The sequence below is a fragment of the Melopsittacus undulatus genome, chromosome 6, assembly GCF_012275295.1.
Source record: "Melopsittacus undulatus isolate bMelUnd1 chromosome 6, bMelUnd1.mat.Z, whole genome shotgun sequence".
Taxonomy (NCBI): Eukaryota; Metazoa; Chordata; class Aves; order Psittaciformes; family Psittaculidae; genus Melopsittacus; species Melopsittacus undulatus.
This window is the reverse complement of record NC_047532.1, coordinates 24,488,186-24,603,416: the sequence shown is the minus strand read 5'-3', so window position 1 is coordinate 24,603,416 and position 115,231 is coordinate 24,488,186. Positions and strand designations below refer to the sequence as shown.

Below are 115,231 nucleotides of genomic sequence, written 5' to 3'. Positions count from 1 at the left end.
GAGTACATGTGACTACAGATGGGAGTAGTTTTTCTTGCCATTTGCATTACTGTATGATGTCACAGCAGTGACTTGTCCATACTTTCTCCTTTTGGTGGCTTGCAGCCCCCAGCTCTGACAGTTTTCACAGAGTCACAGACTGATTTGGGTTGGAAGAGACCTTAAAGCTCATCCAGTTCCAACCCCCTGCCATAGGCAGGGACACCTTCCACTTTGTTGCTCCAAGCCCCATCCGACCTGGCCTTGAACACTGCCAGGGATGGGGCAGCCACAGCTCCTCTGAGCAACCTGTGGCAGGGCCTCGCCACCCTCACAGGAAAGAATTTCTTCCCCCTGTCTAATTGGAATCTTCTGTCTGTCAGTTTAAAGCCATTCTGCCTTCTCCTGTTACTACAGGCTCCTCTCCAGATTTCTTGTCTGTCCCTTTAGGCACTGGAAGCTTCTCTAAGGTCTCCCTGGAGCCTTCTCCAGGCTGAACAAGCCCAGCTCTCTCAGCCTGTCTCCATAGTAGAGGTGCTTCAGCCCTCGGAGCATCTTTGCGGCTCTCGCTATGCTAAAAACTTTAGTGAAAATGCTGGTGTATATGGTTTATTTTATTGTACAGTACAAAAATAAGGTAATTTTATCTGGGAACCCTGCAGGGAAAAACTTGGGCAACCCTTCTGGGTCTTGCCTCTACCAAAGGCCAAAGTTCAGCTGTAAGCAACCTGATTGTGGGGCTTTCCAGCTCTTGAGATTTAGGAAGAAAGTTGTTTTCTCTGGCTTCAGGCATTTCTGCAGATGCATTGCAAGCAGTTCTCTACAGCATCTGGATTTTCTCTTGTAAGGGAGTGGATGCACTTGGCTTTCAGTTGCTACAGAAATACCAGTCACTGCTACTGCAGTATCTGATGTGTTCTGCAGTGTGCCCTGCTCTGAAGACCTGACCATCTGAATGCTCAGCCACTCTTGGAGGAGGAGGTTTGCTTTGCCATGGTGGTGGATCCCTTATGCAGACCTCAAACCCCCAGCCTGGGAAAGGCGGATGGGTGAAGGCTGGGATGAGCGGCAGCGGGCTGGCCGCAGGGTGGGCTCGGCCGCGTGTGCGGGCGAGCAGAGGGAAATGAGCTCACTTCTGCGGCTCTCCCTTCTGCAGCCCGCTTCCTCCTCATTTACATCTCGCACGCTGGCAGCTGTGGGAGAAGGAAGAGTGGCAACCGCAGGGATGGAGCTGCTTGTGCTGGACCTGCCTGCGGGAGCAGAACCAGGGTGCAGCCTCAACACCCAGCACTGAGGTCCAGGAAGTGGCTGTGGCTGAGCCGCTGACCAGCTCCCCTCTTCCCTTCCTGAATGGCCTGTGCTCTCAGAAATGTGCTTTTGCTTTCTACTAAGACCTATTTCTGACACCTTCTGAGTCTCATAGAGGGTACTTGCATCTTCTGGAGACTAAACGGTCAAAGGGATCCTCTATGAAATTGGAGGAGCTCCTCGTTGGTGTCTAGATCCCCAGTCAAATGTCCTTCAAGCCCAAGGATGTAGTTTTCCATGGTGCTTGATGCTCACCTGAGTCCATGTAGGCTCACTGCACATGTTCAGTCTGGTGGAGTTATTTCCTTCCCTTCCTCCCTGAACTCATGCAGCCCCAATGTCTGCAGGTGTCAGCAACCAAACCAGTGGATTGCTGCAAAGGCAAGTGAGCCAGCTTTGCTCAGAACAACCCAGAATTAAATCTGAAGCCTTCTTTGAATCCCTCTTTCCACCAGAACACCTGGCAAGAACTAGCGGAATCCTGATGGCTGAAAACTGGGGAGTGAAGGTGAGCTTGGCTGTGGATAAGTGGGTAATTGTAGAGCGAGACCATGCCAGGGGCATGGGCTACTAATGGAAAGGGAGCAGGAGTGTCGGGGGTGGAATCAGCGCAGAGGAGGATGCTTTGGCTACAGGGGGTTCCAGGCACATGAACTGCTGCTAAACCAGAGCCTGAAAGCTGTAGTTTGGTGGCTAAATGTCAGTGCTAGCATGTGTTTCCTTGGAAGAAGACTGAGCATGGTAAGATAAACAAGCACACAGGTTGTTTGGCTGGGGGGGGGAAAGCAGAAGATTTTGAAGCTGATTATAAATTGCTGATTTTTGTCTCTTGGTTTCCCCTGCAAGAAATACACCTAAGGGAAGCTGTGCTTCTTGCAAAGCTCCAGTTCAGCTGCAGCACTGGGCTGCAGAGATGCCATGCTCGTGTACACGAATGCATCTGTGCCATCCTGGAACAGGACATGTCCTTACTTATCGTCTGGTGATAAACTGGGTGGAGTGTTGAGAAATTTAGCCAGATGAACTTCAAAAGCTGTAGCTTAAAGTTAAGTCACCCATTTTAGCTTTTTCTTTTTGGCCCTGTAATGTACAATCGTACAATCTGTTTTCTTTTTTATGTTCACAGTTCATCTTAAATTAGAGGCAACTGCTGCTATGAGCAGCTTCTGAGATATGGTAGACCTTCAGCTTCCCAGAGCAGGTGATTAAATTAAATAACTTCTTGATATGTTCGCACTGCCTGTGCACACTTCAGCCAAGCAGCAAATGGAAATTTGGCGTGGGATTTAAAGATAAAAGTTGGGTTTTCTTTAATTTTGAGTTGTCACTGACCACAGTGCCTGAGAATGAACGGCTGGAGGGAAATGTTGGTCGTCACCCTGCGACCATTCCTCTCTTTCTGAGAAGATCCAGCAAGTGAGATGCTGCTGTGAGAGAGTTGGTCACTCAAGCTTACCTAAAATTTTCTGTTTGCAGTTTCCCGTGAGCCTGGGGATGGTGATGTTAGGTGATTGTGACTGTTTCCATAGGTATTTGCTGAAGCCCCCCCAGGCTTGTTTCCTGGAGCAGCTGGTTCATCTCATTGCAGGGGTGCTCTCTGCATCCTCTCCTTGTCAGGCAAAATGCTGGAGACTGAGTGAAGCCGGAGGCTTTGTGGGATGCTTTGCACCATCATCCCTTGCAGAGAATGACTTGCTTAATTCTCTTCAGTTCTCCATCGCAGTGGGAGAAACAGCAGCCCATGGAGAAACATTTCTGATTTGCTTTGCCCTGACCTGTCCGAGGCTGTGGTCCTGCTGTGGTGTGGGCTGAGAATGACCCTTCTCTTGGTGATTCCACTTTGGAAGAAATCACATTTCTTGCAGGAAAACAAGGGGCATGCTAAGGTGTGGTGATGGGGTTGTTGTTTTCTGTTGCAGTTTCCCCTTTCCCATGGGGTTCTGGTGCAGCAGCCCGAGGTTGACCAAGAGGCTGCTCTCATGTTGCAACTTTTCTCATGGTTTGTGCTTGGGAATTTGAGGGTTGTTAAGAGAAAAAGATGATTTGGAGGAAGGAAGAGGTGGGAGGAATGGAGGAAGTTTAGTGGGTGGAAAACTGTATGGAGATTCCCAGTCCTCTCCTGCAGCTGCAGGAATTGCTGCTGTACGTGTGGACACTGCTTCAAGCAGCTGAATTTTCTTCAGTGTAATCCACTTATGCTGCTGAGGTGAACTGGAGCTTCCTGAAGAACTGATCAGAAGAGCAGCTGCTGGCAGCTCAATCCCTATCCCTTTACTGCACTGAGGTTATAAAATAAATAAAACCCCCTCAGAGCACACATCCACTTCTTCCCAGGAGGGCTGGGTTGGGTGCATGATGCTACTCGAGAGGAGAAGGAGGGGAGCAAGCAACAGTGTTGGGATGTTTTTAAAGCCACATGGCTGCAGGATGTGGGGAAAGTGTGAAATAAAGCACTGCTGCCAGATGCCCCAGCACAGAGCTGGCGGCTGCTCTGTGGGATCAGCACTGGTGTGTGGCTGCTTTCTGTGGAGGACAGGGTGACAAGGTGCTGTGGGGGCTCCTCCATCCCATGGTGCCCTGTCAGTGAGCACCTTCACTGCTGGGGAAAGGGGGGTTCACTGGTTTGGGTTTGGTCAGTCAAAGCCATGATCTGGGGATGAAGCAGGGGATGATGTACATTGTTTCCTCTCCCAGCTCCTCCTGGGCTACAGGGAAGAAGATGTATTGACCTTTGGGACATCACCTTGTTTGGTGGCACAGTATGAAGGAAATCTCATCAGAAGGTCACCCTTGAGCTTCCAGATCACCCAAGAGCAGAGTATTACCACAGGTGAGAGTGCTCAAGCTTTACAGCTCCATGACTTTCCAGCCCTGGAGTGAACCTTTGCCAGCTCTTGTGTCTCTGAGCATCAGATGAGTGGTTTTAGTGTGGATTGGGTTTGTGGCAGGGATTTGGGGATGAGGAGTGGGCTTGTAATCATTGACCGGTCTCAGCTCTTCGTGTGACCTTGAGCAACACCATGGGAATTTTGCCCTGTTGCAGAGTTTCTGCCATCTGCTCTGGTTCACTCGAATGAGGAGTGCTTCTCTCTTTTCCTTCTTGGTTTTTACACTTCAAACTTCCTTGAAAATGGAGGAAATGAAACCACAGGGCTTTTCTGTGAGTGACATGGGAGAGCTCAGGATCCTTCCAGAGAAGAAATGAAATTTAGGGTGAAAAAAGCAGAAAAAAATCCCTCCCTCATCATTTGTGCTGGCTGCAGGAGTTTGGGGGCCACTTGGTCTGGCCAGGCTGGGATGTCCCTTGGTGGAATGCTTGGTGTGCCACAATAACACTGTTGATCTCCCAGCTGCTGCAGAAGGTCCCACTGGATGTGGAGCACAGACATTCATAGCAGTACCTGCTGATCCTACCAGGCAGGGTCATGTTACAGGGCTCAATCCTTTCTCTGTAGTTTTGAACTCTTTCCCAGCTAGGTAAATCCAGGCAAACTGTTTTTCCCCTCGGCAAATAGGCTTGTTGGGGATTTGGGTGTGCACGAGGACCCTGGGAGGAGACATGGGGTGGGGAGGGAGACAGAGAGCAGGGATGGATTGGGATGAGTAGGAACGGGGCCTCCCTATTCATATTACCTTGAAATGTGGAATTTTGTCTGGCTCTGCCTGGCAGTTGTAGGAAAAGCCATTTATGCTGACTCACAGGGGGACTGGCACTTGAGAGGTCTCTGTATCTGGATGGGTTTGACTTGCACCCTGGGTGCAGGGTTTGCTGAAATCCCAAGCAGCCCCAGGAGACCCAAAGGTCTGTAGATAGTGGGATCTGAGCACCCTGAATCTCACCTGGGCTGGGCACTGGTGTCCCAAAGCAGGGACTCCACATCTGGGGACATTTTCAATCTTGTCTTGGAATGCAATGGGAAATAACAGCACCTCCCTCTTTCCATGAGGAAAGGACATCACTTGGCTCCTGTTGAAGCCCCTGTGCTGGGTGCCAGAGGCAAGCAGGGGATTAGAGGGAGATCACAGGAATAGTTGCCATGTGGGGGAGTGCTGCCCAGCTGGTGGCTTTTCTCCAGTGCCAGAAGGGTCAGTGGCATGGCTCTGCAGGCAGGAACCCCCACCGCCCCCGTCACTAACTGCTGCCTGAAACCCTTGCAGTGTTTCACTGCTGGGACTGCGCAGAGGAGTCTTGGTGCAAGGGCTGGTCCCAGTGCTGGCTCGTTCCTGGAACAGGCAGGAGCTACACGGTCCTTGACAAGAGCTGCTTCCCCTCACATCTCCCTCCCTTCCTACCCGGCCCCCACGGTTCCTCCTTGCTGGGGAGCTGTGTGTGAGTGCATGACCCGGGTTGTAAGTGCTGAGATCAGTAAGCAGAGTGCCTGGCCATGCTCTCTGCCTCCATGTGACTGCAGTTTCCGTTGGCTCCTTCCGCAAAGGCTATATTAGCGCTGAGGGAGAGCGCGGGTGGGAGAGAAAACCTACCCTTGGCCCCAAGAGCACGCCAGAGAGGCCACTGGCTGCAGGATGAGTTGGGGCCAACCCTGTGCACTACATCACACAGTGAGTAACTAACCTCTGATACCTTTACCAGGGGTAAGCCCTGCCGGGGCGTTTTGGAGACCCCCCTTGCCACCTTGAATGTGGTGGCCATGCGTCACTGATGCCCACGCTCCCAAGAGCCGTGGCTGTATGTGCTGGTGCCAGTGTGCACCGCAGAGAGCACCCCAGGTGCTCCCAGACCTCTCACATGTGGGCTCCTGCTGGTGCTGCTGTCGCTGTCCTGGCTGGGTGAGCAGCATCGTGGCAGCCCCAGGGAGGAGTATGGGAGAATGAAAGCTCTTCTGGTGTTGGGGGAGGCCAGCGCTAGGTGGCAAAGAGGCTGAGCTGGGTGAAGGAACATGTGAGCTTCCTTGAGGGGTTCAGGGGCTGAAGGCGAGTCAGAGCCAAAGTCCCCATTGTTTGGGTTGCAGTGAGGACAAAGCAGGGTCTCCTGCCGCTGTGTCTGGTGCAAGGTGCTGCTGGAGACCATGGTCTTGGGTGGGTGCAAGCTGCTGAGCATCAGCTCCAGCCTGCGGAAGGGGGCTTCCTCTCCATCCCCACCAGAATAATAAATGCTGTTTTGACTAATTAAATCACCAGCTTATCACTTTAGGCTGTCCCAAGGAAGGAGAGAACCCAGGATATGTTCCCTGCTCCCTCTCTGTTAGGAGGCTTTGATCTGGGCTAACAAAAATAACCTCATTTCTTCTTCAAGCACTGGCAGTTATGAAGACACCACTTGCTGAGTCCTTGCTGAGAACTTGCTGCTCATTTGCCTGAAGTTCATCTTTTCCCCAGATGCAAATGCTGTCAACTCCAGTTCCACCAAGTTAGTAACAGGGCACCTTGTGCTGGAGACCCTCTGCTTCCCCAGGAGAGAACCTCCAGCACGGGCAGGTGCTGAAGGGACTTTGTGGTGGCTGGGCTGGTGTCCCCTGGGGGAGCATTAGACACCAGAGGCAGAAGACACAGGCGCTGGCATGGAGGAAAGCCTCTTCTCGAGGGTTGCAGCTCAGTGGTGTTTGTGAGCAGATGTGCAGTGACAATGATGTTTTTCCCAAGTGTGCTGGCAGCCCAGTCTCCATCCCTTCTTTTCTCCTGCCCTCCAAGCTCTCCTGGGTGGACCCTCCAAGGGCTCCTGATGGTGTGGGTGGGCTCAGTGCTGGTGCTGTTCACCACTTCTCCATGGCCAGCTCACGGTTGCCACCAGTATGGCCTGTTGGGAGCCCATTGCCTCTGAGTGCTCCTGGGGCGTTGCTGGGAGATGTGTGCTTGCAGGCAGCAGCCATGGGCAGGAGGCCTGCTGTGCACAAGGATCACCACTGCCATGATAGACTCCCTGGAAAACCTGCCCTTTTTGGGATGAGCAGTTTTTGACCTTCTCACTTCTGTCTCCATCTCTGCAGGAGTGCTGCTGCTGACATGGAGGTCCCGCTCCCTGGTCTCTTCCTGCTTCTGGTCCTTCTGGCACTGGGGGGAAGCAGGGCAGTCACAGCCTGGGCAACATCTTCTGGCAGCTGCAAGCTTGTAAGTCCACTCTTGCAAACCCTCACCCTCCCAACTGCTTGGTCTTGCCCTGAAAAATCCCAGGCACCTCAGCATCTTTAGTCCTTTCCCCTCCCAGCTACTAGCTTAGTGAAGGACTGGACTGGACGCCAAGGCTCTAAGCATAGAGCCAGCTCCTCCATCCTCCCTCTGCTCCCCAGACTTCTCCCTCCCCATCTCCCTCCACCTCCTGCCTCTGAGGGTGGCATTACATATCCACTTCTTGCTTTAGGTGCAAAGCACCATGGACTGCACTGGAAGATGGCTCAGCTCTGTCCCAGGAGATCTTCAAGGTGATACCGAGGAGCTGTTGCTTGATGACAACACTATTCAGGTTCTGGGCAATGAGTCTCTGCTCTCGTACCACCAGCTGCGATGTCTCAGCTTGACCAAGAACCGGCTGGAGCTCATTGAGCCCGGTGCCTTCCTCAGCAGCCAAGGCCTCCATGTGCTCTCCTTGGCAGACAACCTCCTCTTCACCAACTACTCACAGACAGCAGCTGCCTTTTCTGCTCTCCCAGCTTTGAGGATGCTGGATCTATCTGGAAACCACCTCACTGAGGACATGGTATCAGTTTTGGTCTGGAACCTGTCTTCCCTGGAGTCCTTGTCGGTGGCCAGGAACATCATCATGAGGTTGGACTCATCCGTCTTCACGAACCTGACACAGCTGTTGGAGCTGAACCTGGAGAAGAATTACATCTTTGAAATTGATGAAGCTTTCACAGGGCTGCAGCGACTGCAGAGGCTCAACATAGCTTACAACTACCTTCAGTGTGTAGTAGAGTTTGGGCTGACCCAGCTCAGGTTTCTCAATGTCAGCAACAATGTCATTGAGTGGTTTCTGGCCCTGGAAAGTGATGACCTTTTTGAGCTGGAGGTGCTGGACCTGTCCTACAACCACCTCCTCTTCTTCCCTGTTCTGCCTCGGCGAAGCAAGCTGTACTCCTTGCTGCTGAAGGACAATGAGATGAGCTTCTACCAACACCTTCCCAATGGCACATCCCTGGCAAATGTTACAGTACAGTTCCTGCTCCTTGATGGCAACTCCACCAACATCACAACGGTCAGCCTCTGGGATGAGATCTGCCACAGCAACCTCTCCTCCCTGCGCTTTCTAGACATGAGCCGGAATCAGCTCTGGTACCTGCCGGAAGGTTTCCTGGCTCAGATGCCTTCCCTGACCCATCTGAAACTCAACCAGAACTGCCTGGAGATGTTTCACCTGTCTGAAAGGGACCCTTTACCCATGCTGGCAGAGCTGGACCTCAGCCAGAACAGGCTGGTGGAGCTGGGGGTGGAGGTGGGTACCAGGGATGTGCTGCCCAACCTGCAGCTCTTCAACCTCAGCACCAACAGGCTGCGGACACTGCCTCCTGGGGTTTTCACCTACACCAGAAAGATCACTACTCTGGACCTCAGCCACAACCAGGTTGATCTCTGTCCCCAGCCAGTTGCTGCAGGTGAGGCAAAGAGTCCCCCCTGTGTGGACATCACGGGTGTCAAGACCTTGACTCATCTCTCCTTGGCTGGCTGTGGTCTGAGGGGTCTAGGTGGTCATCCCTTCCAGGGAACACTGCTGATGCATTTGGACCTCTCTGACAACCATCAGGTACTGTCCGGGAACCTGGGGTGGCTGCAGGACCTTGTTCTGACACTGCAGGTGTTGTCTCTGAGGAACACCAGTCTCTCCTCCACCACTGTGGACTTCTCTGCCTTTAGCAGCCTTGTGCACTTGGACCTTTCGGGGAATTCCTTGACTGCCTTCCCAACCTCACTGGGTGCCCTGAAACTGCGCAGCCTGAACCTGCGGAACAACTGCCTCCCGGCTCTGCCAATGGACATGGTGCAGGCACCACTGGGGAAGAGCCTGCGGGAGGTCTACCTCAGCCAGAACCCCTACAACTGCTGCACGCTGGGCTGGTGGGACTCCCTGCAGCGGGTCGAGGGCTTGCGTGTCCCTGACGGGCAAGAGGTGACCTGCAGCTATGCCTCCCGCACACTGAGCCCCAGGGCACTGCCCGAGCCCATTCTGCGGAGCTGCCGCTGGCAGACGGCTGATCTGGCCCTGCTCTACCTGGTGCTGGCCCTGCCCACCTGCCTCACGCTCCTGGTGGCCTTTGCCATCGTCTTCCTCACAGTCAAGCAAAAGCTGCTGACAGTGGTGAAAACTCGGTGTGGGGTGTCCAGCTCTTACTGATGGCTGAGGAGAAGGAGGAGGAAGGGCTCGGGAATGCTGAATGCAAGTTTGTTGTCAGGATTGCAGGCAGTAACCCCTCCGAGGTGGGTGAGATGGAGACGTGATGGATGGAGGATACAGGGGGTGCAGAGAGAGATACTGTTCCTGCTATGGATGCCCTAAGGGTACCCAAAGGATGTGGGGCCATGTCTGGTGATGGAGCCTGAGGCCATGCTGTCTTCAGCAGAAACCATCAGCTGATGTTGGCAAGAGTCAGAATCAGAGAATCAACTGGTTTGGGTTGGAAGGGACCTTAAAGCTCATCCAGTTCCAATCCCCTGCCATGGGCAGGGACACCTTCCACTAGACCAGGTTGCTCCAAGCCCTATCCAACCTGGCCTTGAACACTGCCAGGGATGGGGCAGCCACAGCTTCTCTGGGCAACCTGTGCTGGGGCCTCACCATCCTCATAGTGAAGAATTTCTTTCTAGTACCTAAACTAAATCTCCCCTCTTGTCAGTTTAAAGCCATTCCCCCTTGTCCTATCACTACAGGCCCAAGTAAAATGTCCCTCCTCATATTTCTTGTCATTTAGGCACTGGGAGCTGCTCTAAGGTCTCCCTGGAGCCTTCTCCAGGCTGAACAAGCCCAGCTCTATCAGCCTATCAAGTTGAGCAGACATGACACCAAACATCTCTTGGGCAAAGTGGCATGGACAGTTTCCCCCAAATGTGTTCCCCCCACCCTCCTTCAGGCTGTTCCTTTTATTTATTCACCCCAGTAGCCAGCTCTCTGTTGCAAAACATCCTCCAGGCCTGCAAACAGCCTCCATGAATTGCTCTGGGCTGGAGCTGCATCACCAGGGTGCTACAGAGAAGGGTTCTGTGATCACAGCTCCAGCAAGCACACAGGCAGCCCTGGGTATGTACCCTAGTGTGTGTGCCGATAAGACAGTTGTTGTCAGCAGGGCTAAAAGATGTGGTTTGGGGTGTGTTTCTTGGTTAAGTAAAAATTCCAGTTAGAAAAGCCCATTAAAAATAGGCCAACCTGCAACGATGTAAAATACTGATCAAAAGACAGTAGAATAAATCACTTGCAGTATTTTGTTACAGATTTCTTTTTCTCCAGTAACTGCTGGATTAAACAGATGCAAAGCAGATGAAACAAGAGAAAGCCTTTCTCCTTGTTGTGTACACCCTGCTTTCTGCTGGGTGCTGGCTCCAGTGGTGGTGGGGGTTTGTCCACCCAGCCCTGCTCAAAGCAGTACCCGCACTCTTGTACCAGCAGCACTACCTGGGGAAGTGCTGTTTTGTTCCTTGGAGAGTTGCTGTGGGTGGAAATGAAAAGTGGTGGTGGTTTGTGTTAACTGAAAAGCCCTGCTGGGACCTGGAGTGGTTTTATGCTCATGGCACCATAGGGCTTTTTCCAGTCTGCAGAAAATGCAGTAAAGTTATTAAGATAGACTAATGAGGTAGAAATTATAGCGTGATAATGGGTTTATTTGAGAAACTCATCAGGTTTCTTATCCTTTCTAGTCTCTCGCTGCAAGGATTATCTACTGGTTTGAGTCGGGATACATAGTTCATGGAGGATTGGGAAAAATAAGAAATTTGCTGTCTACACCAGAACTTAGTAAGCCTTTAAAGTATCAAATTCCTTAAAGTGCAGCCTCTTCAGCCTGATGCTATCAGTAAAAGGCTACACTTGTCTCAACAACTACAAAAAAAGAGAGTCTCTACAGCTTGATCTGTGTTCCAGTACTACAAAGAATGACCATACAATAATGGCTCAGCTATGGAGTATCCAGGCATAACTTCAGTGCAGGATCAGAGAATTTCTGAGACTGTGTCACTAAGGGTTACATTTTATTTATAAGCAGAGAATGAGCACCTGTCCATTGATGCAGCCTCCAACAATGATATTTGGGTTGCTTGGGCTGAACTGAAAGCAGCAGATGTCTTCAGGACACTCCCAACAGTAGCTAGAAGGAAACCCAAAATAGTTGAGAAACACAAATCACTCAGATTGCTTGTTCTCTTGTTGTTTGAACGCCTGACTGTCGTGGTTTAAAACCAAGTCCACACAGTTCACTCACTCCCCCCCTTGCTCCCCCAACTCCCGGAGAGTTAGGAAGGAGAATCCAAAGAATGTAGCCACCACAGGTTGAGATAAGCACAGTTTAATAGCTAACGCACAACACAAATCACTACTGCTATTACCACTACAAATAATAATGATAAAGCCAATAACAAGTGAAGAGAATACAACACCTCACCAGCCACCGACCCATAACTCACCCCACCATGCCTGACCGAGCACCGACCAATACCTCCTCCATCCCCCCAGAGCTCCAGCCCTTCCGGGTCTCTCCCGGTTACATCCTGGGCATGATGTGCTATGGTATGGAATACTTCTTTGGCTAGCCTGGGTCAGGTGTCCTGTCTCTCCTTCCTCCCGGCTTCCCCTCCTCCCTGGCAGAGCATGAGCTCAGAAAAAGGCCTTGAACAAACTAAACACCCGAGCAGTAACTCAAAACATACTTGCTATCAGCACCGTTCTCAGCCTGAAAGTCAAAACACAGCTCTGCACCAGCTACCAAGAAGGAGAAAAATTACTGCTACTGCTCAAACCAGGACACTGACATATTGAAAAGTGCTGTTGAAATACCTGAGGCTGGAGAGGGTCAGAAACACTCCAAAAAAGTATAGCTGATTGCTGCAGCAGTGACTTGTCAGAAAGGTTAATGTGTTCTTCATAAGAAAGCCTCTGTCTTGCTGACACTGCTATGACCCCTGAGTGAGAAAACAAATTTTCTCAAAAGAGACAATTCAAGTTTCAACACGCTGTTAATTATTCTGGGTGACTTGTACCTTCTGAATACAGTGAAAAACAAAACCAAAAACGACCCCCAAAACCCAGCCATGTATTGATATTGTTCTTTTTACAGATCAACTCTGAGGAAATTGGTTTTGTTGCTGTAAGTTATTCAGCAATGAGCCATAGAACCTAAGCTTCATGATAAAATTCAGGGTTTTTGCTGCTACTCCTGAATGGTGTAATACTGCACCTGAAATGATGGGACAGGCTTCTAGTGCCCAGCATGAAATGAAATCTTCTGTAGCTGAATTTGTTTTCTATGGGGGCTCATGGCAGCTGCACCCACCCTGAGAAAGCCCTGACCAAAGCCTTCAAAATCTTTCCACCACAGAGCCCAGGAAAGCTCCCCACATGTGCAGCTTTTGCCCTATACACATGGTGTTGGTCGGAGGGTGCAGGGGCAGGAAGTTGGGTCCTGAGCCCATGGGGTGCTACTCGACTGTGTCTGAGCACAGCTCAGGTTAGATCAGGGTATAAAAGGAGCCCCACTGGGCAGCTGTTTGGAGTCAGTCCTCCTCAGAGCAGCAGGTCTGTAGCTGGGGACTCTCATTTTGGGTTGGAACGTTGTGTAAGGTAACATTTGAGATTGGGAGCCCACCCTTTTGGAGGAGTGATTGTGCATTGTCACATATGGATTCCTGGTCAGAAAGTTTAGGATTCAGCAGTGTAGTGACAAATCCATGTGACATCCCAAACCTGTAGCTGATATTGGTGGAGGTTTGAGTTTGAACAATACATTTCATTTAGCCTCAATTTGTTGGCCCCATGACATTTAACTTGGCATAGTCGGCAGAGTGTCCACACAGGAAGTGTCACGGAGGCAGGGATGCGCCCCTTCTCAACCCAGTGAAGGTGGAACTGTGGGGCCCACGGGCGATCCTGGGACTCGAGCTGCGGCTGTGGTGGCTGTGGTAAAGGGAGTATGGGCGCCATCTCTGGAACTTGCTAGGCACAGGCACAGGACTGTTGGCAAGGAACGGTTTGGAGCAGCAGTTGGAGCGGACTGTTTGAAAGGGGAATTGAAAAGAGAGAGAACGCGGTTATTTGAACTAAGAGTTGAAATTATGCTGCACGAGCAAATGAACTCCACCACAGTACTGTCCGAATTCGGAAGCTAGTTGCGGGCACAATCCCGGAGGACTGGGACAGGATACCTGCAGAGATTGGGATGAGAGCGCTGCCGAAGAGGTGGCTTTGCTGGAGGAAAGGGGCTTGTGCCCTCTCGTTAACACCAAAAGGCAGAGGGTGCGCACGGGAACCCTCGAACCACGGTCCGCAGGCTCCTGCTCAGATCTGAGCTCAGGGAATTGCACTGAGTTTTTGCGCAAGCCGGGTGAAACGGGAACGGGGCATCTGTGGAGAGCCTCTGACGGGGGAGATCGGGTACTGCTCAGTGGTGAAGAAGTGAGTGGGTTTTGGGGTCCAGAAGTTGTTTTGGGCAACGGGTGGTGGGCGATCTCTTAATAACCTTCTGAATGGCTTCTCAGGCTGGGGGTGGAGCCCAGGAGCGAGAAGCACTGGTCACTGTTACAGCGAAAGGAGTGTCGGAGCTACCGGAGAGGCTACAAACTACTGCTTGCATCCTAGGTGTGTATGAGAGAGGGCTGTAGGGAGTACCGATGGCAGCTCCAAGGAGATCCCGGCCACCTCAGACTCCTCCTCAGAGGGTTACCAGATGCCCTGAAAAATACCCGTTCAGTCTCTCGCTGGGAGAATCCCGGCAGCCATTGGGCACGATCCGCCCCGCAGCATCTTCCGTGCGCGCTCTGATTCGGGCGGAGTCGGGACACGAAGCAGGACGGGAGGTGGGCTGGGCTGGGGAGAAGCTGTGGTCATCGGGGTATCTGTGTGCCTGCGTGCCTCCCCTTCCCGCTGCAACGGCAGCACAGAGACATGGGCTGCAGAAGCCGCAGGTGAGTGTTCTCTGCTCTAGAGTGCTTTCGGTCACCGCAGCTCCAGAGCAGAAAATGCCCTGGACATCTCAAAACCCCTCAAACCCGAACAATCCCCCAACAAAACCCTAAAGCCCCAAGTCTTCAAAAGGAGTGAATACTTCGAGAAGGAGGGAGGAGGAGCTTGCAGGAGCCGAGGAGCAGAATTTTGGTGGCCTATGTGAATGTAGCTCCTACAGTAGAAAATGTCTTCCCTTCTGATGGGAGCAGGTGGAGGTGGATGTAGACTGGAGGGATGGATACTGGCATGTGGTAATCTTAAATACAACAGCTGAGCTGTATTTAAGATTTTTACAGCTTATTAGAGTCCTGACAGAGCCAGAACTTTGAAAACTGCTATTTAAACAGACAGACCATTCATTATAACAGTATTAATGAAAGATAGCGGAACAAGTGTGCCAAGAATAGTTGTTCTGTAACCATGTCATTAGTATAACTGCAAAATGCTTTATTTCTGAAGCTGAACATGTTCTGGTGCAATAAAGAGGTCATGAAATAAAAAGCTGGCTGGTTCCAAATGGGCTCTAAGCATCTGATGACAAATGTATTTCTTGCCCCTTTTCTAGTCCTAAATCCATTAGTATCTGCTTCAAGTCCAGAAACACATATAGTCTGCATTTTCTTGTTCCTTCATCTCTTCTGTTTTATGTAATCATACTCTGAAGGAAAAACACATGCCAGGCAATAAGCTTTGAAACTTGCATGCATCCCCATTGCTTTCCTGTGGATAGTATCAGTGCTAACACAAGTTAATGAAAATAGATTGTCACCTAGAGCTGCATTAACTGAATTATAATTTCCTTGATGGTTTAGTTGGTATTATTACACCATTTACCAAAGACTGGATAGGCAAAACCCTTGTGTGAATAAAGAATGGAAGGCTTGAAGAAGCAAGGTTTATAGAGAAGTTGCCAAACTATTAACTTTTAGATAAAATAACTGATGTGAAAAGAAAAGCAAATTCATAGTTGTTAAATATCTGTAGGCTCTAATTCTCTTGTAGGAGTTTCACTTGACCAGGAGCTGAACTCACATGAACAAGGACCATCTATTCCAGTCCTTAGATTTGCAAATATGAAATAAGGAGCTGCTAAGCTATTTTGATTATGTCCATTCTGATTTTTGAAAATACTATGGGAAATCCTGCCTGGTGAAACAGGTGTGTATTTTAAAGACCCAAAGAAACAAAGTTCTCTTAGTTCCAAGTATAACGTACTGTTTTCTTCCTTTGTGCTCCCAGATGGATTTCTGTTCTGTTTTGGCTTGAAGGTCTTGATACTCTCGAAGCTCTTGTTCACAGTACTTCAGATGTTTGACTTCTCTTTCAAAGTAATCAAGTACACTGTCATACTATTAAAAAATGACAAACAAGAGTCATTACACGCCCAAAGACACAGAACCATTGCTGATGATCTGAACTGTATTAGGTTATCTATATTGGGAATACAGATATCTGTTTATCCAAATACTTTGCAGCAAAGCAATATAAAGATGTGCATTGAAAGCAATTGATTTTGATATATACATGCATGGAGTTAAATAATTTTTATTACACTGATTCTCAGTAGATCAGGCTTCAGGATCTTGCACTGAAATAACCAATGTAATCTAAATATTAGTGACTGCTCTTGTGTTAATAATTCTGTGCCTTAAACAGTGTAGCTCTAAAACATGCGTAAGTTGGGCAGAAGCAATGTGTTTCCTCACATTATAACACTTGGTTAGGTCCTACCTTGCTTTGGAGAAGTTACTTTTACTAAAATGAGGCTGCTGTCCTGGTGCTACATTGCTACATACTGTGGTTCTGCAAACAGCAAACTTTTATGGGACATTTATAAACTATATAAGTGCATACATAACTTAAAACTGGGATAGGATGAGAAGAAGATCTTGTGATGTAAAAATAACAGACTAGCTAGCAGGCAAGATTGCTAGACTGGATGAGATTAAAACAGTAGCTTGGTCTTTGGCTGGGAGGTAGGGGGGGAAAAGAAAATCTGAAAATTATGCGGATATAAAAAGAAATTGATATTGTTTTCATTGTTCCCATGGTCTTTTGGTACAGGTAGTCCTTATTCCAAAACAGAATGTATGTTAGGTGATGTTAGTAACAGTTGGCTAAATGTGCTTTAACTAAGCTAGAACCAGATGCTCAGACATGTAATCGAAGTACCAAATTTATAGGGGAAAAAAGGATACAAATGTGGATAAGAGGCTGTAAAAATAAAAAAAAAAAGTATATTTACATAACTGTGCCCTATATAGCATTGTTATAATGCATGAAGCTAGGTGTCATTTTATGCAGGTGGCAAAAAATGCTGAACTCTTTACTGTGTTTCCATGTAGTCAGGTTGGAGCAGTGGACTTCTGCCAGTTGCCACCCAGGTTTCCCTTAGGTGCTTCCTATGTGAGCTCTGTGTAAAGCCAGTTTTGCTACAGGTTATCATTGGAGAACATGGCCATACTGATCTCAGGTTATTGCCACCCATTTGAAGGGAAGTTTTTCCCATCAGACTTGTTTCTGTGGTGGAGTTTTCAGGATAAAGTGTCACAGAGATGAATAAAAGTTCTTACCAACCTCATTCATCAAAGGGTCACTTAGTGCCTGACAGATTTCCAAAACATGCAGTACTCCATGATCATCAGACACCGCTAAAAAATTCTGCTTTGCTGAAAGATATTTCACAAAAACATATAAGCAATGTAAATTGCAACAGTAACCCGTACCTCCAGACACAAGCCACACAGGGTTCATTCTTCTTGTGATCTTTTTGGTTTATTGTTCTCTGCAGCAAAAAGGCAGCCTTATTGCTCTCTTATTTTCTTAACAAATGAATTTCCCTTTAAGGTTTATACTTTTAAATTATATTTTTTTCAGTTGCTTTATGCTGTGATAGTATGCTTAGAACTGATGCATGCCTTTTTGTACATACAGTGCAGTATTAGAGGAAGTGTGCACTTATCTATTATAGAAGATTATCTGTAGCAAGATTAGTGTGCCTTGGAGTCATGGGCCATTATGCAAACAGGGTGGCTCAGTAAAGTGCCGTCACCATCAACATACATGAGGCAATCCAGGGGCTGATGAAAGTGATCTTTGATTTGGAGATGTTCTGGAAATATGATGGCTCATGAGTTTTCTTCAGTAAGTCCCAGATATCTACATTTCCATCATCTCTGCCAATGAAGAAAACTCCTGGTCTTGTTAAGGACCATCGTCCTGCAGTGTATCTTCCTGAAGAGCAGCTTGACTGAAGGATTGCTCCATACTTGAATTTTTTAAACAAATAAAAGATAAACCCGACAGTAAAACAGTGCTATCCATTCACTACTTTAACTCTCTTACTGCTTAAGAACATTCACAATTTAAATGATCCTATTGCAAAAAAGTATATCAATAGTAAAACTGGTATCACCCTCTGCAGATAAAGAGAATTGTGGGGAAGTAAAAAACCTCTTATCTCACTTGCAGTCTATTAAGGTAGTCTGTTTATAATCTGTCCACTCTTAAAATCTATGATCTTGAGATTTTGCCACATGTAGGACATGAGGAGAACTGTAAAAACTTCCATGTTTCTTTGTCTTCACATAGTTAAAAGTCTGCATCTTAAATGAGTTCCTCAAACTCATTTTGCACACATTGCCTTTATTTTTCTCTTTCCCTAGGAGCAGAAATAATTCCTTGAGAAGCCAGTTTTTACAAGGTTGGAATGAAAGAAGGTCTGTTCATTTGTTGTCTGTAAAAGGGAAGCTTACAATGCTATTTCCAAAATAATTTTCTGATGTGAAGAGAAAAGCATTTCTTATACTCAATTTAATTCTAACTGTGAAGCTTTGTGACATACAAACATTTCTGAAAATACAGTTTCTGAGGCTATTATGGTTCTGTCATGGAATTATGTTTCAGCTGTGTTAAAGGAAACTTACTGTAACCTCTTCTTTCCAAATGGCAAACTTCCGTCCTCCAATGCTTAGAATGATGTCTTTAAAAAACGGAGATCTCTGGAGAGTGTTGATAGTTTCAGTGTGGACAGCATATTTCTGAGTGTGCTTCTGATCTAACGGAACAAAAAAGGCAGTTGCTTGGAACTAGTGCTTTAGTGATCATCTTCACAATGGAAGTTACATGGTGGGAAATGAGTGCAGGATCCAGCACATGTTTCAAAACTCATCCTAGTTTTTTTGCTGACAAGGTATAGGGAATGTAATTGCTACAAATATAGTTACTTGAATAATTTGTGCCAATGAGTACATAGTGATGCATCTGTGCTACTGGAGAGGGCTTTTGCTATTTTGTCATGACAGCTAAACTGCTCACACTTTTGAGGTGTACTGCTAAACCCTGGTGTCATCAGTGAGACAGGCTATTATAGCAGATGGGCAGGAACATTAAAATGACAGAGTATAGGTACAAATATTTTAAAGCTGGCAGTATATTAAGGGTTAAACACATATTGAGAAACTTGAACTTACTAACTGGTATTGGCAGGTCATTCTCGATTTCAATTTTCCAGTCAGAATAAACAATTTCTCCATCCTGTGATGCCAGAAAAATCAAGTAAATGCTAACGTTGGAGTTTGGTGGCTTATATCAAAGTGACTTGGTTTTAAGCTGTGACTATACTTTATTATAACCATCATTAAATATGTTCTGAGCAAATAAAACTTGGATTTGCAGTGAGTGAATGAAAAAGCACTAAAATTTTGGACACCAATTTTCAGTTAGCTATTGCCAAAAAAAGCTTTAATTACCATGATGTATGTAGGCAGTTCTTGCTGCAGAATTAGCTGCTTTGTTCGTGCATTGCTCCAGTATTTGGGTAAAAGGTGATCAGAAGCAAAAAGGTAGCTACAAGCCAAATTTTCAATTCCATATGAACTCAAAAGTGGGAAAGAATTTGGAATTTTAGGTACATTGGGTAGGTAGAGGGCTCTGAATAGTTGGAACTTCCCAAGGTAAAAGAAAGTTGTGGGGAAAACTGTAGTATAAATGTTTGCTTCTGGCATTTGGGGAAACACTAAAAAATATATCACTAATCTTACAGGTTCTGAAATCCAGTTTGGTTCCTGATAGCAGTTAGTTAAGCTTGATACATCTTATAGAATCATAGAATCATAGAATAGTTAAGAATAGTTGGAAAGGACCTTAAGATCATCTAACTCCAATCCCCCTGTCATGGGCAGGGACACCTCACACTAAACCATATCACCCAAGGTTCTGTCCTACCTGGCCTTGAGCACTGCCAGGGATGCAGCATTCACAGCTTCCTTGGCCAACCCATTCCAGTACCTCACCACCCTAACAGTAAAGAATTTCTTCCTTATATCCAGTCTAAACCTCTGCTGTTTAAGTTTTAACCCATTACCCCTCGTCTTATCACTACAGTCCCTAATGAGGAGTCCCTCTTCAGCATCTTTATAGGCCCCCTTCAGATACTGGAAGGCTGCTATGAGGTCTCCACGCAGCCTTCTCTTCTCCAGGCTGAATAGCCCCAACTTTCTCAGCCTGTCCTCATATGGGAGGTGCTCCAGTCCCCTGATCATCCTTGTAGCCTCCTCTGGACTTGTTCTAACAGTTCCATGTCCTTTTTATGTTGAGGACACCAGAACTGCACACAATACTCCAAGTGAGGTCTCACGAGAGCAGAGTAGAGGGGCAGGATCACCTCCTTTGATCTGCTGGTCACACTCCTTGTGATGCAGCCCAGAATACGGTTGGCTTTCTGGGCTGCAAGCTCACACTGAAGCTGGCTCATATTCATTTTCTCATCGACCAACACCCCCAAGTCCTTCTCCACAGGGCTGCTCTGAATCTCTTCTCTGCCCAACCTGTAGCTGTGCCTGGGAGTGCTCCCACCCAGGTGCAGGACCTTGCACTTGTCATGGTTAAACTTCATGAGGTTGGCATCAGCCCACCTCACAAGCGTGTCAAGGTCCCTCTGAATGGCATTCCTTCCCTCCGGCATATCACCCAAACCACACAGCTTGGTGTCATCAGCAAACTTGCTGAGGGTGCCCTCAACCCCACTGTCCATGTCAGCAACAAAGATGTTGAACAAGACCAGTCCCAACACTGATCCCTGAGGGACACCACTCGTTACTGATCTCCAGCTGGACATTGATCCGTTGACCACAACTCTTTGTGTGCAGCCATCCAGCCAGTTCTTTATCCACCGAGTGGTCCACCTCTCAAATTGATGTCTCTCCAATTTAGAGACAAGGATGTCATGTGGGACAGTGTCAAATGCTTTGCACACATCCAGGTAGATGACGTCAACTGCTCTACCCCTCTCCATCAGTTCCATAGCCCCATCATAAAAGGCCACCAAATTGGTCAGGCAGGATTTTCCCCTAGTAAAGCCATGCTGGCTGTCACCAAGCACCTTGCTGTTTTTCATGTGCCTTAGCATGCCTTCCAGGAGAATCTGCTCCAAGATTTTGCCAGGCACAGAGGTGAGACTGACTGGTCTGTAGTTCCCTGGGTCATGCATAATTCCCTGGGTCTTGGAAATGTCTTCTAGTTCTGTACTTGAAGTAAGAGTTCACAGTCTACAAAATATTGGGGCTATTATTATTTTTTAAGCATGTAGCTAAATGCATGGAAATGGGAGTAAAATGTGGCATGCCTAAAAAGATCTTTTTAGTGAACATGCAAGGAAACATGCAAGTCCAAACATTGTAAAAGCTCTGTTACTTAATTGTTCAGTCCTTTGTGCATCTTGGATTAACATTTTCATTAGTAACCTATTATTTTCACTTACCTCAGTTCCAACAAAAAAATCAGTGGAGATATCCTTTATCCCTTTCAGACTTCTGCTCATCTCTCTGGCAGACACCTTCTCTGGGAAACAGGATGGATACATCTATTTATTATACACTGGAATTGTTAGACCAAGAAAATCCTTTGTCATATAAAGGTAGTTCATTGCTAAGGGGAATTTCAAGAAGAGAAATGAAGAAAGACTGCCAAGTAAATCACCAATTCTGTTGGTTAATTGTTTCCTCATGGCATCTACCCACGTAGTGCTTCCCATACACAGATGACTGCTTAGGGTAGCACCATTCTGTTTTTCATCAGCTTTACACAGCATCAGTGTCTCCATGGGAACTGCCCTTATGCATCCCCCCTTTGCTGCTGCAGCCAGGAGCTAACATTTCTGATCCAGGGAACGGTGCAGCCTGCCTCCTACAGTCTGTGGAGGAACAGTGTGCAGCTATGCCACAGCAACTCAGCTGCTTGCAATCACTCTCTCAGGTAGTTCCATTCTTGGGCTACCTGTATGTTAGCTTGCCAGCTCTACAGAGAGATTGGCAATGTGTCCCTACCACAAAGTACCATAATAAGAACTGATTTACTATGGAATGTAAAGTTCTGAAGAGTGATACCTCTGTCCAAAGCACTGCAGAAATACCTACATATATATGTGTATGACAGAAATAAACACTGTCACTCCAGGATTATTTTTCTAAAAATAGCGTTATGTAAGGGCTGAAAAGGACATAGTGTCTCAGGAATAAAGAGACTGGGTAGGGGACTTGCATCAGCAAGTGAAACCTGGCCAAGCTCTCTTGGATACAGAACTGTTCTTGTGTTCAATACAAGGATATATCATTGTAGTTAATACATGTATGCTGCAGTTTGAATACCAGTATATTTCAGAAACCTTTTTCCCCAGATGCCTTTAGCCATACAACATTGTGTTGCTCAGCTTTCATTATGTATATACTGAAATAGAAGTTTATTAAAAACATTTTCGCCAATAAGGTGTAAACAAAATATTACCTGAGCTTTTGAAATTGCAGTGCAGTACCCTTAAAACAATCCTGGTGGAACCGTACTCTTGGTTGATGCCACTTTTGCACAGGTTTATCTGTTCAGAAAAAATGCACTTGTTAACTCACTTTGTCAGATCTTTGAGGTACAAGACTAAATGGCTTGCTGCTGGAACAGATCCTTTCAGTTTGCCATGTGTTTGTAGTAGCCCTCAAATGGTATTTGCTGCCTCACATGCAAGCACAAAAAAACCCCACAAACCTGTAGTTTCTCTTGTGTTATCCTTCCCTGTTAGTTTTTTGTTATGTTTCTAGCAAAAAAAAAAACCAACAAAACAACAACAAACCAACCAGCTCCAGTGGTTGTGCCTATTCAACAACCATACCAGCTACAGCTATTCTGAGCAGCAGGTCCAATATATATATTTTTATATAATATATATATATTTAACCTAACAGATTATTTTCAGCCTCACTTTTTTCACAAGCTGTTAAGACCATTTTCATCAGACTGACTGTTGGCTTGCAAGTAATTATGGTTCTGTTGACAATGACCATGTTTCACAGTTTGGGACACATTTGGGACCCACTGAGATAGCGCAGCTGTTGAAAAGGCTGACAGAAACTTACACTACTAATACAACCACTTCTGCAGCTGTGGCAGTTTTGAAGAGGCAGCCACGCTCTTTCTTGTGAGTTAGCTTTTCAAAATGCATTTTATTGAAATTTCAGAGGAAAATTGAAGTATTTAATTTCGTGATTAGAAGGAAATTCACAAGGAAGTCACAATTTGCTGGAAAAAATAGAGTTAGGAAGCAAAAAAATACACTGCTATGGATTTCTGTCCATATCTACAGTCTGGCTTAATCCTTCTGTTCTATATTTATGTACTGTACCTTTATGAGAGGTTTCCACGAGAGATCTAGATGCTTAGAAGTATCTGGACCACCATGGGGTTTATAAAATATGTTCATCTCTGTTACTTTCTTAGATAAAGGTTGTTCAGAAGGTTTGGTGTCTGGAATATCCCAAAATAATATTGAGCTGCAAAATGTTTGTATAATGTTATTTTCTGGTTTTGTTTCAAAGTCAGATGCAGTTTTCTATACATTTTAAAGTTGCGTTTTTTAGTCTTTCATGTTCGAACATTAAATAGAAATAGAGATTCTGAAAAGCAGACAGATGCTAGATATCTAATTGCTTCTTTTGTTAATGATGGCATGTTTTCCTTTTTATACCATTTCATCAGTTGTTAACTATACTAAAGCAGCTAGACAGCATTCATACAGTTGGAAAGTTACTGGGTGAAGTTACTGGGCGCTGAGAGAACTGGACAGAGCTCTGCAGTTAGGTAATATAGTAATCCAAATTGAACCTCATTCCCAGTTCTTGCAAGTAACAATTTATTTGCTGACATTCAAGACAAATGCTTCCATTCATCTCACTGGAGTTTTCAGCCCTCTGATCATTCCTGTTGCTCTACTCTGGACATTAATTCATAGAAAATTTTCCTCATTGCTGACATCTCTTTACCTTTCCTAATAGGAGTTGCTCATGGACCTGTGCCCTTCAAGGCTCGCTCTTGCAAGTACAGTGATTTCCCTGCTCTTTAGCCAAATACTCTTAATTTGGAGCCCTGGTGTGTGAGTAGTTTAAATTATTTCTTCCATATCCATTACTTGCATTACATTGCAAACTTGTTAACAACCGTATTTACAGTCATTCTTCTAAGTTAATCCTTTGAAGTCTTCCCTTTATTTGATTAGAGAAAATAAATTTGTATCATTGCCAAATTTGGCTCTCTCTGACCCTCCTTTTGTAACTAGCAAATATATGATTGAGCCCAGCTATACCACCTTGAAGCCTTAAGCTTTTTGCCATCATGAAAGCTAAACATTTGTTTCCACATTTTGCATTCTGCCTCCTTTCTGGTCTTTCACACAGGATAATATTTGATTGTAATCATCATGACTATTAATTTTACCAAAGAGATGATTCATACAGAATAGTTTTGCTCACTAGTTCTTCAAGTCTAAATATAATTTACAGTGTTTCTGTGGCCTCAAAATCTTTAACAGCTCTTTGTCCAAGTCACATACTCAAGGTATATCTGGGGGTGTGGCTCTCCAGGCCAACGCATGCGTGATCAGCACCCTTTCTAAGCTATACACAGAATATTAATGTATACGTCCGAGTTTTTTTTCAGTTAATGAACCCTTAATGCCATTACTGTAAAGAGCTTAACTGGCCAAGAACTTCATGTGCTGGTCTTCTGCATACAGAATTTCAGTATTCAGGATAGGCTAATAGGAGTCCAGAAGTGCGCTAGTTAAATTATGGAGTATGCTCCATACAGCTTTCCAAAGGAAACTGGAAGACATCCTGTAGAGTATGTATTATATATACCAATCAGGGGAGCAGGTTGCAAACTGCACGGGAATTTCAGCTCTGTTTTCAGAATCAGCACCCATTTGGTTGTCCTAGAAATAACAGTAATAATAATTACAGGGTGAGAAGATTATTAGAGACTAAAATCATATTCTGCTAAGTAGTTCCATACATAAAATGTGACTTCTAGAAATTAAGTCAGCATTTCTGCTTGGGCAAGGCTTGAATATCAGGAGTTATTAAATTGTAGTTGTAAAGTCAAGCTATTTTACTAAAGTATTTATGGTGAACTGAGAGCAGCTTTGCCTGCGGAACACCTAAACTTCTAAACTAAGTCAGCAGGATAAATACGTGCTGGCACCACTGCAAGTCAGGCCCTCCTTAGGTTGCCATGTTTGTAGTGTTTTTTCATCAATCTTAACCAAAGAGCAAACCATTGAGAAATTTGTCTCAGACAGTGAAATGTACTGGGAGTGGTATCTCTTTGCCAAGTTTACACCATGGGTCATCTCAAATTGTCACTCAGCTAGACCATGCTGCGAGATAGGAATGGTGCCTTCAACTGTTAATTATTAATTATTAATAGTTCAGTTTGTGTATGTGGGATTCTGCAGGTTTTATAGTACTTATCATTTACCAAGTAGTCATTGGTTTATACCAGATTTAATTTATTCAGAAAAATAAAGGAAAGGTGTTAGACACACACACACAAATGATTATGGGCTGTGCCATTATCAAATATAATTTCTAGGAAAAAAAAATATATTTTTGCTAAAACTGTGTTTATCAATCATGTGGCAAAGTTTCAGATGCGCTTTTTTACCCTTCATGAGTTGCTTGCTGGAGTCAAAATGATAGTCTCACAACCATGCAAACTGAATTAGTTTCTAGATATAACTTTAAATACTTTTTCATTGATACCTAATAATAATCTGCAATTCTGGGGAGCTGTGCCATAAAAACTGCAATGCTGTACAAAGGCTGACACATATCCCATGTTTATATAACAAACTGTTCCAGTACATGTTGCTAAATATTGACAAAGTGATTCCTTTGTCAGTATTATTTATCAAGCAAGGGCTTCCTGCATCTTTTGCTCCAGATGGACATGAAAACAGCTTTCTGACTCTAAACCTAGGAAGAAAAAACCAATCCACCCAAGCAACAAAAACCACATGGCACTCTGCTATCCAATCACTTTCTTCATGTTTTACATCTGGTACTGATTCGTATCCATGGGTACTACTGTAGCATAATTTAATAATGAGCAATTGTATCAGCTTTGTTTTTATGATACACGTGCACCCTTTCCCTCACTTTTCTAGTAAATGTTGCTAAGGACTAACGTATCTATGGAGTCTTACAATTTGCTTTAAAAATATATTGATATGTTCATTTGCATAAACCTTTTAAAGATCTCAGTTTTCTTCCTGTTGGCCTGCTTTTCCACTGCCATTGTTTTGCATTTGCCTACATTTGCATTTGGAATTAATTTGGGCAATCATTTGCAGTACTTTGGTGGTAAATGAGCATCCAATACTCCTGTAATAGCGTTGGACCCTTTAACTACATATACACTGTAGGTAATACTGTAGTTACTATATTACTATTTACTATAGGTATTAAAACTGTCATGGAAAACCTAAGTTTTGAGTACACAGGCAGCATCTAGAAGAATGAAGGTAACTACAGTAACACCATTCTTGGGTGCCTGGATATTTAGGTAACTGAAATAGTTTCTCTGAATTCTTCATGGCAGACTAGATTGCTCGCAGTAGAAATTCAGCATAATTTAGATATGTGTCGTGGTTTAAATCAAGTCCACACACAGCTCATTCATTCACTCCCCCCCCCTCTCTCCCCCAACTCCTGGAGAGTTAGGAAGGAGAATCCAAAGAATGTAGCCCCCACGGGTTGAGATAAGAACGGTTTAATAGCTAAGGTATAACACAAATCACCACTGCCATTACTACTACAAATAATAATGATAAAGCCAATAACAAGTGAAGAGAATACAACACCTTACCTGCCACCAACCCATAACTCACCCCACCATGCCCGACCGAGCACTGACCGATACCTCCTCCATCCGCCCCCCAGAGCTCCAGCCCTTCCGGGTCTCTCCCGGTTACATCCTGGGTATGATGTGCTATGGTATGGAATGCCTCTTTGGCTAGCCTGGGTCAGGTGTCCTGTCTCTCCCTCCTCCCGGCCTCCCCTCCTCCCTGTAGAGCAGGAGCTCAGAAAAGGCCTTGGACAAACCAAACACCCGAGCAGTAACTCAAAACATACTTGCTATCAGCAACCGTTCTCAGCCCAAAAGTCAAAACACAGCACTGCACCAGCTACCAAGAAGGAGAAAAATGCCTGCTACTGCTCAAACCAGGACAATATGGAATGCTTATTATAACTTTGAATTACAATTTTCAGTAAAGCTACAGAGATTTTCCCAGTATGAGAAGATTCATATCAGGTTGAGAACACAGCACAGTTGTAAAGCACAATGAAGAGGACAAGTGACAACAGGTTATTAAATATTTAGAAAATGCAGTGGGAAATAAAAAGGGCTGTTACAATAATTGAATCTTTAATATTTTATCTTGAGTTTACACCCTGATTTCTGAGGTAGCATACTAGGAAAACATGAAAAGTAAAATTTTAAGCTCACCTCAAAATAATTTAGCAGCCAAATTACATCTGTTACTGGTTTTTTATGAGCATGCTCTATGGGAGAGTCTGCACAATGTTTCACTAGAGGTGGCTCTCTGCTACTCTGCTGATCTTCCATAGCTGGTGGCTAGAAATATTTTGAAAAGAAAGATCTTAGTATTTTTTCCCAGATACGGTAGCAGGCCTGTCAAAGACAAAATGGTAATTTACGTACTGTTAATGCTGCTTCACATATTTCAGATCAGTTCAGAGAATTTGCTAGGGGTCAAATACCTTCCTACCTTTTCCCCTTGGACAAAAGAATATGTAAAACAGCAAAACAGGCCTTTGAATAGGATGCTCTAAAAAGAATTCCAATGTGGCTTCACAGGCACACGCATATCCACTTAGGTTATTAGTCCCTCCTCTGCTTTTAGGTCTCTCTTCCACTTATTCCCTTTATAGTCTTCTTCCACTGAAATACTCTTCTCATTTTCTGAGCTAACTTTTTCCTGTCCATAAACTTCCAGAATAATTTTTGGTATTATATTCAGCAACAAATGCTGTATGACTTTGATAGGCTTCATAAGGCAACTGTTGAGTACATGTTGGTGCTCATTAAAGAACAGTCTTAAGTCTGCACAAAATGCAGTAAAGCTATTAAGATGGGCCAATGAGGTAGAAATTATAGCGTGATAATGGGTTTATTTAATGAACTCATCAGGTTTCTTATTGTTCCTAGTACCTGACTGCAAAGATATCTACTGGTTTGAGTCAGGGTACTGTCACCCATTTTACCCCACAGACATACAGATGTACTACAATTGAGAATGGAAGCATTTATCATACTAACAGCTGTTACCTCGTTTCCATCAGCATCAGGTTTTGTATTTTGCAGCTTTTCTTCATGTTCAGAAATATCCCACAGTATAACCTGTAACGAGAAATGAGTATATTAAGAATTATTCAGTCCTTTATATTAAACGTATTTTTCACATACAGTTCATGGAGGCTTGGGGAAAATTCACTCTCTATACTAGAACTTGGGAAGTCTTTAAAATATTGAATTCCTCAAAGTATTGCCTCTTCAGCCTGATGCTGTCAGCAAAAGGCTACACTTGTCTCAACAACTACAAAAAAAAAGAGAGTCTCTACAGCTTGATCTATGTTCCAGTACTACAAAGAATGACCATACAATAATGGCTCAGCTATGGAGTATCCAGGCATAACTTCAGTGCAGGATCAGAGAATTTCTGAGACTGTGTCACTAAGGGTTACATTTTATTTATAAGCAGAGAATGAGCACCTGTCCATTGATGCAGCCTCCAACAATGATATTCGGGTCGCTTGGACTGAACTGAAAGCAGCAGATGTCTTCAGGACACTCCAACAGTAACTAGAAGGAAACCCAAAATAGTTGAGAAATACAAATCACTCAGATTGCTTGTTCTCTTGTTGTTTGAATGCCTGACATATTGAAAAGTGCTGATGAAATACCTGAGGCTGGAGAGGGTCAGAAACACTCCAAAAAAGTATTGCTGATTGCTGCAGCAGTGACTTGTCAGAAAGGTTAATGTGTTCTTCATAAGAAAGCCTCTGTCTTGCTGACACTGCTATGACCCCTGAGTGAGAAAACAAATTTTCTCAAAAGAGACAATTCAAGTTTCAACACGCTGTTAATTATTCTGGGTGACTTGTACCTTCTGAATACAGTGAAAAACAAAACCAAAAACGACCCCCAAAACCCAGCCATGTATTGATATTGTTCTTTTTACAGATCAACTCTGAGGAAATTGGTTTTGTTGCTGTAAGTTATTCAGCAATGAGCCATAGAACCTAAGCTTCATGATAAAATTCAGGGTTTTTGCTGCTACTCCTGAATGGTGTAATACTGCACCTGAAATGATGGGACAGGCTTCTAGTGCCCAGCATGAAATGAAATCTTCTGTAGCTGAATTTGTTTTCTGCGCAGGCTGCAGTATTGGCTATTAGTATGCTGTGCAGCTAAGACATTTATACAGAGCTTAATTGTGCCTTTAAGCTTGGCTGTGTAGAGCAATAATCCATGGCAGGGAGGAGACATTCAGTATGCCTCGTTACACTCCCTGGCACTCAGCAGAGCCATGTCCCATTATGGCTGTAACATTCCTAGCAAGTATTAGGCACACATACAAGATCCAGCCATGGGGAAAAAGACAGTAGTTTGCAGAGCCACAAGAAGGACCTGGCACAGTGGGAGCCCCACTTAAGTGAGGCTCATACAAGAGAAATTTCCCTTCCCTGTGATTTTTGCTTGTATTTTAGTGTGAGGGACTTTGCATGGCCTGTCTGAATTCTGCAAATTTGTCCACCCCATTTTCCACTTTGTCTGAAATCGGCAATTGAGACAAACACACTGAACCAGTTTTGGTGTTAAATTTAAAAGTTGATAGTTTTAAGAAAATTGCATATTTTGTAGTTCTCACAATACATGTCATTCAAGTCTCAATTCAGTATTTTAACTGCATTACCATCAATGTTTGGATGCCAGCAAACACAGCTAATAGTTCTATCCTTGGGATAGCGCAGATCTGTAAATGATTGATATGCTTGAAGGTAAACATCTGGCTTGCCACCAGAACTGCTTTCATCTTCTGCTAGGGCCTTCCAGTCATCAAAAAAAGGATTTATAATTTCATTTTGCTGCAGTGCAATTTCCATTCTGTTTTTGGAAAGAACAGTTAACACTTTAAATAATCCAGATGTGATTGCTCAGTAGCAGAATCACAAATATTTCTGTAAAGAGGCAGCTTTTGTTTTACACAAAATTATGACCACAGTGGTACAAAAAGTATTAATTCCTCAGTGATGCATCACTGTAAGGAAACCCTCCTCCATTTAAATATAAATAACTAATTGTAACAAGAATTTAACTCTAGTTCTAGTGTGGATCAACTCAGTGCAGTTGTTAAATTCTTGCACAAAAAATGCTGATAAGTGGGATTTTCCCTATGACTAAGGGCTTTAGGACAGTACCCTTGCTCTTCTGCATACACCTCTGCTTCAGTGAGCAGTGTCTGAAAGACCTGCTTTGCAGCTTTAGTGGTGTAACACTATCAGCTTTAAGAGTTCTAATTTCCATTTAAGCCATCATTCACCTATATTGCATAGACTTCATGTTAATTTTCATAGAAACAATTATTAATTTAGTATCTGTTAATATTAAAAAATATGAAAGAGGAAAACCAAAACAAACAAAAATCCCTCCACCAAAGCCAAACCAAAAAAGTATATAGAAACAATTATTATTTGACCAGACCAATGGTACATTGCAACAGCAGTTCTTGCTTGTAGTTTTACCTTAAATGTACTGATGTAAGAAATTCTTTCAGCTTCTCAGATGACAGACACTCTTCTTTCTCTTCATCTGACAACTGTCTAGGAAAATACTGTGTGGCTGCATTTTTTGGATAGGTCCTAACCAGTTGGAATAATTTCAATGTGAATAAGTATAGAAGCAATTTCAAAGACAGAAGCCCATGTAATGAGTAAAATTAAAAGCTATTCATTTTTTTCTAGAAACTCTTTGGAAAAGTGAAAGAAGAAAGATACAAACAGACCATCCAGTTCTGTTCTCTTATTCAGTATGAGAAACTCCAGGAGAGGTGATTTGATTTACACAACTTCAATTGAGATCAGAAACAGTGTGTAGCTTAATAAATCATAGAATCATAGAATAGTTAGGGTTGGAAAGGACCTTAAGATCATCTAGTTCCAACCCCCCTGCTGTGGGCAGGGACACCTCACACTAAACCATGTCACCCAAGGCTCTGTCCAGCCTGGCCTTGAACACTGCCAGGGATGCAGCATTCACAACTTCCCTGGGCAACCCATTCCAGTACCTCACCACCCTAACAGTAAAGAACTTCTTCCTTATATCCAATCTAAACTTCCCCTGTTTAAGTTTCAACCCATTACCTCTTGTCCTATCACTACAGTCCCTAATGAAGAGTCCCTCACCAGCATCCCTGAAGGCCCCCTAAATAAGCTGATAAATATTTTCTCACACTTACCATTTTGTCTGAGTACTACTTTCTCCTACTTTTGGAACCATTTGTACGCCCACATCTTTTTCAAGCATTTTAATACTGAAAGTTTTGTCTTGATAGGATGTGCATTCAGCATAACTGTTTTTTACGTCTGAAGCATTGCTATCAGTAAAAGTAATTGGTGCACCGAACTTCTTGCGTACTCGAGAAAACATATTCTTAATCTGGAAAAGAAGTACTTCAGTAAGTTAGCAGAGGAGAAAATGTTTTGTAAAATGGCAGCATTTATATAATTGAGGAATCAGTTCTATTGATGATTTTTGTGCTGAGTTTACTTACATTTCTACATTTTGAAATTGAAATGCTCATATAGGTAGCCTGTAACATATGTAGTAAAAGACTGGTTTGTATTTCTAAAACAAGAAGTTGCCTTTATGTAATGTTTTGGCTAGTAGGATAAGAGAATTGTATCTTCTAGTTCACATAATCATAGAATCATAGAATAGTTAAGGTTGGAAAGGACCTTAAAACCATCTAGTTCCAACCCCCTTGCCATAGGCAGGGACACCTCACACTAAACCATATCACCCAAGGCTTCATCCAACCTGGCCTTGAACACTGCCAGGGATGGAGCATTCACAACCTCCCTGGGCAACAAAACTGCTCCTTTAATTAAAGGGCTGATTTGCAGTTCTATGTAATACTGCATTGAACTTCCAAGACATGGCTTTTCAGCTCTGCCCTCTTAATGCGGTTCTCAACATTGGGTGAGGTATTTCACCTTCCCTTGTACAGCTTAGGGAGAGAAAAGTACAATGAAGAGGATCTACAAAAATTTGAGTGAGGAGTTTCCTTATAGCGAGAACTAGGAAGTAAGGGATTTTGTTTGATTTCTACCCACAAAGAGAGGTAGGCACTTGATTTCAGGCAGTGGAAAGTTATTGCTTTGTCTTGGATACATAGCCAGGTACTTTCTCCCAGTACCTCCCACAGAACTGGAAAAGAATGTAGGCTGAAAACACTTCTGAGTAGACCTTGCCAGCAGGGTTCTAGAATACTTGGACTGTGAATGTGGGTTGAATTTCATGACTGTGAATTAGCTGTAGGACAGTCAGACATCTTTTGTAAGTAATGGCAACATGTCCAGCTGCTGAGAACTATCAAAACTTGGCCGGTTTTCTCTGAACAGGGATTTAGGTATTGAGTAGAAATCACAGATGGACAGTTAAATGCTTGGGGATGCCCCACACATCACAAGTTAGGTGACAGCTGTTGAGTGAATATACTTTTTGGACAGTTTTCTCAGTATAACATGTAGGTGAACTTAAGTATTAGGAACAATTCCTTCCCCAAAGGGTGCTCAGGCATTGGAACAGGCTGCTCAGGGCAGTGATGGAGTCACCACCCCTGGAAGGGTTCACACACAATGCAGATGAGGCCATCAGTGCCATGGGTTACTGGTGGCCTTGGCAGCGCTGGGGAACAGTTGGACTTAATGGTCTTACAGGTCTTTTCCAACCTGGTCAATTCCATGATTCTATGTCCTCCTGTAATGTCAGCCTGTAATACCTGTAGTCAGTAACATTTTTTTCTGAGGTAGAGCCCTTGAAAGTATTGCATGCTTCTTAAATGCCATCCACATCATGAAATAAGAGTACACTGCACTCCATTGAAACAGAACTAGGTCTTTAGAATATAACTGAAGTGACTCAACTTATAATTTGAGCAAAAAGTGGCAGAGATGTTACTGACCAGAGATGATCAGGACTTTTGAATTTACAGCTTAAAACATAGATATGTCCAATGCAGTCTCACGTGCCTTGTTTGCAGGATTTAAATACAAGAGAATTCAGAGAAAAAAAGATAAATCTGCAACTGCAGCACTTTCAGTTTTTGTTAAAAGTTGAGATATTTCTCTTTTTCTTCTTGAAAGACCCCAAGCAAACCTAGGATTTCAACTTCCCTTTCCCTGACTGGTTTTTGAGGAATGTAAAAGATTTTTTTTAACATTTATTAGATTGACTAACATCTGTGGCTTCTGACCTTTGTAACGGTGTCTTTGACAGATTCTTCTTCAACTTCCTTTTCACTGCCAAGAGAAACCCAAGGTTTTTGGACAGGAGGCCTGTATGGTTGGATTTCTAGAGTCTCCTCTATATTTTCTTCTTCTTCGTTGCTTTCTTCCTGTTTTTCTTCTGCAGTTTCTGGAGGCTGTGACATCAAACAGTGAGAAATGGTACTTTTTCACAACCGTTACTGAAATGTAAGTATGAACTAGAAAAACAGTTTTCAGTCTTTATCCACACATTCTTTATCTTAATGCAGCAAGTCTGGCTATTCTGTGCCCCTGCGTATGATTGGGTTAGGTCCCATTCATTCATTTGTGCATTAGAATTTTCCAATACAAGTTACATATTTAATATTTAACTACTAAAGAGAAACCATTGTCTTGAAAGCAAATTACTGTTATATAAAAAGAATTTGTGGTGGTTTCTTACATCAGGCCATCCTGCCTGGAATTACAATCTGCTTTTCTATTAGCCATTTTTTCTCCTGATGCTGAGTTACAAACTCATGTTAAAAAATTTTGTAATCTACCTACCCATAAACCTTCTCCTATAATGCAGTGCACAAGGTGAAATCTATGTATCCAGAATTATTCAGAACCCAAGAACATGCTGAAGTATGATTTAAAGAATAAGTATGATTCTTTGAAGATGCCAAATATAATCTTTTCTTCTTATGTCTTGCTAAGAAACCTGGGTCTTGGCAGAGGAAATTTATGTTTATGACAAAATGCAGCAGTGGGGGTTAGAGTGACTCTCTGAAGTAAAATATAAAAATTTAATTCAGTCTTTCTCAATATACAATACACTTTTTACAGTGATACACATATTTTTCTTTGATCAGATTAACCTTTAGAGGAACATTCTGGCATGCCAACCACATTAGATGCTTAGAAATACAGTATCAGTTTATATTTTAGACAAGATTCTGAAATACTCATAGAAAGAATGATGTTTGTATTTTCTTACCTTCAGAAGGTTTTCCTTGGCTTCCTCAGAAGCAACGAGGTAAAAGTTCTGTCCATACTGGAAATTTGCATCTAAAACTACCAAAAGTTCTTCCCCTGGATATTCCTAGTTTAATTAAAACAATCATTGGAACACTGAAGGCAAATAACATATAAAACAGACATGAGCCTGTGACTGGCAAAGCTACTGCTAATGTAAATTCAGTATCTTTGATTAATCTTTTAAGTCTTAACAGAGGATTGCATGTGCCAAATGAAAAGAATAGATGGATTTTATTTTCTAATAAAAATTATTTTGGGACCAAGCTAATCTTTTCATACCAACAATTGAAAAGAAACTGTTTTAATGATTCCCAATAAATAGGCAATGAATAAGGTGAGGCCAGAATATGTGAAGCTCTGCAAGTTCAGAGAATCAAAACTAATAATATTTATGTTACTTTTAGCATATATCAAATCTAGAGTTAGTTAAAAAAAACCAAACAAAACTGTGCATGATGAGCTGTGAGAAACTTTGAGTTGACAGTGGTCAAAGACCATTATAGCCTCTGGATATTACACCATTAGTGTTTTTACACAGAGTCAAACAAGGTCAAACCTTATCATATACTCTGAGAGCATGAGGTCTTAAAGTGTGAATCAAATAAGCTACATACCAGGATAATATTTTTGATAGGGTAAAAATCAGAAATTTTAGCTCTTCTTTTCAGGTCCTGAATGATGTCCTCTTTTTTAATGATTTTGAAACAATTTTCTTCTGTGACATCTTCATCCACTCGGCAATTGAAAATTGCTTGGGTCTGTGTAGTGAGAACTAAAGGAAAGATTTCTGGGTGGCCTGTAAAAGAAAGCAAAATTCCTTGATAAAAAAAAATCAGTGTTGTTTAAACATAAACATTCACTTTAATAACTCTTCCTTTACTGTTTCCTAGCAGAATGCCTTTCAATCTCTCAGCTTAGTTTTTTTGTATTTTGGAAAGCATAGGGTAAAAATTGTATTACATTTCGTTAATCTTGGAAAAGACTCTACCTAACACTTCCTACCTAACATGTTATTCCTAATATAAGGGTTTTTTTTTTCCTCTTGATTAACAGGTCATTAAGAACTCCAGTGAAGAGTCATTAAAGTGTTTTTAATACATTAAGGACACAACTGCCTTAAAGATAGCCCATGAACAAACACACTCTAATCCTTTGCTGTAGAATGTTGTCATGTTAAGCCAATGTTTGATCTAGGTGAGGCTTCGATGCCCTCCGAAATAAAGATGTTTTTCTGATTTAGGACTTTCATCTTCCTCTCACTGAGTTCTGAGTGCAGCTGAGTCTTTTTTGCACTAAGCAAGTGAGACTAAAGCAAGGTCACTAAGATTCAAGTCAGATACTTATTTTCACCTTTGCTGGAGAATATACAGCTGCTGTTTTCTGCATACATGACCTCTATTAGGTTTATTTGTACTAATTCAGAACAAGCTATTTCTGATCCTACCTCTGGCAGTGTTATTTTCATTGGTTCTAGTGAGGCTGGATGCAGTTAGGTTACCTGTCAGCTGCGCTTTGCAAACAGTCCGAAGATAATACCCAGTGCCTCTTGTTAAGTGTGTCAGCTGCACGTATGTAGCACTGATTCTTCCCATGTTACACGTTTTGCCATTCAGCTTGTATAACAGCTGTGTTTAAGATCACTATAGGCCCAGCTAGTTGAATCCTGCTGCCTAAGAGACTCTTTTCTTCCTTTGCAATACTGCCATACTAGCAGTCATGCTCTGTCTTAGCTGCCATAGTAAGAGCATTCTTCATGAAGGCCACAATATTTTGTCTGAGAGGGCTATCAGATGTTCATCTTTTTGATAAACTGGGAAGTGTAAAAGATTTAGGGACATGAGTCCATGGGATTTTTATGTCCTGAAATGGGCTGGATTTTGTAATAATAGCTGATACTTTCTATAATCTTTGTTTCATTCTCTTTTCTTAGTTTGAGTTATTTAATATTTTATCTTATTTTCCAGCACCTGTGGTATTTTTTTATCTTTGTGTATGCCTTAAATTGAAGTTGATGTATCTAAGATGATGATATTGACTAGCTGGCTCAGCATGTTTTGGAAAGCCATTTCTAACCCAAGCCAACAAGGACTGATAAAACAGTAAATTCTCCTTAATCTCTATCATTCAGGAAGCTAAATCTCTGCATAAGGCTATCACATAATGCATAATGTTTGATGAATCTGACATTTATCCTTTAAAATTTTTCAATACTGTTTCTCTACTGCATCTGCTTTGCTATAGTCATCCACTAAAATTAATGGCATGCTTGATGCTTCTGGTACACCCTGCACTATACCAAGTATTATTTACTTAGCCTTCACTAGTAATTTTGTAGTGTACACAATCCATTTGTAGCATGCACAGTCCATTAGTTCACTTTCTTCACAAGTTGTGGTCACTATTGCATGACTTTCCTTTCCTTTTGATATTTTGATGCTTTTCAAGATTTCTGTGTGGATGCTTCCAAAAAATACAAAATCAGAGGGATGTTGATCAGGAAAAACCTCTGAAAGTCATTTGGTTCAAGTTCACTGTTGATAAGACCAGATCAAGTCAGGCCTTGTTTATCTTCAGGAGTCCCTTTTCTTGCCTTTTTGACTTTTACTCTCCATAGATAATAAGGCCAAGACCTAGATTCTTTTGCTTATTAACGTGGCTGTGAGACCAGGCTCAGAAAAAGTGTTTATTCCAGGGTGACTTGAAACATTTGCTGCCTTTAAGGAACTGCAGAAGTTGATCTGCAGGATTCCCAGGTTACCCTAGCCAAGGGCATGAGGCCTCATTAGGATGTTATTAGGAAGCAGACTCAAACCTTAGCATGAACTGCAATGCTGCAGATACACTCTACATTTCAGTATATTGGAGAAAAAAATCAGACTTCCTTTTTCAAATTAAACTTCATAGGATGGATAGAGGACAGAAACCTAGGGCTGCGCACCTGAAGAGAATGGCATTTCCATCCTCTTTGTACACAGCTGGCTCACAGGGCACAATGGCTAGGAAAGCAAAGGAACAAGATATCTGTACATATCACAGTGCTCAGAGGTGGTGATGTGGCTACTGGCTGTGGCTAGAAGCTACAGAAAATTATAAACATAATTAGCTGATTCATAGGTGATTTTTTTCCCAGAAAATTATTCATAATAGTCTCAAATAAAATAAACCCAAGCAATTGGATTTTATTTTTCTTAATTAATAAAGAATCCTAACCAGGAGTTTATTCAAGAAGCTTGTATGATGTTATTTTTTAAAATGATGAATTGTGCATCCAGCCTTTCCACAAATGCTAATGCTAAAACCCCTCTCTTCTCAAAGAGATGTAGGCTTCAGTGTAAAACAAAACAATGTGAGCATGCTTTAAAGTTAAGCAGAAATATAACAGACATGACTACAAGAGGGAGCAGAGTAGGACAGAAAGTCTATTTTCTTCAATGTTCTGTTGCTGGAAGTCGAGGTTAGAAACAGAATAATGATCCAAATGAAAGTACGTACATCTTTTAGCCTAACATAAGGGACTGATACTGGAATTCTTACTATTATGAACATTTTTAGTGAATGCTCTTTTCCCATAAAAATTATGTAGCATCTAACCAAAGACTTCATATTGTTTTTTTGATGGTATATTGTATCCTATCATTTCTAACAGTCAGCAGCTCTTAGTAATAAGAGAACTTCACAAAGGACCAAGAAGCTCTCAGAGAAGTAAAGAACACTTACCAGTCTTATGCTGAGGAGATGCCATGCACAGTGACTGCTTATAGTAGCATTGTTTTCCTGCTTTTAGCGACAAGATTTTAGCGATAGTTCAGCTATTACGGCTATAACCTTACTTGCCACTAGGTGGAGGTAAAATTCTCTCTTACTGACAAAAATAAGTCTCTCCAGGAACACCGAAAACACAAATTATAATTTATTTTTAAAATAACACTTTTGTCATCTGACGGATCATTTGTGGTGCATTTTTCATTAGCTGCAGCTTAGCCATTTCGATGACACTAATCAAAATGCAATTTTCATACACACATGTGTGTGTACCTGTTCTACCCATGTAGGAAGACAAGTGCAAAAGAAATGTTTGATATCTCTGCAACTTCTAAATGGCAGGTTTTTTCCCCTACAAAGCAAAATATGTTGCTCAATGTCTGTTGACACTTATGATTAAAAACCACAAGTGATATGCCAAAATAATCTGCTCACCAAATTCAGTAATGATTTGATAAAGATGAAAGATTTTGAGATTATAAAAATATTTCAAGTTTTTCTTTCAGTTGCTTGACTATTACTAAATACAAACATTTTGCACCCTATAATTCTATTGTGATGTTGTTTTTTTTTTCCCCTGGTCCCAGATCCTCTCAAACCAAGATAAAAACTTCTTTTACAAACCCATACCTGTTTCTGTATTCCTTGCTGCACTGCCTGCTACTCAGAAAGTGGGACTGTAATTACTACTGTAATAGCTGCAATTCTTCATAGTTTCTAAATTTTATCATTCATAAAAAATCTTTTGATTTCATTCCCTGGCTTTAGTAACACTGAAGCTTCAAAATGCTGGAAGTGTTCCAAAACTATTACTTGAAAGCCCAATCTTTATAGCACTTACCTATACTAGCCATAGAAAGATCAACTTCATCTTTTTCATCTGGAATGTAAGACATGACATTACCAGTAAGATTTCTTCCTAACAAAGTTAACTATAAATATACAGTCCTTTTCTTGTTAGGCAATGTTTAAAATCTCTATGTATGTTTAAAAGTAAACTGTGAAGAGGAAACACAGTAATTTCAGTTCACATTTAACACAAGAAATGAGTGAAGCCTTTCAAAATAGGTCTGTATCTTAAGGAGATGTTGGCCTATTCTGAAACTATGGAGATTTAAACCTCATTTTAATTTTGAGCAGGTGGTCTGCCTAAGACAGAAACCATAAGAAATATGGTGCACACTGCAATTTCTATGCTTGAAAACCACACTGACCGCAGCCTGATAGTACCTGCTTTGGGCAGCTACTATGTGAAGAGGAAATAAATAGGCAAGGCTTGCTAACATCAGACGGTAGCAGAACTGACAGGTGTGCAGGCAGGAGTGGACGTGAGTCCCTTCTGACAGTGGTGAGGTGGGTAGGCTTGCTCTGGGTAGTAGGGTGCTGCTTTCAACTCCTGAGAAAGGGTCAAACTTCACAGCAAAGTAGGACTGGAAGAAATTAGCAGTGATGTGCAGAATATTCTCTGCAGCACAGCAGCTATTAATCAGCTGTGAGGGGAAAAGTGATTAAAAGGCAAAAGCAACTTCAGGAAGGTGGCTGTCACAGCAGAAAAAAAATGTATTGATGAAACGAACCAAATAAAACCCAAGCAAGAGAACATCACCACCTGTTCTGAGAATGTGCGTGCCACTGGGAAAAAATACAGCAAAGGCTCATTAGCCTTACACTTCATTAATATATACACTTTATAAGTGGCACAGGTGAGACAGCACCTCAGAAAAAAAAATACAATAAAATGTGCTGTGAAATGAAATTGTGAGACTTTAGTATTTTTTTCAGGCTCTGTTACTGTACCTGTACAGTGTGATCCTGAGCACTCAAATTCCTGCTTCTGGGGACACTTCCCTCTGCCTGATGCTCTCTCCCTGGGTTGTTAGCTTTTGTGAATCTCCACACTTAACATGTATTAAGCCTCCCAGTTTCCCATTCAGTACTGCTATTATGACACCACAACTTATTAAATCTGGACTACCAAGACAAAGTGTAAATACTGCAATGTAGCTTTGTTATGTTCCATGTACTGGTTACAAAACCATAATCATTAATTGTAGATCTCTCATTTATATAAAATAACACATTCTAATTTATCTCATGTTTACTTATATGCAATGGCCCAGAATAACCAAGGTAGCTCTTATGTGAGACCCTGTTACTGCTTGTTTCATTGCTTCTGTACCTTACATACCAGGCTTTTTCCCCTTCGGGGATTTCTTAGCTTTGTTTTCACCTTTCTTTTTCTTTGCCTTTGCTTGTGACATCTTTCAGATTTATCTAGAGAAAGATACACATCATCAACAAACTGTAAATAGACAATGGAATGCACCATGCATGAGTGAGAATTTTGCCCATGCTTTTATGTAGTTTATCATTATAGTAATAAGTTCATACACAGCCAAAGGTATGTTCCATAACTGTAAACCATAAACTGTACTTTGATATATGTAATAGATGGAAATACTGCTCCTTTCCAGGGTGATTAAGGTGGACACTGATTATCCAAAACTTTTCTATTCCAAGTTAATTTTTCAGTGTGGCTCTGTGGAGGTCAAACTTGGAAAGAAGTTGTATGCATTATTATAGCATGTAGCAACCACACAGCTGGAAATGATGCTCTGTACTCTTGTTTCATTTACTCTTCTTCTTCCCCTAGAATAAGGATGAGAACAGCAATGTAAAAAGGCTCACACCCAGTGCAAAAGAGGAAACTCAATAAAGGCTGCCCACAGTACAGACAGGACAGCACACCACCACAAAATACACTGCCAGCACCATCATGTGGAAGGTACACCTGTAGCAGCCAATAGAACAACTAAATCGAGGTAGTCCAGATTCTGTTAGAAGTATTAAGAACGGTTTGATGTTGTTACTGAAGAGCTGGAGACTGGAATTCAACTGGGACAAGGACGATGGGACTTTCAGTTTGTTTATATCCTCTGTTTTCCATGTTCCCACAGTTTTTCAAGATTGTAAATGGATTGGGAGAGGAACTATTTTTTAAATGTCTAAAAAGCACTTACAGTATTTGGATGCTATTCTAATTTTGACACAAGAGGAAAGCAGATGCACTTACAAGGCAGAAAAAGGCTGCACCATCAAGAGCTTTCTCACTTCATAACTATTTCTGATGAACTCTTACAGGAGCTATGGCCTGTCTGCCTGCACATGTGAACACCAAATTTACTGTCAAGATGCTTTAAGATGCAATGGTGAGTTTATAAAATAAGTGTTCTATCTTAAGACCTTCATTATGAAAGGCCTAAACCAGTGTAAGAATTAAAACAAACATGCCATGGCCTGTGAATTTGCAATTTCAGTGGTCATGCTTGCTTTGCGATGGTCATTCCCAGACTGAGAAACAGCATTTTCTGGTTTGTAAACAGTTCTCAAATACTCCAGAGGCAATCAATACAATTTTTGCTTCCAATCTGAATTGTAGTTTGGAGATGACCATTGATGGCAGATAAAGGTCATGGATTATAGCCTGACTTTGGGATCTGTGTTAACTTCCCAAGAATTCAAAGTAAATTTTGCTGTTAACTTTAATGGGAGCAGAGTCTGACACTCTTATTACAGGAATGCATTTTTCTTTTTCACTCCAATCAAAATAGAAAAATATACTTATAAAGCCTCAGGCTCTTTTCTCTATCTTTCTGGATCATGCAGACCACAGGTGACAAGCTGCATCCATGGAACGTTACTGCATTTCTCTGTTCAGTCATTATTGCAAATACAGCCCCTTCATTAATCCATCTGAAAAACTAACAATTTAATCTTACACTTTTTCCAAAAGGTAATGATAATACCAATGCAAAACAGATTAATGTTTCAGAATTATGAAACTCCTGCCTTGTAAGGGATGATGATTTTAGAAGATTAAAAAGCCCTCACAGGTTATGTATAGTGAATGTAAAGAAGAAAGTTAGGAGTTTTTTCTGCCCTCGTTCTCTCAGTCTTTTTGTCATGTACAACACTACAAACATTGGCAATCTATTTATGCTTAATATTCAATATATTTTCACAGTTATAATCTTTCAAAGAAGCCTCTACACTGAAAAATATGCATAATTTATAGTACTGAAACACTTAGGGCTACTAACTTAGAGTGCATGTCAATTCAGATGGTTAAAAGAGGCTAATTTTCCCTTATTTAACAATAAAAGTGCAAAGCTATTTCTTATCTATCTCCTTGTACATGTTATGTAAAAAATATTGTGACCCATTTTATAAATGGATTCTGTGACTAATTTGAAATCAACCTTCACACCTCTGGGTAAGAGAGACAGTCCTCCAGGATAGGAGGAGTAGTCAGCTGTTGTACAAATCAGTTGAAGAACAATATGAACCATCTCATATATGCTACAGTCACATTATTTTATTTCACCATTTCCTAATTAGACACTGAAACAAAGCCAATTTGGAAATGTTGAGTTTTTCTTTTGAGTAACCTAAACCATAAGTCACATGAATAGAGGAAATGCAAAGGCCTGAGATAAGTCACATGCCTATGTTTAGTACAATAATTTGCAAGTAAAAACATCCCTTTTCCTTCAACTGACTTCAAGTATCTTATACCTATAAAAACAGCTAAAATGTTTGAAAATTATCTCCCAGTAATGCAGTTCCTCCTCCTTTACTGAAAGAATCAGGTGTAGAGGCACACACAGCACTATGCAGCTAAGGGCAGTACTGGTGACTCTATGCATATGTTAATACAAAAAGTATTGATGTTTAAGAGTTGCAAATGAACAGAGCGACCAGTAGAGCTGCTCATGGTTCCATCTGTGATACCCAGAACCTCACCAACTGGAAAGCAGATAGAAAAGTACAAGGTAATTATCTTCTTTTACAATACCCCTAACATCGTATCGCCTCTGTCCATTTGTCGTTCTGTGGGCATATGATTGTCAGTGGTTAGGAAACTTGTAGGGCCTTCAGTGAAAGCCAAGGCAGAACCTCTAAGACTTCTCTGGAAACATTACCACGTCCATAGCTGTTCACAAAGTATGTATGCAAAGCTGGTTTTTTATACAGGATTAAATAACCTACTAACCACCAGGTGCTCACTGCAGGAAACCAGCATGCACTGACAGCTTTAAGTAGCTACTGAAGAGCAATCTTTTGTACCCCTCCTCTTCAAAACAGAAATAAAGGAATGAAACTCCTAATGGCTCTTAATGTGTAAAATAAAATCTGATATTTTCAGAAGTTACCTCTTGCTTCAGGGGTTTGGTATTTTTCACTCACTAAGTTTTTACATGAAGTACGAAATCCTATCAAGAAAACCATGAAAAAAATGGTGTCTGTATTAGAGGACAGTCTGCAGATACGACAAAAAGATCATTTCTTTAATCTGTGGTTAGTTCCTATCTTCTTAGGGATATTTCTCTATTGCTTATTTAGAAAGGACTCCAATATGCATATTTGTCCAGAATGTGTAATTGTGTTGTGCTTTTCCATCAATGCTTACATAAATTCAGAATTCTATGATTGAGAGCAGAGGTTGGGAATCAGATTTAAATTAACTTAATTTGAAAAATTTATTAGTACAAAACAAAACTCCCCCAAAGCTCAAGCTCTTGAAAATCAGTTGTCATAGAGATTGCCATAAATTTTGTGTTTCAAAAGTCAAGGTCAGGCTGGACAGGCCTTCAAGCCACCTGGTGTAGTGGAAGGTGCTCCTGCCCATAGCAGGGGAGCTAGAACTGAATGAGCTTAAGTTTGGGCTTCCAACCCAAACCATTCTCTGATTCTGTGAATATAAAAATTCCATTAAATATGTTCAGTCTAATTTTTCAGTCAGTTTTCAGTGGAACACAGTGTTACATTATTTAATTGTTAAAGCCCAAGTAAATATTTGACAACTTTGACATTTTGTAGCCTAGTTTATTTATAGATGCCTGTAATATTTTCAACATTAGTCTCAAGAGAAAAAATAAACTCAGGATGTTCTCCTAATCATTTAGTGTACTGAAACATTTATAGTTATAAACCAAAGGCGTGAAGTTGCTAGGTACTGCACCAGGGGAGAGTGAATTAGTTCTCAGTGCCACAAAAGATGCTGTCTGAAGTGAGGACACAAAATGATTCATGAGTTGCCTAATTGAATGGTGGAAGGTCAAGCCTATGTCCATTACAAATTTAGCACTGCAATTTACTACAATTTGCAATGACAGAAGAACTGAAAGCCCTTCCATTTAATAAAAGCACTAGATGGAAATTATCAAAACCACGTGCTACTTGCTTTTTATTGTTGTGTCACTGTCAAGCTAAAAATCACATTTCTGTCTGTAAACATTCAGGAACTTATTAAAAGTACTGTCTTGAGAATGATGTAGTCTCTCCAGAAGTTCATATACAGTGTTCCCTTTAATTACATTTATTCTACTTTGCTCTACACAAAGAACAAATAATACAAATACCTAAAGTTTGTGTTATTAATAATGCTTGTACGTATTTGGACACAACTTCATTGTGTAAGATTTAGAGAGTAAAGCTGAAGTTTTGGCAACTGCCAAATCATTTCAGCATGTGAATGGTTCTATTTGAATGTACCTGATTTCACATGTACAACTTCTTATAAAATTAGGCCTACTTGAACCAGGTGTAGATTTTGTTATTTGATAGAAACCAGTAGAGGTAGTTACAGGCTCTGGGATGATAAGTACAACACATGTCAATTTAGGTTAAGAATTAATAAGAAAGGCATAGACAGCAAAACTGAGAAGTTCATTAAAACATTGGATAATACTTTGTTATGTTTCTCTCATGAAATGAGAAATAGAATTGGAAAAGGTATAACATGGAATATTGAAGTTATGTTTTATATTGGGAAACAACTAGGATTCTTTGTAGCCTGGACTAAAGAGGCTATGATAGAAGTCAATAGTCATGAGAGGCATGGAGAAAGTGAGCGGGGTGATTATTCAGCGTCTTTCGTAATACAAGATCTAGTTGGCATCACATGAGCTTACCAAGGGACAGACTGAAAACAAACAAAAGGCATACAGAAGTGTTTCATTGCACAACAGATAGCTGAATTAAGGAGCATACTGCCCGTGGACAGGATAGCAGCCAAAAGCACACGATTTCAAACAGGGTAAATTGACAGCTGGTAAAACAATGATGATATCTCTGGCTATTGAAATAAAGCCGTAAATACAAGGAAAAAAAAAAGGTGTGAAAATGGTCTTGCCCAGGCCCTTACTGGCCCAGACTGAACCCCTGGTGTGAGGCAGTAGGTTGCTAGAGGACAAGCACGTACTGGGGACTGGACCGGTGCGTGTGAATTTGACGGTCATGTGCAGCAGCACAGGGGTCGGGGGGTGTTTGCAACCGCCCGGCTCTCCTCACCAGCACCCTCCAGCCTGTGACACAGCCACCCCGAGGGCCTGCCGGGAGCCCTTCCCCTCCCGCAGCCCGGGGGCGGAGGAAGGAGCGGAGCTCGCTGGCCGGTTGCGCGGTGAACGCGGGCGGCTGAGGCAGCCTCTATCGCACGGAGCAGACACTCCGCTGCTGCCCGTGTCCTCAGACCTCTCATTTCCCACCCGCTCCCACCAGCGCCTCGGGGCCGTTTCCTACCTGCGCGGCACCGCCACCGCGGCCCCAAAGCGTCCCTGCCGCCGCACCGTTGTCAGGGCAACAGGATTGACGTTTACAACAGCCAATCAGCACTCTGCCTTTCAAACCCGCCCCCGCCAGGGAAGCGGCTATAGGGGGTTCCTCGCAGGAACAGGTCTGCTCAGATCAAAACTACACGTCCCAGCATTCCGTGCGCGGAGACGCGTTGCCGCCTGGCTGGGTGGGGCGCGAAGCACCATGGGTGCTGTAGGCGGCAGCGCCCTCCGTCGTCCCCCCCCCCCGGCGTCTCCTCGCCCTTAGCTGCAGGGGAACGTCCCCAGCTGGGAAGGAGGTTCAGGTGGTCCCATGCGATTCGGTAATACGAAGATTTGTGTTCCACATCTTTCATATTTTTGACGCATAAAATTAATTTAGTTTGCTTTGCTGCGATGTAAGACGCAGGAGCCCCGAAGTGTATTTCTCTGTGGAGTACCCAGTCCCTGGTGGCACGCAGGGATCATTCACCCTCCTTATGGCAGACAGAAAGGATCCTTGCTGCCTGCCTTGCCTCTCTCTACAGCTCTCTTAAAATGCCCACTCTTTTTGGTTTAGCCTTGTCCTAATTTCCCCTCTTCCTCTCACACCAGAGCTCTCACGGGTTCCTGCAGCACGAACCGGGCAGCTGGTGACCGGGCGCAGCTACCGTTAGCCGGGCGTTACCCCGGGCACTGCCCCCGCCAGGCAGCAACTCCGAAGGGACTGTGTCCACGGCGCGGTGAAAGTGGCCGAGACCCAGGACAGGAGACCGTTTCCTTGAAGTCCAGTTAATAACTTTAATTCCTTAATTGCATGTAAGTGCAATGGCTCAAACGTGTCAGTCATTCCACTTCGCTCACTGTGCCGCTGGCTGCCCCTTGTAACTACAGTTCTGTGACCCGAAAAGGGATTTTTATTACAGATTGGGCACAACTAATGATAACGTAAGCGTTATCTTTTTAACTCCTGGTGCAGAAGCCCAGGTTAATAAATCTGGAGGCGGCACTACGGCGGCATACTTCAGAGAGTGTTTGTCCCGTGGGGAGCCCTCACTCACGGAGATGTGAAGCAGAAGGTGACAGACGCCCTGTGCACCCAGCCCTGCCCCCGGGGCCGGGACGGGCTGGCGGAGGCCGCCGGAGCCCCCAGCCCTGCCCGCCGCGGAGCCGCGCCGGCCGGGAGCGAGGGGGACCAGGACAAGGAGTGGGGCCGGTAGCAGCGGGGTGTGTGTGTGTGACGGCCGGGCCGCCCCTCGGCACCAGCAGCCCCCGTCCCGCTGCCTGCGCGGCAGGAGGGCAGGGAGCGGCCGGACCTCCTCGGCAGCGACACGCCCCAGCGGCAGGTACGCGATATGCCCCGGGCTGTACGCAGTGTGCTCTACGCCGCAGCCTCTCCTTTAAAAGCGAGAAGCGGTGCCCTCGGCCTCCAGCTCTTGGCTTTGGGATGCCACTGTAAATCAGCACCCGCCCGGCCAGCGTGACCAGGGCTGCGGGCGAGGCCGACGGCGGCTGCTGCTCCCGGGGAATCGCCGGTGGCCGGCGGCGGCGCAGCCTGACAGCATGAGCGAGTCCCGGCTAGCTCCAAGTGCGTTGCTCAGCCGTCCGTGGCAGCTCGGGGGAGAGGCGGGCGGCACCGCACCGGCTGCGCTGCGGGGATGGGGCGGGGGACGGGACGGGACGGGGCCGCCGGGTTCTGGCGCTGCCGCTGTGGGGCCCTGGCTACCTCCGACTAACACTGTGCGTTGTGTTTGCCTGGGACATCAACTCAAGCCGGTACCGTAAGGTCAAGAAGTATTATTTATGTATTTATCTATAAATCAAGCACGTACATTGTCAGGAATGTTGCAGTATCAGAGCAGGGCTTCACGTGGAAATGATTGATCAGCGGTAAGAAAGACGAGTGGGAACGGTGGCATGCTGTATCCTGCAGGACAATGGCGACCTGGCAAAACAGGAGCTGATTGTTTTTTGTCTTAAGCCTGTTTTTATGGGCCTGTTCTTAGTGTTAAACTGCTGATTCAGAACTTTTCTTGCCCTCTCTGACATGTGGGGAAGTTCAAGGTCTTGAATCGTGTCTGAAAACAGCCTCGTGTTCTAGTGTGTGCAATGGCTGCTGCAGGAGAGGGGATGTGATCTGTGTGTTTTTAAAAAAGTCATCTTGGTGATGATTTGTTGTTTGAATTCTATGAGAAACTTTCCTTATGCAAATTGAAAATGATTTGTCCAATATAGCACATGTTTAAATTCATTCACGACCCAGGCTGCCTTCTCTGTTCTTAACGTCAAAAATCTTTTATCTGAAATAAACATTCCTGGCTACCTCTTAAGTACTTTATAAAGCATTTATAAAATGGGAATCAGAGAAGTTAATAACAGGCTAACATTTAAACATGTTGAATACTATGGAGAGTAACATCTCAAACCGTATTTATAGGTTTTCTTCCCATCTTTCCCCTCAAACTTACCTAAACTATGAGCCTCGTTAGCTAATCACGATGCTTGGATACAATCACCTTTTGGTCTTTTTGTCTGCTTCATGACCACCACTGCTTTACACTCAGTCTTTTATGGCTGAAGAAATAGATATAATCTTGTTAAATGACAAATTAATACACTCAGGTAATTTATCTGAACTGCAGTTTGGCATGCTGGGTCCCCATTTCCAAGAGTGCTAATACTAATGTCAAAGAAAAATGCTGTCTGTCTTGGAAATTCCATTTCTTTCAAGGACTGGACAGTGGGCATGGAGATGGGGGAAGTACTAGCTACAGAAACAGGTAAGTTTTCCAGAAGGCTGAGTGCTCATGAGAGGCTTTTGATACTCCTCTAGACACAGAAGGAAATGAGTCAGGATGTCTTGCATGTATGATGATGTTGGCAAGTAAGAGAGGAAGCAAGTTTTTAGAAAGTGACTCCATAATTCCAAAGGGACAGAAATTCCACTATTAAATAAATGTCCTGACAGTCTATCTGCAGATTTAAGAGCTTGCCCAAACTTTTCTTAGGGATCCGCAGAACATGTGCAATATTATGAGGAAGGTCTTAAATTCAGTGCAATGTTCAAGTGCCTTTCACAGAAGATACACATCTTTGGATCCAGTTGTTAGTGCAGACTGATCTGATGCTACTGTATTCATGCTTGCCTGTTTTCTGACTGTAATGAGATTCTCTTCATTTCAGAAATGGAGAATCCTGAAGTGGCTGTGAGCAGCTGCAGTGCTCATGATAATGAAAACCTTTGCAGCTACAAACGACACCTGTCAATATCACAGGAGTGCCTGCTGGAAGACCAGCTTAGAAGGAAGTTAAAATTCTTCTTCATGAACCCATGTGAGAAATTCTGGGCCCGGGGCAGGAAACCTTGGAAACTTGGGATTCAGCTACTCAAAATAGCAATGGTTACTGTTCAGGTGAGTAACTATGGGAGCAGGGACTCTTCTTAGCTCATGGGAAGTCAAATGCGTGCTGGTGACAAATGCTGTTCATGGTGTGGTGCAGAGAAAGGGAGAAGATAGACTGCAAAACTGTCTTAGTTGCATGTATGTAGCTTAGGTCTAGTGTGAGGCATCCCTGCCCATGGCAGGGGGGCTGGAACTAGGTGATCTTTAGTCCTTTCCAACCCTAACTATTCCATGATTCTCTGATTCAATGATTCTATGTCATAATTTTCTCCTAAAACTTTTGACTGAAAAGCTTTCCTAAGAGTAGAGATGAAAGGAACCATGTTTAAGAGCTCAACTTGACTTCTTACTTTACTTTTTTTTTCTCCCCCCAAAGGATGGTGTCTGTTCCCCCAGTAACTTCTTCCCTGTGAGTGTCTGAGGGAAGGAACAGTTGTTCATGTTTCAATGTCATGGTGATAAGAACTGAATCTGTTATCTTTTTCACCATGTTTGCTTGTATCTTGTGTATGGTATACAAACTTGTGTATTGAAAAAAACCCAGAAATTCTGCTCCACTCTTCCTGTCACTCAGCCTTGCACCATAGATTTCAAATAACATATTTATCTACTGCACAAAAGGCAGTTGCTTATCTCAAAGTTTTGTGGTTAGGGAGGAAGAAGATCTTTCATGAAGCCTCTCCAGTGCCTGAGGTGATGATCCCTCGGAGTTTCCCACATGTGACTTACCTTTATGGTGGTGTCGGTGCCATGACAATAGAAGTATAGTGAAGAATCTTTTCCATGGTTGCATGACTGATGGGACAAACTGCAGAAATAATAGTTCTTCTGCTATACATCTGGCATTGTGTTTGTATTGCTTCCTTTCTGCTTCAGTTTTAAATGTATAATCATCCTCTGCTTGTCATCTGTCCCATTGTGCAACTAGAAATAAAATTTGATGGTGGAAGAACCTAAATAAGAAAGAAACTAGTGCTGATTTAGCCTTTTCAGAAAAAGAAGCTGCCTCTAGGTAATTCAGTCTTAGCACTGTTGATTTGCTTGTGTATTCCGTGTGCCCAGCAGACTGAGTTTGCCCACAGAGAATTTTAGTATCTCTGTAACTGAGTTATCCTTATCAAAATCTACATATCCAGTTTGCATCATGGCCATAAAACTTATCTGTGGACTACTGATTTGGACTTATCTCTGATGAGTTTCTTCACAATGCTCTTGGCACTAGATATGAAACAATAGTCACTGAAGAAAATTGTGAGCTCCCACAAACAATATATCACATTCTTCTAGAAAACTTTTCCAGTCTGGATAGTAGCAAGCAGTGGTTTATGCTATTATTTGTTGGAGTATATTTGTTATATTAGTTTGTTAGAGGTTATGCTGTTACAAGCACAGTTTCGATCTGTTATTCTCAAAGCACCTTTCACTGAAACCTGAGGAATAAATGCTTGTTTTTCTGTCCTCAATTTGCCTTTTGTGTGCTGCAGTAAGGACTTCAAAGCAGGGTCTGGTTAAGTCCTGTCCTGCCTTTTTGCCTGAAGAACACTGATATTCCCCAAGGCAAATCATATTAATGTCAGGCTGAACTAACAAAGTACATGTAACAGTATATAGGTAGCTTGAATTTGAGATGGTATCCTTTTCTTTGTAAAAATGCAAGTCCTTGGCCAAGATGCTGGTAAATGTGTTAAAGGGAGGTTCTTGAAACCCATTGTTTCCTTAAAGTCAAACTTTCTTTTGACCAGCTGTGAAATGGAGTAGTCTGCTTGTAACTGCCGTGCCTATCAGTGTGACAAAAGAGTGGCTGTTTGTAGGACAGGATTCATATGCTAATCTAGAAGCCAACTTTGTCTTTGAACAGGAAATATAAATGTCTTTTTCAGCTGGTGGTTTTTGGACTGAGCAATCAAATGGTGGTTGCCTTCAAAGAAGAGAACACTGTTGCATTCAAACATCTCTTCTTGAAAGGATACATGGACAGAATGGATGATACCTATGCTGTATACACACAAACAGATGTATATGACCAGATATTCTTTGCAATAAACCAGGTAAGGACCGTTGCTGCAATATATACAATATATATGCTCTTTTCCTAGGCACCTTTCCTTCTTCCACCTTCCCTGATAGTGCCTGAAACAACTTCTGTGCCTGTTGCGTAAGATGAGAATGTTGACTCATTTAGGTTTTCTGTCACTGCCAGGTTGTACTGTGGCAACATTCTTAAAGCTAATCAGCATGCTACTTCTGCACTAAATGTGCAGTCCTTGGATTTGAGCCAGAATTCTTTGCAAGTATCAAATTAGACTTTCTAGAAAGGGTTGTAAAGAGAAAAAAAATATAAGCAAAAAGGTATTTAGATCAAAATCCTGCACTTACTTTCTTTGTCAGATACTTTAAAGTATTTGAGAACTCAGCTGTAGTGTGGTGTAGGTTTTCAAGTCCTTTAGATGGCATTTTAAACGAAAAAGATGGGTTATGGCACAGATCCAAACACTTCTGGGTTGTTTTCTGGTTGGTTGGGGTTTTTTCAGACTAACAGTTTTGGTGCCATCTAAGTTGGTTTGTCTGTTTGTTCTGAACTTTAGTACTTAAAGCTGCCCAACATCTCTGTTGGAAACCATGCTTATGAGAAGAAGGGAGCAGAAGAGACAGCTCTGGCCCTCTGTCAGCAGTTCTACAAACGAGGAATCATCTCTCCTGGAAATGACACTTTTGATATAGACCCAGAGATTGTGACTGGTGATAAAACTCATCTGTTCTATCAGTTCTTTGGGAGGGGGGACCCTACATTGATGACAAATTCTTAAAACCCCTTCACAGTACTGTATAGTCCTATCACATGATCTGTATTGACCTTATTACCAGCCAAAACTGGTAAGAGAACTGCTATGTAACTAACCTCTAGCCCTCCAAGGTAACGGTCTTTTAGTCTACTGCCACAGACCAAGTGATGAGCTGTTGGCACTGATGGCCACCTAACACAAGTATTTTGGGCTAATTTCAGGAGTGCTCCCTGTGAATTCATGATTAATAACTTGGCTAGTGTTCAGAAAAGCCAACGTATTTGTCAACTGGCTTCCTAAATGACCCCTCACTTAAGCGTGCTATCTTGTCTGCTATAGTCATCAGCTCTTTACAGCCTTGGGAGTGGGAATGGCAGATTACAGTTAAAAGAGCGTGATAACCCATGAGATGTTGTTGTGAGTCCTTATCCGTTGCAGACTGCTTGTACGTTGAGCCAATGATACCATTAGACAACAAAACAGTGGGAAAGCACGATTTGAATTTCACTCTGGATTTCCACAGGTGAGGGGGAAACAACACCTCCTGTATTGGGGTATTTGTGCATTTTCCCCATGAAAAGCTAATATGGAGCTCTATTGCAGACTGGTGATGGTGCAGCTCAAGTTCAATCTGAAGGCAATCAACCTCCAGACTGTTCGTCACCATGAGCTCCCTGACTGTTATGATTTCACTCTGAGGGTATGTGTCTTTCTATTCAAAATGAGAACTCATTCCTGCTGATTTACCATACACAGTCAGTGCAGGTGCTTTCTGAAGAGCTGGGCATCACTGACTGGTCCACACTGGTGTCTGGATTACTCTGTTGTGGATTAGTGTACCCTGTAAATACTGCTGGTTGTCACTGTGCGAAGTTAAGCTTTCAGTGCTCATGACATGATCCTGAAGCACTCGTTTGGCTTACAGCCTTTTGTGCTCTAACCCATCTGAAGTATAATGAAAGTATAAACCTCTTCTCTTTAGAGAGATGCTACTAGGAAAGGTTGTTTTCAGATAGTAGAGGAATGAGGCTGTAGTTTAAAAGAATTTCATGTAGATTCTAGTTGATCAAGCAATTTGTGGCAAATATATTGTTCACCAGGTTTGTTTTTCAATTTGACAGCATTTATTTGAATAAACTGGAATTGCATTAGGCTTGAATACATTTTGTAACTTCTCTCCTAGGAGGATTATTCTGAGTCATTATGCAGGCTTAGCTTACAGTGTGCTACATACATAATGGTTTAAGTTGAAAGAGACATGCACTTTTTTGTTTGTTTGTTTTGTTAATACAGATAGTGTTTGATAACAAAGCACACAGTGGAAGAATTAAAATAAGTCTAGACAATGACATAGAGATCAGGGAATGTAAAGACTGGCACGTTTCTGGATCAAGTAAGTGACATAAATACATTCAAATTTTCATTAATTTTTTGCCACACTAGCACAATGTTTGTTAAACTCTTCCTTTGTTAAAAAATGAGGCACTATTGACAGACATTTTCTAGTGCTTTGGCTCTAAATCCTGATTTTCTAAGGTATTGTTCTTCAACCTCTGATCTGAAACCCTGGGAACCAGCCACACCGTTACTTTCCTTAGCAGTTCTTCAACCTTGCACTTCTGATAGTGTCAAAACAAAATTTTCCCACATCTCACTGTGCAGCCTTCTAGCTTTGGGTACTGAACTTATGCTCTTCGTTGCTTAAGGTAGGCTGTGAACCATTCTAGCACTAGGCAACAGAAGGATACATGATAGTGTTGGAAAGTAGAAACCGATTCACTCTTATTTCAGGACGTAACACCAGGAAAGATAAGGAAGCACTGTTGATAAGGCTTGCTAGAGTGAAATGGCTTGAAACACTTGTACTGGTGCTTAAATGTTGTTTGGCTTGTATTTTTGGTGTACAGAAATGCACAGTATGGCTAAATTAAATAATTACTCACAAGAGTACCCCTTGTTGGCACCTATTGGGTCTGGTCAAAACATTGCCTGAGATATTTTTTAATTAGAGAAAATAATCTCTTTGAAAATCAGAAGCTTTCCAAGACTTTAAATTCCATTTATTTTTTACTTTTTTCTGAATTAAGCAATAGGATGAATCAGGTCCATTTTTCTACTTGGCCGCTTTCCCTTTTGCTGTGCCTACATCAGGAAATTAAAAGCTGGTAGTGAAAAAAGAGAAATTTGGGGGGGTTATTTTAATGATCCATATTAGAATAAATTTGGAGGAATTTAATGAAATGCATTACAGGGTATGAAACGCTCCATTTAGGCAAATGTATGTTTCACTACACGCTGTTTATGAACTTTGCTAGCTGCTGTGTTAAAAATGCACACCAGATGGCATGCTACCGCCAACAGATTGCTAGTGCAGCAGCACAAGAAGGTTTTGATATCAGGCTTCTGTAATATTCCACATCTGATACCTGTGTAGATTGTCTCTGTAACAGTTTTCAAAATCATCTCTTGGAGTATCCTGTATTATAGTCTGAAAGCCAAGGAAGAATACAAAGGTAATGATTACAATGGGACAATAACAAGTTGTTGCTATTCTGGACTGCATCGCAAACCCAGTTTAAATGGCAACAGTACATGTGTCAGTAACTCTGGTATAAGCAAGAAGAAGGTGTGCTTTTTTCTGAGTAGTGCAGTTTGTGAAGTCAACTAGAACTTCAGTACAGCATTTTGGAGAATTGCTACATCTTGAAAATTTAGCATGAATTTATTTCAATTGTTTTTCTCCATCACTCTTTAGCATTAAAAATGTAATTATACTGTCTCATTGAGCTTCATCTATATGGTAAGTATAAAAAGGGGGGTCTAGTTGTCAAATTTTGCACCAGCTCTACCTTAGTTGGTCGAGAATGTGAATTTTAGTAACATAAGAGATGGAGAACTGAAGCCTAGCTCAGTGCTGGTCTTGGCCAGCTGGGCAGCAGTGCAAATTATCCGTGCTGCTCTAAGACAGAAAACCCACCTGATAGTCAAGTACTGGTCTGGAAGAGAAGACACAGAGTTTCTGGGATTTTTTTTTTGGACATGTTCTGTCACTCCAGAGACCATTCCCGTACTTGTAGAACAGGTAACTCCCACCTCAAATTCTGCAGGGCTGTCAGAAGCACCCTCTCTCTGGTATACTTCCGATGTGGTATCAGCCTTCCTAAATTAATGGAAGTAGTGGTATCCATGGTGCAGATGCACTTGTGTCTCATGAAAATATGTCAGATAGATAAACTTTTGGGGGAAAAATGTTAACATTTTTCTTAATTAAACTGTATAAATGAACATTGAAACTTGATTCTCGTTTCAATATTCAAGATGATCAACAGGATGAAATGCATCTGACTATGAATATATATGTACATTTTTGTTCTTGCAGTACAGAAGAACACTCATTACATGATGATCTTTGATGTTTTTGTTATATTGACTTGTCTGGCTTCACTGATCCTTTGCACACGATCAGTGGTTAAAGGAATTCAGCTCCAAAGGGTGGGTATAATTCTTTCCTTGGAAAGCCTTCATGTCTTGTGTAAGTCTGATTAACTTTTTTCTTTCCTCTTTTCCCCTAGGAATTTGTAAGCTTTTTCCTATATTATTATAAGAAAGAAGTATCTTTCAGTGATCAAATGGAATTTGTCAATGGGTGGTACATCATGATTATGATCAGTGATGTCTTAACTATTGTTGGATCAACTCTGAAGATGGAGATACAAGCCAAGGTGAGTTTTTTGCACTGTCAGGTAGAAGCAAAACTGTTGTTCTCCTGGTCAGGTTTAAATCTGTCAGAGGACTTTAGGCTGGCTAAGCTTCGTCCTGTAGTGGCATGAAGTTTTAAAATCCCATCTTCTCCTCTGTAATTGTAATGGAGATGTGTTGTTTCCAGTTGAGAGATTAAAAAAACTCCAATTATCTCTAGATATTTTAGTTTTAATTACCTTTGCTTCTTTGTGACACCAAGGAATAAAATTAGCTTCATCTCTGGAAGTCTGAGACTGTTGATTTTCTCTCTTCCCGATTTAGGACCACTTATATTTGCTTATTTGATTATTTATGTATTTTATTTTAATTTAGCATTTAACTTTCTGTTCCGTATTTAACAAGTGTTTAAAAAGCACAGAGACTCTCTCCTTAAACATCACTTTGCTGCTTTCCCAACTTCTGGTTTCCAGCATGTACAGAACAGTCAGCCACAGCCAGGAGCTAGACCTAAAATATTCTAAGATAAACCTGATAATGAAAAAAAAAGCCAGCTTCTAAAAACATATTATGTGAACCAGAATTAGGGAAAAAAAATTATTGCAATATGCAATCCTGAAGCACTCTAATATTTAGCTAATGTTGTTGTTCACCAAATCTCTAGCAGACTTTGAAGTGTGACATTGCAACACAGCAGACTTTGGACAGTAATGATGATAGGATGGGCCTGAAATCCATCTGGTGACAGCTTGACTATCCTAAATGCCCTGTACAAACTGTCCTATCTTACCTTAGGAACTATAAACTCAGTTAAGAGTAGGAAGAAGCTGTGAGGAAGTTGGCTAAGAGATAACTTCATCCTGCTTCAAGAGAAGCAAAGACAAGAACATGGTTGGAGTAAGATCTTGTATTTGGGATTCCAGTATCTATAAATACATCTCTTTCTATATGTTTCTGTTCTAAGAGAGTATTTTACTAAAACTCTTCTCTATTGGTACATTTCACTTCATTTTGCAAGCCTTGCAGACCATAACAACAAGATCTTGTTCCATGTTACTTAATGGCTGAATAAGAAGTTCACATTAAAGTGGTCTAAATTTGTGCTTTGTCAAGCTGTAAATGAATTATGGTAATATAAAAAAATTAGAAAACTCTTAGAGGAATAAAATCATAAAATAGAGAAAAATTCTTATTCAGTAAGTTGCCATGAACCATTTCAGAGTAGAGCTGCAATCCAGGGAACAGGGTATATGCTAACTTGGACAAAACCAGCCAGTATGCATAGGTGGAAAAAGGTAATGAAGTGCCGATAAAATATAAATGAAGTCCTGGTTAGAATTAATTAGAAGCTGATTACTCTTCTCCTTGAAACTGTCTATGCCTTACAGCTCCTGGCTACCTCACGAGGTCCTCCTTAGTACTTATCTGAGCTCTGGTGACAAGTCATGCTGTTTCTTACAAACTGCTTTGCCTGCCTACTGGAAAACCTTCTATGCTCTGCTGTTCTAAAGTCACATTTACACTGTCTATTGGGGTACAGTGGAGAGATTCCCAAGCTGCTCTGGGGAATTTGCCAATGGAGATTCCAGAAGCAGTTACTGCAGGCCTGGAAGCAGCATAAAAATGTTTGCAGTGCTACTCTGCAGGTCTTAGTGAGCCATGTACAGAAGGGGTGCCTCTGCACCCACCATGCTGCTGTGCTGTTGGCCTTGCAAATGAAGCATGTCTTGTCCAGATCTGTTTTACAAACAGCCATATGTAAAGGCATGTGAAATGAGTTACACTTGAAAGTGCACTTCCCCTCTGGTGGGACTTCAGCTCTCTAATGCATATTGCCCCAAACTAAATTTTATGGGAGAGGTTGCTAAGATAAACTATCTTCCTTATTAAGAAATCTATTAAGATTCTTATTAAGAATCTATTAGATCTTTGTAGTAACGAGAGTTGCAATTTAAAACCTGTTCTAAATTTAGTTGTTATAATACTTTATATAGATATATTTTATTTATTTTCCTTTTTTATTTTTGTTTTAGAGTCTGACAAGTTACGATGTGTGTAGCATACTTCTCGGAACATCGACTATGCTTGTGTGGCTTGGAGTCATTCGCTACCTAGGTTTCTTTCAGAAGTATAATGTAAGGATCTTCTGAGATCTTCGTGCTGTTGGTATTTATTCTGTTTGTTGCTATAAGAGGGCTGGAAGAAATGCCTGGTTGAATTCTAACTGTTTGCATTGCTCTGTGCAGCTTCTCATCCTAACACTGCGAGCAGCATTACCCAATGTAATGAGGTTCTGCTGTTGTGCTGCTATGATCTACTTGGGCTACTGTTTCTGTGGATGGATTGTACTGGGACCGTACCATGTGAAGGTAATATACTTACCATGAAAATAGTCAGCACGAATAACAGAAGGGATTCCAAACAAATGAGAGATTACTGCTGTTGTCTTCTAAGTTTCTGTGTCAAGGCTTCCCTTAATATAAAAATAGTGCATCCTCAACATGATGCTGCTCTGTTTGAGGAGTCTGACTTCCATGACTCAATCAGACTTCCTTGAGTTATAAAAGCTCTGAGTCAGAAGTGGAAGCTGCTGTGACTCCCTATCACATGCTGGTATTTTGAGAAATAATTTTCATATTGCAGAACACCAGTGTTGGACTTAAGCTTTGGAGACTTTGTTCTTATTCCTTTTAAAAGTGAAATTGGCTTATCTGAATTGAATGTGTATCTGTGCAGGAGGTGCCAAATATTGCTTACTCATCAAATGTTTTACTGTTTGCACCTTGTCATACTCTTGAGTGTACAATGATCCAAGGCAGCAGGTCATCAGCTGTGTATTTTTTTCACGCTATGTACATCCTTTGGATCCAAATAAAGCAGTGATGGATGTGCTTGTCTTCTTCCCTCCTCTCTAGTTTCGCTCTCTGAACATGGTTTCTGAATGCCTTTTTTCACTGATCAATGGAGATGACATGTTTGCTACCTTTGCAAAAATGCAGCAGAAAAGTTACTTGGTTTGGTTATTCAGTAGGATCTACCTCTACTCCTTCATCAGTCTATTCATCTATATGGTGCTGAGTCTCTTCATTGCACTCATTACAGATACATATGAAACTGTCAAGGTAAGCATGGACTCTTTGGAATAAAAATCATAGAATCATATAATCATAGAATAGTTAGGGTTGGAAAGGACCTTAAGATCACCTAGTTCCAACCCCCCTGCCATGGGCAGGGACACCTCACACTAAACCATATCACCCAAGGCTTCATCCAACCTGGCCTTGAACACTGCCAGGGATGGAGCATTCACAACCTCCCTGGGCAACCCATTCCAGTACCTCACCACCCGAACAGTAAAGAATTTCTTCCTTATATCCAATCTAAACCTCCCCTGTTTAAGTTTTAACCCATTACCCCTTGTCCTATCACTACAGTCCCTAATGAATAGTCCCTCCCCAGCATCCCTGTAGGCCTCCTTCAGATACTGGAAGGCTGCTATGAGGTCTCCACGCAGCCTTCTCTGAAAGATTGGTGCTATCAAGACTCTCATCCCACTCAATATTGTGACTTGCACTGCATGCCAGTATAAAAGATAAATATAATGGCTGCTTTAGAGGGTGTAGAGTTTTCTTACAAGTCTATCTGATTTCCAGCTCCAATGGAAGCTGAATACCTGCTAAAAAGCAGTAATTACATGTTCAGTTCTGTTAATCTTCTAATTTCAGACTTGAACAATGTCTGAAAAGTGGTCTGGGAAGGATTTGGGTTATTTGATGTTTTAGCCTTGTCAAAGGTTTAACTAAATATAAATTTCTAGCACTACCAGCAAGATGGCTTTCCAGAGACAGAACTTCAGAGATTTATATCACAGTGCAAAGACTTACCAGACTCTGGCAGGTACAGGTTAGAGGAGGAGAGCTCTGCATCCCTCTTCTGTTGCTGTAACGGTATGTACCTCTATTAAAATTATACATTAAGGTATATGCAAAGGCAACATGCCACAACATGTCCCTGTTATAATATTTATGAAGAGCACTTAATATTTTTGGTGGGTGGAGGGGAAACCCTCTGTCCCCCTAACATAAAAATCCTAAGCTATTTCTAAAACTTCAGAATGGAGCACTTTAGCAAAGTGTCCACAGCCAAAAAACTCCTCAGGAGGGGTGAGGAAATTTGTAAATTAAGGGTTGCTTAGTATGAAAAACAGTACAGAAAATTAGACAGTATATACAGTAGCTTGGGAACCCCGTATGTGTAATGTATGAGCATTAACTTTGCCTGTACTCACTGCAATAGACAGGACTTATTCAGTGTCTTCTTATCCACTTTTTAATGATGCTTTATGCAGTAAGGTATCCTAACTTAAATGGTAGCGGGCCTGAAACTTAGGGAAAAAAGCTTGCCAAGATTTTAGAACAGCATGCAGTTTAAGATAGTATTATAGCACCTGGAAAAGCGTTGCCTAACTTCCACTATGGAGAGCTTAATGCCTCAGTTATTTGAAGGTTTGTTTCTTTAGGAATACTGATTGCAGGATACATGGTTTATGTTTAACCTGGCTGGCAGCAACTCTGAGTTTTGCTTGCTGAACGGTCCTTTGGTGGGGGAGCCTTAAAATATTTGCAGCTTGGTTAAAAAGACCAAAGACATTTACAGCTCCTTGGTACTGGGCTTTTCTCGTGTGCTCTGTTGCTATATGCCAGATAGATTATATTTATGAAAGGGAGGAGATGGGGATGTGTTTCAGAACAGGGAGAAAACAGTCTTACTAGAGATGAAAGTGTGGGATGAAGCAGAGCAGGGCATCTTGCTCCTGGGTAAAGGGCACAGACATGTTAATATTTCCTTTTCTGCACACACCCCAGTTTAACCAGGCAAGAAACCCAACATGAGGCAGGACAGGGTGGGGATGTACTTTTCCCACTGACTGTAAGGCAGAGAATGGACCTCCAGGAGAGCATTCAAAAAGGAAAACTTGGGTACTCTCAAGCAACTTGTTCTTCAGGAGTACTGGGCATCCAGTAGCTGCAGGCTGTGGGCTCAGAGCTGCAGGCTCAGAGCTGCAGACATTTAAGTGCCACATTTCAGAGCCTTGTTTCCTAAATGGGTTATCTGCTCTTCAATTATTTTATCCTGATGCCGTATGTCCTGATCCACATGCATGCTTCATACCATGCATGCTAATGTTACAGACTGGTTTTTTGTCTGGAAATAGTGCATTTCATTCTCTAGAAGCCAGATCAGGGGCTGACTTTGCAGTTGCCTGCAAATACTGGACATTGCTCCATTAGCTCTATTATTGTGGCCATCTGGTTTAACTTTAAAACAAATGATCTGTAGGAAAAAGTACATATCTTGATGTTGCATTATGGCTTCTGCTCCTTAATTAGTCATATGGTCCTACAGGGCATACAAAGCTCAATTCTTTCACATGTTCAAAATGTTTTATGGTGATTCATAGCAGTTTCAGATCAGGGTATGTCAAATTAGTAATTAAATAGTTTATAGTTATTTGTAAGGATTTTTGTACAATGAAACTGTTATTTTGATGCATGTACCTGACAACTTTTCTCCCTCTACTGTACAGGTTATAGTGAACATATGTAGTGAATTGTGGGAATGTATCATGGCGCCTTTAAAGGAGCACATATTGCAAGAACTGTGAAGTGGAGCTTGTGGAAAATCTTATACCTAAAGCCTGAATTTGCTCCTCTCATAAAACAGTGTAAGCCTGTGGCAGAAGCTTATGGTAAACTTTCTGATTAGGCACTCTCATTACTAGTTCATGGGTTTGGGGGGTTGTTTTTTATTAGCTTTGTTCTATTTGTTTCCTCAGTTAAATTGCTCAGAGGGCATTAAAAAAGCTGTCTTGTGTTCAGAGACTTGGCTAGATTATGTGAGTAGACTAGAAATGCAGTAACTTCCAACAATAAGTAAAAATAGTGCTAGACAGCTGCAGCTTTGAACATCAACCTAACCCTCAGTACTGCAGGCTTTATCTGGCTATGGCTGACCCATCACTGAATGAGTGAAACCTCACTATATAGCTCTCAGCATCTTTTGTTTATCTTCACTCAGAGTACAAATAAACTAAAGCTATAAAGTTTGGTATAATTTGGTTCTGGAGACATTACAGCTCATTCAAATACAGCTGAGAGCATAAACCAGGTATTTTTATAAGCATAAGTACCACTTGATGTAAGTAGCAGTCTTTTCTCAGAGAGGTCAGGGGTATGACAGGCCAGAACTGAAGCTTGAGGGGTGAGTTGCAGGGAGAAATGTAGATGTTCTCCTATACCCAGAGCTGGGTAGGATCAGTTACAGTCTTCAGCTTCTCAGTGTGCTGACCTTACATTTTTAAAGGAAAAGCCAGACAAAAGCACTTTCAAAATATCTATTTTTTTTTATTTGAAACCTTCCTCTGGTACACAAGTTTACAGACCTGAAGTCTAAACTAATTTAAATACAGAGAAGATGTGTCTCTGAGAGTCATGTCTTTCCATGCTTTACAAACTGGATGTTTCCTACCAACCTAATAACCTGGTACTGTTGGTTGCTGTCTTAGACGTTAGATCTTATAAAAGTTCAGTTTTCACAACTTGGTTTATAGACCTTGTTGATTGTGATACCATTTAATGGATGCCTTATTTTCTGTAGTCTGTTCACTCTGGGAGCAGAACAGAAAACGAAATGGAAGCATATTTTAGATAACTTACATTTGTGAGCAACATTCCTGTAGTGGTGTGTGATAATGTATAATGCTGTGCACAAAAGTGGAGGACACTAAACACGTTCCTTCTGAATGTTTAAACATTGTAAATGTGCTACAATAAACAATTCCAGCTCAGTAAGAACTTGGTGTGTCAGTATTCATTTTAAGAGTAAATATGTTGTGAGGTTAACATGGGAGCTTTTTGTTTCATAGCAGTATGCACTAATTGGTATGAAACAGTGTGTGGAGTATGTGAGCTTGCATTTCCTGTATTCAACATAGTTCTTGTGTACCTTGGTGAGGACCTGTTCCCAGGTGGTCTTGTTCAATGGCATTTCAGAGTTTGTCATAGAAACAAATAAGCAAGTGTTAAACCTTACATTATGTGTACATTATGTGAAATTCAGCAAAAGCAAAACAAATGCAATATATAGGCAGAATAGATGGTTCACTGTATTTGAGAGTTTCCTGTATTGAAGTTCTTTTTTTTCCAACAATCCCCAAAGATTGAAGAGTTTTGAAGCTTTTCAAGAAGATTCAAGGCAATCTGGTCTTGAAAAGCAGATATTAAGTGACTGTGTTTTCTGTTGACACATTAAACTCCTTGTGGGTCTTTGACACCACACAATATGTATAACGTGAACATCACTACTGTATCAAATAGTTTGTGCAAGGAATTCTGACAAGGATGGCAAGCACTCTAATATCACTCAAATGCAAGCAGCTGACTTACTAGCAAAGCTTTTTCATACAGAGTTAAGAAAAAGCTAAGATTAATAATTTGCTCAAAATGCAAATGCATTTTGTAAACAGCTGTGAACTTCTTTGTAAATACAGTTGCAAGGCAAGTAATAGTGTGATTTAATTCAGAAGTGGGGCAGAGCATATGCTTGGTCACTGTTAACTTAAAAAAATTGGCAACAAATTTCAACAACACTTGACAGAGCTTTAAAATATCAAATTCCTATACAGCTTTATAGAAGCAGGGAGAAGTCACGTTTCCAAAAGCAGGAAAATATATTGTACAGAGATTCATTCAACCCCTAACAGGAGGAATCTTCCACTAAAGACTGATTTCTGTTGCCTGAAGGACAAACTTCATTGTGAAGCCTGTTTTGCAGTTAAATCCCTGTTAGAGTCTTTAAGTAATGACCTGTGCTTGTGCTACAGCTAAAAAGTCAATCAACTGAGACACAGAAATTCAATGGAAAACCATGCTCTGCTACTCCTGCTGGAGCACACAGCTTCTAATTTAGCATTGCTGGCAGCTGTGTGGGTTTGGGGAGGAAAGGGTTGATGAATGGTGACTTGCCTTCAAATAGTAATGACAGGGTCACAGTATGAAGCCAGAGGGGAGGGCTAACTAAAAAGGAGTAGAAAGATGTGTAAAGCAAAGGATTGGATGGGGTGGGAGGAAAAGGAGGGACAACTGCTTATGAAGACAGCACAGCAACAATTGCAGGCTGTTACATGAAAGAAAGAACAGATCCCTGAAAGGTTACTGGCTTACACCTCCTCAAAATGTCCAGTCGTGACTGGAAAAATTAATACTGCTTGTCTTACATATCTGATATCTATCTGGTTTTTGTTTAAGGAAACCAGACACTCAAGCATGTATCGTTCACCCTGTCCTGCTTCTGGCAGTTTAAGTGCTTGCTGTCCAGGTTTCTGGCCTTAATCCTTGGTGTTCAGGGTCTTCATCTGCCCGACTATTGTACCCACCTGACAAGCCAGTCAATGCTGTGTTTTCTAGCCTACTGGCTGCATTTGAGATGAAGAGCAGCTCTGCCAGGAGATCTGTGGCTGCTGCTGTTCTGTGTGTGGTGGGGCTTTAAAATCTTACTTCATGTCAATATATGATGTGCTTGTAATGGCCTTGCACAGACAAGATCTTATTCTAAAAAAAACCCTTGTGACTTCAACAGTATCAGTAATCTCAATATTAGTAAAGCTAGTAATAATGTAAAACTGCATCCTGGAGACATCGGTATCTTTATGCTGATACAATCAAGCAGGCATAGATAGAACTGTAAAATGTAGATGGGGAGAGCAAAGAAGCAGATAAAGCTTCAGATAAAGTTCATTATGCTTAAAAATGCAGTTCTAAGGAAAACAAGGCTCTTGGTGTTGTCCAAGGAGTTTTGGAGGGATAAGAGAGTTCCTTTGTTTTAGTTTTCACTGCCTGTGGAAAGAGTTGCCCAAACAATACTGACAGTGAGTATTTCCTCATGAAAATAAGTTGCAGGGTGCTAAACCTGGGTAACAGCTGCTTCCCACCAAAGCTCATTTCAATGCCATTTCATGCTCCAGCAGTGAGAGCTTGTTTTCAAGCAGAGCTCAGAGATCGTAACAGAATGGAGTTACACTGAAGGGAAGAGAGAGGTGGGGGCCATATTGGTTTCTAAGTGCCAATTTCCATGATGGATTGAAGCATATTCTCAAGGGAAGGTAAAAAGTATGCATGCAAAAGAGGAAGAAACAAAATTCATAAATGTTAATATCTTTCCAATTTAAAAGAAAATGTGTAAAGGCATAATTTATCTCTGGCAGATGGGGGGAAAACACATGCTACAGTAAAAGACCAAACCTGTGACTTGCATATGTCAGGACCACCATCTTGCCTGAAGATTCCACATCAGTGGAAGCCTTAATAAAAAACCTCTCATGCAATAGCTGCCATAATGCTCTTGCAGCTAATTTTGAGTAACTGCATGCAGATGTTTGTCTGGGGTTTTGCTCCTGCTTCTCCCTTAAACAGTGTGTAACCGAACACAGCATCATCTGAGAGTATTACTTAAGAGCCACATGCTGCCCATCCCCACCATGTGGGCAGGCAGAACTCACAGTTGCTGTGATGAAGCCTCTTGTGAGTCTGTATTCTGTTTTCACACAGAATCACAGAATTGTTAGGGCTGGAAGGGAACTCTGGAGATCATCTGGTCTGCCAAGGCAGGCCCACCTAGAGCAAGTTACACAGAACCACATCCAGGTGGGTTTTTAATGTCTCCAGAGAGGGAGACTGCACAATGTCCCTGGGCAGCCTGTTCAGTGCTCTGCCACCCTCAACATAAAGTTCTTCCTCAAGTTGAGGTGAAACTTTTTGTGCTTGAGTTTATGGCCATTGCTCCTTGTCCTGTGCCATTGTTGGGCACCACTGAAAAGAGTCACAGAACACCCTAGGGTTTTTTTTAAACACCCTGATTTGCAGTAACCACTTTAAACCACATCCTCTGCGCAACAAAGCACCTCTTCAGCTGCAGAATGACTTGCCCTGCAGTACCTAACCTAACCTAACCTAACCTAACCTAACCTAACCTAACCTAACCTAACCTAACCTAACCAGACAATCTGCCCCGCACTCTGTATCCCATAGTAAGAGCCTCAGCGCCTGTCCCTCAGCCGAGGACAGAGCCGCGGCAGCTCCACCTGCTGCAGCCGGGCGGGCGGGCACGTGTGCAGCGGGCGCCCTCCTCCGCCCGGGCCCCATAAAGCCGGCGCTGTCGGCGGGGCGGGCAGTGGGGTTTGCTGGCGGGATAGGGCCGTTCGGCCCAGTCCGCTTCGGTCGTGGCGCCGGCTCTCCCCTGTCCGCTGCGGGCTGCTGGGAGCCCCGCGGCCCCATGGAGATCTCCCTCAAGTACCTGCCCGGCGGGCGGGCCGCCGCCAGCGGGTGAGCAGCACGGGACGGGACAGGGCTGGGGGCGGTGCTGGAAGCTCTAGTCCTCCCGCACGGCGCGGCAGAGAGGGGGGCTCAGGGCGTTCCTTCGGCTGCGGGAGGGGCAGAGCGCCCCGGGGCACAGCGGCCGTGTGGGGCTGCGATAACGGGCGCGTCCCGCTGCCCCGGGCCATGGCTGCATGGGGTGCCCGCTGGAGGGGCGAGCCCGCCTGGTACCGCGCCCCGCAGCGCTCAGGCATCTGACGAGCAGCGCACAGGCGGAGGGGTTACTCTGAAGCCGTGCCTTTAGCTTGCGGCACAAGGTACGTCCGACCCGCCTGGTCGCTTGGGGTCCGCTCTGCCCGGCCGTTCAGCAGCCGCAGAGCTTCCTTCGTATAGCGATGCGGGTCTCGCAGTCGTGGCGGGGAGTTGCCGAGTGTTCGGCGTGCGCCCCTTGCTCTAACTGCTGCCTTTGGTAGCCGCAGCTGTTGGTGCTGCTCCTGCGGCAGCTTAGTGGCTGGTAACGCTGGCAGCCCTGTGAAAGGAATGGATTTTCTCCCAGTTTCTTAGTGTTCCTCTTCCTGAGGAGTGGTAAGCGATGCTCTCCTCTCGGTGAGCTGTGAACTTGGTAAAAGAACATGAAGGTGAGGCTGGGCTTGCTCAGTCTGGTATGTAGAACAATGTGATTTATTCTTTGTTTTTGTTCTTCCTACCCCACCAATTTTGTGAATACCTCTTGTAGAGCTTAAGTAGCGTTTTTACAGAAGCATGTAGGAATAGGGCAAGGGGAGTGGATTTAATCTGATGAGGGAGATTTAGATTAGATATTGGGAAGAAATACTTCCCTATGAGGGTGATGAGGCACTGGGACAGGTTGCCCAGAGAAGCTGTGGCTGCCCCATCCCTGGCAGTGTCAAAGGCCAGGTTGGACAGGGCTTGGAGCAACCTGGTCTAGTGGAAGGTGTCGCTGCCCATGGCAGGGGGTTGGAACTTGATGAGCTTCAAGGTCACTTCCAACCCAAACCAGGCTGGGATTCTATAAATGTTCTGGAGGGGTGATGAACACTGTTAGTGTTGCTCCTGTAATGAATTATTTGTTACGAAGTTCAGAACTGCTTTTTAAAAACTTTTTAGGCACTTGATTGAATGAAGCTTTTTCTGCTAGATGAAGAGCTATGTATTGAAAGTGTATTTCATAAGCAGGTAACTAATACACTGTAGTCATTACTGTTGAAAACTCTTTCTTGAATAGAATACTGAGCTTTAAATGCCTCACTACAAAACCTTACCCAAACAACACATTGACCTGCCAGATACAGCATTTCAGTGGTAGCTATAGTAATGCAACTTTTAGAATTGAATTGATAGCAATTGTTATTTGTGACACATGATACTTAATGACAGTTAGATATACATGTAAACCTGCCTAGCAGAGTTAATAGTGATTCACAAAACTTGCTTGTATCAGTGCTTTGCAAAACATACTATGGAAACATACTAAAAGGTGTTAGTTACTGTGTCTGAATGGAGTTGAGCCATTACTCTGCCTTGAGCTGGGTGTTTTGTGTGGATTATTAGGCTAATAAACATTTGTTAAGAATTAGACGGTTTGTTTTAAATGTGGTAAGCCATTGTTAATCAGAGCTTTTAAATGTTTCGGCTGAAGGTTCAAGCTCTGCAGATTTAATGCAGTTTATTTGGATATTACTTTGAATCTGTCCTAGTAACAAATATACAACAATTGCTGTATTTCACCTATTGAAGAATTAATTATTTCTTAAATACTACACCAGAGAATGCCTGCTCTATATTGGCAGGCAAAGCCCAACAGCAATACAGGCTTGAACCTCATGGCTTCCTCTTACCCTGGTAAAGTATGTTGCTTTCCTTGGCTGAATTTCCTACTCACAGTTTCTACAGTTAACTAATAAAGGAAGCTAAAGGCATCAGTGGAAATAATCCCTAGCCAATGGAGTTAAGTGAGAGTTGTGTAAATGTGAAAGTATTGTTATTGGTAAACATCACATTTTTAGAACAGTAGGGGCTTGAAAGACAGTTTTGGGAAAAACCACCATGTCTTCTGTGGCGTGTATTTGATTATCAAAGGAAATGGTGTTTATTATAAAGTTTGCTGTTGGATTTTTAAGATCTCTCACTACTGATACTCTTACTGAAAGTTTAGGGGAGGATTTTGCTGAGATCTTGGAGTGGTTCTTATGTCATACCTTTGTGCTTTAAGTCTTGACCAAATCCAGCTTAAACCTGCTCTGTTTCACCTTTCTTCCTCACCTACTGCTAAGAGTTTTACTCTGGGTTCGACCTTGTTTGATGTGTGCTCACACAAATGCTTCTGCTTGCTCAAGAAAAGCTGTTACAGGAGCAGCAATGTCTTTGGGTGTCAGTGCAGGACTGAAGAACATATGTACCTGTTTCACTAGAGAGTACTTGTGTCTATAATGATCATATCCTTTTCTGTTGGATGTGTTTAAATTTAATCTTTTGTCTTAAACATTGCTAGAACAACTCTAGTATGTTTTTATTATAAATCTAAATAGGAATATACAATGTTTTCTTTTTCTTGCAAGCTTTGCTGCATTTTTCTTGTCTCAAAACCGGAATCAGCTTGCCTCCCATCATCTTCATGAATGATTGATTTAAGGATGTGCAACAGAGAGCACCTTTGAGCTTCTAATGTTAAAATAGATTTTGGGGGTTATTTCACTTCCTCTTATGAGGAAACATCACAGTATTTTAACTCATTTCTCTTCTTGTGAGACAGCTGACTCTAGCAAATCAAATGGACTTTGTGGTCTACCGTTTGGGCTTAAATATCTGTACACTTCAGAAAAGGGAGCACAAAAGAAGTAAGAATGCATCTGAAAATGTGGAAACTATGCTTTTGGTTTTGATCTTAAGAGAAAATGTTATCCTTTATAAAATTCAGAACCTGGGGGTAATTTTCTGTATGGTAAATGGAACTGATAATCAGTTTCTGCTACCAGCTTCAGGTATGACACGTTACTAACTGATAATTGGCTTCAGATAAATTTCTCTGTCTTAACGCATGGAGAAAAATTACAAGCTTGGTTCTGATCTTTGTGTGAAGTAGGAAATTTCTGACAATTACCGTACTGGAAAGCAGGGTTAAAAATACCAGGAAAAGGGGAAAGTTTTCAATGTCCCATTCAGCAAAGAGGGAGAAACTTGGAGTGATTTAAGACTCCTACAACAGCAGTGCTCTGTGCTTGGTCCTCTGGATTTTTTTCTTTTTTTTACATGCCCAGATAATTAAATAAATAAATGCCTATGAGTTTAGCCTGTAAAGCTTCCTGTTCATAACAGAAGCGTGCTAGGAAGCCTGCTCTGGTTGTTTAGTCTCTAAGAAACCTTTTTCTGGTGGTAGAATGTGGGTTGTTCAGCAAAATGTGTTAACAGTGACCTCCATTTCAAACATTTAGTTTTAAGAAAGAGCTGAATGTATACTTGCTGTTACTATTACAGATCCTCATATTTAATACGTGTTTCCTGAGAAATAGTAGTGTGGATATTGAGTTTTGATGATATAATGATTTTTTTTTTCAATTATGTGATATAGGGAAATAGTTCTTGCATTTTTTGCAAAACAAAAAACTGTTACAGACCTCTTATGTCATGTGATGATTTGAGGTGAAACTGCAGTATGAGGAAATTGCTAAAACATTCTATTGGTTTCTAATTAACATATTATTTGTGGCAGAAATATGATGGCTCAGTCAGATTTAGATCTAAAAGAGACCGCTTTGAAAGAGGATCTGAAGTTCTACTTCATGAACCCATGTGAAAAATACAGAGCAAGACGTCAAATACCATGGAAACTGGCTTTGCAGATTTTGAAGATACTTATGGTTACTACGCAGGTAATCCTTCCTCTGCTTTTACTCTTGGAAAGCATAGCAGTGATGTGCAGGAGAAAGAGGTTTGTGGTTCTGGGCCTTTGCCATCCCTGGATATTTATTACTGACTTGAACTTCCTGCTTCAGTCCAGAGAGGAAAAAAAAATACTAGGAAAGGTGTGTTGAAGGGTAAGAATAACACAAACTAAATTGCAAAAGCTTCCTGGAGATTTTGAAGCAGTATTCGACCAGGTATTTTGCTGGTTTTTAAGATAATACTTTAAAGCAAATGATGCAAATCATTTAGTGGTAACCACTAAATCCAGCACCGTTCAGGTTTGCTGTCAGTATGTTCTGCTTCCTGTTACATTCATAGATTAGAGTTTCATTGGACTATTTCAAAAGTGGTATTTCTTGAAATCTAGTCAGTAACTTGAAATGTTTGTGTTCAATGTACATCCTATGGTTCAGTGAAAATGCTGTGGTCTCTACTGGTGATAGGAATGACTGGGCTGAATCAGATGTTTCCCTTGCTTCTGCCCTTAAATGATGCCTTTCAAGCAGTCAGGTACCTGGGTAGTAGAGACAAGCAAGGGGGAGTGTTTAAACTGTAGTGGTATCACAGTGTAGCCGGTTATTTTACAGTCCACTAAGAAATAGTAACTGGGGATTGAGGGAAGCAAAATGGGATGCATGTATAAGAAGAAATTACTTTTCTGGACCTTTGAAATGCAGGACTCTGACATTTGAGTGTTTGCAAGAACAGCAAGTATACAACTCCTGAAAGCATGCCGAGTTGCAGGGTTACAGGTTTGTGTTTGACTTGCCCACTAGAAGGAAGCATAACTCCAGCTTGGGTGTCTCTGTGTTTTATTGCCTGCTCCCGCTTTTCATCTCCCTGCTGGAAATGTGACAGGCTCTTGGGCCCACTTGTCAGAGTGTCTGTGTGCCAGAGTCCTGACAGGGTTCTGTCTGCAGGCAGGAGTGGGATGCAATGGTCAGTCTCTCTAGGCAGGGCTAGCTAAAATAAGTTATATACACTTGTGCTGACACAGCTGCAACCTGTAGGGATGGAACTGCTGAGACCAGGGAGCATATGAAGCTGCATGGAAGGGGATGAGTTAAAGTGGGCAGTGTGAGCACAGTGTAGGCTAAGAGGAAAGGGTGCCCCATGTTTACTGGCAGCTGTACCTTGGATGTGGATTATTGCCCTCTATTCAAAGACAGGACAGTAACCTTTATGTGTCAATAATGAGACAAAATACAGCTCCACATGGCTCTGAAAAGGATCAGAACTTTCAGTCTGTCCTGACTTAAGTTCTTGGGGGAATTGCTGAATGTGTACTTCTGTCTGCTCTCCTGCTCTCCCACTCTGCTTTGTGAGCAAAAGGGGTGCAATGCTCTGCTGCTTGCCTTCTGAAGGCCACAAGATTTTTCTGGGTCACCACTTAACATTTTTCTTGTCAGACTTGGATCTTGCTCAGATGCCAGGCAGGTAAGTAGACAAAAGAAGGAAAATAGTGTCTGAAGGAAAAGGTGTTGCTGCTCTGTAGGAACATCTGAAACGTGAGCTAATAGCAGACAGGTTCAAATAAGCATCTCTCTACTTCAAGATTCTTGCCCTCACTCTGAAAGACAACCTAGCAGCTGGGTTATCTGCTTGACTGGAAAGCAGAAGCACCTTCTGTCCCAGTGTGGGAAGTAAATCTTATTCCAACACTGTGCTGAAATCCCTCAGGGAAACCCTGCTGAGTATATTTTATTTCTCTGTATTGCAGCTGGAAGATCCCTGATTTTATTTGTTTAATTTTTTTAGAGATAGCAGCTAGAGTATCGCAGTGATACTTGTAGCATTCAGTTGGTCATTTTTGTTTTGTAGTCAGCTGAAAATACAAATAGTTTATTTAAAACATGGCTGAAAGCACGAAGATTCAGTTTTTAGCCTGAAGACTGCATATGCGAAGCAGAGTTGACATCCCCTTTTCCATTTCCTGGCTGTGACTTTGCTGTACAGCCAGCCTTGTGCCAAATGGTCCTGCTGCATGTGTTCTGTTAGCCTGCCCCAGCTCTAAGCAATCACTTTCTAGATTGAAAGATGGTGTATTCCAGTGAAGCTGTAAAAATAATAGGTGTGCTTTCCAGTTTTTGTTTTGAATGAAGGAATTTGTATATTAGTGGAGCTTCTGCTGTGGGGGGTTTCAAGTTCACAGTTCTTGCTTGCAGTTTCTCACTCTTGCTTCTTCCCTTCAGCCAGTCTCTTTTGGAGCTTGGATAGTGCTCCATGCACTAATGGGAGTTTCATGTTTGCTATTAGTAAGCAGTTTAAACCTGGGATGAACGGTTAGCTATTTGTGGCTTGGGATATCCTCATGCTACTATGCCTGTGAATAAACTCTTTTTGCTTGATTATTTTTCAGCTCCTGGGCTCCATTTATGTTTTCCTTGGTGGTGATAGGAATGGGAGCTTCCATATGGTTGGGTAACACAAATCCTGAGTAGTAATTCTGCTGTCTGTTTCTGCTTCTCATAACCTCCTTAACTAGCACCTGGGTCAGGCAGGTGATGCTTTTTGTTGCTGTGAAGTCCCACATGGGTTTGCTCTAATCCTGTGCCATGCCAGAAGTAGGAAGAAGATGCAGGAATCTGTCCCATAGCAAAGGAGGGCATTTCTGGTGTAGCAGGTTGTGCTGTTAACTCTTCTGTCGTTTGCATCCTCAACAAAAGTTTTGGCATGTTCCAGTGCAAGTGGTTGGTCCAGGATGCATGAAGGGTGGCAATGATCTATCTGCCTGGTTAGTTCCTGCACTGTAAGTTTTGGAATCAGTGGGAGACCTGGTTTTATGTTTCTCATAACCCTGCTTGTGGTAACCTTTAGTATTCTTACAGCATTAGTTAACAGATTCTTTGCTCCTGTTGTAGCAGGGTTACAGGCACCTTTCTGTCTTGTGTTTATTACAATTCAGAGCTGTTTCCTAAATACTGTTTCTTGACCAATATTCAAAATTCAGATTTGTTTTCTTTTTTCTTGTCAGCTTGTGTTTTTTGGTTTGAGTAACCAGCTGGTGGTCTCTTTCAAAGAAGAAAACACTGTTGCTTTTAAACACCTCTTCCTGAAAGGCTATTCTGGAGTTGATGAAGATGACTACAGCTGCAGTATATATACACAACAGGATGCTTATGATAGCATTTTTTATGTTATTAACCAGGTAAGAGTGTGTGCTTATGATGTATTTATAAAGCCAAAGCTATAGCTATAAACTCCTGCTAAGCTTCTGGTTTTCTGTCTCCGTTCTTGGATTTCAGTTTTGGTGTTTCAATGGATCAATGAGGAGTCCTGAAGTTCATGTATAACATCTGCATTTTCATCTCTTGGAGATGAAGCTAAACCAAAATCTTACTCGGGTAGTACTGAAATCCAGAAAGTCAGAAAATCACTCATCTTGCATGAACAGGAACCTTTCTTTAGGTCTTACTTTGAAGACCTATGGGGCTGAATATACCTATGCATGGTATTCAGAAAATTCATGCTTACAGCTACACTGAATTGCAGCTTTGTAGTGAGTGCCAGAGGCCTCAAAATGGGGAATATGGTACTTCCAGGAATGCAGAGGCACTCACCCTGCTTTAGGGATGGTATTTTAAAGAACAGTCCCTTTACCATCATGGGAGGGAAGTGGAGGAGAGGAGGAAGGGAAAACCTAGGATGAAAATTCAGTAAAAGCTTTTGTATTTAATTAAACATTAGTAGGTTCAGAAGTCATGAGCTGAAATGGGGTGCGTTTGTGTTAAAAGAAATGTGTCTTGTGTTTGGGTATGATGATAAGCCCAGAAACAGTTCACACTGGATAAATGGAGAATGGCTTTAAACCACCTTTCATTTTCCCTGACCTCAGGACATCAGCTCTGACATTAGATTTAAAGCAGTTTTGCTGCTTCAGTTATGCCCAGCAGGCATCCTGGAGCCACAGGATCTTCACAGGCAAGAAGGCTATATGTCCTTCTTAAAAATGGCACTCTCATGGGGGCTTGCTGCTCCTCTGCTATCTGCCCTAAGCAGAGCCATCAGCAGATTGAGTGTGCTGTCTCTGCTGTCCTGAACAAGGCTAGGACTCTTATTCCTGGTACCTTAAAAGAGTGTTGAAGTAGTTTCTTCAGTCTTCCTTTGAACTCTCAATATTGCCACTATCTCTGCTATAAACTGTGCTTTTTTTTTCTTCCTTGCTTGCTTTGTCTCCCTTTCCTTCTTTTGTAGGCACTAAGGCTGAGGTGAAGTGCAGATAGAAGACAGTAGAGAAATAATAGCTTTATATCCTCAAGAATGAGCCGATGTGTGATACAGGCATCAGGAAAAGGTCTCTTCATAAAATGTCTGTGTATAAATGTAGACATGTGCTTTAAGGAGATTAAACTTGTGTAATCTGTGCTCTAGTATTGTATGGGGTTCCTAAAGTTTTTTCTTGCTCATAAGGTTTCATAGAGCCTGAATCCAGGTGAACACTATGACTGGTGTTGCTTTTTGGTGGTTTGTTGTTCTGTTTTATTTCTAAAAGATGCCTGCTGGGAAGAGCTGACCCTGGTGATTCCTAATCTAAAAGCAAGGCTTTTTTTGAGAATGGGCAGGTAGAAGACATAGGCCTTGGTGTTTTAATTTGAACTGCATGGTTGGGGGGGTTGTATGGCAAGCAGAAGGATATGATATTACAGAAGATGGTAACAGTGCACAGCAAAACTGGAGTTGTGAAAACTGAATTTTAGGCTTTGTGTAATGTACCACTGGGGTATTTTCACACTCTGGGGGCACAAACCTCCCCTTCCTCCTCCCACAAGAAACCAACAACAAAAACACCAAACATTCTTTTCCACTTTGAAGAGTGCACAGCTTTTGCTTGCTCCTCTCCTGGGTCCAGTTTGGAAGTTTTTATTACAAAGCAGCTGTGTGGAGTTGTTACTCTTGTACCTGCCCCCGGCAGAGTCTGTGGGACCTGGATGTTCTGCTCTCTGCCCTCTCTGGGGCTGCTTAGAAATGTATCAATGGGGATTTTGCTCTTACTGATTCATGGTGTTGTTTGAAAGTGGCATGCGAGTAACCCAGAGCCACGGGTTCCACTGTCAGGAGGGCAGAGGCTGGAAGCACACGTGGACAGAGCAGCAGCTGTTAGATGTGGTGTTCTAGAGATGTCCTCAGAGGGATGTGGAGCTGTGACTAATGACTGTTTCCATTCACTTGACCTGCCTTAGTCAGGCTTGGCTTCCTTAATTTACTCTGAGTTAAGATGATGTTCTTCATTTAGTTCTTAACTTGGTTTGGAGGCTGTACTTTTCTTCCAGGCTGTGTAAACCTGTTGCAAGCTCAGCCTTGAGGACTTGAATTGGGCACCGAGGCAACCCTTTAGATGGAAGTGTGGGAGCTCTTCTTGCAGTTCCTTTTGAATGCAGAGTATGTAGTGGTTAATGACTGCTGGGATTTGTATTTTACCCCACAACATGGGCTAGTGATCTTAATAACCATAGGATGGAGGAAATAGGATGACACTGAATGATTCATGATAACAAAATCCATGTTTAAGGGAGAAAAACCAGCTGACCAATTGTTTTTTTAGGAATGGGGAAGCCTTGTCTGACTTCCCATGTTTATTTACTGCAGACATTCTGGCAAACTGAATGCTTCCTTCACAGCAGACCAGTGCTGTATGCAGCCTTGAGCTCTTTTGCTAGGTGAGGTAATGGTAAAACCCCAAATGAATTACTAGATGTTTATGCCTTATTTCTCAAAGTACTGTGATCTGTTTGGCTTCTCTTGAACAATCTTAATTGGTGCTAAGCTGAGCTGGCAGGTAGCTGCCTTGCCTTCATGGTTGGTCATTGATATTCCCAGCTGTTGAGGAGCCAAGAGCTGTGGGGAGAGCTGTGTTCCAGGGGTTTGACTCACTTATGCAGGACTGGAAGGTGTGACCCCAGGGATCAGAGGATGTATCTTGCTTCCAACAGACACTGAGGATCTGGAAGGCAAGTTGTGAGAGGACTGGCCTTGAAGGGTGTTCTTTAGTGGTGTTCAGGGTTGGTCCATGAGTGGCTAATGCTTGGCTTGGCATAACTTTATTCACTTCCATTTCTAGCCCTTGTTTTTAATTTGTATCTTGCATATGAAAAAGGTGACTTGTTTGGTATTTAGAGCAAGTGGAAAAAGAAAGTACACTCTCATAGGCATGTTTTTGTGTCATGGTTTAACCCCAGCTGGCAGCTAAGTACCATGCAGATTCTAGCTCTCTCCCTCTTGCCCTGGTGGGATGGAAAGAACTACAGAAAGGTAAAACCTGTGAGTTTGGAGTAGTTTAATAACTGGAAATAAAATCAAATGTAATAATAATGAAAAGGGAGGTAATAAAAACTTAGGAATAAACCCCAGGAAACACAAGTGATGCACAATACAATTGGTCACCACCTGCTGACCAATACCCAGCCCAACCTGAGCAGTGATTGGCCCCTTCTAGGTAACTCCCCCCAGTTTATATACTGAGCATGATGTGCTGTGGTATGGAATATCCCTTTGACTAGTTAGGATCAGGTGTCCTGTCTCTGCTTCCTCCTGTCTTGTGCCCCTCGTCACTGGCAGAGCATGAGAGAGTGAAAAGTCTTTGATCAGGGTAAGTGCTACTGAGCAGCAACTGAAACATCAGTGTGTTATCAGCATTGTTCTCAGACTAAAGCCAAAACACAGCCCTGCATCAGCTACTGGAGAAAAAGGTTAACTGTATCCCAGCTGAAACCAGGACACTTCTATGCTTGTGTAAAGCAGGCAGGTTAAATTACTCTTGGAGGCTGCCCAAGCTCTGTGTGTGTTCCTTGGTTGCTGGTGATATGGTGAACATGTGGCTTCCCGCTTCTGTCACTGCACAGGGAGCAGGTTCAGTTTTGCTCTGGGGGTGAATTTAATAAGAACTGTGCCTTGGATTGTACATAAAGCAACAGTTTCAAGTGGTGTAAAAACTTAACACCTTCATGAGATGAATACATCAGATATCCCTGGAGTGTGTATTGTTAGTAGCAATACTACATTGAAGTTGCTGTTGGGCATCTCGTTAAAAGCTGTGTGCTGGCTTGCTGTCTGGCATGTGGGTAAGCATTTACAGTCAGCCCAGACTGGGCTCCCAGTCACTGTCACCAGGATGCCAGTGACTACTAATTATTTATTTATTTTAGCTTTTAGTGTAAAAAGCTCTATTGATATGTGTAACTTTGAGACTACAAGTTAGTGTTTAATGTAAAAAAGATGGCTATCTCTAACTTAATGCTTCTGGTTTGTTTTTAAACCAGTACAGGCAACTAAAGAATGTATCCCTGGGGACCCTTGGTTATGAACATGAAGGATCAGGTTTAAAAATCTGTAAACAACAGTACAAAAAAGGCACAATGCTCCCTTCCAATGATTCACTGAACATAGATGTTTCTACTGAAACAGGTATGGTACTGCTGTACTATAAAAGGCCTTGTGTGGAGTACTTAGATTCTAATGCTAAATAAGTGAAGTTTAAAACCAGCAGCTTTTTGCATGGCAATCAAATCACATGAACATTACCACTCCTCTTCCCCATTTCTCCCTTGGTTTTTAGTACCTGCCTGGAAATGACAGGTGTGTAGACTATAGGAAGCTCTTTTTAACTCCTGTCATTAGTGGGTTGTGGAGGTCTCTGGTTGTTTCCCCATCTCCAAGAAGTAGGTTCAAATACAGAATCCTGGATGCTGGTCACTCTGAGCACTCAGTGGCTGGGTGTCCTTCCTGCCTCTTGGAGCTGAGTCCTGGCTGCTAACTGCTCACAAAATAGTACATGAACCTGCTTCTGAGCCCACTAGCCGGGCCTCTGTATGGATAGCTTGGCTTGAAACTAATACTCTGCGTGATCTGGACATGCCCTTCAGTCTGATTAGCTCAGTTTTATTCTGTTTTCTATCAAAGATTATAAGATTACAGCTTCTCCTCTTTACTTTCCAGAATGTATCTTTTTAAAGCCACAGGAGCTAGCTGGTAAGAAGGCTGAACTGAAGCTGAACTCCTCTTTCTTCAGTCTTGAATTTTACAGGTAAAGTGGTGGTGGTGATTTTCTTTATTTCAGCTTGTCCTTTCACATGAATATGGTGGATTCTGACTCATGCAATTTGCATATATGTGTTTGGTTTGTACTTAATATACTTTTTAAAACATCCAGGCTTATACAGGTTGAAATCTCCTTCAAGCTGAAAGGCATTGCCCTACAGACCATCCATGCCCGTGAATTGCCTGACTGCTATGCATTTCAAAATACTGTAAGTTAATACAAGGTATTGCACTTCCAACTCTGGATATATAAGAGCTAAAGCTAAGGGGTAGGCATCATCCTCCCAGCTAGACTGCAAAGGAGAAGCGGTTGAGCATGTCCTGGCCCCCAGCCCTGCTTCCCAAAGGCTGCTGAAATCGTGTTTCCATGGGACAGTATTGTTTTGTAACGTATTCCAGGTGGTAATTTCACAATCTGGGAAGCACATAAATAATTGTTGTTCTTCCGAAGGTTAGACTTGAAGTTTAGCTCTGAAAATACTACTTTTTATGCAATACATGACATGTTCTCAAATTATGTCTACACACAATTTATGCTGAGAGCTTTCTCAAAGCTTACCTGACCAACAAGTATTAATACATACAATGTCAAAGCACTTAGCAGGATTTGTTTTCTGGAAGGAAATTTTACTAGTCTTGTTTCTGATACACTTCTGTGTTTCCAGATAACTTTCAATAACAGAGCCCACAGTGGGAAAATCAAAATCTATTTTGATAGTGACACTGATATTCAGGAGTGTAAAGACTGGCACATAGTTAGCTCTGGTAAGTATGGTGCGTGTGTGTTTGCATGATAGTGGTGTTATGCATCTCCTGTTACTTCCCCTGCTCTCTGACAGTCTGTCCAGTGAGATACTTCCCATCCTGTTCATCTGCCTCCAGCTTTTAAAACAAGACAATACAGCTTGTCTTGTGCAAGTCATCAGCTGGGAAATAATTCCTTTTTGTGATTTGAAATGACATGGGTATCTCTGTTATTCTGGTGTGTGTTAGCAGCAAGCTCTAACTGGAAGAGAGGATGAGTATGTATTCTATAATTTTTAATTGTTCTGCTGCTCTGAGGTTGCTCAGATAATTTAATGCATTAACAATGGTGAATTCCAAGCTCAAACTTTCTACAGCTTTCCTTTCTTTCCCTATAATTGACATGTTCTTTTTCTGAAAGTAAGGATTTTATTTTTGTGCCACTGCTGTTAGGTTTAATGATGTGCCTGAGCATAGGGTGGTATCTGCCTTGTATTTGTGACGTTAAGGCTTAGTCTGATGGCTAAGAAATGTGCTTTGAAGGCCTCTTCAGAAGAATAGAAGCTGTAACTGAACACTGTGCAACTGCTTATCCCATGCATTGACCTGCTGTAAAGGACTGTGGTGGAGTGGTAGTTTTATATATGTACAGCAGTGTGCTATATAGTATCTTGATTAAGAAATGTCAGATGGTCTGCCTTTTGCCTGGGCAAAGCTAGCTTTTATCTGATAATACCATGTTGTACTGATATTAAAGTGGTATCTTACAGTACATTCTGAATAACTGCAAGGTATTTTGCCTTGCATCTGTATACAGTAACTTTTTATGGCTGTCTTTCAACTAGCTGTTCTTTAGTTTATTTTGAATGTAATTAGCAGAGGGAGCATACATAATTCTGTAATAAAGATGGTAAACTGAAGTGTTACTGCAACAATTAAGTATTTCCTTTTGTTTTTCTATAGTTGAAATCTATGTGATGAAGAAGGTAGGGACAATTGATATGAGTAAGCAAAGGAAAGCGCCTGACTTGAGTTCCCATGAGGGCTTCTAAAGCTGTGGATGAAAGGAATACAGTACAGAAAGTCAAATAACTTTGTGACTGCAGGTCAAGGAATGAGAAACAATGCAGGGTTTTACTTATCTATTTACTTTTTAATTTAATGATACCAATACAGACCAAAATCTGCATTTCTTTTACCCTGTGTAGTTGTAACACTGTTGGAGCACAAATGGCCAGGTAAACTTAATGGGAAAAGGGAACACCTACATTGATATACCTATTTATTTGTTTTATTTTGAAGAACTTGAACATACTTTTCATTCTTGTAGTCCAGTCTCTGTGGCTGTTTTCATGTAATTCCCTGATCAGTTGTGCTTATAATATGCTTGCAGGAAGAATATTTCTTATAACCTATCTATTTATGGGGTGAGAGTGTTTAAATGCAAAATAGGGGACATCTTGTAACAATTTGTGCTCGGATGTGAGGAGACTAACTGTACTTCCTTTCCTTGACCACACAGTTCTCCAGAAAAACACTCAGTATATTCTAGCCTTTGATGGATTTGTCATTTTAAGTTGCTTTGCTTCTCTCATCCTTTGCACACGATCTATTGTTCTTGCCATGAAACTACAAAAGGTAAGTTCAGTGCTTATAATCTCCATGCTTGCTTTGTCTGTTTTGTTTGCTGCTGCTCTTGTGAAGTAATGAAGTTTGAAACATAAAGTAGTAAATACCTTGCAGGATGTTGTTCTCTTACTGTTGTCCCTATCTCTAGAGAGGATGTATAGATGCCTGTGGTGAATAGCTGCTAGCTGTATAGTGCTGTAATACTTCATATTTTGTTGTATCTCTCAAGGCTGAAAAAAGTAGACTTGTAGTTTTCTGGTGTAAGGTTTTTTGTTTTGTTCTGTTTTTTCTTTTTTTTTTTCTTGTTTTTGTTGTTGTTGTCCAGGATTTTACACAAGACTTCCAAGTCTTTGTGCTCCGAACAACCAACATATCCTGCACCTTCAAGACATGATTTTTTCCTTCCCTCCTTCAGAGCAGAATTCCCATAGTGCTTTTGTCACAATTAATGCTTTAATGAGCATCCCTCCAAGCCAGCTCTAACTGGAGAAAATGTGAAGCATAGCACATAGTCTGACTCTGGCTGGGTTTTTGTTTTTTCTGGGGCTGGAACCACCCTTTTTCAGTTCTTCTTTTTCTTCTCCCCCAACAATCCCTGATCAGTCTGCTGGCACCTTCTTCCCCACTCACCCTTCTTTGCAGGCTGAGACTAGCCCTGTCCAGCTTCATCTCAAGCTGCTAGCACAGCTGTGTTTTCAGCAGACTTGGCTCTTCTGGTCCAGATGCTAATGCAAAAACACAAGCTGGTCCCTGAGATGTGCCAGCTTATAACTGCTAGTTGATACAAACCCTGCAGGCATGTGGCTTGGGGGAGTTGGAAAAAGAGTTCAGGATAGGTAGGATATGAAAGTACAAATACTTGTCTCATTTAAAAGCTATGAAGAAGATATATTGAACAGGACAAGTGAAGAGAATGCAGTTCAGTAAAAGCATTGTCAAACTGGTGTCAGGAATAAGGCCATCAGCATTTACTCATGAGCAAAAAGAGCAAGTGAAAGCAAATGGGGGCAGTGTTGGGTGTGGGAAGTAATATTGTTAGCTGTATTGGAAGTGAGAGCTTGTGCTTTATAGCTTTCTTTATTAATTCTCTTTTCCACTTGTTTGTTGAGTGCTTTTGCTCTGTTGGAGGTGGACAGAAACTTTTGCAAAGAGGGCTGAAGAGGGGATAACAAGCCAGGGTTAGGCTAATGGGGATTTGTTATGAAGTCAGCTGCTCTGTGGAAATTGGTTGTCATTGGCCTAAACGATTCTTCTTTTTTTTTTTTTCCATTTATTTCTTTTGCTATTGAAAATGACTTTAAAGCTGTTATTCCAGCAAACACTATAGTAAAAGGGGATATCTCAAATTGAGTACTGCTACACTACTGGGCAACTGCACATATTTTTCATCTAAGATGACCTGTAACTAACAACTAAATGCTTGTCAATAGAGATTTGTGACCTTCTTCTTGGAGAAATATAAGCGTCATGTCTGTCATGCTGATCGCTTGGAGTTCATAAATGGATGGTATGTCCTGGTAATTATCAGTGATGTGATGACAATCATTGGGTCAATCCTAAAAATGGAAATAAAAGCCAAGGTGAGAGTTTAATACTTCAGATAAAATATTAGGCTGGTTACAAATATGTGTAATGTTGGGAGCAGTTTGGGAATGAGTGAAAGTGAGCTATCACAGTCACTAGTCATCTTGTTTGTTTCTGCTAGTTATTTCTTAGCACTAGCTAGACTAATAACTGATTTCAGTCACTCTTCCCAGAATCTTTCAGTAAGACCATGTAAGCTATTTAAACATCTTATTTCCATGATGCTCACCCTGGTACAGGGTCTGGGGGCGAACAGTTCCTAATCAACCAACTTAAAAAAACCTAAAACAACTTGGGTTGCTGTTTCTGAGAGAAGTAGCAGTACTTACTGCACAGGGAAACAAGAGTCATTCCCTGGAATAAAACAGAGCTCTGACAGCTTGTTGAAGCATGACTGTTACAGCTTGCTTTCCTGCCCTGTCCAAACTACAGGCACAGACAGTGTCACCTGCTAGTCCTTGACCTCCTAGTCTGGGTTTGCTGAAATCAGTATCTGTCCAGCTGGCAGCTCTGCAAGGGAATTTTGGTTTGGGATTTTTGTTTGCTTGCCTTTCTTTCCTCCAGTAGAGCTGTATGTCAATAATCCACATGTTCACAAAACCTTGTGTTCTGGGAAAAATAGAGTAGATAGTGTGCTGCTCCTGCTTAGTGTGTACTAAGGCTCAAAGGGCAGATGCCCAGAGTGCACCTAACAGGAAGTACTTGACAACCTTCAGCTATATGGCAAGGTGGGGGATGGGGGTAGGAATTCTTGATCTAGATAGATGTCTTGTGCTTATTGTAACCAGCTCTAGCTTTGTAAAGTAAAATGCAAAGAGAGTTGGTTATAAATTTCACTGGTAGTAAAAATGATGTTCAGGCTCTGAGCAGCTCAGAGGTGTGAGTGTGTGTAGCATGGAAAGGGCTGTAGTCCTGAGGCTCACATTTCATTTAAATGATGGCTTGTGTTTTTCTAATAGGCAAACAAGCTCTCATTCACTAACAATAGTTTTTTTATAAGCAAAACCTGGGATGTATTCAAGCTAATTTAAAGTCTGTGTTATAATGAAAGGGTTGTAATTATTCCAGACTTTGCATGATCAAACTTGAAGAGTATCAGCACAGATGTGCTTTCATTTGCAGCACTGTTATATTTGAGTGGTCTCTAAGTAACTGCAGTTCGCTTTGGTCTGATTTTTGTGATGTAGCAACATCCTTTCAGTATTGGACTGCCCTGCTTTGTTTGAACTGGTGGAACTCAAATAGCTGTCAAGCTGACATACCTACTGCTTTGTAACTTGATCACCTGCTCTGTTTGGATCCCTCAGAACCTCACAAGTTATGATGTCTGCAGCATTTTACTTGGAACATCAACTTTGTTTGTCTGGGTTGGAGTCATCAGATACCTGGGATATTTTCAAACCTACAATGTAAGGCAGAAATCAAATATTTAACAATCAAAGCATGCATTTATATTTGTCACTTACTCAGGTCTCTAACTTGTGGATTTCTTCCCTTTTCCTTTCCTCTACCCTGACTTGTAGGTGCTTATTTTAACTATGCAAGCATCATTGCCCAAAGTGTTAAGGTTTTGTTGTTGTGCTGGAATGATTTATCTTGGCTATACTTTCTGTGGTTGGATTGTCTTGGGACCTTATCATGAGAAGGTATGTCAGCAGTGTTACTCCTTTTCTGGTCTAATGGTGTGTAAGTATTTGTGTCTTTAACTCCTAGTTGTAACAGAAATGGGTCTTAATGTTTGTGTTTCAAAGCTGTAATGTGAAGAACAGAGGAGTGTTTCTACTTCCACGTGTACCTCCCGCTCTTTTAAGAAAGGAACTGTATTCTTGCTTCACTGTGTGCTTGAACTCAGTGTAATCTCCAGTACAGGGCTGTGTTTGTGATGAACGGGTGGTCTATCTAGGTAATGTCTGTCTGGAGGCTAGAGGGCATAGGTCTGTATCTCTTTCGCCCTCTTCTGGCAATCCCAGTTCAGTTGAGTGGAAGAGGCACTGACTAGGTCATTGTTCAAATTTCTGGGAATCTCCTTGGCTCTGACTTTGTTTTTCCAAAGCTTTCCTGTGCCATGTAACTCCAGCTCTTAAATCTTGACTCGTAAAGGGGTGGATGAATGCTTGTTTTGTTTAATTTGCTTCTTGTGTGTGGGTGTGTTGTGGGTTTTTTTGTTTGGCTGCTTCGGGTTTGTTGTGCTGTGGTTTGTTTGGTGGTTTGTTTGCGGGGTTTTCTTAAGGTTAATATTGGACTGTGTGCTTGGTATGTTGCCTTGTCTGAAAGGTACAGGAGTAAGGCTTTGTGTATTCCAAAACACCAGCAAAAGAGCTGTAAATCTTGTTTTGTTTTGTTTTATTGGTTGATGCAGTATATGACAGTTTGAAAAAAGGCAGATTCCTATTGTGATAAATTCTAGATGTCCATTAATGAGTTACAAATGTATAACTTCTAATTCTTGCTCTCCAGTGATACACTACATATACTGTAACAGGGACACATGCTGCAGTACCTGCCTCAGCTCCTCATGCCCCCAGAGCTGGGATTTCTCTAATGCAATGTAATTCTGTCCTCTGAGAAATGTAGGCATTCTGCCTACAGGTTTTGAATTGATGACAGCACATTGTTTTGTGCGATGCTGGCTGCAGCGAGATCCTCTGTCATACTAGAGGCTCAATTGATTATAATGGGCACAGCATAAATACTGTTTTAGCATCCCTGCAGCAAGTACATTAATTATCTGAGCAAAAGGAAATGTGATCAATAATACCCTTTTCTTTGGAAGTCGTACCTCTTGCTAAATATCACAGATCAATGTGAAGGAAAGCAGCTGTAGTTGATGGGTTCTCATTCCTGTCAATTCCCCGGAATCCCCCTGGGAGGCAGTGTGGCTCCGCGCACAGCCGGAGGGACCCCCTAGCCTCTCCCGTTATCTCTGATGAGAAATGGGAAGAGCCTGCCCTGATGAGCAGGTGTACAGAAGGGAGACCTTTATGCTCAAAAACATGGGAATACCAATGTTGTTCCTCTTTCCTGTACTACAGCAGGAGGGAGGGAGCAGAAATACAGCATTTTGTGTTATGTCAGTGCTGGAGCATGTAGGTGAGCAGTCCTTAGTAGGGCACTTGCTGTGCCAGTGTGTCAAAACCTGCGGGTTGCTCAGAATTTACCTGTCCAGTGTCTCCCTTCTTACAAGATAATGTACTGCTGGGTTTCATAATGCCTTCAACATTATTAATTACAAGCTATAGGTAAAAGCAGACCTGCTGTTCCTGTGCAACCGTATGTTCTCCATATAAGTACACGCTTCTTGACATCTTGTTTTCAGTTTAGGGCCCCAGTATAAGTGGGTGTATTCGTGTTTCTTCATTGCTAATAGCCACATTAAAACATTGTGCAGTAATTCATATTGTTCAATAAAGTATAGTTAACCAATTCAGTATTTGGGGAGGGTGGGGAGCAGAGCAAGGGGAAAATCTGCTCACCTGGTGGCTGAATGGAATTTAGCCTCAGGATATATTCCATCTTGGGGAAGCAGAGTTAGGAATTTAAGATAATGTCCTTAAAATTAAACCATGCTTTTGTCCAGGGTATACTTCAGTAACTTCACAGTACAGCTATAGCTCGTACCTACAGCTCAGAGAGGGCTTTCTGAATGACAGAGAAATGATGTTTTTGCAAGAAATTTAATTTAGACCACTTGAACTCTGAAGGCTATGTGCTCTCTCTAACTGCTTAATATAATATTAATTACCCATACTGCAGTAATGCTGCAGAGCTGGGAAACCAGAGGATGTGGATTCTGTTCTAGCATATCACTGATTTACTTTATGTATTCTGTGAAATTGCTTTATCTGCAAATGGAATGATATCTTCCCATGGGTCTAAAATGGATTAAAATTCAGTAACTTTCTGTGGTGGTCAGTTATTGACCATTTTGCCGTTGATCATCAGAAGTTTATTTCTTGATAATAAATCATCTTAATTCTGCTGTTGATATATAATGCTTAGCCCTTGATTATTTTCTAAGTGTTTCTATTACTGACATATATGTTTTGGCCTGTATGTACAGGAAAGAGTGTGGTAGCATTTGATTGACTGGATTGGTTGCTTTCTATAAGTAAAATTCTGTTATAGAAAAGATTGATTTGGTTTTGTGTTGCTTGGATTGGTTGGTTTGGGTTTTTTTCCCCACTTTCCCTTTAATCCAGCTGATTGCTCTTCATATTCTAGTAATAATTTTTTACTCACTTTCTAGTTTGAAGATCTGAACACTGTGGCTGAGTGTCTGTTTTCTTTGGTCAACGGTGATGATATGTTTGCCACGTTTGCTCAAATCCAGCAGAAGAGCATGCTGGTGTGGATGTTCAGTCGGTTGTATCTGTACTCCTTCATCAGTCTGTTTATATACATGATCCTCAGCCTGTTTATTGCACTCATTACTGACTCTTATGACACCATAAAGGTAAAACAGTTGTTTTCCGTTATACTTCTAACCAGTTTGGTACTCATTCTTGTTAATCACTCAACACCATAGTACCTAGGATTAGGCATGACAACTGATAAGACTATTAACATCTTTTAGCTTAATCTCTGGTGAAATTTGGGAGGATGGCTGGGTAGTCATCCCAATGGCTAAGCAATGATTGGTTTGGAAAATAATCCTCAATGTGTGTCCCTGTTTGTATTTCTGTTGCTTCACCTGGTTTCAAAAGAGTAACAGCTAATGGAAGCGTGAGTGGAAAGAGTCAGTTTTTATGTCCAGTTATACAGATCTGGATAAGTCTTGTTTGAAGTGAATGTTTCTTTTCATGGCCTCAAAAGCTGAGGTCAAGAAGAGTTTGCTGGTCTCTCAAAAAATATTCCCTTGGCAGGAGTGTGGCAGGGGCCAAGCAGATAACTCTAAGCTCATTTAGGTGTCCACACTTGCTTAACGTGCTGTTTGGAAATGTGTCTAAAAGGAAATGTCTTCTAAAAGACCCAATACTTCTCACTCAAGTTAAAATTGTGCTATCCAGTTTCAGTATAAACTGGCTGAAAGGGAAATCAGGTTTCCAGTAGTTACCTTTTGTTCTTGTGCTGTCTTCCCTTTGTGCTCCTGGTAGTTGCAGTAACCAGTGGGAAGGCAATGTGGATCATGCTCCTTAGTTCGCATCCCTTCTTCTCTTAATGTCAGGTAAACAGGCTGGCAGAATAAGGCTGGTCTGACATGAACCACACTTTCCAGACCAAACAAGATCTCCACTTTCTAAGCATTTCAAAATACAACTTGCTTGGCTGTGCTTATTGGATGGTCAGATTGGCAAAATGGTGTTTTACTCTTTCCCTCTGAGCACGTCATGTAGATTAGTGGGGAGCTGTTTCAGTGTGCTGAACTGGTGTTATGCAGAGCATTTCTTAAGCATGGCAATCCTGGATATCCACTTTAGGGCTCTTCAAATCCAACATTGAGGATCCTAGGGAAAAATGAGCCCAGGGCACTTGCAGTGAGTGTGAACAACGGAGAAACATTGCCAGTATGACCTGAGATCAGTTGCTTGGTCTCTTACAAACAAAAGAGGAAGGAATCTGCGAGCAATGTCCATTTTATGTCACTTAGATTGCTTTGTTCCACCAACTACATATGTGGTGTTTCTAGGGTGCGGTTTTAGCTTTTTTGTCAGACAGCAATACTAAACAAATGAATCGAATAGGCTGACTTTGACTGTCACAGTCTAGAGGAAACTTTAGAACACCTCATGTGCAGTAACTTGTCATGTGTTGTAAATAAAATGTCTTCTCTTCCAGAAATACCAGCAAAATGGGTTTCCAGTAACAGATCTCCATGAATTTCTGAAAGACCAAGGCAGTGTTGGTTACGGAAAAGAAAGGACTTCCATGCCACTTGTCTGCTGCTGTGGGAGGTCAGTAGGGTGTTTTCAATGTGTTTTTGAGAAGTACATAAGCTAGCTTCTCACTGCAAAGTGCTGTATTATAAATGCTGGAGCATCCAGAATTCAGCCCATGGAGTATTTGGACAATGTTTCTCTCTTGGGTTTTGCCCGTTGTTAGATCTGTTGATGGTACAGAAGTGGCAATTCTGAACTTAAATGAATGTTTTAAGTGTTCTGTTGATATGGAAACTACCATGTAGAAACTGGTGGAACTTGATGGGAGAACTGCAGAGTAAAACATGGAACTGCCAAGGAGTCAGGAGCAAACTAAGTCTCTCCTGCTTAGGGTTTTGCAAGTCTGCTTTTTCTAAAAAGCTTTTCAACTAGGTTGGGGATAGTAGCAGAAAGCAAGATTTCAGCCAGGGAGTAGTACTTGATCCCAAAACTAGGCTGGGTCTGTAAGAAAAACTGGTTTAATGCCATCTGTCAATATTGGAAACACACTCGTATATGTTTGCCACCAAACTCAAGTCTTTGGAGGTCTTAGTGGTGCTTTTTAAGCTGGTGTTGGTTAGAGATGAGCATCTCACCTTGTACTTGCTGGTCTGGAAGTAGATTCTTTGAATTCTGTTTCTGAGGAAACCTAACACCTCTGAATGCCTGATTGAGAGAGGAGAGATCTTGTTGCTGTCCCTAGTCAGTTCAGGAGAATTCATGCTTGAGTGCAGAATTGTTGTGGGTGCTTTCTGTGGAAGCCAGGCTGTGGAAGAAAGAATAGAGGTGAACATGAGCACTTACTTGATCAAAACTGGTGCAACAAATACTATTGAAGTAGTGGGATACTGCTACTTACATACTGAGGCTTTGTGAAGTGCAGCTTTATACTTTTGGTGTATTCTGACAGAAGGAAGCCTCATAGCTAAAAAGCAGCATGCGAGATGATGGTTGGCAGGTTTGGCAGGTATCCCAGCAGTTGTTGTGGACACTTGAAAGTCAACTAACTACAAGAACTCCAGCCAGGTACAGCTTCAGGTTTCACATCCAAGTCATTGTGCAGGATAAAAGACTTTTGTCTGCTTGAGCATAATAAATATGCTTTACTGAAGAGAACTGAGAGTGCAAGCCTGGTAGCGGAAGTGAAAATCTAGAGCTCTTGCACTATAGCAGTTTCTGCTTGGTTGTCCTAATGCAAGTGCTGTAGTTGCTTGCTAAAATGGGAGCATGCAGAACAGAAGGGTCAAAATTTAACTTTTTTGTGGGTAAATGCATTTCTGCCTGAGTCAGAACTTACATTTTTTCTTTTGCAGACAACAGAGTGATGACAACTTGATACTCATTAATTGATTACAAGTTGAAATTCCTCACTGATATGCAAAGAAAGAATAGCTGTATGGAGAAGAGTAATTCTACAAATTGCAGTAAACCCTGCTATCTGGACCTTCCTGACTGTGGACAGACTCATCTTACCTAACTGAAGATGATGGGGGAAGAAAAGCTGCTAATGTGACCTCAGGTGGCTGAGCAGGAGGAGAGCCCAGAACCTGTGCCTGGAGGAGAGCTGTGAAGAACTCTGTATTCTTGCCCTACATTTTGTCACATGGGAGAAGACTGATCCTTGAGCATTATCTGTGGGAGCCCTGTGTTTTCTAATTGCCTCTAGGAGGAAGGAAAGTGGCCCTGAATAAACTGTTGTTGTTAATAAGAATTATATGAAACTAATTTTAAAGAAATAATTCCTTGTTTAAAAAAATGCTAAGAGGCAGTCAAGAAGAGCAGTTTTCCACTTAAAATGATGCATTTGGCCTGTAATGTCTACTTGGCACAATTAATTTCCTTGAAATAAATCTATGTACAACTACAGAGCTGCACAAAAGTGCAAAATAATTGCTGTTCTCCCTCTTGTATATTGTTTTAACACAAACCATCTATAGATTACAGTATTTTCTTTTACAGCTTTACTAAAAACAAAAGCCATTTGTTATCCTCTCTTTTTGTCTGTGAGTCTTTTCTGTTATACCTACAATATGTGCATACTGTGTCCAAATTAAGCTTACTACTTCAGCTATAGGTAAGGTTTTACATGGTTGGAAACTTTCTTGGCAAGCATTGTATGAAAGATGATGAACAGATTGTTGCTTTCTTTAAACTTGCTTTTGATTTATTAGTATTACACAGTTGTGTTGTCAGAACCTGGAGGACAAATTCAGGCAGAAACAATGCCATGGAGTTAACTTGCCTAATTACTTCTATTTCAAGTTCATTGGAAGAAAATATGTAACAACTGAGCCTGGCTGTTGGTTTGGTCAGGTGTCTTTGGGATGATCATCTGTGAAGTACTGTATTTCACCCTTTGATCTTTATAAACGTCTTTCAATGAGAACAGAGCACTCCTGTAGCTTTAGAGCACTTCCAGTATAGAACTGCCTGGTGTTAACCAGATGCTCTGGAAAACTTTCAGTGGTACTGGCTGCCCCAGGGCTGGATGGACAATTATGTTAGATGTTCCACTTTGTCTGAAACCTAAATTATTAACCTAACATTATCTGCACCCTAAAAATGCTTCCTGTAGCAAATGAAGTTCATTTCAGTCTGAGTGTGAACTTGGCCTTGATATGTGTTCTTAACTGCTAGGGGCTTACTTGGGAAGTTCTGGCTTCTTAGTGCTTCAGATGGCAAAGGCAGTTTGGAATGCTGTCCTAGTGTGAGTAAGGTGAGTGTCAGTGTCTTAATTTCTTTCTTTCTTCCCTTGCAAGAAACTGGAAGGGGGGTGGTGGTGTTCTTTATTCACCTTTTCTGGTAGGTTGAAAATCATTTTTTTAGCAGGCCTGTCTTCATCTTCAGCCTCTCTGGGATGTGTAAAGGAAAGGTTTGCACTTCTCCAGCAGTACTTCTGGTCATTGGTAGGAGCGGTGGTGACTGAGCTCTGGAAGGAGGTGGTGTTACTCAAATTTTTCCTGCCTAGCATTTGCCTTCTTGATAATGAGTACTTTTGTTGGAGATTAATTAATCATTTTGTCTTGCTTAGGCTGCTGCTAGATGTCTGACAGGGATGGTTTCTGTCAGTGTTGCTGTGTAGACAGGCTTTGCAAATTCTGATGCTTCTCTTGATGAAATGTCTTTGCCAGAGAATCTTCTCCCTATTCCCAGTCTGAGCAATGTCTTTCTGTGGCCTGAGCTGTCACTACAGCTTGTGGGTAAAAATTATGTTGCTGGGTAGAAATTATATTGCTACTTATAGCCAAGACTTTACACTGTGAGGCAAAGCTTTCTGTAATTCTTTATCAAACAGATGCTAATTGTGTGATCTAGAACAAAGGATTACTGCTTTCCCCTCAGGATATGCCAGTTTTACTCTGTGTTCTCAAGTACAATTTGTTGGAGTCAGTGTTAGTTTTTTAGTGTGTGCTCTGGGGTCTTGGATAAATAAAGGGCTCTTTAAGCAGGCAGCAGAAGGCATTAAATGGTTGATGGCAAAGTTTCTTGTCCTGTGCAGTGTACAATCATTATTTGTTACGTGTAAGATGCTGGTGTTTTCTGCTTTATGAACAGTGTGACAGACTCATTGCCTTCTGAGGTCTGGTGTGCTCTCCTCCCTAAAGCAAGTGAGGTATGTCCTGAACACTGATACTGTGGGCCATGGTGAATGAGCCCCGAGGCTCTGACTCAAGCTGTTTCTTTCCAATTTAGTAGGACACTGAGTGTGACCTGCCAAAGCCATTGTTAAGGTAAATACTTTGTGAGAGAATCCTTGGGGAATGAGGGAAAGTATTATCAACCAAAGGCATATAGAAAATACTTAGAATTTTCACTGATTTTAAGAGTTAATTTCTATAATGGCATCATAAAGCCTTCTTGACTGTTATTGATTTTTAAATTACTTTTTATCATATGAGCTGCTAGCTAGCTGGACTCCTGCTTCAGCCCTACCATATCAGAGCAGGTCACTAATGTATTGTAGAAACCAATTTGTGTCTTCACCATCTGTCTATGTTAGGTTTTCTTTCTCTTGGAAAAAAGATAAGAGCTAGTTGCTGGAGCTTTTGATTGGCTCTCTATTCCATAGAGGTTAAACTTAACAGGAAATCTGACATATGTTGACCCTTCATTCTGTGCATTAATACAGACTTGAATACAATAGGTGGTCCCACTCCAGCTGCTCAGGAGGTGATGCACAGTAATGGAAGCAGAACTGGAGCATAAGGTTTTGCAAAGTGTTCTGAAAGATAAGCTGTTTGGTTGTCTTGTTCCCTGGGAATAAGAAGCTTTTGCTAATGGCACATAGAAGTTAAAAAAGGAGGACAGAAGTGAATAGAAAGGCAGTGATGAGGTTGCATTAGAAACAGGCAGGAAGGGGAGAAGAAAGCTCCTGAGCCATCTTTAAGGTGAGCATTCAAGTGAAGGGACAGAGTGGATAAGAGTTTGGGCTCCTTTCTGGGGGGATTTCCATTTATGGGTAAAATGGCAAAAAGCTGCTGGCATGGAGGCTGTTTAGCGTTTCATGTATAATGTTGATGAGCAAGGCTCCACCTAGTCAGTAACACTGTGTCTCTATTTCATGCTGTAATCATTACCAGGATTTCTGAGAAGCAGAGGAGAGATCTTCTGCTGAGATTTTCTTTTGCCAGTTCTCCAGCTCTTAGCAGACCTGTGAATAGCTCTGAACTCCTTGGATATAAGCTTGGTCTCAGTAAATGGTTCTGGTAGGTAGAAATGGGTCAGATCCATCTGATCACAACCTTTAGCTAAATTTGATCGTGTACCATCTCCTACATTGGAGTTCAGCTTGTCTTTCACAGCAGAGCTGTGTGCTTGATCCTGCCTGTTGGAGATGACACAAGCCTCATTGTTTCTGTATCAGCATTGGGTGTGAGATGGTTCTTAGTGCAAAAAAAACATGTTTGAAAGAACAGCTACCTGTGGTGCTGGAAGGAAGAGGCACACATACCTGCCTGTGCTGTCCTGATCTACTCATGGAAGTTATTGCTGGTTTATTTGGGTTTTGTTTACCAAAATGTGGATTGTGAAACGTCTAACAGGCTTTTTAAGCAGTACAGTCCTTCAGACTCGCACAGCTCTGGGTGCTCCACGGTCCTGTGTGCTGTGCCTTGTCTCTGCCCGCATCGGAACCTCCAAACCTTGGTACCAGTGAGGAGACAAACACACCCAAACCGACTTTTACCGTTGGCTTCGGCTCAGGTGCTGGGCAGCGGCGGACGGGTTAACGCGGCGCGGGGCGGGGAGCGGCGGACGGGCGGGCCCGAGCGGCGGTGGCGCTCCGGAGGCTGCCGGTGAGTGGGGCCGCGGGGGAAGGGGGAGAACCGGGACGCGGCAGAGCCCCCCGGCACCGGGAGCCGGGTGGGGCGGTCACGTCCAGGGCAGGCGGTGGGAGCACTGCTGCGGGCGCGGTGAATGCGGTGGCTCAGTTACCGAGCTGCTGGTAGCCGGGAGAGAGAAACTTCCTGCAGTTCTGGTAAACTACTGCCGCTCTCCCTAGGGTCCCCCCCGGGAGCAGCTGCCTGTTGACGGTGAGCAGTAATAGGCGTCCGGCTGGGGCTGGCTCCTGGTCCCGGCACTGCTGTGCCGCAGCCCTGGGTAGTGCAGGTGTTGCAGCTCCGCACCCTGAGCGCGTCTCCGTGTGTTTAAATATATGCAAGGTATGGATATTGCCTACATGTACTCATGTGAGCGTCTGTACGCTTCAAGCTTAGTTTGCACACCTCTGGATTAGCGTATCGTGTCCTGCCGAGGCGCTGGCAGTGAGTTTACACCGCGTTTTTCTTGGCGTAGGTTCTTCATGAAATTTTCTATAAGGTCTCGTCTTAATCTGTGTCATACACGGACAAGTACAATGACATCGTTTTGCGTTATACCTGTTGATTAGGGTTTTTTTTTTCTTAAGGAAAAAAGAAAGGAGGGGGAGAGGGTAATGCATGCTTGTACCTTTGTGTTTCCAGAGGCTGTGTGGGTAAGTCTGGTTTCCCTTCTGTAATCTAATTCTAGAAAGACATTTCTTGTTACAGGTTGGTAAAGGGCTTTGCTGTAATTTTGTTCTTTATGCTATGTAGAGAGTGTTTTTTTGTGCATGGTCTTTTGTGCTTATGGTCTTCCAGAGGTATAGTAGAAAGCACAACTCAAATCCAGCCATATGGTGAAAGTCTGATTTTATCAAATTTATCTGGGTACTGAAAATGAAGTGAAATTGAAAAAAAATATGCACAAACAGTAAAGCAGCAGCTTTTACTGGCATGTAAAGCTGAAAGGTCTGTTTGACTTTTCGCAGCAAGCTAGCCTATAGTTTCAGACAAGTTGGGTTGGCTGTATCCTTATCCTCCTGTGTTATGTGCTTTAGCAAAACATCCTTCAGCATAGTCTTTATGCTATCAAATAATAACTTCTGATGTGTAGGTTTTGACATCATAGAGAGTGTATTCCTCTTGGGCATTAGTCCTGAAGATTTGTATGTCTGGGTTCTAGTTTTAATCCATTAGTTTCACTTCCATGTCTGTAAGTATTTCTCAGAGGCCATAATTTCTGCCAGTTCCACTGAAATATTTGCATGCAAACCAGGGCCTTGAATCTGTTAACAGATCAGATACAGTCAGGTGGATTGTTTTAATTGACAATGGTGTGATTCAGGTCCTCATCAGGTATGTGCTGAAAATAATAGCAGTTCACTTTGGTTGTGACTGTGCTGAAACAGTCTGTTTGCATTCTATAGGTCTTGTGAAAGAAATCTCTTTTGTTGAATTGTAAAATGGAGCTGATAGCAATCAATGAACGGACCTGGAAGTTCTGCAGAGATGGAAAACTTAGTTTAGAAGCAGAGCAGGTACTTACTTCTAGGCATATTTCACAATGTACAGGCTGTTTGAATGGCTTTTAAATACTTTAAATGGTGTGTCTGTTTCTGCATCATAGGATGACCTGCCAGCTCCTTCCAGAACCACACTTAAGGGGACTAAATGAAAGCTTTGCAGTAAAGTTTTTAGTTTGAACTCCATATATAGATTTAGTAAACCATAATTTCAGAAAGTCTTAAATTACCAAAGTCTGAAGTCTGTGGTAACTAGCAAGTTACTTTAATATCTGTCTCTAGCAGCTTTCTGCAATGGATCAGATCTTTAAAAAGCAATTTAGTGTGGTAAAGCAGCTTTAAACAGACAGGATTTCAGGAGCTGGCACTTGAACTATGTAATACTTTGGTGTAGGTGTCCCTGTATCTCTGTGCTTCACGGTTCCACTGCCTGTGCCAGCTGCAGCAGCTTGCAGAGGAGCAGCCCTGTCACATACATGCACAGGGTGACACTTGTGTGCCCCACAGTGGGGTTTTATTTCTTTTAAGCCTCTTATCAGTGTGTGTGTACAGAGTGCTGTGGGCCGTGGCTGGTGGTGCTGCTTCCTCTCTCTGCAACTTAAATATTTAGTCTTGAGGTTCTACGGTTTTGGTAGGTTTAATACTTAAGAATCTTTGTTTGCACCATATAGCCTTGGTGTTCTACACGGGATATATTGATAAGCAATAAAACCTAAATGTTTCTGCCACCAGTATGTACATGTTGCCAAAGAATCATCTTGGTTCCCTGCATTCCACTCCCTGCCCTTTTCAGTCTGATAGATGATACCATTAAAATGGGCTGTTACACTTGGAGTGGAAATAACTGTGATGCTCTGCTTGTCTTAATCTAAACGGTATTGAAGACCAAGATAATGGGATAATGCTGCTTGTGCATGCTTGATTTGGGTTCAGCCGATTATGTGAAATTAGGAATATTGAAGAAACAAAATATAGCCAAACACAACCAGAAGTAGATTCTCTTGTTAATAATCCAGTTCTCTGGACTAAAAACTTACTCACTGAGCCTTAGATCTCTTTTTTTAATTAAAACTTTCTTCCAGTCTGTAGAGCTGAATGTAAAAAATGGCTTTTAAAAAGTATATTCTCAGTTCCTTAAAGATGAGCATGCAGCGTGTGGTTCCAAGCACAGGCAGTGCCCACAGAATTTCCTTAAAATGTAAATCAGTTGCTCCTGAGATAGTCTGTCTCTGTAAAACCTGCCAAGTGACTGTCAGCTTCCCTTGCATCCTCTGACAGTACCAGATAAAAAAACAGCCCTTTACTTCAGGCTGGGATATTTGGGCATAACTTAGTTCTTTGTGTGCCACCTTTCAGTTTGCTTCTCTAAATTGATGGTTTTGGTTATAATACCAATTAACTATTAAAGACAACTAAAATCGAACCAGAGTAGCTACCTCACAAAACTCCTTCCTACAGTTACATATTAACATTTTTGGCCTCTGCTGTGTTACACACCCTTTTCTGCACTGGTATTTCTTTCTAAGCTGAGCTAACCTGAATGGGTTTCTTGGGTTACTGTGCAATCATTTGGCTGTTTTCCTCCGTGGCCATACATGTATGCAGGGTGTGGAGGGGGACAAGGGATCAATTTCCTTTCTGAACTGGTATTACTTGTATGTATAGCTTGGCTGCCTGGTGTCCCAGCTTCCTACTGCTGCCTTCACCTTCCTCATGGGAATGAGGTGAGAGGTTTTCAGTAACGAGAAAGATAAGCAGCACCATAGTTTATCCTGAAGAATAGGAAGGGACAGAGGGTGTTCTTGACTGCCTGTGGCACAGGCTTCAGGAGAAGGAGTGCTATGGTGGGCAGCCCTTGCCAGGGGATGTGTAGCCTGCAAGCCTCCAGATGCTCCTTTTGTGGTACAATACTAGGGCTTACTGCTGCTTGTAGAAGTTTAAAACACCTAAACAACTGCAGAAAGGCAATCTCTGTGGCTTAATATTTCTCTGCAGTAATGGTTTGAATGCAAGGAGAGTCTTTCTTCCTGCCTCTTTGCTCTGCCCCCAGTGCCTGTGATCAGTCAGTATGATAAACGCTGCTTTTGTGAAGAGTAACATTTGTAATAAGTTTCAAAATATCTTGGAAATCTGTATTTGATACCTCATCTCTGATAATGGGCAAGGGGAAGCAGGGAGGTGAAGTGCGGCAGCCTGCCCACTTTAAAGGCTGTGCCTAGGCACAGCTTGCTCCTCTGTGCCATCCCATGGCCCTGCCTGGACTGTACTGGCTTCACTGTTTGTCCTTCTGGCCTGGAGTGTATCATTTTGGATGCTGAACCATGCCCAGTTCTGCACAGAAATCCCTGTGCCAGCTCAGGAGGACCAGCACTAACCCAGGCTTGGGGTTCTGCCTGGCAAACTTTCCCATGCTAACCTTCAGTCCTGCTATAGGACTTCACTGCTATAGGTTCAGTCCTGCTCAATGGACCTCTCAGTCCAGCTGCAAATACACCTTGAATCCCCTCAAGGTAGCTGACTGGGCCAGCCCAGGCTTGTTGCATTTTTACAGGAGCAAGAAGCTGTCAAAGTTCCCCAAATTGATGCCAATCCTTAAATAAGCTTGTGGCAAATGTATTGAAACACCTTAGGTTTTAATGGACAGGAAAGAGGCAGAAAACCAATGTGGTGTGACATGAATCACATTATGGCTTGCAGGTTAAACTTTGTAATAATCTTCTCATTAACACAGAGTTTTCCTTCAGAAATGTCTACATTAATAACAAGTGACTCAGCTTCAGCTGATTTACAGGCTGAATTTATTTTGAATCAAAATGACTTAAGTGATTTTAATCACTGTTTGAATTGAGCAAAATCAGTGATTTAAATAACATACTAAAAATCAGTATATTGAAATCTAATAACATGAGGCAAATTAATTTCTAATTGAATAACTATTAAAGTATATTAGTTTGCAATGTCCAAAACATTATCTATGTGATGTTTTATTTTGCTAACCCTTTATTTAGGTAGCTAGTGTAATATATTCTTGTCTACCCGTGCAGATCCTTGACTTTTATTTCAGAAGTGGTGTAAAATATATTCTGACTTGCTACAAGTTGCACTTACAAATAGGAATTTAAAATCAACTCAAATATACGAGCTGTCTCTAAGACAAACAGCTCAAGATGTGCTGGATTGGAAAGGATACTTAAATGTATGCTTTTGCATTTGAAAGCAGTTTAACTGAATCCACAGAGTTCTTTTGAACAGATGTTTTATGTTTACTCAGAGTTGTAGAGGAAAACACACTTTGCAGGCCATCAGTGTCTGGTGTTTGTAGCCACTATTGGCTGAAGTAATTATTGTATTGAAATAAAACCTTTTTTGACAAGGGTGTGTTTTTGGCAGTTGCAAAGCTTTGACATGTTTGCTTGCAAGTGACTTGTGGCAAGCTAATACCTCAGCCCATCTATAGGATATGTAATACGTGGTTACTACTGTCAAGCTCTTGGTGGTCTGTATGAAGGGCTATAAAATACTAAGTGGCATAGAGGAGGTGAATGAGTGTTGTTTGCTCTGCATTCCCATAAAAAACAAGAAGTCTGAAGCTCATGAGTACCACTTTCAAAGCAGAAGAGGGCAATTCTTCTTGAAGTGAGTAGCAGAACTTGGGAGCTCTCTGGTGTGGACTCCAGACGACTGTTTATGAGCTTGGACTGACCTGTGTTCTACTATTTGTTTCTATTTTTAAAATTTTAAATATTATTTTGCCTGAATCTTCAAATCTGTGTGTACTTAAATCTGAAATATGTAATACTGAAGGGTGTGTTTTTTCTTTTTAAGTTTAAACCTACCCCGATTAAGAAAAACATCTCTGATTTGGATACAGAGGAGAAAACCTGGATACCAAAGTCTGCAATGTATTGAACTGTTACATGCTAGAAAATATGGCACATCCTGTCACACATCTCTTGTGCCTGATGTGGACTGGGGCAGGACCGCTGAGGATACAGCTGCACAGTGCTGTCACAGCTGCACAGCTCCCCTGAGGCCAGGCTGGTTCTGCTGGGAGGACTTGAAGTAAAATGAAGGTGTGAAATAAACCACTGCCTGGAAGGACCCTGGTGTGACAAGTGCTTTTTGTACATAAGCTGGTACAGACAGCCAAGTGCTACATCTCTGCTCTGAAGGACTGGGATGCAAACTAGCTCCACTTCAGCTACCACTCTGGTGCAGCTTCCGTTTGGACATCTCCAGAGTCCGCCCTTTGACCCTGAGACCTCAGCTGGATGCTTTTCTACTCCCTCCCATCTTACCTCAACACCTCAAGACATCACTTTCAAAACTGGTTGTTATTTGAGCTCTGCTGTGTGACAGTGAGTGTTGGATTATTTTGGTGGAGCATTAGATGTGTGACTCTTTATTTTGACACCCCCCCCCTTTTTCTGGGTACTACTGAAAATGAGGGTGGGATCAATAAGGTGAAGCATTTAGATTAGGTTCATAGTTGATATTTTGGATTTATTTTTTTAGGCTTGCTCTCCAGATGAGATGCAAAAAGTATGTGCAGATTTCTTTCTTCTCCTGTCACTGCAAATAAGAGCAATTCATCTGTTGAGATGATTACACAGTAACATGCAATATGTTCAGAAAACTTTCCCTAGAATTTTCACATATTCTACACTCCCCTCCCCTGCCATTCTTGCCCAGAATGCTGCCTCTATTTGCAGGCATTTGGGGTGTTCTGTAAAAGCATCATGTCAAGCTCAGCAAGTCGTTTACTGCCTTGGTGGGTAGGAGTAGAGCCTTCTTGGTTGGCAGGGCTCCCAACACTCTGCTGCTTGAGGAGCTGTTTTCTGCAGCTCCTCAGGGAACTCTGGTCACTTACAGACTTGAGTACTTCCTAGGTGAGGATGGGGAATGTAGCAGCTGTCCAACTCTGCTGTACTGCCATGAACAGGAAGCTGTAGGCATTGAATTCAGGTTGACTCCTTATGGTGGATCTGAGCTGCTAAGGGTTTTTTATTTGTAGTTGAAGGGCTGATTTACTTGTTTCCTTCCATTTCTTGTCCTTTAGTAATTGTCCTTAGCTTTATGCATTTGAATTAATTTTTTTTTTTAAATGATACATTTTTTTATAGAAGTGGCTGCCTAGGTTCTTGATGGTAATAAAATGAACAACAATGTCAAGTGATCTGATTTCGTGTTGACCCCTAGATGTAGGGTGGGAACTGGGAACCAAGGAGATAGCTCAAAAAATCAAAATATTAAAAACAAATCAAAAAACCAAACCAATACCCCCCAAAAACCCAAGGCTGCTGAAAGAATCACAGAATCGTGCAGGTTATTTTCAAATCAGGTACTACAAATACTGCATGAGAGAAATGACACAAGTATCATAAATGGCAGAAGATGAACCTTTTAACCTTAAAACACAGAAGGAACCTTTTAATATAAATGTGGCTTGTTAGCCAGCCTGCTGGAGATTGCTTAATTTGCTTCCCAGTCCCTGGGGAGATGAGATATAACTGTTAGGCAACCACAGGGTAATAACAGACAAAGTGAACCTGATCTTTATCTGTGATCAATTTTAGCTGTAGAGATTAAAAGCTTATTCTTTTTTGTATCTTTCTGCCTGTAACCACTTCTAGGTGTGGGTTTTTATTTTTTGGTTTTTTCTTTTCAACCCCACTCAATCTGTTGCTGGCACCCATGACAGCCTGAGGCTCACAAAGGAGCTTTACATAGGTTATTAACCTTGCTGCCTCTCCTGCAGCTTTGTATCCTGATACTTCCTCCTCTCTGTCCTTAGTCAGGTACCTGTCTGCCACTCTGTATAATGCCTAATGTGATTAGGATCTTGTGCTATGGTTGGATTCCTAAGTTTTGCTAAATCTATTAGTGAATATATCATATCTACTAATAAAGTCATTGTTAAACCCCTTATTCAGATGCTGACAACAAATGTGAGCTCCAGTGATGATCAGACACAAACTCTCCCTACCAGGCAGCGAAACCCTGCATGGGGTCTGGTCACCGTGGGTAACTGCTGTCAGACCTGCCTGTGTAAATTAATTCAGGTTCAATTTGATTCATAATAAAGGCAGTGAAATTGCCAAGGCAGCTGCCATTGACCTCACCAGAGTAGCTGAAGTGTGATGTAATCTGGAACACAGACTCCCATTCCATCAGGGTTAATAGCCCTGTGTGCAAAATAGTGCTGAGTGGGTATAAGAAAAACCCTAGTACTACTACTGTTGCTGGAGCTTGTTTTATCCTGTGGTTGGGTAGGGATCAGTGTTTTAGTTTTGAAGACACTTGGGCTGTGTGGTGCTCACAGGGCTCTGGGTTGACAGCCCAATAAAAGAATCCCTGACTTTAAAATAGTCAAATATTTAGAATATTTTTTTTCCCTTTTCATCACACTTAAATCCTGTAGTAGCAAGTAACAAGCATGTGCTCAGAATATATATGCCTGTAGCATCTTATATAGCTTTATTTTTACATTATTAGTTTATAATTAAAAACAACAAAAGAAAAAGTTGTTTTGTTTTGTTTTACAGTATTAGGCCTTTATTGCTTAGTCAGTAAAATGGAATAGTTATGTTTTATGCTTCCTTGTCCTGACTGGTTACATTGAGAAATGGAAATAATGATGGGGCTGTGGCTCAGACTTGGGATTTCATGGCAAGAATGCCTTGGCTGTTGCTCAGATTTTCTTTGTGACCTTCAGATAGTCACTTTTAACTCTTTAACATCCACTTCGTTGCCTAGACACTATGGTTACTAGTGCAAAGGGACTGTGTCGGGGTTTTGTAAGCAGGTAAGTCTTATAAAAGTTCCTAATCGTCCAGGCATCATGCGCTGCAGTCCTCCAGGGGACAGAATATAGTCTTCTGCATTAACTGCGTAAAATATGAATGTTTACCTAAGGCCTCCAAATGCATTCCTTCTCATGTCCAGGTTCTATCTCCTTCTTCCTAAAAAAAAAAAAACCTGTTAGGTATGGTGACTGAAGCAATAGCTGGGGTTTTCTTAATACTTCTTTCTTTTTTCCCTTCCACCCTTCCCAGGATGCAGGGGCTTTAATCCAGGATGAATGAATGCTACTATGATAAGCGCATGGACTTTTTCTATAACAAAACAAACACAGACACAGTAGATGAGTGGACGGGGCCACAGCTTATTGTTGTTCTGTGTTTTGGGACATTTTTCTGCCTCTTCATTTTCATTTCAAATTCATTGGTCATAGCAGCTGTGGTCAAGAACAAGAGGTTTCATTTTCCCTTTTACTATCTTCTGGCCAACTTAGCTGCTGCAGACTTTTTTGCTGGAATTGCCTACGTCTTCTTGATGTTCAACACTGGCCCAGTGTCTAAGACATTAACTGTTAACCGCTGGTTTTTGCGTCAGGGTCTTCTGGACACCAGCCTGACAGCCTCCCTGGTGAATCTGCTCGTCATAGCTGTTGAGCGGCACATGTCGATAATGCGGATGAAGATCCACAGCAATCTTACGAAGAAGAGAGTCACCTTTTTAATTATATCTATTTGGGCCATTGCTATTTTCATGGGTGCTGTTCCCACCCTGGGTTGGAACTGCCTCTGTGACATTACTGCCTGCTCATCCCTGGCACCTATTTATAGCAGAAGTTACTTGGTGTTCTGGAGTGTCTTAAACCTGGTTGTCTTCTTCATTATGGTGGTGGTTTACATAAGAATCTATATGTACGTCCAGAGGAAAACCAATGTCTTATCATCGCACACTAGTGGATCCATTAGCCGTAGGAGAACCCCTGTGAAGCTTATGAAGACTGTCATGACTCTCTTAGGTAAGAGACTACAAAACATGATGTGCAAGGCTGGCAGTGCCAATGAATGGGTTTGTGGGGTTTATTTGTTTTGTTGTTTGGTTGGTTGGGGTTTCTTTAAGCATATTGCAACCCCCTCAAACAAAACCAGAAAAACTCTTATCAATCTTTTAAGTGCTGGAGGCATTTTAGGCTTCTGTCTGCTTTAGATAGTGAAACAACTGTTGCACCATGCAGAAGTAAGTAGAAGACGAATCAATACGCAGAACAAATGCATCTCTGTTTCAGCTTTTTAAAAACACAAATTATCTACAGGTATGGTTGAGGAGGGGAGAAATACAAAATCATTTTGAAGGAAGGTTTGTGAACATTCACAATTATCTAGAAGAATGTTTTTGAAATAATGTTCTTTAATATCTGTCCAAGGTCATGAATCCTATGGCTGGATGTAGATAGTTTCCTTTGCACTTCTTCCTTTTGACTGTGTCCTAAATGTACTACTTCCCCTGGAAACGCATCCTCCCTGGGGAAAGGAGTTGATGCCTGGTGGGTCTGACTTTGACAGAGATTTGCTTTGCAAGGGGAAAATTTGTCTTCATTGTGAGAAGACTGCATGGTGCAAAATATTTTAAGGTGATTACACGTTATGGCCTTGGATTTCTAGATCATAACACAAAATTTGACTCGGGTTCTGCACTAGAGACATTGCTGATGTTTGGACAGCTCAGATCACTGCATCAGTTAGTTGTGATGTAGCTGCTAGTTAAATTAAAGATGCATTAGAGAGGATGATTGATCACTGGAACAAATACCAGCTGTAGAAGTCAGTTTTCCCAGGGAGACTTGAGTCTGCATGGGGTGTTTTCTGGAAGCCAGGTTGGTGCAGCTTGCTATGGTTGGAGCTGTGGGGACACTGGGACACCTGCAAAGCTGGGCTCAAGTGGTAGGGAACTCTAAATCCACAAATATGGCTTTACTGCTTTGACAACTGTTCGGCATGGTAGTACTAGAGAGGTCTGAGAGAGAAGTGTCACTTTTCATGGGGGCAGGAGTTGCCAGGGTAGGGAGTTGGCTAAGGACACTTCCTTCCCCTTGTGGTCTATAGATGTTGCGCAGTCTGGTATCTGCTTCTTTCTTCTAACCCCCGCACCCTCCAAAATAACAGTGCTGTAGTACACAACACCTTTGTCCACCAAAGTGATGTTTTAAGATGCTTTAGAAGCTGAGATCAGTTACATTTTACAGTGTCTGACCTTGGAAAAGAACTTTTCTTGGTTCAAGTAAATACAAGGTTCTCGCTTACGCTTCTGTGTCTTCTGAAGTTGGCTTGTCCACTGCCAGAGCCTTTCCCTTCTAAAGAACTCCCCAGTACTCCTTTGTCTTCCCCCCCATGATTTTATGGCACCTATAGAGAGACAAGATAGTGATTGTTCTTATCCCCCTCCTTGATTTGCCAGGGCAAGATGTGATCTTCTGCCCTGCCTGAAGCTCTCATGCAGTCAAACTTAAACCATGACCTGGAAGGAGAACACTTCTGTAGAAAAGCTCAGAATCACTCCAAATATGACCATGCCCTAATGTGTAAGCGTTGGGTAGACTGTAGTTAGCTGCTGCATTGGAAAGAGATAAAAACTGCTTGAAAAAGTAGTTCTCTGAGCGTTTCTATTGAAGGCAGAACTGCAGGCTGTTTTCTGGGAAGTCACATGGAAATAAATCATCATGCATAGCCTTGTCTGATTTATATGTATATTTATAGAGTTTGGTTTTGAATAAGGCGAAGATGGAGGGTGTTAGGGGAATGCTGGAATAACACTGTTGGCTCTTGGTGCCACCCGTGCATGTTTGCAGGTCAGAGCAGAGGTGTTCTGTGTGCTGGAGGACACCCAACTGCCTATTGTAGGAGTTGGAAGGACACTGGTGGCTGCTGTTTGCTAATCCCTCATGGTCCTTCAGCCTTTGGCAGACCTTCAGTGCTCACCATGGCCATGCTGCTGTGAGGAAATAAACCCCACTTTAAACTTCATTTTCAACTTACTCTTTCTTTTATTAGGGAGAGGAGCCTTTGGACTATGGGTTAACGTAAAGATCAGCATTACCTTTCTCTTGCTCGTAGAATATGGCTTTTCAGCTACCAGATTAAACTATAATTTGGGCAAGGCATTTAGTGCTTTAATATGCTGGGCCAGACAAATTTAACTTAGAAAGCCTGAGTCCTACTTTAGAGATCATAATTTTGTATATTTACTTTGTCAGTCAGAAATATCACCAAAAAAGAGCCTGCTTCCAAAGAAGTGGACTCAGTGCATGTGTTGCTGGGTGCAAGATCTACCTCAGACTCCTGTGTCAGGGGAATCATACCTTGGCATGTTCCTTCATGTCAGTTCTCCCAGTTTTGACCCTGAGAGGCTTTTAATAAGCATTTATTTCTAGGAATGAGCATTTATTTTATGAAACAGCCAAGTCATTCAAGCACACTCTGCAAAATGTATTAGAAACCGAACAGCACATTTTCTGGACTTATTACCAAGGAAGTTACCAAGTGACCAAACTGATTCTTCCAAAATTTTGCTTACATCCACTGGTGCAACAATCTCCAGCTGTATGGAACATGTAGATTTTGCTCAAGGCAGTTATTTCTAATGGCTTGTTCCAAAACATCTGAAAATGCTTTGTAATACATGCCTGATATGGTCTCAACTAAAAGCAATTCCAAGATACTCAGTTGCTGGATGAAGCACGATGAGAACCTGAGTTTCTGTTAATGTGCTCTGCTGGTTTCATGGGAGGCTCAGGACAAAATCCTGTTGGCACACTGCTCCTCCCATCTGCTTCCACCTCCCTTTGTGGGGAGCCTGGGCCTGTGGCTGGCTGTCCCTCCAGCAAAGCATGGCTGTCCTCTCTGGGTGTTCTCCCTCTGTGGTCCGACACTTCAGAGTTGAGGGAATCTGGGTTTCAGTGTGACTTTGTGAATTCATGGTGGCTTTTTGGCCTTGAATGACACCTTCCAGAGACTGGGACTCAGGTCCCTGTCATTTACCTTTTTCTACCATAACCCCTAAAATGGTCCATCACAGGATAGGAGCAAGGCTTTCCCTTTGGTGTGCTAAACCACAGGAGGTTATCTGATTGAAACTGGAAGATGAGAAACCTAGCAAAGGGTGCTAAAATCCTCTTAGGCTGCCCTTGTGGAATAGTCCTAACTAAGCCTGTGACTATAGCTTTGAAGAAGGGCGGTTGCAGGTGTGCGAGTATGTGATTTTTCAGATGGTCTGTATATGGTAGCTCATCTGAACTTGGCAGTGAGATTCCTGCTGAAATAGCTGCTTTGGGGCGGATGATTTTCAGTTTCAGTGAATTTATAGTTTAATTGGTAACTTACTGTTTTAACGCGGGTGCGCATGTGGCAAAGGCAACTGGAAGCTACTGCACTCTTCTCAGCATTGGCATGCTCAGGGACAGCTTTGATGTGTGGAGCTTTATGACATGGTGCTACTAAAGCATCAGTGGTGCTTCCAGGTACATAGGAATTCACTTTCAAGCAGAGATAATGTAGCCTGCAAGAAAATGCTATTTTAAATCTAATGGCAAATCCTTAGACTAACTTTGAATCATTGTGGCACTTGATCTCCTATAATCTGGTGGGAAGACTTGGAGCTGTTTTTCTGATCCATGTTGCAGCCAGGCTGTATTTCATGTCACTTCTGTGAATTTTAGAGTGCCGCAGAAATTAAACTCTTTTTAGAGCATTGCACTTTGTCAGGGAGAGGAATTTCTATGGGATAAAATGTTTGCAAACAAGAAAATCGGTGAAGGGCCAAGACAAAGGTATGCATTTAGGCTTAACCATGGTTCCCTCTGAAGGATCTGTTGTAAAAATAGCAAAATCCAAGCAAAGCTGTGAGTCTGAACTATGCCTTGCTTTCGTCTCTGCAGTGTTAAGAGCAGGGTGTGAATCTCTTGTGCTGTCCCCATACACAGCAAAATGTACTTTTGACGATGGAGTCAAAGCAACACCCCATGGAAGCATCAGCCAGCACTGTCACTGCATTGCCTCCTGTCCTTGTCTTCAGTCATGAGGTGGGGGAAATGTGCAGAGATTTGTCTGCAGATGTCTTAATTTCCCTTACTTTTGTCACTGAAACCTTTTAGGGTTTAGATAGACAGGGGTATATCCTAGGAGTTTGTGGACTAATCCACCTGCAATCCTGGGGGCTTGTTTGAAGGGGAGATTTCTGTCCTTTGTTAGATGTGGCTTTGGGGTCTATTTCTTGAGACTTCCATGAAAGCAGGGTTGGACCTTGCATGCTTTGTAGAGCAAGTGGTCAAAATGCTTCCAGTTCTTGCTCTCAGGAGGGTTTGTTACCATCTTAATTTCTGCATGGAGCTGGTGTGTTGGTGACGTTGCCAGTGATCCTTGGTGGTCAGCAAAAGCACCTTGTCCAAATACTTACTGAGACACTTAACTATTGTTGTCTGGGTGGTCTGGTTCCAGGGCTTTGCTGGTGAACCCCAGGGCAATAAATTTAGTACAGTGTTCTCTGCATTGTAGACTGTAAGAGAGAGTTAGTATCACAACTGCTTACTCAGCATTCTGGAGCCAAACCAGTATGTAATATAGAGACTGAGCAGAGAAAACAAGTGTTGTGGTAACAGCTTGCAGCTCCTGATGCCAGTGGGCAATGGAGGAATGTTACTGATGTTAACCAGTATTTCAAAACTAACACCATGAAAGTAGTACTTAGCATCACAAAAATCTTGGTACAGCAAAGTAGAAAATGCAGTTTCTGAAGGAGGCAGTCTCTTGCCTTTCTGTTCTGTAAAATATTGCCTGGAAAACAGTAGATAAGTAGGTTTAACTTTGGTCCCCAGGAGCACAGATTTGCAGCAAGATCTGTGGTACCTTGTCCTGGATACATTTTACAGCAATCTTAATGCTTAATAAATCACATGGATTCAACTTCATTACCATTAAGGCTTGTCAGAATTGCACAGACTCCATTAAACTCCTTGGTGGGGAGAAGTGTCCAGTGCTGCTGAAACCAGCCCATATGCTGTGGAGTCCTGGCTCTGGTGCTGCCTAGGTCCCCTGCTTGCCTGTACAACTCAGCTATGGGAAAACCAGCAGCTTTAAAAAGAGTGAGCTGGACTTGATTTCCCTACAAACATTGTTGAACAGATACCAACACTCCCAGGAGAGCTTTTTAATATGTAGCTGCCATAATCCTTGTTTCTTTATTTTATTCTAAGCCCCCAAAAGGGGAAACTCTGCTGTTATAAATGATTGGAATTTCCTCAGTATGTTGTTCAAACTATGACTGTTGTGCAGAGTTGTAATTTTCTATTTCTGTATGTCAGACAGCAATTGTGGCTTGTGCTAAGTTAGTATTATCATGCACATGGCTACTCCTTCCTTGGGCTTAAGGCAAGGGCTGACAGGCTGTGGTGATGGGGGAGACAGGAGGGCAGATGGGGCAGCTCAGGGTCCTCCCCTAAGCTTGTGGCCAAGGGCTGCACTTGGTTGCCATGTTCCCCCTCCCACAGCCCTGCCTTCATGGTGGGGATGTGCAGTAACGTGGAAAGATGCAGATCCAATATTGAGCTTTGTCCTAAGCCAAGGTTTTTATGCTTTTTCGTGTTGTCTTCACTCTAAGATCTCTCTCCCTTATTTCTTCTTTCTGGTGGAAGAGGAGTGCATTGTCCTACTTTGTGTGTTTCAGCTTTTATTATCACTGTGTGTCTCACTTCTTCCTCACAGGTGCTGTTATCGTTCCTGCCCAGCTTTAAAACACAAGAACTCTGTTGTTCCTGGGCTTTTCCTGCAGTTTCTTGCTACACTACAGAGTTTCCTTGCTCATCATCACTACACTCTTACTTCCTCATCCTTTCTTGCCTTTTTTCTTTTTTTTTTTTTTTATTCTGTTCTTTGCTTCCTTTCTTTGCCCTCACTTGTTACATCCTTTGATTCCTCTTTGCTAACTCATCTGTTTTCTTTGTCTCTTCATTTGCAACTGGACTTGTTTCCTGGATCTGAGTTGTTTTGTCTCAAGCTGGGAGGGAATGGTGGAGAGAGGTGGGCTGGTGGTCTGACAGGCACCAGCAGTGTGCTTGTGTGTCACAGTCAATGGCATGTATCCTGTGGGGTTTCCACCCGGGATGTGTTTAAATTCTGATTCCTATTTTATGAATTGAGCATTGTGCCTATAGGTCTCAGAGTCAGCTGTAGCGTGACAGAAGATGTGTCCCTTCTTTGGGTCATATTGCCATAGTTCTGGAAGTGAGCCACCTGGTATCTACACCTCCAGCATACAAGAGAGATGAAGAGAGGAAGTCTGAGTTCAGAGTGCTAGTTCTCTGCTTGTTAATGCTCCAGAGCTCTTGATTATTTATCACTGTGGAAATACCACTATTGTGATGGCCTTTCCCAGCTTGTGTTTGAGCTGATGCTGTCAGTAGCTGGATTCTTGCTCCCTGCATCCTTCTGAGAGAGCTGCTCTGCCTCATCCTCAGGGCTTGATGGAGAAATTGTATTAGATATGATTTTGATACTGTCATTAGAATTTTGTCCTCTCCTGCTTTTATAGTTTTTGTGTAGAATTTGGTGAATCCAATAATCTTGTAAGAGGCAAAAAAACCCCAAACTCCTACCAGTTTAAAGTATTTTTTTTCTCCTTTATTTCTAGGTGCCTTTGTTGTCTGCTGGACCCCTGGCCTGGTTGTCTTACTGCTGGATGGTCTGAACTGCACCTACTGTGGGATTCAGAATGTTAAGAGGTGGTTTCTTCTCCTGGCCCTCTTGAACTCTGTTATGAACCCAATAATTTATTCATATAAAGATGATGAAATGTGGGGTACCATGAAAAAGATGATTTGCTGCTCCTCTGAGGATAAGAGCCAGGACAGACGCTCTTCACGGATCCCCTCAGCAGTTCTCTGCAGGAGCATGGATACCTCGGGGCACTACATTGAAGATGGCATTATTCAAGGGACAATTTGTGGAAAAGGAGATCTTGGTGACAAAGGAAACTCCTGAGCTGTTGGAGAAACTGACTTGGCTGGAGAAGGAGAGGGGGAAGGGAGAGGATTGTAAGAGATTGACTGGCAAAGCTAGTAAACAATATATCCACTTTGTTCCAGAGCCTAAACTCCAGTGTTAACAAAAGTTCTTATAAATAATTGCCTGATGGAAAAACACTTTGTAATGAAGAAAACTTTCTGTGCTGCCGTCTTTCTCCTTTTCTTCTTTTAAGTACATGAAATTGTTTTTTTGTATTAATGGAATAAATACACCTCAGAGACTTCTTTTGCATGGAAACAAATTGTAAGCCACATAGCGAGACCCTCCTTAAACTCCTACAGAGAGAATAAACCTGCCTCACTGTGCAGGTTTAGCATTCATACAGTATTTATGCTCTAAACAGTTTCTGTGCTTCTTGAGGAGGATTGCAGGCTTGGTTGGTCAGAACTGACATTGTGACCTGTTTTCTTAGTTGACAAAGCTCATGAAAGAGGCCATACTTACCTTCTCTCTTCCTCCTTCTTATCTTGCTTTCAGAAGAGGCAGTTTGGTAGTTTATTAAAGCTGTGCCAGAAACCTGGCTGTGATGAAAAGCCCAGACCAGTGTACATGAGTAAGTCTGACTGTGGATTGTCAAGATCAGTACAAGAAGCACAAAAGCCATTATTACTTCCATAGTGGAGTGAATGCTCAGGGAGATACACTGCATTCTGTGCTGCTATTGCATAGGCAGACATTGCAGGTAGATTAACAGAACAGTATTGCTGTATTCATTATGCTAATTTCTTACTTCCCCTGATAACATCAAGTGGGTGTGCTCACTCCTCTTTAACTGCTATACCACTGAAAGAAATGAACTCAAGCTCTGTTTTAAGAGGGTGGACTTTTAAAGGAAGTTTAAATATACATGTATACAGGTTCAATACAGCCATTTAAAATAGAAAGTGATTTACAGGAAAAAACCCTGAAACCAACCTAAATCACTACAGAAGTACAGTATGCATTGATTGCCTGATCTCGTCTGGGCCACATTTAACCTCTGATTTGCAAACAGGGTACTTGAGGAAGAGGCTGTGAACCAGAAGGGCTTTCAGCATTATGACTAATCAAGTCTAGTGTTGATGCAGCCACAGCCCAAACTGTTGAAGTTTTGCCTAACAAACTATGCTCTAATGGAGGATCTAGCAATTTAGACCTCAAAACAAGTTTTTTAATTTATCTTCAACATAAAAAACTCAAATACAGATTTCTCAGTCTTGTAATAACCTGGCTCCTGCTGGCTTGTTTCAACAGCAGTGAGCTCCCTGATACCTATCTTAAGTCCCCTTGAAATTATCTGTCCTGTGTCCTTCCTCTTTATCAGAGAAAGTCTGATCCTCGGTATTCAAGCAAGTGATTACAACCAGGGGTTATATTGGGAGGTTTTGGAAGTTTTGACCACTTGCAATTGTCAGAGAACACCACCGAGAGCATATTCTATGATGACGAAAGATAAAGACTGGCTGTGGCACAGGGAAATTCCTCCTTTGATACAACTTCCATGTTGGATTGCATTGGTCAAAGCAGAACCAACACTTGGCTCAAAGGCCAAGTTGCAGGTTTGTAGAATGCACCATGGGATTTCACAGCAGACCTTAGCTTACAAACACATGAATCCCCTCTTCGGAGAGCAATCCTGTAGCACTAGTCACCTTGTAGGGATATGGCCTAAAATTCAAAGTGGATGCTGTATTTGACTGATGTTGAAAAGGTTTATACATGTTTTTTTTTTTTGCTATAATAATGCACTACTTCATTTGGTGTTTTGAAAAGTACATAAAGCGGTGCTTTCTAGAGCTGGTGCTGTGGTGGGCTGACCCTGACTGGTGCCCAGTAAAGCTGCTCTATCACTGCCTCCCTCAGCTGGAAGCGAACATGAAAATAAAATATAAGGCTTGTAGGTAAAGGTAAGGATGTGGAGAGATCACTCACTACCACCATCACAGGCAAAGCAGACTCAACTTGGGGAAAAATGAGACCAATTAGAGTAGGAAAAACACCTTCCCTTCTTCTTGGCCTTAACTTTGTTCCTGATTTTCTCTATCTCCTCCCCCAGTGTGGAGCAGGGGCACAGGGAAGGAGGGTTGCTGTCAGTTCATCCCATTGTCTCTGCCACTTCCTCCTCCTCAGGAAGAACTTCTCATATTCTTTCCCTGCTCCAGTGTGGGTTCTCTCCTACAGGAAATAGTTCTCCATTAGCTTCTCCAATGTGAGTCCTTCCCATGAACTGCTCCAGTGTGGGTCTCTTCCATGGTCCTGCCAGGAGGCTGCTCCAGAATGCACTTCCCATGGGATCACAGCCCCCTTTTGGCATCCACCTGCTCTGGTACAGGGTCCTCTATGGGCTGCAGGTGGATATCTGCTCCACCATGGACCTCCATGGCTGCAGGGCATCAGCCTGTCCCACCATGGTCTTCACCACAGGTACGAACCTTGGTACCTGGAGAGTTGTTTCTCTCACGTATTTTCACTACACTATCTGGCTGCATGTTGTGCAGATTTTTTCCTCTTCTTAAACACGTTGTCCCAGAGGCAGTACTACTGTAACTGATGGGCTCAGCTTTGGCCAGTAATGGGTCTGTCTTGGGACCATCTAGCATTGGCTCTATTGGACATAAGGGATGCTTCTAGCAGCTTCTCACAGAAGCCACCCTCTGTAGCCCTCCCACTACCAAAACCTTGCCTTGCAAATGCAGCAGAGGTGGCATTGTAAAGGCACAGTATTCAAGCATTCCTGTCCTCAGAGCTACCTGCAGTGCACAGCTTGTGTTACCTAGACTGAAGCTCCATATACAAAGCTAATGGAAAATAAAATGCTACTTCAAATTAAAATACTTGTTTTGTTTCCTGTTTGGATGGTAATTGGACAGTACCTGGCACTCCAGTCAGCAGTAAATGGCTGCTGTTCCTCTTACCCCTTTCCACAGATCCATCCAAGTTAAAACTCATCAGACTGCAGATAAAAGTGAAGATGGGGACGTGTTGTTTCATGTTACCATGGAGTGTGTGTGGGGAGGGATGTTTAAGTAAAATTTTAATGTTTACTAGTGGTACGAAGTAGCGTCGTAATTGGTTGAATCAGGCCCTGAGCTGGCATGATTTGGGAAGAGCTTGGATGAAGATCTGGAACATCTGCAGCAGTGGAGAAAATACTAGGTCTCTCCTGCAGAGTTTGGGATTTGGGCTGCAAAATAATTACATGTGGATGATTTTTCCAGGTAAGAAGGAAAAGGTGACTCCTGTAAAGACTAAGGATTGTGTGCTTTATAGAGCATCTCATACAGTGGATTTCTGGTCTGGAGGAAGATCTGAGAAGTGCTATCAATCATTCTGGTACAAGTAAGTGGGAAGGTTTGAGGTCTGCACTCTTCTTTCTGTTTTCCCATAATAAAATAAAAAAAAAAAAAAAACAACAAAAAAACCCCAACAAACAAAAAACCCAACAAAACCAACCAATGAACCTCCAAAAGTTTGCAAACTGGAGGTCTGTGAGTGGTATTGCTTGCAATGAAATGCCCTCTATTTTGGCATGATGCTTCCTCAGAGCTACTACCTTATTGTCTAGTACTATAAACTACAATGTGGCATAACTGGAACAGGAAACTGATCTTGCATCAAACTTTCCTACAGACTGCTACAGCAGAGACTGTATAATGTTTCCTATACCAAACTGTCCAAACATCCAGCTACTCACAGTGGGGAATTTCTTTTTAACTCCATAAACATTTATCAGAATAGTTTGTCTTAAGAAAAACATTAAAGCACTGTTTGTATTTGAGTAAAGAAAAAAAGCAAAGGGCAGATAGTGAAGGCAAGTTCTATGGGGTTTCCCTGTTGCTGTTTCCACTAATATCCCAGAACAGAAGATATCAGTTGAATAGAAGATATCAGATATATCTGTTGACTTTGCATGTGCCTGCTCCTATTTATGTATGCTCGTATACGGATGTGTGAGATGAAATTCATTCTCTTGGGGAAGCCCTTAGGGTGGACACTTGCAGAAACCCGAGGTCATCAATTCCTAGGAGGCAGAGGAAGGCAAGTGTAGAGTTAGCATTAAGTTGGATAGTTACAAGGTTTTGCATGCTCCTGGTGATGCTGGAGGCCTTTCTGTCTCTGAGAGTGCCTCGAAAGCTGCTGTATTGCAATAAGTAGCAAGCAGATGCTTCTAATACAACATGTTCACAGCAATTATGGTTTGAAAACCTTTGTGATACTCTCCTCCTTTCCACCTTTCCAGCTGTTTGTCTCCCAAACCAAAGTTGCTCTTCCAGTTGATCAGCGTGTCCAGGAGGAAACGCTTCACAGCTTTTCCCAGGCCAAAGATGTATGGTCTGTCCTCTGCGGTTAGTTCTCTCATAAAGGCTGTGTGGTCACAATCATTAGAGATGCTTTTGAAAGAATTGCTATTAAAAGCCAGGAACAATGGGGTTTTACTTTATGTGATAGACCTTTTGAATCTTTCTGGATAAGCAGCTGAACTGATCACTGTTTAATAACTGTGTGCATGGGAGAGAAGTTTCTCTAATATCTGTGCTGTCAGTTTGACCTAGGTGGGGTGGGTGATGAGTCTCTCTGGGAGAGCTACAGCTTCAGTGGCTCTGAAGCATGGCTTGCTCCACAGCTTTGGGGCTGCTTTACCATGACTACTGTTCCCTAAGTATGCGGTTCTTTGGCTGTTTTGTTGGGGGTTTTTAGCAGTTACTGTAGACTGGAGGAATACATCTGTACAAGTGCACAGGACAGCCTGTGCATGTATTTGTGACCTACAATAATTACTGCGGCTATGTGACATGATGGTGCCTTTCTCTGACCACATCTATATTTTTTATATATCTACCCTTTTTTAATTTTTTTTTAACTTAAAACTCTCTTCCAAGTAGGAGTTAACTATAGGGGCAGTATTTCTACTATAATCTTTTCGTGGGTTTAGTGAAGTCTTCATGGACATTTCTGAACTATTGGTTATTGAAAGCTGATGGAGGAAGGCTCATTTTAAACTTGTCATATTTCTTGTGCTCATTCCCTATAGCTCTGGCTGTTGGCCACTATCCTAACAGATGCAGTGCATGGGCAGCCTTTGGTCTGGTCCAAAGCAACTGCTGCTTGCAAGAATAGAGCCCAAAAGTGAAAATATATGGAAATGTTGAAAAGAAGGAGGCAAGGAAATGCTGTTATATATCCTAGCCTTTAAAACCTGAAGGTTTTAAATCACTTGGAAGAAGTGATCCCACTTTTGCCCTTGCACCCACTCCCTCATGCTAGTGCAGCCATTTGTGAGACCATATGGTGAACTGTAGAGGGTCTGTAAAATAACCCTAGATGATATACATTGCTAGTAACTAGAGAAGATTTTCCACTTGCTGTGAATCAGCAGCTGTGTTATTTCCTTGATTTGTTATTTAGAGTCCAACAGATTATTTGTTTTCTATAAATCTCTATAAAATACAGTCCTCCTTGAATGCTACCCTTTGCAGTGACTGGGCATGCTTCTATCAGGGGAAAAGGAAGAAAAATCCATCTGGAAACAAGGAATTAGGTCATGATAGTCTTCCTCCCCCTCCAAGGTCTTTTGGAAGATAAGGAATTTAGACATTTCTATGCTCTGAGCCATTCGTCAAACATCCTGCTTATCTTTCAAGTAGTAATCAGTCCCTGGGCTTCTTTTATGCATCTTTTTATAATATTGAGGGTGTTTTTTTTACTGTATCAGGCAGAAGCATCTGTTTTCTTCCAGGCTACTTAGAAGTGCTATTTTGCAGCCCATAGGTATGCTATTTTGAATTGTCTTGTAAATACATCTATGCATCGTCTCCTCTGAAACAATTTTCAAACTAGCCTCTGCTATATTTACCACAGATAAATGTGCTAGAAACAGCTGCTTTTTTTCTG

General features: G+C 42.2%; 5 protein-coding genes across 14 annotated transcripts; 4 read left to right on the top strand and 1 right to left on the bottom strand.

The window, feature by feature from the left end:
• The first annotated feature begins 280 nt into the window (after positions 1-280).
• Positions 281-9,938, top strand: NRROS (negative regulator of reactive oxygen species). Of its 9 annotated transcripts, XM_031050841.2 has the most exons (7): positions 281-1,795; positions 2,414-2,488; positions 2,998-3,286; positions 3,982-4,117; positions 6,542-6,655; positions 7,233-7,353; positions 7,604-9,938. In XM_031050841.2, the coding sequence occupies exons 6-7, from the start codon at positions 7,249-7,251 to the stop codon at positions 9,569-9,571; spliced, it is 2,073 nt and encodes a 690-aa protein (XP_030906701.2). In that variant the 5' UTR covers positions 281-1,795; positions 2,414-2,488; positions 2,998-3,286; positions 3,982-4,117; positions 6,542-6,655; positions 7,233-7,248; the 3' UTR covers positions 9,572-9,938. The 9 variants fall into 9 exon arrangements, with proteins under 9 accessions (XP_030906701.2, XP_030906704.2, XP_030906705.2 ...); XM_031050844.2 differs by lacking the exons at positions 2,414-2,488; positions 2,998-3,286; XM_031050845.2 differs by lacking the exon at positions 6,542-6,655 and having other exon boundaries at positions 2,998-4,117.
• Positions 9,939-15,031: 5,093 nt separating this feature from the next.
• DNAI3 (dynein axonemal intermediate chain 3) lies at positions 15,032-40,316 on the bottom strand. Its single transcript, XM_031050674.2, is given in 22 exon segments — positions 15,032-15,038; positions 15,596-15,729; positions 16,958-17,049; positions 17,444-17,648; positions 18,307-18,437; positions 18,853-18,916; positions 21,141-21,220; positions 22,163-22,250; positions 23,049-23,196; positions 24,559-24,632; positions 27,209-27,337; positions 28,001-28,123; positions 28,496-28,585; positions 28,687-28,811; positions 29,700-29,890; positions 30,529-30,645; positions 31,242-31,441; positions 33,261-33,428; positions 34,253-34,357; positions 34,908-35,089; positions 38,897-38,935; positions 40,235-40,316. Coding segments are annotated over 22 exon segments (2,574 nt in total).
• Positions 40,317-48,832: 8,516 nt separating this feature from the next.
• MCOLN3 (mucolipin TRP cation channel 3) lies at positions 48,833-61,444 on the top strand. Of its 2 annotated transcripts, none has more exons than XM_005151024.2 (13): positions 48,833-49,060; positions 50,932-51,099; positions 51,637-51,790; positions 52,273-52,357; positions 52,438-52,534; positions 53,128-53,227; positions 55,214-55,326; positions 55,407-55,556; positions 57,567-57,668; positions 57,780-57,902; positions 58,449-58,655; positions 59,351-59,480; positions 61,121-61,444. In XM_005151024.2, exons 1-13 carry the CDS (start codon positions 48,833-48,835, stop codon positions 61,138-61,140), a joined length of 1,677 nt encoding a protein of 558 aa, XP_005151081.1. In that variant the 3' UTR covers positions 61,141-61,444. The 2 variants fall into 2 exon arrangements, with proteins under 2 accessions (XP_005151081.1, XP_030906651.1); XM_031050791.1 differs by lacking the exon at positions 61,121-61,444 and adding an exon at positions 59,907-59,922 and having other exon boundaries at positions 59,351-59,484.
• A 4,424-nt stretch (positions 61,445-65,868) lies between these two features.
• On the top strand, positions 65,869-89,534 carry MCOLN2 (mucolipin TRP cation channel 2). The gene is made up of 14 exons (XM_034063982.1): positions 65,869-65,912; positions 69,634-69,793; positions 72,802-72,975; positions 77,084-77,228; positions 77,760-77,847; positions 77,974-78,070; positions 78,527-78,626; positions 80,128-80,243; positions 81,665-81,814; positions 83,126-83,227; positions 83,342-83,464; positions 86,065-86,271; positions 87,594-87,709; positions 88,987-89,534. The coding sequence occupies exons 2-14, from the start codon at positions 69,638-69,640 to the stop codon at positions 89,021-89,023; spliced, it is 1,611 nt and encodes a 536-aa protein (XP_033919873.1). The 5' UTR covers positions 65,869-65,912; positions 69,634-69,637; the 3' UTR covers positions 89,024-89,534.
• A 9,160-nt stretch (positions 89,535-98,694) lies between these two features.
• LPAR3 (lysophosphatidic acid receptor 3) lies at positions 98,695-109,315 on the top strand. Its single transcript, XM_005155174.3, has 3 exons — positions 98,695-98,851; positions 101,549-102,306; positions 108,966-109,315. Exons 2-3 carry the CDS (start codon positions 101,571-101,573, stop codon positions 109,313-109,315), a joined length of 1,086 nt encoding a protein of 361 aa, XP_005155231.2. The 5' UTR covers positions 98,695-98,851; positions 101,549-101,570.
• The last annotated feature ends 5,916 nt before the right edge of the window (positions 109,316-115,231 follow it).

Coding starts and splice junctions, on each gene's coding strand:
- NRROS (XM_031050844.2), top strand. CDS start 7,249: ATGGAGGTCCCGCTCCCTGGTCTCTTCCTGCTTCTGGTCCTTCTGGCA. Junction 7,354..7,603: donor CTTCTGGCAGCTGCAAGCTT/GTAAGTCCACTC, acceptor TTCTTGCTTTAG/GTGCAAAGCACCATGGACTG.
- MCOLN3 (XM_005151024.2), top strand. CDS start 48,833: ATGGAGAATCCTGAAGTGGCTGTGAGCAGCTGCAGTGCTCATGATAAT. Junction 52,358..52,437: donor TTCACTCTGGATTTCCACAG/GTGAGGGGGAAA, acceptor GCTCTATTGCAG/ACTGGTGATGGTGCAGCTCA. Junction 59,481..61,120: donor CCTCTTCTGTTGCTGTAACG/GTATGTACCTCT, acceptor TCTACTGTACAG/GTTATAGTGAACATATGTAG.
- MCOLN2 (XM_034063982.1), top strand. CDS start 69,638: ATGATGGCTCAGTCAGATTTAGATCTAAAAGAGACCGCTTTGAAAGAG. Junction 72,976..77,083: donor TTTTTTATGTTATTAACCAG/GTAAGAGTGTGT, acceptor TTTTTAAACCAG/TACAGGCAACTAAAGAATGT. Junction 86,272..87,593: donor ACTCTTATGACACCATAAAG/GTAAAACAGTTG, acceptor CTTCTCTTCCAG/AAATACCAGCAAAATGGGTT.
- LPAR3 (XM_005155174.3), top strand. CDS start 101,571: ATGAATGAATGCTACTATGATAAGCGCATGGACTTTTTCTATAACAAA. Junction 102,307..108,965: donor GACTGTCATGACTCTCTTAG/GTAAGAGACTAC, acceptor CTTTATTTCTAG/GTGCCTTTGTTGTCTGCTGG.